At 36.8% G+C, this 102596-nt stretch overlaps 1 protein-coding gene across 4 annotated transcripts; it reads right to left on the bottom strand.

Annotated features, from left to right (window-relative positions):
• Positions 1 to 7473: 7473 nt before the first annotated feature.
• On the bottom strand, positions 7474 to 102102 carry BDP1 (BDP1 general transcription factor IIIB subunit). 4 transcript variants are annotated; one of them, XM_082620470.1, is made up of 39 exons: positions 101668 to 102102; positions 98960 to 99236; positions 97041 to 97150; positions 95554 to 95613; positions 93921 to 94049; positions 92055 to 92188; positions 90973 to 91067; positions 82143 to 82197; positions 79141 to 79284; positions 76708 to 76989; positions 75683 to 75830; positions 71664 to 71822; positions 68631 to 68790; positions 66873 to 66964; positions 65772 to 65967; positions 64496 to 64629; positions 61359 to 62409; positions 60465 to 60652; positions 59793 to 60015; positions 58120 to 58298; positions 57197 to 57401; positions 55515 to 55651; positions 53497 to 53698; positions 53049 to 53239; positions 51600 to 51987; positions 46664 to 46789; positions 42060 to 42096; positions 41466 to 41558; positions 39938 to 40100; positions 39428 to 39582; positions 33413 to 33563; positions 33024 to 33204; positions 30827 to 30881; positions 30262 to 30439; positions 29305 to 29509; positions 24320 to 24359; positions 22586 to 22850; positions 14060 to 14306; positions 7474 to 10193 (listed from the first exon to the last, which is right to left on the bottom strand). In XM_082620470.1, exons 1-39 carry the CDS (start codon positions 101877 to 101879, stop codon positions 10062 to 10064), a joined length of 7179 nt encoding a protein of 2392 aa, XP_082476596.1. In that variant the 5' UTR covers positions 101880 to 102102; the 3' UTR covers positions 7474 to 10061. The 4 variants fall into 4 exon arrangements, with proteins under 4 accessions (XP_082476596.1, XP_082476595.1, XP_082476597.1 ...); XM_082620469.1 differs by having other exon boundaries at positions 39938 to 40160; XM_082620471.1 differs by lacking the exon at positions 71664 to 71822 and having other exon boundaries at positions 39938 to 40160.
• Between the last annotated feature and the right edge of the window lie 494 nt (positions 102103 to 102596).

The raw sequence follows: 102596 nt of genomic DNA on the forward strand, positions 1-102596 counted from the left end.
CGTCCTCTTTTATAAAGCGGAGAGAACATAAACAAGTAAATAAAAATAAAAATTCTAATAGTGATAAATTACAACTTAGATGTACAATTATAACGTACTTCTAAAACTTTGCCTATAACAAATCTGAGCTTCCTCACAATTTCTCATCCACTGGACAGTGAGAAAAAATTAATCTTATTTAGCCCACTTAAGTCTTAGATTTAATGTTTGTATATGGTGTTAGGTAAGGGTGTGGCTTCATTCTTTTGTATGTAGATAGCCAGTTTTCCCAATATCATTGTTGTAAAGACTGTCCTTTCCCCATTGAATAGTCTTGGCACCCTTGTGAAAAATTATTTCATAAACAATGGTTTATTTCTGGATTCTGTGGTCTGTTCCATTGGTCTGTATGTCTGTCTTTATGCCAGTACCACACAGTTTTTTGATTACTGTAGGTTTGTAGTAAATTTTGAAATCATTAAGTGTGAGTCTTTCAGCTTTGTTCAAGATTTTTTTGGCTATCCAGGATCCCTTGAGAGTCCATATTAATTTTAGGGTAGGTTTTTCTATTTCTGCAAAAAATGCCAGGATTTTGATAGGGACTGCATTGAATCTGTTGATGATGTTGGGTAGCATTGACATCTTAACAATATTAAGTCTTCCAATCCATGAACATGGGATATGTTTCCATTTATTTACGTCTTCTTTAATTTCAGCAGTGTTTTTTCATTTCCATTGTGCAAGTCTTTCACCTCCTTGGTTAATTCCTATTTTATTCTTTTGGATGCTATTGTAAATGGAATTGTTTTCTTAATTTCCTTTTCAGTTTGCTCATTATTAGTGTATAGAAATGCAACTGATTTTTGTGTGCTAAGTTAGTATACTGCCACTTCGCTGAATTCATTTATTAATTCTAACAGGTTTTGTGTGTGTGTGTGTGTGTAATCTTTAGGACTTTGTAATAAGTCATATGTGAATAGAGATAATTTTACTTTTTCCTTTCCAACTTAAATGTCTTTTATTTCTCATTCTTACCTAATTGCTCCAGCTAAAACTTCTAGTACTATGTTGAAGTGAAGTGGTGAAAGTGAACATCCTTGCCTTTTTCCTGGTCTTAGAGGAAAACTTTTCAGCCTTTCACCATTGAGTGTAATGCTTGCTGTGAGTTTTTCACATGTGGCTTTTTTTTTTTTTTTTTTTTTTTGGCTGCATTGGGTCTTCATTGCTGCACGTGGGCTTTCTCTAGTTGTGGTGAGCGGGGGCTACTCTTCTTTGCGGTGCACAGGCTTCTCATTGTGGTGGTTTCTCTTGTTGCGGAGCACGGGCTCTAGACACGCAGGCTTCAGTAGTTGTGGAGAGCTGGTTTCAGTAGTTGTGGCTTGCGGGCTCTAGAGCACAGGCTCACTAGTTGTGGCATACAGGCTTAGTTGCTCCACGGCCTGTGGGATCTTCCCGGACCAGGGCTCGAACCCATGTCCCCTGCGTTGGCAGGAGGATTCTTAAGCACTGCGCCACCAGGGAAGTCCCTCACATGTGGCTTTTATGATGTTAAGGAGGTTTCCTTCTATTCCTAGTTTGTTGAATATTTTTATCATGAAAAAGTGTTGAATTTTGTCGTCTACTTTTTCTGCATCAATTGAGATGATCATGTGAAGTTTATTCCTTCATTCTGTTAACGTTGTAAACTACATTGATCAATTTTTTCTATGTTGTACCATCCTTGCATTTCAGGAATAAACCTCACTTGGTCATGATGTATAATCCTTTTAGTATGCCACTGAATTCAGTTGCCAGTATTTTATTAAGGATATTTGCATCAGTGTTCATAAGGGAATTGGTCTATAGTTTTTTTTTGTTTGTTTTGTTTTTTGTAGCGTCTTTGTCCTGCTTTCATGTCAGGATAACACTGGCCTTATAGAATGAGTTAGGGAGTGTTCCCTCCTCCCCAAGTTTTTGGAAAAGTTTGAGAAAGATTGGTGTTTTTTCTTCTTCAAATGTTTGGTAGAATTCACCAGTGAAGCCACCATATTCAGTGCTTTTCATTGTGGGGAGATTTTTTGATTACTGTTTAGTCTTCTTACTAGTTATAGGTCTAGTCAGGTTATCTATTTCTTTGTGATGTAGTCTTGGTAGGTTTTGTTTCTAAGAATTTGTCCATTTCATCTAGATAATCCAATTGGTTGGTGTTCAGTTGTCCATAGTATTCAGATTTACTTTTTACATTTTTCTTTATTAATTTTCATTTTTAAGGGAATACATAATTCAACTTTTATGACGAAAATAAAGATATTTTTTACCTCCTTCTCTCAGAAATGATCCCAGAGCAACAAAGGAACACAAAAAAATAATTCATATCCCACCTTCAATTAAACTAGGGGATATATGAAGACAATAGGCAAAAATTGGAATAATAAATTTAGCAAAATTAAGGAAGTTGAAATCTAAGTGCTTGCAGTGGAAAATACAAACAAGTAACAAGTCAGTTTGCCTCTCAGAATTGGTGATACCAAGAATTGGTGGTACCAGGTACAGAGAAATATGTGCATGGAAGTGGAGAAAGGTGGTAGAGACCAAGAAATGGTGGAACTACTTGAAAATTTGCAGAAGTAGTTAAAACCCCAGGTTTCCACCCCCCAGTCTGTCCAGGAGATATATGTTCCCTGGAGAAACTGAATCTGAAATGTTCCAAATTTAGGGACACTAGGCACTAGTGAAGTGCCAAATTGAGACCAGAGAGATTAAGTGACAGTCTGAAGGCCAAATCAAGAGAGCCCCCTTCCCCCAAGTCTCTTTTCCCACCCAGTTCCAAAATGCTGGCTACCAGGTTTATATAGAAGGGAGTCTAGAGAAACCTTACCATTATACAGAAAAGATCTTACAAAGTGACGTTTGAGGTTCTCCAGTGAAAAAACTCCCTGGAAGATTGATCTACAGGGATTTCCCTGGGGGTCCAGTGGTTAAGACTCCCTGCTCCCAATGCAGGGGGCCCAGGTTCGATCCCAGGTCAGGGAAATAGATCCCGCATGCTGCAACGAAGACCCAGTGCAGCCAATTAAAAAAAAAAAAAAAAAAGCAACATTTAAAAAAGAAAATTGACCTACAGTGTAACCTACAAATTTACATATCCTACCTCCCCTCCAATAAGCTTGTAAAAGCTCCTAATCAGCTTTTTGAGACACTTTCTCTAACATATGCATGGATAGCCAAGGATCAATGGGCATTTGAAGAAAGCTTTCTGTTGCAGTTCCATAATGGTTAACACTGGATTCTGAAGAAAGCTTTCAATATGAAAAAAAAAAAAAACAGAAAGAAATTTTAAAAAGGAAAAGAAAAAGATACCCACTACCACCAAGAAAACAAAAACAAAAAAAACTCAAAAGAAACCATCAGGGCAAGGAACAGAAGAAACTATAACATCCTTGGAGAAATGAAAATATATTGCATCCATCAAAGACCAGGATTATGGGGCTTCCCTGGTGGCACAGTGGTTGGGAGTCCACGTGCCGATGCAGGGAACACGGGTTCGTGCCCCGGTCCGGGAAGATCCCACATGCCGCGGAGCAGCTGGACCCATGAGCCATGGCCGCTGAGCCTGCGTGTCCGGAGCCTGTGCTCTGCGATGGGAGAGGCCACAACAGTAAGAGGCCCGCATACTGCAAAAAAAAAAAAAAAAAAAAAAAGAACAGGATTATGAAAAAAATTTTTAAAGCTTTTGAAAAAAAATATAAAATCAAGAATTCCTTGGCTGGGGAACTTCCCTGGTGGTCCAGTGGTTAAGAAAGAGCTTTCCAATGCAGGGGACGCAGGTTCGATCCCTGGTTGGGGAACTAAGATCCCACATGCCACCGGGCAACTAAGCCCATGTGCCGCAACTAAGGAGCTTGTGCGCCACAACTACGGAGACTGTGCGCTCTAGAGCCTGCATGCCACAACTAGAGAGAAGACCGCATGCTGCAACAAAGAACCCCACGTGCCGCAACGAAAATCACGTGTGCTGCAACTAAGGCCCAACACAGCCAAATAAGTAAATAAATAAATAAGAATTCCTTGTCTAGAAAATGTAACAAAAGCTAGAGGTTACAGAGTTTAATTAGCCATTTAATGAGAAAGTTCTTTTTCCTTTTTTGGCTGTGCCACGCGGGATGCAGAATCTTAGTTTCCTAACCAAGGATTGAACATGTGCCCCTTGCAGTGGAAGCAGGGAGTCCTAACCACCGGACTGCCAGGGAATTCCCTAGGGAGAAATTATTAAAAGGATGGGAAAACAGATGTTCTAAGGAGATAAGATACTCTACTAGCCTTTAAATTTATTAAATAAATGAGAGGTTAGCAAATATTTCCCATTGGCATTACATTTTATACTTAATATTATAGTTACTTAAAATTTTACTTGTTTATAATTATCCTGTTTATCTTATCATTATAATTCAGTTTCTAAGTCTGTTTGCTAAGAACAAAGAGCATTCCTATAATACTTTTAAAAAAAGAGTCTTGCTTTAATAGCTCCAAGGGCTAGACTGTGAGAGGATGTTAGAGAAAGTACATTTGTGGACTTCCCTGGTGGCACAGTGGTTAAGAATCCACCCGCCAATGCGGGGAACGCGGGCTCGAGCCCTGGTCCAGGAAGATAGCACGTGCCGCGGAGCAACTAAGCCCGAGGGCCACAACTACTGAAGCCCGTGCTGCACAATAAGAGAAGCCACCACAATGAGAAGCACGCACACCACAGCAAATAGTAGCCCCCGCTCGCTGCAACTACAGAGAGCTGCATGCAGCAACGAAGACCCAACACAGCCAAAAATAAATTAATTAATAAAAAAAAGAAAGTACATTTGTTAAAATCTTTTTTTTTTTTTTTTTTTTTTGGCCATGCCACACGACCTCGGCAGTGAAAGCGTGTGGAGTCCTAACCACTGGACTGCCAGGGGATTCCCCATTTGTTAAAATCTTAACTGCAATACAAAAATCAACTGTTTTTCTATGTTCCAGCAATAAACATACAAATGAAAATAAGCATTTAAAAAACACCATTTATAGGGGTTTCCCTGGTGGCGCAGTGGTTGAGAGTCCGCCTGTCGATGCAGGGGACACGGGTTCGTGCCCCGGTCCAGGAGGATCCCACATGCCGCGGAGCGGCTGGGCCTGTGAGCCATGGCCGTTGAGCCTGCACGTCCGGAGCCTGTGCTCCGCAACGGGAGAGGCCACAACAGGGAGAGGCCCGTGTACTGCCAAAAAATAATAAATAATAAAAACTTTAAAAAACACCATTTATAAAGGCATTAGAGAACATCAAGTACTTAAAAAATAAATATAAAAGATGTGCCTCTCCTAGGCATTTACACAAGAGAAAAAAAAACATGTCTACAAAAAGATTTGTACAGTATTTATAGTATCTTTATTCAAAAGAGCCAAAATTCGGAAACAATCAGTAGGAAAATAGATAGCAATTATGGTATATTCATATGTGGTATATGGATATACAACTCAGCAACAAGGAACTACTAATACGCTACGAAAATGGATGAATCCCAAAAATGTGTTGAGCAAAAGTAAACAGATACAAAAGTATACATAATATAAAGTTCATATAAAGCTCAAGATCAGGCAAAACTAATCTGTGGGTGGCAGTGGGGAAAGGGCTTAAAGGAACTTTCTGGGATGATGGAAATGTTGTCTATTTGTCTTGTGGGATGGTACATAGGTGTATACATTGTCAGTAATCAAACTGAAAGCTTAAGATCTGTGTACTTTATTAAATGTAAATTATGCCTTAAAAAGGTTCATTGCAGAAAACTGTGTTGATTCAAAATTATGAACTAAGTCAAAGGATGATCACATTCTGTGACTTTGATTCTGCACATTTGTTAATCAGAAGCATCAAGATTCTTAGCCTTCTCTCTACAGCTTTTGTGACTAACAAAGTTACTTCTAAAAAGGAATTGACACTTGATTTTTCTCCAACAGAAGTTAAAAATTGAGAAAATCTCCCCCCGCAAAAAAAGGGACAAACAAAAAAATGAGGAGAGAAGGGGGTGGAGAAATGGAAAATAGCAGAGAAAAGATAACTTAGGGAACAAGTAAAGGAGATTAAAAAATCTGATTAATAGGAATTCCAGATATAAGAGCAGTGAAAGTGAAAGAGAGAAATTATCAAAGGAATAATGCAAGAACATTTCCCAGAAGGGAAGGAAATGAGTTTCCATGTTTAAAAAGGCCCATGACATGCCCAGCAGCATGAATGTAGGGGCAGGAAAGGGTGGGTGCACATTACTGAGCAGAATACCAGGGTCAAAGAAGGTGTAAATAGGCCACATTTGAAGGACAGAGAATCAGAATGGCAAAAGATTTTTAAACACTGAAAACCAGAATATAACCAGAGCATGACTTTGAAATGAAGTGGAAATTATTTTCAAATTATTCAAGAATTCTATTCAGAGCCCAACTAACTGAGAGAGTAGAATAAAGAACTCTCAGACACGTGAAGTCTCAAGTTATGTTATCATCCATGCACCCTTTTGCAGTAAACAAGTGGAAGATGTGCTTCTCCTCAAGAAAGACGACACTGGCTCCAGAATAGGGAATCCAAATCAGAAAAGATGGGTAGGGAATTCAGAGAAGTCCCAGCATGGCAGCTGCACTGCACATGGAGACCTGTGAAGCCTCAGTCCAGATTAAAGCAGGAAGGAAAGAGCTCCATAAAGTTTTCCAGGAAAAAAGAGAAGGAAACAGTTTATCTGACAGCTTGACCATGTGAAAAGTATCAACAGAGCATTTATAACTAAGTATAAACAGACTTGCCAGAGGATGTTGAAAGTTAAGCCACAGGTTCAAAAACAAACCCAAAGCAAATGAAAAAGTGAAAAAAAAAAAAAAAAAGTGAAACAATTCTTAACTCCAAGAAAAACAGAAAGTTGTACCAGAAAGGAAATGTCATTAGTTCATTAGGTGGTACAGCAGTGAAAAATTACAATTAAAACAGTACAAATACTGAATATGGATTAACCCCCAATTGTGATTAACATTGGGAGAAAGCAGGAAAAGAGTGAGGAGGAGAATTGTAAGAAAGTAAAATCCTTATATACCATAATAAAAGGTCAACTGACCATATAAAAAGTCCAGGTTTATAGTATATCCATAACTAAAGTTTCCCATTTGTTTTTCTCTACAGAGAAAAAAAAGTGGGAAGAAAAAAAAGAGTAAAAGAGATTCAGTTCTTTTAGCCAAAAATTCATTGCATAGGAGCAAATAAATAAAAAAGTAAGCGACTCTTCTTATGTCCCAAATGTGGGAGAAAGTCTATTTTTATTCTTGCAAAATCAAAATAATATCCTTCAGAGCATGCACATAAGAAAAATATTAATTCTCCCAAATATACTATACTCTCATGGAAGGAGGGAAGGAAGGAAGGGTAAGCTGTACTTACAAAACTATTTTTTGCTCACTAACACATTAATATCTTTATTAAGTCATTTGAAAAAAAGGACACAACAGAAATAATATAAAATAACTTTTATTTACATAATTTACATCTATAGAATATAACTGCTTTCTTTAGAACAAGAAAATTTACAATGACAGATATTGCTTTTTGTCAAAGACTTCTTCAAGCAAGATAGTATACATGGTCACTTCTATTTCAAAAAACATGGTGGTAAACAGTGGATATTCATATTTTTATGTGCCTCAATCATTTACCAACAATTAGGCTTTGAAGCCATCATGTTGATCACTTGCTAAGACGTAAGTGTTCAGGAGGAAAAGTCAAGAAAAAAATAAAGACCTTTAATCATATCTCTTTTAAGATTCATAAAATACAAATTCTTCACAACATCATCTTTACATGAGTCAGATTAAACACAGGTGTGAACAAGTCTTTCCACCTTGTAAGGTAAATACACTGATTAAGTTTCTTTTTCCAAGAGTAGTTTTAAGGATATAATAGTAGGATAATTCAGTTGTCTGACTTGATTCTCTAGCCCAAAGATAAAATTATCCTTCATACAGTAAGAAGTTACATCTTCCATAAAATTAACTCATTGTAGATGAACAAGAGACAGATGTTAACAAAGTTAAAAAGTAACATTAAACAAGGGATAAAATAACAGTTTAGCTATGACAACGTAACACCCAAATTAACATGAACTAAATGAAAGAAGCCTTTTCAGAATATGAGATTTTTAAAATTTATAAAAACAGGGCATTAAAATAGCTATGTGATTTGCTACCATGATTTCTGTGACATATTAATCCCATGAAATAAATAAATGCATATCTATAGAGAATTTCCTTATAGATCCTCCTTTATGACAAAAAAGTTTAAACTGCAAATTTCACTATAAGGCAATGAATAAGAAATGCTCTAATATCGATTGTTTTCATAAATTAGGATTACTGTTATACTTGCCAAGCCAAATCCAATTTTACTAATGAAATTGAAAACTGGCCACCATTTTTTTCAAATTACAAACATAATTAGACATTAAAATATCTTCCCAACTGAAATACTGATTTCATAATGCAATCAAGGGTTTAAGTGTTAGGCACAACTCATAACTCCAGTGACAAATCTCATAGGTAATGACATCAGCACCTTAAGGTAAGAAAACTACTGTCTAATGTATGGGTCAGACTAAAAACCCAACCCATCCATGTCCATCATTTAAGTATTGCCTGTAGCTGTTTTCATACTGAAATGGCAGAGTTGAGTAGTTACCACAGAGGGCATCTGGCCCACAAACTCGAAAGTATTTTCCAGAAAATGTTTCTGACTCCTGATCTAATGTATTATCAACCCAGAAGCCTTTTCAAATAAAAGAATAAATCTGTTCTTTCAGAAGTTTAATTTGAACCACCAAAGATTTGCTTGGGTGGGTAACAGAATTACCTATGTAAATCACAAAATCTCAAAATTAAAATCAACCCTTAAATTCATATTGATGATAATCACTGACTTAATAAAGTCTTATTATCTTATTTTCTATTTTTAACATCACAATTATATTCTGTGCATAAAGGTCTAAGTACTTAGTTCCTCATGGAGAATTTAATGGGGGAAAAACAACTACCAAGAAATTGTTTTTTAAAAAAGGAATGTGTGTATGTGAGTATATGTGTGTGTAATGGAGACAGAGTTTTGTATGGAAATTTACCTCATAAATAAAGTTAAGGGTTTTTTTCCCCATACAAATCCTGAGATTATGCAAGAAATAAGAAAAACAAAAAATTCACAGTACAAAGTCAATATACTAAACTACGAGAAAAAAATTATTCAAAACGTATATACTATTGAAACAATTTAGTTTTATCACTTTAAATACCTTTAAAATTAAAGAGGGAAAGGAGACAAACATAAATTTGTTAATGATTTCTTTACCCATAATCTCAGGGGTAAAAATAATTAAAACTGAATATTCTTTTAAATAAAAAATTTAAAAATAAATAAGCTTTTTGATGTTTTATCTTTATAAATAGTAAGCTTAAATACTAGTTCTTCAATTAGGACTAATGTTACATCAACATGAATTAGAAAAATACACATTTTTCAGTCAAATAGCTGATAATAGAAAAGTTTTTAACATTTACCATACTAAAGTGGAGTTTCACAATTTCCTTTCACACACTTAGAGGCAACTGAAAAGGCCTTCACCATCCAAAAAAACAAAAAATAAAACCAAAAAACCCTAAACAGACAGAAAAAAACCTTCACAAAAGGTTTGCTAAATGTTAACTACAATCCATCTCCAAATACGTCGGCACTGTGATTTATACAGAGACATTTATCCACAACATTCCAAGATGTCCATGTGTATTCAACACAGGAAGAGTCAAAATGTAAACAAGAGCTGTTATTTCTGTGTGAGAAAGCAGTCTTAATTGCTTGGTATTTCCAAAATGCTGAATCAATCAGAACAAAAGGAACCTCAGCAATGTTTTTCACTGATTATAAAAGCTTCAAATCAAGCCTATTAAATATTCAAAATCAACCTAAAGAAAAATTGTCAGTGAGGCTTTTTGCTAGATACTGCTTTGTTGATATAACTGACTGTGGAAATCCTAGCCTTAGGGAAAAAAAAAGAAGACTTTTATTCTGTTTCATCCACTTCAATAAAGATATCACTAAAGAAATATTCAGAGACTGTTATTGGCTCCTCTTCTGGTAGCCGGTTTTGGACATCTTTACATTCTCCTTTCGGTAAGGGATGATTACCAGAAACCTAAAAAGATAATAAAAATAAGTATGCAGTATAACATTTATATATTGATAGTGGTATTCTAAATCGATATCTGTTTGAAAAGCAATATAGTAATAAATATTAAGAGCTTTAAATATGTTTATACTCACTGACCCAATAATTTCATTTCTATGCTGTTATATTAAGGAAATAATCCTAAACATAGTAAGAGATAACCTTTGTAGCATTCGTTATAATAATAAAATTAAAATCAACAAATATACAACACAAAACATGATTAGGTTGACTGTAGTGTACACATGATTACTTCACTCTAATTTCTGTGAAAAAAAATAAATACTGAAAAACACAACATTATTAAATCGATAATGAAAACATCTTAATGACCAGAATAGAAGGACCCATGAAACAGAACAGTACATAAGGAAATATCAGAAATTAAAGCAATCCTATCAAAAATTAGCATACTGGGCTTCCTTGGTGGCGCAGTGGTTGAGAGTCCACCTGCCAATGCAGGGGACGTGGGTTCATGCCCTGGTCCGGGAGGATCCCACATGCCATGGAGCGGCTGGGCCCGTGAGCCATGGCCACTGAGCCTGCGCGTCCGGAGCCTATGCTCCGCAACGGGAGAGGCCACAACAGTGAGAGGCCCGCGTACCGCAAAAAAAAAAAAAAAAATTAGCATACTTATAAATCTAGAAAAAAGGATGACAGCATGGTATTGGCAAAGGAACAGACATACATATCAATGAAATAGAAGACTAGAAATATCCCTAACACATATGGATGGAAATTTAGTATCTGATAAAAGTGATATTTCCAAAAAAATTTGAGAAAAGTTGGATGATCCAATAAATAATGTTGGACAACTGTATAACTATCTCACAAAAAGGAAAAAGACCTATACTTCACCAATATATAATAAATTCTAGATGAATCAATAAACTTAAATGTAAAAACATTAAAAAAAATCTACTATAAAATACCATGGGAAAATGTTTTTATAATCCTAGAGTTGGGGAGAGAGAGTGTGAAGCAATGACATGAAAGCCAGAAGCCATAAAAGATTGATAAATTCACATATGTAAAAACAAAAAATGTCTGCATGGCACAAACCACCATACACAAAATCAAAAGATAAATGCCATAGAGGGAAAAAAATATACAACCTGTATCACAGACATATGTGTTCATTAAGTCTATGAAGAATGTCAAAAATGAACAACATTGATAATACGCTAATGTAAGGAAAAAGGCCCTCTCATATACTGCTGATAAGAACAGAAACTTATATAATCCCTATGCAGGGCAATCAGGCAGTGTCTGGCAAAAGAATAATCATTCCTTTAGACCAGCAATTCTATTTCCAGGAATTTAACCTATAAATGTGAAAAATCGTCCATTTATAAGTTAGCTGTTACCACATTGTTTGAAATAGCAAATAAGTAGGAATAACCTAAATGCCTACCAGTGTGAGGCTACTATCACTCTATGGTACATCCAAACAATGGAATATTATGTAGTCATTAAAAATAATGAGGGCACTTAGTCTTGAAAATAGGAAAGTTTATATCCATGCAAAAAGCTGTGTACAAAAGTTCACAGCTTTATTCATAAAAGCAAGCACTAGATGTCCTTTGGTGGGTAAACGAATAAACAAAACTGGTACATCCATACTATGGAATACTATTCAGCAATAAAAAGAAACAAACTATTTGATACATAAAATAATCTGGATGACTCTCTAGGGAACTACCATTGAGTGAAAAGACACCAATCCCAAATATATGATTCCATTCATAGAACATTCTTGCAATGACGAATTTAATGGCAACCAGCTTGCCAGAAGATAAAGAGAGAGTGGGGAGCAGGAGGGAAGTAGGTGTGTCTATAAAAGGGCAACACAAAGGATCTCTGTGGTGATGGAACTGTTCTGTATGTTGACTGTAGCAATGCAATATAGTGGTTGTGATATTATAGGAGAGTTTTGTAAGATGTTACCACTGGGGAAAACTGGGTAAAGGGTAGATGGGATCTCTCTGTATAGTTGTTTACAACTGCATGTGAATCTACAGCTATCTCAAAATAAGAAGTTAATAATTTAAATTTTTTAAAGAGAGCAAGAGAGGGGGCCTCCCTGGTGGCGCAGTGGTTGAGAGTCCGCCTGCCGATGCAGGGGATACGGGTTCGTGCCCCGGTCTGGGAGGATCCCATATGCCGCGGAGCGGCTGGGCCTGTGAGCCGTGGCCGCTGGGCCTGCGCGTCCGGAGCCTGTGCTCTGCAACGGGGGAGGCCACAACAGTGAGAGGCCCGCATACCGCAAAAAGAAAAAAAAAAAAAAAAAAAGAGAGCAAGAGAGAAGAGGAAGCCCTTTATCTACTGTTTTGCAAGGTCTCCAAGACATACTATTAGGTGAAAAAACCAAAGCGGAGACTGATACGCTATTATTTATGAAAAAAAGAAGAAAAACGTTTATATTTGTGTATATTAAAATGTCTCTGGAAAAGTAAGCCAAAATCTGATAATACCATATACCTGTGGAAAGGAGGAACTAGGAAGCTAAAGGACAGATGTGGGAAACTTTTTCCTATAAACTCTCTTTTGTAGGTTATGAATTTTAAGACATGTGGAATATATTGTTTACTCAAAAAAATGAAGTAGCAATTTGACAACAACATTTAGTTTAAATTCTTCCCTCACACTACATACCAAAGTCAATAACCATGAACAGAGTTAAAGTTTTAAAATTTTATACCTCTGGAGAAAAACTTTTCATCATAAAAGCAATTTAACAAATTGCAAAGAAACAAGTAATGGATTTGACTAAACATTTAAAAGTTATGTATAACAAAAACTCCCCCAAACTTAAAAAAGTAAATAAACTTGGAAAAAATACTTGCAGTAAAAGCTAAAAGGTACGTGGCTTATTTACATACATAAGGATCTCATACAAATTGGTAAGAAAACTACTAAGATCCCCAAACCTATAAATCAGCAGAAGATAGGAACAAAAAAGAAAAAAAGAAAAAAATCAGAAAATCTAGTAAATATATGGGAAAGAACACAACTCACTAATAACTGAAGAAATGCAAATTTTAAAAATGAAATGACATTTCCACCCCCCACCACCATTATATTAAATAAGAAAAACAAATGTATTTTGAAGAGTAATATCTCAGGCTGGCAAGAATGTGATTAAACCGGCATTGTTACACTACCGGTAATTACAACTATTCTCCAAAGTAATTTGGCAACAATAATAAAGACTCATAAAATCCTGGTCTCAGAACATAGTTGTAGGAAATAATTTAAAATATTTTTAAAACGTTAAAAATGTTCTTTACAAAAGGACTCCTTCCTGTGAGGCTCATGCTATCCAATAGATGGTCACCAGCCTTTTCTTTGTTGAGATCTGAAGTCACCCCAATATTCTTCCAAAGTCTTTGATACAAGTTCACAAAATTTTCTGCCCCAGTACTTGCTATCACAGCTTCAGACTGCACAGAAAGGAAACATGCAAATGAATTCTAATTTTACTGTTCCTTGAATTTTTGTAGGTGTCATGACATTTGTCCTAAAGGAAATAAAATGCAAGCACTGCTTTGTTTTGCTTCCACAGGTCAGAAGGGTCTCTGCAGTAAAGGAATGGCAATTAAGTGTCCATTTATGATTAGTTCAATGGTTCTATATTAAACTAGCTGTAACTTTCTAATTCAACACCTTATCTTCTTCCAGTACAGTGGGGTAGGATAGGGAGGAGATGGAGTGGAGTTGCTCTGCAATAATTTCTGATATTCAGATGAAAATAACAATTGCCATGTTTTTCCAAGTTGAGTCTGATATCCAACCCATTCTATACAAATAAACAAAGATTAGTTATCACATACCTGAGTTGCTGAACTATCAATATTTTTAGCTTGAGTATTAACAACAACACTTGGAGATGGAAGATCAGAGGACTCTTGAGTTTTTTTCTGGCTTGTATTGAGCGGATTAGATCTTTTCAGATTCTGTCTTGATACAGGTATAAGAGGTTTCAGGCGTTTCTTGCTATGAACCTGAGTAGGTTCATCAGACTCCAAACTATTCTTTGAACATATTAAAGACAAAAATCCCAGGGGTCTTCTGCCAGGTCTAGAAATGCAAATGTAAAGACATTCAAGAATATCCAGGAAGACACATTTTTAAAAATATTTATTCACTAAATTTTTCATAGGCAGGATATTGCAGCAAAGAAGCTGAAAGCAGGAATGTGCCAAATTCTATAGGACATCTATATCTGTATAGTTAAACTTTTTTTTTTTTTTTTTGGCCATGCTGCCCAGCATGTGGGATCTTAGTTCCCCGACCAGGGATCAAACCCATGCCCCCTGCATTGTAAGCACACAGTCTTAACCACTGGGCCACCAGGGAAGTCCCAGGAAGGCATATTCTTAATGCCAACTTCTTTCCATGAATGCTAAAATGGCACATATGATACCACAGGAGTGGTACACCTACTAAATACTGATACACTAAGTACTGATATCACTCTGCCATGATGTATATTTGTGACAAAGGTCAAAGCTTACTCTAGAGCAGTACTTCTCAAGCCTGAAAGGCATACACATCACGTGGGGATCTTATCAAAATGAAGATTCTGACTGAGTTGGTGGGGAAGTGGGGCCCGAGTTCTGTATTTCTACTGAGTTCTCCAATGATGTCCCTGCTGCTGGTGCCAGGACCACACTTTGAGTAGAAGGGCTCTAGAGCAGGAGTCAGCAAGCTATGATCCACAGGCCAAGTGAAGTCCACCACCTGATTCTATAAATAAGTTTACTGGAACACAGCATGCTCATCTGTTTACATATATGGTTACATATTACATATGTGGTATATTATATATATACACACCACATATGTAATATGTAACCATATATGTAAAAAGGTGTGATTAGAGCAACCAGGACTATCCATTAGCCCAGCTGGGCCCACGGCGCACTTGTGCAAAACGCGAACCAGAAGGGAAGGTTCTTCCCCCGGGCGTTTTGGCGTCCCAGTGCCAGGCAGAACTTCGGGAAACTGGAGCCTCCCCGTAGGGATGGAGAAAAGAGCGAGCTGCCCCAGGGTAAACATGGAGTAAACATGGAGAGTTGGATTTCATGAAGATTAGTGGCTTTGCAAGGGAAATCTCTCTGTGCAGCCTCGGAAGCAGCGGATTAAAGCTCCATGGTCCACTTGATGTGCCCTGCGTCTGTGGAGTGCATGAACGGACAGAGAATCATCCCAAATTGAGGAGGTGGACTTTGAGGACAAGATTTAAGACTTTTTCCCCTTTTCCTCTTTTTACAACGAATTATCCCAAATTAAGGAGGTGGACTTTGAGAGCAAGATTTTCGATTTTTCCCCCTGCTCTCTTTTTGTGAATGTGTATGTGTATGCTTCTGTGTGAGATTTTCTCTGTATAGCGTTGCTTCCACCATATGTCCCAGGGTTCTATCTGTCCGTTTTTTTTTCAATAATTACTTTTTAATAACGCTACTATATTTTATACTTTATTCTATTTTACTTTACCTGCTCTTTCTTTTTTTCCTACCTTCCCTTCCTTCCTCTCTCCCTCCGCCCCTCCTTTCTCTCTTTCTTTCCTTCCTCCCTCCCTTCTTCCTTTTACTCTTTCTTTTTCTTTCCTTCCTCCCTCCCTCCCTCCTTTCTTTCTTTCTGTCCTTCCTCCCTCCCTCCCTCCTTTCTTTCTTTCTTTCATTCTTCCTTCCTTTCCTTTTTCCTTTCTTTCTCTCTCTCTTTCTTCTACTAATTCTTTCTTTCTACTTTTTCTCACTTTTATTCTGAGCCAGGTAGATGAAAGGCTCTTGGTGCTGCAGCCAGGAGTCAGCGCTGTGCCTCTGAAGTGGGAGAGCCAACTTCAGGACACGGGTCCACAAGAGACCTCCCAGCTCCACATAATATCAAGCGGCGAAAATCTCCCAGAGATCTCCATCTCAACACCAGCACCCATCTTCAGTCAACGACCAGCAAGCTACAGTGCTGGTCACCCTATGCCAAGCAACTAGCAAGACAGGAACACAACCCCACCCATTAGCAGAGAGGCTGCCTAAAAACATAATAAGGTCACAGGCACCCCAAAACACACCACCAGACGTGGACCTGTCCACCAGAAAGACAAGATCGAGCCTCAACCACCAGAACACAGGCACTAGTCCTCCCCACCAGGAAGCCTACACAACCTACTGAAACAACCTTAGCCACTGGGGACAGACACCAAAAACAAAGGGAACTACGAATCTGCAGCCTGCAAAAAGGAGACCCCAAACACAGTAACATAAGCAAAATGAGAAGACAGAAAAACACACAGCAGGTGAAGGAGCAAGATAAAAACCTATCAGACCTAACAAATGAAGAGGTAATAGGCAGTCTACCTGAAAAAGAATTCAGAATAATGATAGTAAAGATCATCCAAGATTCTATTTCCAAGATCCAAAATCTTGGAAATAGAATAGACAAAATGCAAGAAACAGTTAACAAGGACCTAGAAGAACTAAAGATGAATCAAGCATCGATTAAAAACACAATAAATGAAATGAAAAATACTCTAGATGGGATCAACAGCAGAATAACTGAGACAGAAGAACGGATAAGTGAGGTGGAAGATAAAATACTGGAAATAACTGATGCAGAGCAAAATAAAGAAAAAAGAATGAAAAGAACAGAGGACAGTCTCAGAGACCTCTGGGACAACATTTAACGCACCAACATTCGAATTATAAGGGTTCCAGAAGAAGAAGAGAAAAAGAAAGGGACTGAGAAAATATTTGAAGAGATTATAGTTGAAAACTTCCCTAATATGGGAAAGGAAATAGTTAATCAAGTCCAGGAGTCACAGAGAGTCCCATACAGAATAAATCCAAGGAGAAATACCCAAGACACATATTAATCAAACTGTCAAAAATTAAACACAAAGAAATCATATTAAAAGCAGCAAGGGAAAAAAAACAAATAACACACAAGGGAATCCCCATCAGGTTAACAGCTGATCTCTCAGCAGAAACTCTACAAGCCAGAAGGGAGTGGCAGGACATAGTTAAAGTGATGAAGGAGAAAAACCTGCAACCAAGATTACTCTACCCAGCAAGGATCTCATTCAGATTTGATGGAGAAATTAAAACGTTTACAGACAAGCAAGAGCTGAGAGAGTTCAGCACCACCAAACCAGCTTTACAACAAATGCTAAAGGAACTTTTCTAGGCAAGAAACACAACAGAATGAATATAACTACAATAACGAACCCAAAGCAATTAAGGAAATGGGAATAGGAACATACATATCAATAATTACCTTAAATGTAAATGGACTAAATGCTCCCACCAAAAGACACAGAGTGGCTGAATGGATACAAAAACAAGACCCATATATATGCTGTCTACAAGAGACCCACTTCAGACCTAGAGACACATACAGACTGAAAGTAAGGGGATGGAAAAAGATATTCCATGCAAATGGAAATCAAAAGAAAGCTGGAGTAGCAATTCTTATATCAGACAAAATAGACTTTAAAATAAAGACTATTAGAAGAGACAAAGAAGGACACTACATAATGATAAAGGGATCGATCCAAGAAGATGATATAACAATTGTAAATATTTATGCACCCAACATAGGAGCACCTCAATACATAAGGCAAATACTAACAGCCATAAAAGGAGAAATCGACAGTAACACACTCATACTAAGGGGCTTTAACACCCAACTTTCATCAATGGACAGATCATTCAAAATGAAAATAAATAAGGAAACACAAGCTTTAAATGATACATTAAACAAGATGGACTTAGTTGATATTTATAGGACATTCCATCCAAAAACAACAGAATACACATTTTTCTCAAGTGCTCATGGAACATTCTCCAGGATAGATCATATCTTGGGTCACAAATCAAGCCTTGGTAAATTTAAGAAAATTGAAATTGTATCAAGTATCTTTTCCGACCACAATGCTATGAGACTAGACATCAACTACAGGAAAAGATCTGTAAAAAATACAAACACATGGAGGCTAAACAATACACTACTCAATAACGAAGTGATCACTGAAGAAATCAAAGAGGAAATAAAAAAATACCTAGAAACAAATGACAATGGAGACACGACGACCCAAAACCTATGGGACACAGCAAAAGCAGTTCTAAGGGGGAAGTTTATAGCGATACAATCCCACCTTAAGAAACAGGAAACATCTCGAGTAAACAACCTGACCCTGCACCTAAAGCAATTAGAGAAAGAAGAACAAAAAACCCCCAAAGTTAGCAGAAGGAAAGAAATCATAAAGATCAGATCAGAAATAAATGAAAAAGAAATGAAGGAAATGATAGCAAAGATCAATCAAACTAAAAGCTGGTTCTTTGAGAAGATAAACAAAATTGACAAACCATTAGCCAGACTCATCAAGAAAAAAATGGAGAAGACTCAAATCAATAGAATTAGAAATGAAAAAGGAGAAGTAACAACTGACACTGCAGAAATACAAAAGATCATGAGAGATTACTACAAGCAACTCTATGCCAATAAAATGGACAACCTGGAAGAAATGGACAAATTCTTAGAAATGCACAACGTGCCAAGACTGAATCAGGAAGAAATAGAAAATATGAATAGACCAATCACAAGCACTGAAATTGAAACTGTGATTAAAAATCTTCCAACAAACAAAAGCCCAGGACCAGATGGCTTCACAGGCGAATTCTACCAAACATTTAGAGAAGAGCTAACACCTATCCTTCTCAAACTCTTCCAAAGTATAGCAGAGGGAGGAGCACTCCCAAACTCATTCTACGAGGCCACCATCACCTTGATACCAAAACTAGACAAGGATGTAACAAAGAAAGAAAACTACAGGCCAATATCACTGATGAACATAGATGCAAAAATCCTCAACAAAATACTAGCAAACAGAATCCAACAGCACATTAAAAGGATCATACACCATGATCAAGTGGGGTTTATTCCAGGAATGCAAGGATTCTTCAATATACACAAATCAATCAACGTGATACACCATATTAACAAATTGAAGGAGAAAAACCATATGATCATCTCAATAGATGCAGAGAAAGCTTTTGACAAAATTCAACACCCATTTATGATAAAAACCCTGCAGAAAGTAGGCATAGAGGGAACTTTCCTCAACATAATAAAGGCCATATATGACAAACCCACAGCCAACACTGTCCTCAATGGTGAAAAACTGAAACCATTTCCACTAAGATCAGGAACAAGACAAGGCTGCCCACTCTCACCACTCTTATTCAACTTAGTTTTGGAAGTTTTAGCCACAGCAATCAGAGAAGAAAAGGAAATACAAGGAATCCAAATGGAAAAGAAGAAGTAAAGCTGTCGCTGTTTGCAGATGACATGATACTATATATAGAGAATCCTAAAGATGCTACCAGAAAACTACTAGAGCTAATCGATGAATTTGGTAAAGTAGCAGGATACACAATTAATGCACAGAAATCTCTGGCATTCCTGTACACTAATGATGAAAAATCTGAAAATGAATTCAAGAAAACACTCCCATTTACCATTGCAACAAAAAGAATAAAATACCTAGGAATAAACCTACCTAAGGAGACAAAAGACCTGTATGCAGAAAATTATAAGACACTGATGAAAGAAATTAAAGATGATACAAATAGATGGAGATATATACCATGCTCCTGGATTGGAAGAATCAATATTGTGAAAATGACTCTACTACCCAAAGCAATCTACAGATTCAATGCAATCCCTATCAAACTACACTGGCATTTTTCACAGAACTAGAACAAAAAATTCCAAAATTTGTTTGGAAAAACAAAAGACCCCGAATAGCCAAAGCAATCTTGAGAACGAAAAATGGAGCTGGAGGAATCAGGCTCCCTGACTTCAGACTATACTACAAAGCTACAGTAATCAAGACAGTGTGGTACTGGCACAAAAACAGAAAGATAGATCAATGGAACAGGATAGAAAGCCCAGAGATAAACCCACGCACATATGGTCAACTTATCTTTGATAAAGGAGGCAGGAATGTACAGTGGAGAAAGGACAGCTTCTTCAATAAGTGGTGCTGGGAAAACTGGACAGGGACATGTAAAAGTATGAGATTAATTCATTCCCTAACACCATACACAAAAATAAGCTCAAAATGGATTAAAGACCTAAATGTAAGGCCAGAAACTATCAAACTCTTAGAGGAAAACATAGGCAGAACACTCCATGACATAAATCACAGCAAGATCCTTTTTGACCCACCTCCTAGAGAAATGGAAATAAAAACAAAGATAAACAAATGGGACCTAATGAAACTTAAAAGCTTTTGCACAGCAAAGGAAACCATAAACAAGACCAAAAGACAACCCTCAGAATGGGAGAAAATATTTGCAAATGAAGCAACTGACAAAGGATTAATCTCCAAAATTTATAAACAGCTCATGCAGCTCAATAGCAAAAAAACAAACAACCCAATCCAAAAATGGGCAGAAGACTTAAATAGGCATTTCTCCAAAGAAGATATACAGACTGCCAACAAACACATGAAAGAATGCTCAACATCATTAATCATTAGAGAAATGCAAATCAAAACTACAATGAGATATCATCTTACACCAGTCAGAATGGCCATCATCAAGAAATCTAGAAACAATAAATGCTGGAGAGGGTGTGGAGAAAAGGGAACACTCTTGCACTGCTGGTGGGAATGTGAATTGGTACAGCCACTATGGAGAACAGTATGGAGGTTCCTTAAAAAACTAAAAATAGAACTACCATATGACCCAGCAATCCCACTACTAGGCATATACCCTGAGAAAACCATAATTCAAAAAGAGTCATGTACCAAAATGTTCATAGCAGCTCTATTCACAATAGCCCAGAGATGGAAACAACCTAAGTGTCCATCATCGGATGAATGGATAAAGAAGATGTGGCACATATATACAATGGAATATTACTCAGCCATAAAAAGAAACGAAACTGAGCTATTTGTAATGAGGTGGATAGACCTAGAGTCTGTCATACAGAGTGAAGTAAGTCAGAAAGAGAAAGACAAATACCGTATGCTAACACATATATATGGAATTTAAAAAAAGATGTCATGAAGAACCTAGGGGTAAAACGGGAATAAAGACACAGACCTACTTGAGAATGGACTTGAGGATATGGGGAGGGGGAAGGGTAAGCTGTGACAAAGCGAGAGAGTGGCATGGACATATATATAGTACCAAACGTAAGGTAGATAGATAGTGGGAAGCAGCCACAGAGCACAGGGAGATCAGCTCGGTGCTTTGTGACCGCTTGGAGGGGTGGGATGGGGAGGGGGCGAGGGAGGGAGATGCATGAGGGAAGGGATGTGGGAACAGATGTATATGTATGACTGATTCACTTTGTTATAAAGCAGAAACTAATATAAATAAATAAATAAATTTTAAAAAAAAGATGTGATTACATACCTGTTGAATAGCTGAGTAGTTGCAACAGAGATATATGGCCCACAAAGCCTAAAATATACACTACATGGTCTTTTACCCTAAAAATTTGCTGACCCTTGTTCTACAATACTGCTTCTCAACTGTTTTAACCCAAACCCCCATGATGCTACCCTCGTTCTATTTTCAGCACATCTCTACGCCAAAAAAGGTGTAGTTTATATAACAAAAACACAGGTTCGTTAAATATACCTTTTCAAGTTATACATGTCCTTTCCCCCACTTTCCTTTAGTGGAGACTAGTACATGTCCTCCCTCTCTAACTCACCAACTCCACGTTAATGATTTGAATGCTGCCAACAAGCCAATAGTTATCCATAACCCAGAAGACTCACTTCTAGAGTATGAGGAAATAATGTGGGAGAGGCTGGCTTTGGGCTTAAATTCCACACTTAGTGTTATAGGAAGAAAGCCAGGGTGTACCTCTTTGGTATGCCACAAGAGAGAAAAACGCACACAGTATTTGGGACTTCGATAAAACAACCTCCAGAGCTACTTCTGATGTTAGCCCTATGTCTCAGACCATCTACATCTGCACTGGCAGCTACTGTATGGTAGAATAAATAATTATTAAAATAATAACCATGAACAATCTGGAAAAGAAAGTGTGCAATACTAACTTCTAAAGATTTTCTATCTAAAATCAAAGTTTCAGCACTTGAAGTTAAGCTCTAGTCATATGCAGTGTCCTCCGAAAGTGTCTGACCTTACTGTATTTCCTTTGGTGACACTCCTTCACTTTACATTTCTGACAGAGGGGTGTGATTACAAAACACCATCCTTAGTACTGGATTCAGTCGTTATACATGTTACACCTATTCCATATAGGTTATATTTATCCACTGAGAGAGAAAAATGGAGAGAGAGAAACATTTATTAAAGATTTTCTCATGATACCTGGATAGTGGGGTTTTTGAAGATGATGTGATGCTATCCATTTGTTCAGACTTAGAAGCAGCACAAGTTCTTTTTTCCTTCTCAGACACCCCTATATCATCCTGAGGTAACTGAGATGTATTCTTTTCTTGTGTATCTGTTATTTTATCAAGAGGTTTAGATCTGATACTCTGAAAAGTTGGTTCAAGTTGCTCTTTCTGAGGTTCTGGAATTGTATGTGTGTTTCCTGAGGTAGGGAAGATGCCTTGTCCCTTGTAAGACTCTCCTTCAAAAAAGAAAATAAATGGTAAGCACACATATTGAAATTAGTACATCCAATTAAATTGCAATATTTGAAGAAGAAAACCCATGATATTCTATCATGAACCTACCCTAATAAGAGTAAGCTAAACTAAAAATGAGTGGACTATTAGGAATATTATAATGGGTAAAAGCTATGGTAACAGCTTCTACCTTCAGATGTAAAATGGTCGTATCAATATATTTTGACTTAGAAAAGCTTTCTCCATAAATATTTCTTGAACTTGAAAATGAAAAAGTGATCACTTTCTAATTAAGGGTAAAGCTAAGGTCAGAATGGCCATCATCACAAAATCTACAGTCAATAAATGCTGGAGAGGGTGTGGAGAAAAGGGAACCCTCCTACACTGTTGGTGGGAATATAAATTGGCACAGCCACTATGGAGAACAGTATGGAGGTTCCTTAAAAAAAAACTAAAAATAAAGGTACCATATGATCCAGCAATACCACTCCTGGGCACATAACTGGAGAAAACAATAATTCGAAAAGATACATGTACCCCAATGTTCACTGCAGCACTATTTACAGTAGCCGTGACAAGGAAGCAACCTAAATGTCCATCAACGGAGGAATGGATAAAGAAGATGTGGTACATCTATACAATGGAATATTACTCAGCCATAAGAAAGAACGAAAAATGCCATTTGCAGCAACATGGATGGACCTAGAGATTGTCATACTGAGTGAAGTTAAGTCAGACAGAGAAAGACAAATATCACATGATATCGCTTAAATGTGGAATCTAAAAAAATGGTACAAATGAACCTATTTACAAAACAGAAATAGAGTCACAGATATAGAAAACAAACTTATGGTTACCAAGTGGGGAAGGGCGGGGGGTAGGGAGAGGGATAAATTGGGAGATCGGGATTGACATATACACACTACTATATATAAAACAGATAACTAATAAGAACCTACTGCATAGCACAGGGAGCTCTACTCAATACTCTGTAATGACCTATATGGGAATAAAATCTTAAAAAGAGTGGAGTTATACATATACATATGTATCAGTTATACATATATATAACTGATTCACTTTGCCATACAGCAGAAACTAACACAACATTGTAAATCAACTATACTCCAATAAAAATTAATTAAAAACAAAAAAGGATAAAGCTAAGGACCTATAAAAACTCCTTAATACCCAGCTTTCTAATTACTTAAATGTAGTTGTTGAGCTTTTACAGGAAATCATGGAGCCATATGATTTTCTATTAAATACAGGATGAAAGTAGCTTTTCATGGCCACCAAAAGTGCCAAATCTAAGATCTCAGAAGGGAAGAAAAACTTCTAATAATAAAGGCGTGATTCTTAGAGAAAAATGAGCAAGACTCTGCTTCAATCCCAAATTTAAACAAGATATATCAAAAATAATCAGGGGTACTTAGCAAAATGCAATCACATTAAAATTTATTTTACTCACCTGTTTTCTCCAAAACATTTATTAATTCCTTTGAACACACCTGTTTTAAGAAAATTAACAAAAAAAATTAGAAATCTATTTGTCAAATAAAATTAATTTTATTTCCTTCCTTCTTTCTTAATTTTATTTCCTTCTTTCTTTCTTAAGAAAACCTGTATTTCCCAGAAAGCTAGGGTCAGACATGTTTTGTGGGAATTCTACCAAACATTTATAAAAAAGACACTGCAACTATTATTTAAATTATTCCACAGCATAGCAGAAGAGGGAAAGCTTCCAAATGCCTTTTATAAATCAAGCATAATATTGATACCAACTAACCAGTCTCAAATCAGTGCAAAACTATCAAATGAAATATGACAAGCATAATTTAGCAGCACATCAAAAGACTAAAACATCACGATCAAACAGAGTTTGTTTGGGAATTCCCTGGCAGTCCAGTGGTTAGGACTCCACGCTTTCACTGTTGAGGGCGTGGGTTCAATCCCTGGTCAGGGAACTAAGATCCCACAAGCTTGGAGGCACAGCCAAAAAAAAAAAAGTTTGTTTCAGGAATACAAAGATGATTTAATATTATAAAACATATTAATAAAAATTAACAGATCTGAGGAGAAAAATAATATCATCTCTCTATTTTCAGGAAAAGTGTCCAATAATATCATTCTTAAAAAAACACATAAAATCGGACAGGCATTTTCTTAACAGCATAAAATACAACTATTGCAATCCGAAAGGCAGCATCCCACTTCATAAACACTGGAAGTATTCCCATCAAAGTCAGAAATAAGAAAAAGTTGTCCACTATCAGGACTATTTTCTGATTTTTTTAAAGTTATACTAGCCAATATAATTAGAAAAGAAAGAAATTAAAGGTGTAAAAAGTAGAAGAATTAAAATTATATTGGCAGATGATATGACTGTTTACTAAGAAAACTCAAGAGAACCAACTGAAAAATTACTATACACAATGAGGGTAATTCAGTAAAGCTCTCCAGATTAAAAAGAACTCAATGATAATAGCAACAAAAAAGATAAAATTCTTAGATATAATCCAACAAGAAATGTACCAGATTTATATGAAGAAGAACTTAAAATACCCCTGAGAGACAGACACAAAAGAAGTCTTAAACAATTGGAAAGACACACTGTGTTTCTGGACAGGAAGATTCAACATCACATTTATGATGTCAATTTTCTCTATGTTCATCTGTCAACTTAGTATGATCCTAACACAAGTATCAATAGGTTTTTTTTTTAAGCTCTGAATAAGCTAAATCTGAAATTAATATAAACTTTAAAACATATAAGCAGACTTCCCTGGTGGCACAGTGGTTAAGGATCCGCCTGCCAATGCAGGGGACACAGGTTCGAGTCCTGGTCCAGGAAGATCCCGCATGCTGCTGAGCAACTAAGCCCATGCGCCACAACTACTGAGCCTGCGCTCTAGAGCCTGTGAGCCACAGTTACTGAAGCCTGTGCGCCTAGAGCCCGTGCTCCGCAACAAGAGAAGCCACCGCAATGAGAAGCCCGTGCACTGCAATGAAGAGTAGCCCCCACTCGATGCAACTAGAGAAAGTCCACATGCAGCAACAAAGACCTAACACAGCCAAGAAAAAAGAAAAAACATAAGCGACTAGGAAAAACTTGGAAAAAGAAGAAAATTGTATTGGGGGTTGGGGAGAGGGACAGACTATTCCTTTTTTTAAAAAAAATTATTTATTTTTGGCTCCATTGGGTCTTCATTGCTGCGTGTGGGCTTTCTCTAGTTGTGGAGAGTGGGGGCTACTCTTGTTGCGGAGCATGGGCTCTAGGCACGAGGGCTTCAGTAGTTGTGGCTCGTGGGCTCTAGAACGCAGGCTCAGTAGTTGTGGCGCACAGGCTTAGTTGCTCCACGGCATGTGGGATCTTCCTTGACCAGGACTCGAACCCGTGTCCCCTGCATTGGAAGGCAGATTCTTAACCACTGCGCCACCAGGGAAGCCCCTAGACTATCCCTTTTTAAGATAGTAAAGCACTTAAAAGCTACAATAATTAAAACAGTGTGATACTGGCCCCAGAACAAATAGGTAAATCAATGAAGAAGAAAGGAAAGTTCAGGAATATGTCCAAATATGTATGGGAATTTAATATCTGACAAAAGTGGAATTTCATTTTATTTTTAAAAAAATACACCTTTGGGCTTCCCTGGTGGCGCAGTGGTTGAGAGTCCGCCTGCCGATGCAGGGGACACGGGTTCGTGCCCCGATCCCGGAAGATCCCACATGCCGCGGAGCGGCTGGGCCCGCGAGCCATGGCCGCGGAGCCTGTGTGTCCGGAGCCTGTGCTCCGCAACGGGAGAGGCCACAGCAGTGAGAGGCCCGCGTACAGCTAAAAAAAAAAAAAAAAAAAAAAAAAAAAAATACACCTTTATTTTATTTTTTGGCCACACCGTGCAGCATGCAGGATCTTAGTTCCCTGATGCTCAGAGCCTTAACCACTGGACCGCCAGGGAAGTCCCCAAAAGTAGAATTTTAAATTAGCGGACAAAAGGTGAATTATTCAAAAAATGGTTCTGGGACAAATGGATAGGCATCTGGGGAAAATTAAGTTGGTTCCACTGTTCTTAAAACCAAAATAAATTCTATACAAATCAATAATATTAATTAAAAGAATTTATATTAAATTCAAGGTAGACCTTCAATGTATAACATACTCCATAAGCTATACATAAAAAGACTAATAGGGACTTCCCTGGTGGCGCAGTGGTTAAGAATCCGCCTCCCAATGCAGGGGACACGGGTTCAAGCCCTGGTCCAGGAAGATCCCACATGCCGCGGAGCAACTAAGCCCGTGTGCCACAACTACTGAGCCAGTGTTCTAGAGCCCGCGAGCCACAACTACTGAGCCCACGTGCCACAACTGCTGAAGTCTGTGTGCCTAGAGCCCATGCTCTGCGGCAGGAGAGGCCACAGCAGTGAGAGGCCCATGCACCACAAGGAGGAGTAGCCCCCCACTCACTGCAACTAGAAAAAGCCCGCGTGCAGCAATGAAGACCCAATGCAGCCAAAAATAAATAAGTAAAAAAAAAAAAAAAAAAAAAAAAAGACTAATAAAAAAGAAATTTTTTTTTTTGGCCATGCTGCACAGCTTGCGAGATCTTAGTTCCCCTATCAGGGATCGAACCCAGGTCCCAGCAGTGAGAGCACCCAAGTCCTAACCACTGGAATGCCAGGGAATTCCCCAAAAGACTGATATATCTGATTACAGAAAAATAAAAAGTATTTGCATGTCTATCTGAGTGCAGTGTATATACATTCTAGAATTTAAAATTATAACTTCGGCTATTTATAAGCAATTTTTTATCGTTAAAATGCTGAAAACAGTTTAGAAAATAAAAGCCACAAGCAGGTCCAAGAGACACTATACATACTTTTCTTATATATTTAGTCACACCAATGTATATCTATCATTTTTTAAATGGCCTATTTTAAACTGGTGACCTAGTTTTGCATATAGTGATGTACTCTGATCTTTTTTCCATGTCATTAAATATACTTTTAAAATAAAATGAAACAATGTCTGCATGGAATGCTGACAAAATGTTGAAATAGGATGACTGATACATAGGGATACATTATACTAGCCAGTCTACCTTTTTAAATGTTTGAAAACTTTCACGTTAAAAAGTTTAGCAAAAAAGTCTGTATGAGAAAATCACAAAAAGTAGAGTTAAAAGACAACAATCTGAGAAAAAAAAATTTGCAACTCATATCACAGACATACAAAACAGAGAGTTCCTCCAAATCTACAAGACAAAGATCAACAAACCCAATTGAAAAATGAGTAAAGAGTATAGAGTCACGTCAAAGGAAAGGAAATACAACTGGTTCTTAAGCATGTGAAAAGATGTTCAACCTTACTCATAATAAGAGAAATTAAAAACTATTCCAGGATACCATTTTTTAACCTATCAGATATCGCAGAATACACCGCCTCTGTTGTCTACTATCATCTAAGGACTGTCCCTTCAACTGTCCCTTTGAGAATATAGATTCTAATTTTTCCATAGTGTTGTTCTATAGTGTAGTAACTTATGATGATTACCAGAAACAAAAACAAGAGGGTGCTTAAGAAATATACAACACAGTGGCTGGTAACTGAATCTGCACTGTATTGTCAGGCGTCCCTGAGGTAGTGATGATTGAGCTAAAGAAGTCTGTGTTTTGCAAGGGAATGTTTCATAAATGAAGAGACAGCAAAAGAAAAGCCTGGGACATGAGGAGTATGGTGCATTTGAGAAACTGAAAGATGGTCAATATGGCTAGCAAGGCAGAGACCAGCACAAGATGAGATTAGACACAGAAAACAGCCAAACAAAAACAGTGCCTTAGAGGTTCTGGTTTTATTCCTAAGAGCAACGGGAAGCTTTAAGCATTATGATAATGGTAGTGATGATATCACTATTACCATTTTACACAGTAGGGAACTCATTCAGAGAAGTGAAGAATCTTGCCTAAGATCCCACAGCTGTTAAGTGGTACAGCCAAGATCCACATCTGTATGATGCTTTCAGCTTAATTTTTAGCCAATGACACTGTGCTGGGAATGGGTTTTCTGATTAATATCCATCAATTTTCACCTAGAACTGGTTGAAAGTAAAAATCCAAAACTGGTTTTATCTGGATTATTTATGGTAAAAAGTATAGAGCTAACTTTTTTTTTTTGCGGTACGCGGGCCTCTCACTGTTGCGGCCTCTCCTGTTGTGGAGCACAGGCTCCAGATGCGCAGGCTCAGCGGCCATGGCTCACAGGCCCAGCCACTCCGCAGCATGTGGGATCTTCCCAGACCGGGGCACGAACCCATGTCCCCTGCATTGGCAGGCAGACTCTCAACCACTGCGCCACCAGGGAAGTCCCTAGAGCTATCTTTATATAAAGAGTCTAAAGGAAAAAGAAAAATAGATCTGTTGCAATATGGCCATCTTACTTGCTTAATGATTCCATCTTACCTCAGAGGTATATTTTTGACAATCATCTCTTAAAGTGAGTGAACTTTTTTTGGCAGGAGGAACATGGTCACTTTCATCAAGCCTACAATGAAATCTCTTCCTAGATACAAGATCCAAATTAGCAGGAGGCTCTTCGGAATCATCTCTTCCAGAATTAGATAAACACATGTCATCCTGACCAGCTGAAGTTACTGGAAAACTGATACTGCATAGAAAATACACACACATTAAATTAGTTATTTTATGAGGTTAAAGCCTGAGCTATTCCAATGAAAACTGCCAAAAAACTTCAAAGTAACTAATATATACATGGCCATGGCCACAAAAATGTTAGTTTTGAGCTCCATTCATACTTAAAAGCTCACAACTTAAGTTCCATAATATTGAATTAAATCTGAGGCATAAATATAATGTTTTCTTTGTCAGTAAAGTTAAATTTTATTCTAAAATGTCTCTTCCTAATATAAAAGGCTTCAAATTCTAATGTTACTTGATAGACAATTAAGCATCTTAACCAATGACTATTAAAATACAACTTAAGAATTCTACAGCAAAGAATTAAAATGAATATCAAAAATATTTTAAAACGTAACCTTTGTACTATTTTTGCAACTTTCTGTGAATGTATATTTATTTCAGAATTTAAAAAATATATAAATGTACACAGAGTAACCTTTAACAGATGCTATTTTATGATTCAGATTGCTAAATTTTTTTAGCTTTCAAAATACTTAAAATACCAACAAAGTTTCATACAAAAGTATTATATTATACATTTAAATGGCATCTTTATCAGATATAAAATCAGTAATTTCTTCTCTAATTTACCACATAATTACTAAATAAGATCTCCATGACAATTACAAATAATGTTGGTGAATGGCTTGTTCAATCAATACTATTCAATTCATAAAGCACCCCTTCCCCATAGCAAAAACAGTTTAGTTGATTCATTACCTCATGTCCCCCCTTTCTTCTGTATTCACTGATTTGACCAATATGGGGGCTGGCAGTAAAGGGTTTGGCATTAACTGCATAGTGGTATCAGCAAATTCTTCTACTCCATTGGTTGGGATTTCCACCAGAGTTAAAATGAATGCTTGTTCATCCTCATCTTCTTGATGTACATTAGCAACTAGATTCATTATCAAAGTTTAAAAGTTAGTAATGAAAAGCTGAACCATGAAATGACAGAAAATCATTAATTTATTTCACTTCTAAAAAGTCTCATGACAACTTATCCCGAAGAATAAAAAACTAAATTATACCCCTCAAGAAACAAATAAATAAAAATTTCGTAAAGGATAAAGATGATTCACTATGGAGAAGATTTATAATTCCTTTTTTTTTAAGATTTATAATTCTGAATAACAAAACTTATATACAAAATACTTCAAGTTTTTTTTTTTTAAATTTAAGGCCATCATAGACCAACAAAAACTGCTTTGTTTTTCCATAGTCAAATGGGCAGTAAAAAACATACTATTAGGTTCTAAGACTCTACTGAAGCAGATTATCATACCTGTTAGGTCTTGAGGATTGTTTATATTCTCTTGTTGGACTTCAGGAATACTACACTGCCATAAAAAAATTAAAATGAAAGAGTGAGGTTGACCAAATCTCAGTTTTAAAAGTTTTCCTGACAATGTGATACTGTGATCAGTTATTGTTTCAAAACTCAACAACTTATCTAACCTATATAGAGAAATTTTCAAGTGTTTTGAAACTTTTAGTTGTACCAATAAATTTCTGATTCATTTAAATAAACACATATATATACACAAGGGAATTATGACTAAATTGTTAAATATGTATAGGCTATGAAATGATTTTTGAAGTAACAGAAAAGGGAGATCCGAACACTTCAACCTTCTCTCTATCCCCATCACAGCAGCCACTGTACCATTAGTAGGTGACATGTATATGGAAGCAAACTGGTCTCCTTGCCCCCAGCATGGCTCCCTCCAATCTGTTTTCCACAAAACTGTAAACATTGTTTTCTCTAAAATGCAATTCCAATTGTAATTCTCTACTGCTTAGGATCTTAAAACTTTCATTTTGCAACCAACAATGTCAGTAATTGACTCAGGCAAGAATCATCAATGCATACTAAATTACTTACTAAGTGGAAAAGAGGCAATTATAATGGAGAAAACTGGTAGGTACCATTCTACCCAAGTGATCAGTCACCAACATCAATAATGGGACAAACCAACATTATGTGTCCCCTGATATGATGCAAAAGAAGAGCAAAACATCACCTATGTAGTACTCTTGCAAAAAAACATTTAACCTGAATCTAATAATGAGGAAGCAGTAAAAGAAATCCAGATTACAGACTAACTTGGACTTCTAAAATGTCAAGTACACAAAAGAGGAAAAAGGGCAAGAGGACTACTCTAGATTAAAAAAGTAAGAAGAAATGACAGCTAAATGCACTGTAAGAGGTTTGACTGCAACTGTATATTACACATTATTATTAAATCAATGTTAGGTAGTATGGTAATATTGAGTGTGGTAATAGTATTGTCATTTTTCTGTAAGAGAACGTTCTTGGTCTTAGATACAAGCTGGAGTATTTGTGGGTGAAGACTCATGTCTACAACTTACTTTCAGATGGTTTAGTTGTTTTAAAGTACCTACCAAGATGGAGAGCAACACAGAGAGAAAATAATGTTTAGAGCTAGGTATGCATGCAAATGAGGCAAAATGTTAACAGATTTCTATGTAAGATTCTTGCAACTTTTCTCTAAATTTGAAATTATTTCAAAATAAAAAGTAAAAATTAAAAAGTTGGGTGGTAGGGGAAAATCCCATAACTTTGGATGTAACCCAAACTCCTTAGCAAGCCATAAAAATTCATTTTATGATCTGTCCCCAGGCTACCTAACTTCATCTCTAAGCACTTTCTTCATTTATAGTCCACTCATAGTTACTTTTACAGTCCCTGAGCATGTCATACTGTTTCACACTTGTTCTTTGTACATGTTCCTCTCCCTGTAACTGGCTAATTCATACTTGTTCTTCCAGATCAAGGATTTGCTCAGTGCTGGATGCACATTAGAATAACCTGGGGAACTTTAAAAAAAAAAAAAAAGCTAATGCCTGGGCTCCACCCACTGCCCCCACCAGATTAGTTTCGCTGGATTGGGTTGAGGGCCACTCCAACTGAGTCCCACAGAACTCTCTTTCATAACACCTAGCAGACTGAGTTTAACCATTCATTTACTCATCTGTTCCTCGCAAGGTTGTATTCCAAGTATCTCACACAGTATTGCACACACAACATCTCAATAAACACTTGCTCTGAGAATGAACTTCTCAGATCCAGGGGCTAAGAAGCAAGAGTTCTCTCTGTACAAAACACTTCCTCTTTCAAAGCTTTTACAACAAAGCTAGGTATTGGTTATTTTATCTCTATGTTCCAGAGACTAAAAACATATTCAATACATTCTTGCAAAGGCAAAATTATAGGGAAAGAAAAAGATCAGTGGTTGTCAGGGGTGGGGGGGTGGAGAGAAGGAGTAACTAAAAAGGACCCTGGAAAAGTTGGGGAGTGATGGAATTGTTCATGTATTGGTTATATGATTATATAGGTTTATGAAAATCTGTAGAACTGAACACTAAAAGGGTAAAGTTTATTGTGTGTAAATTAGAACTTAACGTTTTAAATAAGGAATAAACAGCTGGCCACCCCGTCATATTTTACATTCTTTTACCTCTGGCACATGGAGTATAAGCACACTGTCTCCGTTAGAGTCCTTTCCCAGGGGCTCTTCAACAGAACTCTCACCAAGACCCATACCCAAACCAAGTGTGTGGGGCCTTGACTCAGATGAAACAACAGGAACAACTGAAGACAGCTGAACCTCTGCAGACCTCCCTTCTTCATCTTCATCTCTGAAAGACAGATTAGTATGTATCTGAAATCAAGGAGACAACCACAGAACTATGTTTAGAACTAGGTATGTCAAAGTTCATCTAATTTAATGGTTTTCAAACTTTTAAGATAGATTTAATGCAACAGAACAAATTCTTACAGCTACCGCTTATGCCTATAGTTGACACAGAATATAAATGAAATCCCAGAATATCTTTCCTCTTTTACCTTCCAGTTAGGTGTGCTTCTTGTGAAATACCAGTTTCTTCAATACCGTGTACAGATGCCAATTTGATCTGCTCCTTACTCTCTGCTGTTGTAATTGATTCAAGGTTTTTATCTTCTAATTCTCTCTCTTTCGCAGCATTTTTCTCAGTTTCTTAAATAAAAAATACATTTAAAATATAGCCCAAAATAGTAAAGTCAAAATCTCCATATTAGAAACATATTCTGTTTTCAAAGATCACTACATAGTGGCTCTTCCAAACTTCTCTTAATCCAAAAAGCAAGCTTATTCACATGGCAAAAAGGTGGTGTGGGTCACTTACACTTTTTAACATAAATGAGATAGTTAATGAGTCTGCACTGCATATATTTCACTCCTGGCAGCCACAGCTATTGTATCTCTACTTTACTATAATAGCAGTATAATCAGAAACCCACATACAGAAGAGGTTTAGAGGTGGGTACACAGGAGGCCTGGCTGGTTCCACCTTGGGGGAAGTGTTGGGGAGGGAGCTGTTCTGTAATGAATAATGTCAAAAAGCAGAAGAAAATGACGTCTGTATAAAAGAGGTAACTGGGGCCTGCACACTGAGAGACCTTCTGGGTACCACTCAAGCCAAAGTAATGAATTAACTAATTGAACCACAGGAATTGTTGGCTAAAAGAAAATCCCAGAGATCAAGAAACTGAAAACAGGGAAAAGATGATGCTAACTATCCAGATCTTCTACATGTGGGGTTGAATATAATCTAGGCAGCCTACCACTTACACTGCTTTTCCTGCTCCCACTAGTACCCTAAGGGATTGGGACCTTGGCAGGGAGGGGACATGGAAAATATAGTTAGGCTATTGAAAAAATGATATAAGAGCACTATGTAATCATACGGAAAGATTTTTTTCAATATATTAATCTTTAAAAACAGCACTAACATATAAAGAACTCAATAATAAAAAGACAAATAACTCAATTCTAAAATGAGCATAGGGACTTCCCTCGCAGTTCAGTGGTTAAGACTCTGCCTTCCAATATAGGGAGTGCAGGTTTGATACATGGTCGGGGAGCTAAGATCCCACATGCCTCACAGCCAAAAAAAAAAAAAACCAAAACAGAAGCAATACTGTAACAAATTCAGTAAAGACTTTTTTTTTTTTTTGCGGTACACGGGCCTCTCACTATTGTGGCCTCTCCCGTTGTGGAGCACAGGTTCCGGACGCACAGGCTCAGCGGCCATGGCTCACGGGCCTAGCCGCTCCGCAGCATGTGGGATCTTCCCGGACCGGGGCACGAACCCACGTCCCCTGCATCGGCAGGCAGACTCTCAACCACTGCGCCACCAGGGAAGCCCTCAATAAAGACTTTAAGAATGATCCACATCAAAAAACAAAAAATCTTAAATAATAAAATAAAATAAAATGAGCATAGATCTTGAGAGACATTTCTCTAATGAAGATATGCAAATAAGCACATAAAAAGATAGTCAACATCATTAGTGAACAGGGAAATGCAAATCAAAACCACAATGAGGGGCCTCCCTGGTGGCGCAGTGGTTGAGAGTCCGCCTGCCGATGCAGGGGATACGGGTTCGTGCCCCGGTCTGGGAGGATCCCATATGCCGCGGAGCGGCTGGGCCCGTGAGCCATGGCCGCTGGGCCTGCGCATCCGGAGCCTGTGCTCCGCAACGGGGGAGGCCACAACAGTGAGAGGCCCGCATACCGCAAAAAAAAAAAAAAAAAAAAAAAAAAACCACAATGAGACACCGCAGAAATACAAAGGATCATAAGACACTACTACAAACAACTATATGCCAATAAAATGGACAACTTGGAAGAAATGGACAAATTCTTAGAAAGGTACAACCTTCCAAGACTGAACCAGGAAGAAAAAGAAAATATAAACAGACCAATCACAAGTAATGAAATTGAAACTTCAATTAAAAATCTTCCAACAAACAAGAGTCCAGGACCACATGGCTTCACAGGCAAATTCTATCAAACATCTGGAGAAGAGCTAACACCCATCCTTCTCAAACTCTTCCAAAAAACTACAGAGGAAGGAACACTCCCAAGCTCATTCTATGAAGCCACCATCACCCTGATACCAAAACCAGACAAAGATATCACAAAAAAAAAAAGAAAATTACAGTCCAATATCACTGATGAACATAGATGCAAAAATCCTCAACAAAATACTAGCAAACAGAATCCAACAACACATTAAAAGGATCATACACCATGATCAAGTGGGATTTATCCCAGGGATGCAAGGATTCTTCAGTATTCACAAATCAATCAATGTGATACACCATATTAACAAATTAAAGAATAAAAACCATATGATCATCTCATGAGATGCAGAAAAAGCTTTTGACAAAATTCAACACCCATTTATGATAAAAACTCTCCAGAAAGTGGGCATAGAGGGAACCTACCTCAACATAATAAAGGCTGTATATGACAAACCCACAGCAAACATCATTCTCAATGGTGAAAAACTGAAAGCATTTCCTCTAAGATCAGGAACAAGACAAGGATGTCCACTCTCACCATGATTATTCAACATAATTTTGGAAGTCCTAGCCATGGCAATCAGAGAAGAAAAAGAAAGAGAAGAAATCCAAATTGGAAAAGAAGTAAAACAGTCACTGTTTGCAGATGACATGATACTATACATAGAGAATCCTAAAGATGCCACCAGAACTACTACTAGAGCTAATCAATGAATGTGGTAAAGCTGCAGGACACAAAATTAATGCACAGAAGTCTCTTGTATTCTTATACACTAATGATGAAAGATCTGAAAGAGAAATTAAGGAAACACTCCCATTTACCACTGCAACAAAAAGAATAAAATACCTAGGAATAAACCTACCTAAGGAGACAAAAGACCTGTATGCAGAAAACTATAAGACACTGATGAAAGAAATCAAAAATGACACAAACAGAGAGATATACCATGTTCTTGGATTGGAAGAATAAATATTGTCAAAATAACTATACTACCCAAAGCAATCTACAGATTCAATGCAATCCCTAGCAAATTACCAATGGCATTTTTCAGAGAATTAGAACAAAACATTTTACAATTTATATGGAAACACAAAAGACCCCGAATAGCCAAAGCAATCTTGAAAAACAAAAATGGAGCTGGAAGAACCAGGCTCCCTCACTTCCAACTATACTACAAAGCTACAATACTCAAGACAGTATGGTACTGGCACAAAAACAGAAATATAGATCAGTGGTACCGGATAGAAAGCCCAGAGATGAACCAACACACCTATGTTTACCTAATCTATGACAAAGTAGGCGAGACTATACAATGGGGAAAAGACAGTCTCTTCAATAAGTGGTGCTGGGAAAACTGGACAGCTACATATAAAAGAATGAAATTAGAATACTCCCTAACACGATACACAAACGTAAACTCAAAATGGATTAAAGTCCTAAATGTAAAACCAGACACTATAAAACTCTTAGAGGAAAACATAGGAAGAACACTCTTTGATATAAATCACAGCAAGATCTTTTTTACTCACCTCCTAGAATAATGACTATAAAAACAAAAATAAACAAATGGGACCTAATTAAACTTAGCTTTTGCACAGCAAAGGAAACCATAAACGAAACAGAAAGACAACCCTCTGAAAGGGAGAAAATATTTGCAAACAAAGCAACTGACAAGGGAATAATCTCCAAAATATACTAACAGCTCATGAAGCTCAGTATCAAAAAAAAACAAACAACCCAATCAAAAACTGGGAAGAAGACCTAAATAGGCATTTCTCCAAAGAAGACATACAGATGGCCAAGAGGCACATAAAAAGATGCTCAACATCACTAATTATTAGAGAAGTGCAGATCAAGACTACAATGGGGTATCACCTCACACCGGTCAGAATGGCCATTATCAAAAAATCTACAAACAGTAAATGCTGGAGAGGGTGTGGAGAAAAGGGAACTCTCTTGCTCTGTTGGTCGGAATGTAAATTGATACAGCCACGATGGAGAACAGTATGGAGGTTCCCTAAAAAACTAAATATAGAACTACAGAACAACCCAACAATCCCACTACTGGACATATACCCTGAGAAAATCATAATTCACAAAGACACATGTACCCCAATGTTCATTGCAGCACTATTTACAATAGCCAGGACATGGAAGCAACATAAACGTCCATGAACAGATGCATGGATAAAGAAGATGTGGTACATATATACAATGGAATATTACTCAGCCATAAAAAGGAACAAAATTGGGTCATTTGTAGAGACGTGGGTGGACCTAGAATCTGTCATACAGAGTGAAGTAAGTCAGAAAGAGAAAAATATTGTATATTTTAATGCATATATGTGGAATCTAGAAAAATGGTACAGACGAACCTATTTGCAGGGCAGGAATAGAGACACAGACGTAGAGAACAGACGGACGTGTGGACATGGGCGGGGGAGCAAGGGTGGGTAGAATGAATTGGGAGATTGGGACTGACATATATACACTACCATGTGTAAAACAGATAGCTAGTGGGAACCTGCTGTATAGTGCAGGGAGCTCAGCTCGGTGTTCTGGTGACCTAGATGGGTGGGATGGTGGGGGGAGGGAGGTCCAAGAGGGAGGGGATATATGTATACATATAGCTGATTCACTTCGTTGTACAGCAAAAACACAACATTGTAAAGCAATTATACCCCAATTAAAACACACATACACACACAATGAGATAGCACTTCACACCCACTAGGATAGCTATACTCAAAGAGACAAATAATAACAAGTGTCTGGGAGGATGCAGAGAAACTGAAACCCTCACCAAATGTTGGTGAAAATATAAAATGGTGTAGCCACTTTTGTAACAGTTTGGCAGTTCCTCAAAAGCTTAAACACAGGGCCTCCCTGGTGGCGCAAGTGGTTGAGAGTCCGCCTGCCGATGCAGGGGATACGGGTTCGTGCCCCGGTCTGGGAGGATCCCATATGCCGCGGAGCGGCTGGGCCCGTGAGCCATGGCCGCTGGGCCTGCGCGTCCGGAGCCTGTGCTCCGCAACGGGGGAGGCCACAACAGTGAGAGGCCCGCATACCGCAAAAAGAAAAAAAAAAAAAAAAAAAGCTTAAACACAGAATTACCACATGACCCAACAATTCTACTTGTTGGTATAAACCCAAGAGAAATAAAAATATATGTCCATACAAAAACTTATAAATGACTGTTCTTAGCAGCATTATTTATAATATGCAAAAGTTGGATATACTAACCATTGAATTGTATACTTTTTTTTTTGGCCACTCAGCACAGTTTATGGGATCTTAGTTCCCTGACCAGGGATCGAACCCGTGCCCCTGCAGTGGAAGCACAGAGTCCTAACCACCAGACCACCAGGGAAATCCTGACTTGTACACTTTAAATGGGTGAATTCTATGGTATGTGAATTATCTCAATAAAAATGTTATTTTTAAGAAGTGCTGAATAGTATATATGATATAGTATACATATATTTTTGTTCTTGCTGAAAGGAATATACATGTGTATACATATATATGTATGTGTGCATGTATATATATGGGTGCTTGTGTGTATATACACACACCCTTATTTAGATGCTTATGTGTATAAAACATTTTTAGAAGTCTACAATAAAAACTGATACTGGAAATGGGATTAGGGGCTGGGAACCAAGGAAGAGGGAGGTTTTAAAATTCTTGACTTTTGGGTACTGTCTTATTTTTGGCCACATGCATGTATGCCTAAGAGATGTTTGCTTGAGTATTCATGTATAAACACAAACAGAAAAAAATATATATGAAGAGAAAGTTTGATCAAGTAAATATAGTGAAAGGGTAATAATTACTGAAACTAGTTGGTGGGTTTATGGGTATTTATTTTATAGCTCATTCTACTTTCTGTATGTTTTAACTTTTTAATAGTTAAAATAATTGTAACAACTGAATATTCCATTTGAAATGCTAATGAAATTTCTTGGGTCAAAGTAATTTTGTAACTTTCAAGGGAACAATAAAGTTTACCTCTTTGAATTTCCACTTCTCCTTTAGTTACAAACAAACTGGGAACTTCCTGATGAGCACCAAACCTGCTGGTCCCTAAAATTTTCTTAAGATTTGGCTTAGGCTTGGCAAATCTCCTTCTCATTCTCAAATTATTGGTCACTTTTGAAGCTGTCCTAGAAAGAGATGGGAAGAAAGAGAAATTAATCAACTGTGTAAGAATTCTCTCAGGATTCTGTGTAAGAATCTGGACCATGTCTGTAAAACTGGGACTATATTTACATAAAACTGTTTCAATAATGCTTAAAACACCCATTGTGGTAATTTTAATATGCAAACCATTAAACTAAAATCAAAATCTGCTAAACCTTACTTTAAAGGGTGAAAAATTAGCACTGCCCACCTTACATTTATTTGTTACTCAAAGCTATTGGCCAAATTGATGGTTGGTTTATATATATTTATTAATTGAACACTAATTTATTTTATAAAACTCAAAAAACAATAATAGTTTAATAAAGCAAAGTAAACCTGGATGATATAGAGTTTTCCTTTACTTCTTCCATTAAACCAATTTCTTCTTTAGTACTTTGTTCATCCAATATAATCTTGTTTTCTTCTACTGATGGAGATGTACTACGGATAGATGAAGAAGGTTCCTGACATTCATGAACAATTTTGAGATTTGTATTATCTGGGCAAAAAGGAATTTGGCTTTTATCGTTTGAATGAATATCAGGAAGTACACATACTCCTATTGCAGAAAAAAACAGAAAATTAAAATTGACCAAATACAAATAGATGTCCAAATAAGTCCTTCAACATGCAGCAATGGTAAAATTCTATGTTATTTTTATTTTTAATTTTTTTTTTTTCTGGCCGCACCACGTGGCATGCAGGATCTTAGTTCCCCAACCAGGGATTGAACCCGTGCCCCCTCCAGTGGAAGTGGGGAGTCTTAACCACTGGACCGCCAGGGAATTCCCTAATTTTTTTTTTTTTGAGTAAACAATGTGTTAAAGATTTTTTCAATTCATTAGAAGAGGACCAGCAGAATGATAAAATGGGTAAAACACATTTGAGAAGCTATCTATGTTATTTTTAAAGTCTGCTCTTTTTGGCTCCAAGTTTAAATTTATGACCTGATATTTCACGCCAGAGATTTGATATGTTCTAAGTTTAATAATTCTTATAGACTAAAACTTTTCTTTTATTATAATTAAAAATAAATCTTTTTGTTACTTTCAGTAACTATATAACCTCAGATGAATTTCCAGATGGGATTATCTTCATTTATAATTTTTTAAAACCTGTATTTTACGTTCTAGACATTTGTGACAGGCTACAATGCAATACTCTGCCATTGAAAAAGGAGCCCTATAGGGAACACAAATCAGAGACTTTCCTGATAAATATATAGTTATGGGCCAAGAAATCTGACACTTAAAACAAATGGCAGGTCACTCATTAGCAGTTAAAATGATTAACAGGATTATAAGTAACATGATTATCCATTTAATGTAAAGTAGAAGGTACTTTGATAGTAAAGACCATAGCCTAAAATAAAATACTAAGAGTCTGGGTTGACATATTTTTTGGTTCAGTCCAAACTAACAGAATAGTCTAAACTAAATTATCTCAATGACTACTATTACCCCTTCATACTGTATTTGACTGTCATGTAATTGTGAAGACTATCTAAAGCAGCGGCTCCTTCGCTAAAGGAACATGTGAAGACATCAGTGATCAAGGAGTTCAGTTAACCAATGATGTTTATGATGATAAAGGTAGATTCACTAGATTAACTATTCTACAAATACAAATTATCCTTAATAAACCCAGTGCACTATATGGAAATGGAGGCCATTAGAGGGCTAAGTAAGTAGTAAGTAGGATGGATCAATGCATACATATTACCTTTTCTGGAAAAATAACACAGTGATGCCAACTTCAAATGTAAAAGGCAGATATTCACTTAATATTCAAATATGGGTATATTTCTTAAAAGTTGGATTTTAAAGGTTTCTTTTTTTTGGTAGGACTTATCTTTTATTCTTACCATCACTCTGTTCTGTACTGATCTCTGACTGCAACACCAGACCTCCCATGGTAAGTAAAGTGATGGCAGCTTCAGTGCTTCCATCGTTGGTACCTTGTGAAAAACCAGATCAACATTAAAATAGAAGAATGAATCGGGAAATTTATGTTTGGTTGCTCAGAAAAGAATTTAATTTAGGTATTTATCCTCTAGTAACAAGTTTCAAAACCCTCCATACCACTAACCCCTTACTAGGGTAGTGTTTCATTCAGCTTATATACTATAAATAGAGCATCAACTGTTGACTTTTACTCACTGAACTTTTACTCACTGAAGGACTTTTACTCCTTCTCGTTAAATAACTTAATACCTTCAAAGGAAATACATCTGTGCAAATCAGAGAAAATAAATACTTCTTTATCAAATATTTAATCACTCTCTAAAGCAGCATTCCAAGAACCCAAGTTTCTCCTGGAGATAACATATTCAAACTGCTGGACCTTTTCATTCAATTCTCCAGCAAACTGACTCATTTACTAATTACCACCACTATTAAATCACTCTGTTCATTGGTGTTAACCAAGTATTTTTAGCTGTTTCCTTATTAACAGTTACCTGTTTCAGCTTGGGAATGTTCACCTGTGGTCATTTCCTAAAAGAGGAAAAGAAAAGTAATAGCTTAGGTATTTTCCCAAACACATGTTCCATATCTCAAAGCACTACATTTTACAGGTCTTTCTATGCTTTTGGTTACAATGGAGTGGAAATTTATAATTATTCATAAAATTTCATAAACAAGAACAGAAATCATTTAAAAGCCAAATATTTTCATCTCTTGCTCCTTCTTTTACCTTTTGCTTGTATTATATGCAAATTTTAATTCTCATCATATGCAACAAGCATCTGCCTTTCTTCTTCAATTTCATAATCCTTCAACTTTAGTCACATCTGCTGCTAGTTTTGACTCAATGGAAACCAAGGTCTGAACAATATCACAAATTTTTTACACTACTAGGTGGCTTAAAAATTAAATGAATTTTAATAAATTAAGAAGGTATAGGATCTATGTCCAGCATGACAGCATGAGGAGCTCTGCTGACCCTCTCCCCAATGAAACTGGTAAAATTTATTAAAGAACCACCATTTAAAGCCTCTGGAAATGGTCCTAAGGGCATAAGATGCACATATATTCGATAAAATTGTTGAAAATTCAGTAACAAAGGTGAAAGTCTGTGGTATTTGAGCTAAGACTGCTTTTTCCCTCCTTCCAGCTCAGTGAGGCAGACTCCACCTCAGACTGCTGCAGCCAGGAAAACAGGGTCCTTCTCCCTGCAGGCCCCACTTGGAGGGCTTTCAGCTCCTAATATCACAAGAACCTCGTGTCAGATTCATCAGAGATAATAGGCCAGTATCTATTATGATATGGACAAAAAAATCCCCAATAAAATACTAGCAAACTGAATCCAACAACATATAAAAATTATATGCCATGGGGACTTCCCTGGTGGTCCAGTGGTAAAGAATCCATCTTCCAATGCAGGGGACGGGGGTTCGATCCCTGGCCGGGGAACTAAGATCCCACATTTTGCGGGGCAACTAAGCCCGCGTGCCACAACTACTGGGCTCACGTGCCTCAACAAGAGAGTCCCCGTGCCACAAACTATGGAGCCTACGCGCCTTGGAGCCCACGTGCCACAACGAAGACCTGACGCAGCCAAAAAAATAAAGAAAATAAATAAATATCAAAAAAAAATTATATGCCATGACTAAGTAGAATTTATCCGAGGGATGCAACTTTTGGTTTAATACCCAAAATTCAATCAATGTAATACATCGTATCAATACAATAAAAGACAATTACATGATCGTCTCAAGAGATGCAGAAAAAGCATATGACAAATTCCAACACTCATGATAAAACACTCACACAAACTAGGAACAGAATGGAACTTTTTCAATTTGAAAAAGGGCATCTATGAAAAAAACTACATCTAACATCAAACTTAATGGTGAAAGACTGGATGCTTTCCCCTACTTTTATTCAACATTGTACTGGAGTTCTAGACAGGGTAATTAGGCAAGAAAAGAAATAAAAGACATCCAGGCTGGAATGTGTTATAAACTGAATTATGTCTTTCAGAAAGATATGTTGAAGTCTTAACCCCCAGTACTGTGAAGGTGACCTTATTTGGAAATAGAGTCTTCCTAGATGTAATCAAGTGAAGATGAGGTTATAGTGGATTAGGGTTAGCCTTAATCCAGTAAGACTGGTGTCCTTAAAAGAAAAGAAACACAGACACGCATACAGGGACAACACCATGTGGCAATGGAGGCAAAGGTTGGACTTGTGTTGCCACAAGCCAAGGAATGACACGGAATGCCAGCAACTGCCAGAAGGTAAGAGAAAGTCCCAAGATGATTTCTACCTCAGAGCCACCAGAAGCACCCATCACCAGGGGCATCTTGATTTTGGAATTCTAGCCTCTAGAACTATGACAGAATAAATTTCTGTGGTTTTAAGCCACCCAGTTCGTGGTACTTTGTTACAGCAGCCCTACAAAAGTAATACAGAAAGACAGAAGTAAAACTATCTCTATTCACATATGCCATGATCTTATATGTAGAAAATCCTAAGGAATCCACTAAAAAACTATTAGAACTAATAAATGAGTCCAGCAAAGTTGCAGGATACAAGACCAATATATAAAAATCAAACGTATTCCTATAAACTTGCAATAAACAAACCAAAAATGAAATTAAGGAAACAATTCCATTCACAATAGCATCAAAAATAATAATATACTTGAAAATGAAGTTAAGGAAATGCAAAGCTCATACTCTGAAAACTACAAAACATTGTTGAAAGAAATCAAAGAAGAGTGAAGTAAATGGGAAAATATCCCATGTTCATTGACTGAAAGACTCAAACATTGTTAAGAGGGCAACACCTGCTCCCCTAACTGATCTACAGATTCAGTGCAATCCCAACCAGAATCTCAGCTGATGTCTTTGTACAAACTGACAAGTTGATTTCAGAATTCATATGGAATTGCAAGGGACCCATGATAGCCAAAATAAAATAGGATAAAACAGAATAAAATAGGATGACTTACACTTATTAATTCCAAAACTTATTACAAAGCAACAAATCAACAGAGCCTCACCAGCATAAAGACAGACAAATAAATCAATGGAATAGAATTGAGAGTCCACATATCTTCAGCCAACGAATTTTTGACAAAAATAAAAGACCATTCAATAGGGAAAGAACAGTTTTTTCAAAGAAATGGTGCAACAACTAGATAGTCATATGCAAAAGAATGAAGTGGGACTCTAATCTCACACCATATAAAAAATTAACTCAAAATGGGGAGAATTCCCTGGCAGTCCAACAGTTAGCACTTGGTGCTTCCACTGCTGGGGGCCTGGGTTCAATCCCTGGTTGGAGAACTAAGATCCCGCAAGCTGTGTGGCATGGCCAAAAAAAAAAAAAAAAATTAACTCAAAATGGATTAAAGACTTAAATGTAAAACAGGATAAATCTTCATGACCTTGGCTTTGGGAAAGGATTCTTAGATATGACAACAAAAGCATGAGCAACAAAAGAAAAAATAGATAAATGAAGTCCAAGTACTCTAAAGCAGTGGTCTGCAACCTTTTTGGCACCAGTGACCGGTTTCGTGGAAGACAATTTTTCCATGGATGGGGGAGGAGGGCGGATGGTTCAGGTGGTAATGAAAGTGATGGGGAGCGATGGGGAGTGGCAGGTGAAGCTTCACTTGCTCACCTCCTACTGTGTGGCCCGGTTCCTAACAGGCCGCGGACCTGTACCAGTACACGGCCCAGGGGTTGGGGACTCCTGCTCTAAAGGAAACCATCAAGAAAATGAAAAGACAACCCACAGAATGAGAAAAAATATCTGAAAATCACATATACGATTAGGAACTTGTATCCAGAATCTAAAAAAATTCTTACAACTCAATAAAAAAAAAGACAAATAGACCAAAAAAATTTTTAAATGGGCAAAGACTCCAAATAGACATTTCTCCAAAGAAGATATAAAAATAGCCAATAAAAGCATGTGAAAAGATGCTCAACATCATTAATCATTAGGGAATGCAAATCAAAACCATAATGAGGTACCATTTCACACCTACTAGGATGTTTAGATCCAAAAAATCAAATAAATATCGTCAGGATGTGAAGAAATTGGAGCCCTCATACACTGCTGGTGGGAATATAAAATGGTGCAGCAGCTTTGGAAAGCAGTTTGCTAGTTCCTCAAATGATTAAACAAAGTTACCATATGACACAGCAATTATACTCCTAGGAATGTACCCAAGAAAATGAAAACATATGTCCATACAGAAACTTGTACACAAATGTTTATAGCAGCATTATTTATAATGGCCAAAAGATGGAAACAACCTATATGTCCATGAACAGATGAATGAATAAAGGAAATGTAGTATATTCATATGGAATATGATTTGACCACAAAGAGGAATGAAGTACTGATACATGGTACAACATGAATGAACCTTGAAAACACTAGACTAAGTGAAAGAAACCAGGCACAAAGGACCATACTGTGTGTATATATCTCCAGAATAGAGAAATCTATAGAGACAAAAAGTAGATCATTGGTTGCCTAGGCCTGGGGAAGGCTGGAAGGAAATAGGGGAACAACTGCCACTGGGCATAAGTCTTCTTTCTGAGGTGATGAAAAAGTTCTAAAATTGTGCATATAGCTGTAAATACACTAAAAGCCATTGAATTATACACTTTAAATGGATGAATTGTATAGTGTATGAATTGTATCTTAATAAAACTGTTTTTGAAAAAGTTGTAAGTCTTCATTTACAAAAACAAGATAAATACCAACTAAATAAGGAAGAGTGCCAAGCAAAAGGCAACTAAATATGTTTTAAATAATTTACATTTAGTATATATTTAATGCATCAGAATTTTAACATAAGTCTATGAAGATATTGAGCTACTCCCACACACAGGAATCTATGCTTTTCAAGTCAAATATAAAAATCTATAAATTATTCACTAGTTTCTACCATTCATACTTACAGCTCCTAGAAATAATAGAATAATTTCTATCATACTAGTTAAGAACCATCTGTAAACCTAAAGCTTTTCAAAATAAACTTAGCCTTTTGAAAGTAAACAAAAAATTAAAGACAAAACATATTAAAATGGATGCTTACAACTGATAATGCATTCAAATTTTCTTCTTGTTTCATTTCCTGAGTAGTCAAATCTACGTTTGATGACAGATGATGTTCCACAACAGCTATGCATCCTACATCTGGGATATTCATGGGTATTTCAAGCTGTCAAAAAGAAAAGTTTCATTATTTCATTTTGGCATACTATCACAGAAAAACAAAATGAGGCATAAAATAAAATATTAAACTGAAGAAATAATTCACATTTACACATGATTTAAAAAACTGAAATATAGTAATTCTTAAACTGATTGACATCAGCTTGGCAAAAGTGAAACATTTAATGTTTTTGAGGGGTCTGTGATTCTTACAAACAATAAGCGAAACTTCCAGAGCTAATCGACTTAGTACCTAGCATTTCATTTTCCATTATCCCCAGTTTGTCCCTAATTTCCCACAGTTTCTCTCATCAGTCTGTCAACATTTATGAAATGCTTCCTAAAAACTAGAGGGCTACAGGTACAAGAATACAAAGCTCAATAAGACAAGTCGGTCCCTGCCTGCAAGGAACTCACAATCTAAGAAAAACAGACATGTAATCAACTATACACTGTTCCAAGTGCTATCATAGAGATGAGTTGAAAGCACTTAAAAAGATTTATCATACACATGACCCACCAAGGCAATTACTCTCTCCCACAACCCCAAAACCTGTATGATTCTTCACAGCGATGAATGGCCATGTAAAAAAATGAGTCCACTCACATTTACTCTTCATTTAGCAGGCTTATTTCAAAGATCCCTACAGTCTGGGGGTTAAAAACACTAAGATTTATCTCCTAGACTATAAACAAGGGAGTCTGGCTCCTATTCCCTTATTAACAGAGAGATGAGTATAAAAGACTGTGATTCAGTAGAAACTGAGCAGTCAAGTTTGAAAATCTACCTTTGAGACGTTTATTATAGTAACACCTATGTGTTCTGTGTCTGTCTGCTCAGATGCAATTAGAGAAAAATCTTTGCTAATATCCTATAGGCCTGGGATGAATTTTAAAAGTTCAAGTGATTTGAAAAGACAAAATATTTTCTGAAAAGCTGGGATTGGGGGGATAATGGGAATATTCTAGGTAACTGAAAGTTGGTTCTGTAAGCACTACACAGTTTCAAAGCTTTATTTTTTTAACAGCTTTATCTAGATATAATTTACATTCCATACAACTCACCCATTTAAATTGTATAATTCAATGTTTTTTGGTGATGAAAGCACAGATATGTACAACCATCAACATAGTTACTTTTAGAACATTTTCATCACTTCAAAAAAGAAACCCTTGATCTACTTTTTGTCTCTATAGATTTTCCTATTTTGGACATTTCATATTAATGGAATCATATAATATGTGATTTTTTGTTAACTGGTTTCTTTCACTTAGCATAATGTTTTCAAGGTTTCAAGGTTCATGTTGAAGTATATATCAATATTTTAGATCCCTTTATGATTTAATAACATGCCATTGCATTTCAATGCTTTTTAAAGGGGACATTTTTCTAACATATAAACAAATTTCCCTGCCTTAGTAAACTGGCCATTAAGAATACAATTTAAGGGCCTCCCTGGTGGCGCAGTGGTTGAGAGTCCGCCTGCCGATGCAGGGGATGCGGGTTCGTGCCCCGGTCTGGGAGGATCCCATATGCCGCGGAGCGGCTGGGCCCGTGAGCCATGGCCGCTGGGCCTGCGCGTCCGGAGCCTGTGCTCCGCAACGGGAGAGGCCACAACAGTGAGAGGCCCGCATACCGCAAAAAGAAAAAAAAAAAAAAAAAGAATACAATTTAAGCTTTCCTTGCTCAATTATTATAATCAATGTTATTTAAGAAGGCATTCTGTGGGGCTTCCCTGGTGGCATAGTGGTTAAGAATCCGCTTGCCAATGCAGGGGACACGGGTTCAAGCCCTGGTCCAGGAAGATCCCACATGCCGCGGAGCCACTAAGCCCATGTGCCACAACTACTGAGCCTGTGCTCTAGGTGTTCTAGAGCCCTAGGGCTCTAGAGCCCATGTGCCACAACTCCTGAGGCCACATGCCACAGCTACTGAAGCCCGTGTGCCTAGAGCCCTGCTCCACATCAAGAGAAGCCACTGCAATGAGAAGCCCGCACACCGCAACGAAGAGTAGCTCCCACTCTCCGCAACTAGAGAAACCCTGCACGGAGCAACAAAGACCCAACACAGCCTAAATAAATAAAATAAATTTTAAAAAAAAGAAGGCATTCTGTATTAATTCAGGGATATATCCTAGAATATGATTTTCAGAAGTTAATTTCTAGTATTAGTTTTCACGAGCAATTTGCCTTTCACACAAAGAAATTGTAAAATACATAACATATAGCTAAATGAATTTTCATGCAGTGGTAACCAGCCATCCTTGCACAAAATTAACTTTCCTTTTACCTTTTCTTGGTTACAACCAAAGTTTAAATTCATTATCTTTACTTTGAACTTTAATTACAAGAAACCACTTCACATCATTTTTATTTAGCTTCAACCATTCCAACTAACTTTATAACATTTAGCATGGTATTATTAACAATGAATAAAAAAAGGTGAGTTTGGAATTCCACTTGTAATTCAAATGGCTTTTGAATCTACCATGAATACAAAACTGATTCAGATATGATGCTCTATAAGCAAAATAAGTTACTGAAAATTGAGGCAGAAGAGAAAACTTTGAAGTTACAAAGTTAGACCAAGAGGCAAAAGAGTAAGGAGCTTTCATAATAAAGTAAGTTGAAGTAATATGTTCCTCTACCTCACATCCATTAGGATGGCTACTATCAAAAAAAAAAGGGGGGGGCTTCCCTGGTGGCGCAGTGGTTGGGAGTCCGCCTGCCAATGCAGGGGACGTGGGTTCGTGCCCTGGTCCGGGAGGATCCCACATGCTGCGGAGAGGCTGGGCCCGTGGGCCATGGCCGCTGAGCCTGCACGTCCGGAGCCTGTGCTCCGCAGCGGGAGAGGCCATGGCGGTGAGAGGCCCACGTACAGCAAAAGAAAAAAACAGAAAAAACAAGTGTTGGTAAGGATGTGGAGATGTTGGAACACTCGTACACTATTGATAGGATGGTAGAATAAGGCAGATGCTATGGAAAACAGTATGGGGGTTGCTCAAAAAATTAAACATCAATTTACAATTTACTATATTATCCAGCATTTCCACTTGCAGAATTGACAGCAGGGATTAGAAGAGATATTTGTATACCCATGTACATAGCAGTGTTCTTCATTAATAGCCAAAAGGTGGAAGCAACCCAACTGTCCACTGACAGAAGAATAAAAAAAATGTGGTACTGTATATACTGAATGGAATATTATTTAGCCCTTAAAAAGGACATCCTGGACTTCCCTGGTGGCACAGTGGTTAAGAATCTGCCTGCCAATGCAGGGGACACAGGTTCAATCCCTGGTCTGGGAAGATTCCACATGCCGCAGAGCAACTAAGCCCATGCACCACAACTACTGAGCCTGTGCTCTAGAGCCCATGAGCCACAACTACTGAGCCCGTGCACTACAACTACTGAAGCCCGCGCACCCTAGAGCCCACGCACCACAACTGAGCACATGCGCTGCAACTATTGAAGCCTGAGGGCCTAGAGCCCATGCTCCACAACAAGAGAAGCCACTGCAATGAGAAGCCCGCAAACTGCAACAAGAGTAGTCCCTGCTCATCGCAACTAGAGAAAGCCCGTGTGCAGTAGCGAAGACCCAATGCAGCCAGAAAAAAGAAAAAAAAAGGGACATCCTGACATATGCTACAGTATAGATGAACCTTGAAAGCATTATGCTAAGTGAAATAAGCCAGTCACAAAAAGGACAAACACTGTATGATTTCACTTACATGAGGGACCTAGAGTAAGTGGTTGCCACAGGCTACAGAGGAGGGAATAATCAGAATTATTGTTTAATAGGTACAGACTTGTAGTTTTTCAAGATGAAAAAAAGTTCTGTGGATGGATGCACTTAATGCCACTGAACTGCAGGCTTTAAAATGGCTAAGACAGTAAATTTTATGTTACCTGTAACTTACCACAATTAAAAAAAGAGAGAGGGCCTCCCTGGTGGCACAGTGGTTAAGAATCCACCTGCCAATGCAGGGAACCTGCGTCCTGATCTGGGAAGATCCCACATGCCGAGGAGCAACTGGGCCCGTGTGCAACAACTACTGAGCCTGCGCTCTAGAGCCCGCGCACCACAACAAGAGACGCCACCGCAATGAGAAGCCTGCGCACTGCAATGAAGACCCAACGCAGCCAAAAATAAAGTAAACAAAATAAATAAATTTATTTTTAAAAAAGAGAGGGCTTCCCTGGTGGCACAACGGTTGAGAGTCCGCCTGCCAATGCAGGGGACGTGGGTTCGTGCCCTGGTCTGGGAAGATCCCACATGCCGCGGAGCGGCTGGGCCCGTGAGCCATGGCCGCTGAGCCTGCACGTCTGGAGCCTGTGCTCCACGATGGGAGAGGCCACAACAGTGAGAGGCCCGCGTACCGCAAAAAAAAAAAAAAAAAAAAAAAAAAAGAGAGAGAGAGAAAGAGAAAGAAATATGTCCCTTCTACATTATCTACCAACCAGAGCTTAAGTTGAGCTTACCACAAAGAGTTAATAGAAAACATCTGCCAAGTTTTTTGTTTTTTTTTTTAATTAACCAGAAAGGAGATTAAGTAGCCCCCAGATACAAGTGAAATTAGATTTCTCTCAGTATTGTTATACTGATTACCTTGTGCCGGGCCTGGGTTGCAGGGGCTGAGTAAACACAGGAGATCACACAAGCCTATTTCTACTGATTTCCTAGGCTATGCAGCAGGCCCCAAACAAATTACTCTAATAATCTTCAAATCCTAATAATCACTAAGAGAAGAGATAATGATCCACTAAAAGCAAAAAACAAGTCAGATAAAGTTCCAAGGATTCAAAATTCAAACTACCTCTTCCATGGTTTCCTCAATCTGAGCAGAAACCGGTTCAGGAGATCTGAGACCAACAGGTACAAACACTGGAGCTTTGTTGACTTCTTCTGGAGCAAGATGATAGCTTTCTTCTTCATAGTCAGACTCAAAGTCTTCCGCGTCATCTTCGTCTTCTTCCTGGGAAGCTCGAAGAGTCACCAGCACGGGCTTAGAGGCTCTAGGCTCCTTCTTAGAGGTCTTACTCCGAATTCGTTTTGACCCACGCCCTTTGGGGATGTTTGGTTTAATCTTCCGACGCATCCTCCTTTCACTACGATCTATCTTACATTCAGAGGCAGAAGAGAGAGCTGTTCTTCGATCCACAGCAATTTTAGAATAATTTGATTCTTTTAACAGTTGTGGAGAGCTAGAGGTTGAATCAAAATAGCAACATAGTCATGACATGCATAGCATAAGGATAATTTTAATGAAAACCCAACTTATAAAGTGAAATCTCAATTCAAGCCATTCACATAAAATGCTCACCACCCATTCTATCAAACACGAATGCTATGACAAGAATGAACAGAATTTACTGTTAGGATTCAGTTTCTCACTCAAAGTTAAATATTAGTTATCTACCTACAAATTTTTCACAGTACGTTTTAAATTCTGAGCCATTTTCCCCCCTTGCTATTTAAGTGGTGATGAAATACAACACTGGAAATTATTAGAAGAAAATGGGATCAAGAACACTGGACCAGGGCTTCTCTGGTAGCGCAGTGGTTGAGAGTCCGCCTGCCGATGCAGGGGTCATGGGTTCGTGCCCCGGTCTGGGAAGATCCCACATGCCGCGGAGCGGCTGGGCCCGTGAGCCATGGCCGCTGAGCCTGAGCGTCCAGAGCCTGTGCTCCGCAACGGGAGAGGCCACAACAGTGAGAGGACCGCGTACCGCAAAAAACAAACAAACAAACAAAAACACTGGACCAATAAATACAGAATATGAGACCAAAAAGTGATACGGTTTATCCTACTGGGTAAATAGATTAGGTCAAAAGAAAAAAGGAGAATGAGGAAATCCAACAGAACAACATTTTTTAGAACTTAGGGTCCCTTCCACTTTCCTTGAAAACTGTGGAAGAAAGGTACCCTTCACTTGTGTTTGTGACTCCAATTTGAATCAGCACCCTAGTTATTTAGGTAATATGTACTACTCTTTTGTCAGGCTTCTGCTCATGTCTAATATACTCAACACCCAGAAATTTTAAATGTAGGAAAGAAAAATCTTTTTGAGAAGATCATAAAAAAAGGAAATTTTAGTAAATAAAAATCAAAAGTGGGAAAGAAACAGACCTGCCAATAAAAAACAACCAATACTTCTGTTAACAAACCATCTTTTTACTCTATCAGTAAGTTAGAGTAGGACATCCATTAAGAATAAGTTACTTGTATTTACTATTCTGAAGTACTTGTTAAATAAAACTTTACCTTGCTGGTTTACTGACATACTGCTCTTCGACAACTGAACACATAGAACTATCGCCTACGGTTTTCTCTCCAACACTTCCTGATGGTCCAACTTCTGATTGGGCATCTTTTTTTGCCAAACCAATCTCCTTGGAACCTACAGGACCTTTTCTTGCTGAAATCTCCAGAGATGTCAGAAACTCAGCTTTTCCCTTAAATTTAAGAAGAAACAACTAATATTACCATGGAAACAATCTGTATAGTAATTTGGTTTGGTAGTTTGGCCTAAAGCGCTAAGCTTACACACATATACACAAGTGATTGGTTTCTAAACTTTCATAATATTGGAAGGTCAATCAATTTTCATGAAAATAGTTATAGTACAAAAGGCAAAACTATTTCTTTAATGTTCTCCTTCATGATATTGATAAAATAGAGCCCACTAATAAATTATTTTTTTCAAACTTACTTTTTGAAGAAGCTGGGTGTCAGAATCTTCATGCTGCAGCAAATTATCTTCTGGCTTCCTTGCCTTACTCTGATCTGCTGTGTCTTTTCCTATGCCTGATTGCTCTTTCTCACCTTGTGCTCTTCCCAAATTTGGCTTAGCCTTTTGGAATTGCCTTCTTATCATTTGTGGTGGACTAGAAACATATGTTTTATGTTCATGTCTAGAATGAAATACAAATCATGTTGAAGAACAAAAATCAGAATTCCTGTTGATGTATCTGCTGTTAAACAATTTTTGGGCAGAAACCAATTCTATGTTCGAAGGACTATATATAAATAGGCTATAAAACTAAACATATAAAATGAAACCACACATGCTGATATGAAAGAAAGAACATAGAAGCTTTTATAACTTCCATTTTCTATATAGCCTGGGGAATACTTTCACAATAATATTTCATCTTTTTTTTACTTTCATTCATTGATTCTGGTGTGTCGTTGTATGCTACTTTAAGTAATTTTCAAAGAAATAACTAGATACAAAACAAAAATGTCAGTAGTTGAAGATGGACTTCATAATGACACTTTAAACAAATGCTTCAACTGGGCTCTGAAGCATGAATAAATATACAATGGTCACAACAACCCTGGTCCTTCTGGTTCAAGAGCAGACTTGAAAGTTAGAGTCTGTTCTCCTAACACATGCCTGTCACTTCATAGAAAAGGGTTTATTGACAGCCAGTGTCATAAGGATCTCAATATAACCCATTTGTATCTGCCAAATCAGAGAAAGACAAGGATTTAACATTCAATACAGTAGCCATAGCTCCCAAGGCAACACAAACAGCTGCCTTAAGGTTTCCTGGAAAATATTTAATAATTGGCAAGGATCTGAATTAGCAAGTTTAAAACTAATATAAATCTGGATACTTATAAAGAAAAACTGGGTCTGTAAGTATCGATCATAAGTTCTCTAAAAGATCTGTATTAAAGGCTAATCTTAAGTAATATTTGTAATAAATTACCTACAAGAGAAAGTAGTTATTTACATTTCCAAATGTTCCAATCCTGCTAAGTTCTTCCAGCAGTGAAATACCAAGGAAGTTCACAGGAAGTTCTAACAAAGTAATGATGCTGGTTAATACATTCCAGTGTAGGCTAATGTATTTGGGAAAACATGTTATATTTAACTTAAGTATAAGCTACTTACAATCAAGTGTGATTCTACAAAGGTACTTAAGAATAATATATATATATATATATATATATATATATATATATATATATATATATATATATAAGCTCAATGTGCTACTGGGGTTAAAAGGGGGTAAGAAACTGCTGGACATAAGAATAAGCTAACTTAAAACTATGCAGAATGTATACTCTGAAGGAAGTATCAGTCATGATAAAGCTAAGAGCTTGAATAAACTTCATAAACAGAAAAGATTTTAAAAAGAGGGGTGGGTGGGTAATGGGTTTCTATATAGGAAATTTGAAAGTTAGATCTTCCTCATTAAAAATGCAAAGGCTGAGCATAAAATCTCTTGAAACATGTAAAGTTTCTTTCAGGAAGCTCTGCCTATAAACTACAGGAATTTGCTAGTCTTAAAGTCATAACTCCTGAAAACTTAAGTTTAAAAACTAAACTGCCGATGTCACTTTGAGCAAGCCATTTAAATCCTCTAGATCCATACAGTCAATTATAAATGAAGGCATTAGGAAAGGCTGACCTCAAAGGTCACGGTCTTTAAAGGCTCATTTAGAGTAAAACTCAAAATCCTTACAATGGTCCTACATAATCTGCGCTTCTCCCCACTCAGCCTTTACCTTTCATATATCTACTACTCTTCCTCTCTTCCCCTGTTTCACACTGGCCCCCTTTGCTGTTCAGCAGATTTAAACTATTCTAGTTTCATAATTACTTTTTTCTTTCATAAAACTTACTAAATATGAAATTACATAAAATCTTTTATTCAAATATCCAACCTTTATCTTTGAAAAGTTTTATTCTTTTCTGATTAAAAGCAAACTCACCTTGTCTTTTCATCTGAAACATTTATTTTGTTAACATGAAGGTTTTCTAAAAGAACGTGACTCTGGTTTTCATACATTCTGCCTTCTGAAACTTTGGAGGATACAACTTCAATTTCCATTGCAATTTGAGAATTTGGCTGAAATGCAAAACTATATTAGTTTTTTGGTGTTTTTTTTTTTTTTGCTGTACGCGGGCCTCTCACTGTTGTGGCCTCTCCCGTTGCGGAGCATCAGGCTCCGGACACACAGGTCTCAGCGGCCATGGCTCACGGGCCTAGCCACTCCGCGGCATGTGGGATCTTCCCAGACTGGGCACGAACCCGTGTCCCCTGCATCGGCAGGCAGACTCTTAACCACTGCGCCACCAGGGAAGCCCAAAACTATATTAATTTTTTTTTTCTTTTTAACAACAGAACATACCTCCTAAACTATTTTAATCATTAAGAAAGGTATTTAGGGACTTCCCTGGTGGCACAGTAGTTAAGAATCCGCCTGCCAATGCAGGAGACACGGGTTCAATCCCTGGTCCAGGAAGATCCCACATGCCGCGGAGCAACTAAGCCCATGTGCCACAACTACTGAGCCTGCGCTCTACAGCCTGCGAGCCACAACTACTGAGCCCGCAAGCCACAACTACTGAGCCCGTGTGCCACAACTACTGAAGCCCATGAGCCTAGAGCCCATGCTCCACAACAAGACAAGCCACCGCAATGAGAAGCCCGTGCACAACAACAAAGAGTAGTCCCTGCTCGCTGCAACTAAAGAAAGTCCACGCACAACAACGAAGACCCAACGCAGCAATAAATAAATAAATAAATAAATTAATAATAATAAAAAGAAAGGTATTTAGTTTTTTAAAATGAAGTCTCAAACTTGAGTATGCAATGTTCATGTTTTGCTGCCCAAAACAAAATTGTCTATTCACAGAGAAAGTTTCAAAGATTACTGCAGTAATATGTTCACATAATGCTTTAAAAACTACAATAACCATCTGTTGTGAACCTTCCTCCCAAAAAGTTCAATGTGTTTTTTTTTCATTTCGGGGCGGTTTCAAATAAGGATTACAATCACTTTATTTTAAATGTAGATTTTCCCTTGGTAGAGAAAAGGACAGAAAAACAAGATCTGTTGAAATGGGCATTAAACTACTTAGATTTGTTTCTAATATCAGAAGATCCATCAATAAGAGATTGGTTAAACTGTCATTCCAAATAGCAGAATGTTACACAGCAGTTAAAAATGATGTATCTCCATATTTCATGACATGGAAAACCACTTAATATAATGAGTGAAAAACAGTAAGTCACAAAATAACATGATTACAATGATTTTATTATTTAAATTTACATGAGTATGCACACATGCATGCATGGAGATATATCCGGTAAGATATGTCAAAAGGTTTTCAGTGGTTACCTCAGAGTGGTGAGACTAGGGGTAATTATTATATTATTTTGCATTGATTGAACATTTACACAATGACTAGGTTCATTAGTTAGGAAAAAAAAATCTATTTTCATTAAAAAAAAATTCTACAATGGTAAATCTGAAACAAAACTAGACACGTTATGTATGAAGTAGAGTAAGTATCAGATGCCTATATTCTAAGCCAAGTCTGAGCTACCATTTGTTACTTTAATATGCATTAAAAGGCTTGATTTAATTACATAGCAATAACTCACCACAGTCAGGAATTTTTTAGTTTCATCTTTTTGTAGTGTCCTTTCTTCCTTAATTGTTTCTTTGGCTTCACTTTTTTCTATTACTTGTCTCTGTCCAAACTTTCTTAAGTTTGGACTGGGTCTCTGAAGTCGGCCCCTTACTGGTGCAGCAGTTTGGATAACGCTTTCCTTCATTTCTTGTTCGCAAGTGTTTATATGATAAGTCCTAGAAGAGGGGACAGGAGAAAAGAGAGAAAGCTTGACTGTAAAAAGATGAAAACTACTATAAAAATATAAAATTTGAATCTAATAAACTCTGTAAAAATATTTTGTATATTAAAGGAAAATTAAATTACTTTCTGATTATACCTCATTTTATAAAAAATAGTTATTTCAACTCTCAGAAGGTACTGAACTTATATGAGGTACCTACAATATTCAAATTCATAGTAATAGAAAGCACAATGGTGGCTGCCAGGGACTGGAGGTAGGGGGAATGGGAAGTTATTGTTTAATGGGTACAGAGTTTCAGTTTGGGAAGAAAAATGTTCTGGAGATGAATGGTGGTAATGGTGTACAACGATGTGAATGTACTTAATGCCATTGGACTGTACACTTAAAAATGGTTAAAATAGTAAATTTTATGTTATATGTATCTTACTACAATTTTTTAAAAGGTAATGAATACATACCTTATATACATATTTTAAATAAATGCATTGCTTTGTATAAGATCTGAAGCAGCTAACAGTGAATATAAGCAGGCAAGTGTTAAAAGGTGTTGAACTCAACCTGATTTTGTATTTTAGGCCATATGAATAGAAATAAACCAAGTATTCTTGATACTCACTTTCAAAATACATTAACACATTTCTTAAAAAAAATGAAGAACTATTTGAAATAATTCTCTTACTTTAGATTTTAATAAAACTATCACTGTTTACCCCATAGAGACAACTAATTCCTTTTCCTGGGCTTGTGTAGACTGAGACTCCTCTATAGGTTCACAAGAACTCGAAGGGGAAAGGTCCTTTTCAGTCTGTACATATGGCAATATCACAGCCTCCTCTTGACTGTGATCTGATTTGTCTTTTTCTGTTGATGTCATTAGGGGAGCCACATCCTAGAAGGTAGATTAAAAAAAAAAATTTCATCGAGGGTTGGTAAAAGTATAGGGAAATAGAAACTTTAATAAACTGGTAGAAAAATAAACTGATACAGTCTTTGTAGACAACAGGGCAATATCTATCAAGGATTTTAATTTCCAGCAATTCTACTTCTAGAAATATATCTTATAAAAACACTCAAATAACTATCTAGAAAATTATACACAAGGATATTTATTACAGCAATATAATAGCCCCCCAAAAAAGGAAAGAAAAAGAAAAGGAAAAACAAAAAATTGGAAACAAGACAAATCAGTAGGGAACTGAATAAATTATAATTTCTTTACAATGAAACAGTACAGTCATTTGAAAGAAGTTTAATTTCTATATACTGATCCAAAAAGATGTTCATGGACTTCCCTGGTGGCGCAGTGGTTAAGAATCCACTTCTTACATGCACCACGGATTGTACTTCACTGCTAATGTCCTGGAAATAAATCAGCACATATAAAATATTCCTTAAGCATGTCATACATTTCAAACAAAAGCCTATATTCTTCATACTGTTTTTAAGAATGCACTTCGCAGCAATGAAGACCCAATGCAGCCAAAAAAATACATTAAAAAAAAAAAAAAAGACTCTGCTTCCACCACAGGGGACACAGGTTCAATCCCTGGTCAGGGAACTAAGATCCCACATGCCACATGGAATGGCCAAAAAATAAATTAATTAAATTAAATAATATAACATAAATAAATAAATGAAAGTGGTGGGTTTTTTGTTTTTGTTTTTGTTTTTTTTTGGCCATGCCTCGCAGCTTGTGGGATTTTAGTTCCCCAACCAAGGACTGAACCCAGGCCCTCGGCAGTGAAAGTGCAGAGTCCTAACCACTGGACCACCAGAGATTCCCATGATTTATTCTTTTTAAACATAAGATTAGGAGGAAAAAGTACAAATGTTCAAGCACAGTAAGAACTAAGGTAAGATGTAAAAGAAGAATTTTAATTCAAAAAAGTACTTCATATGTTTAAATGCTCAACTTATGAGTGTTGACGTTTCATTTCAAGGTTTTTGATGCTGTATCGCACATCTTAATCTCTTATAGACAAAGTTAATCAAGTAAATAAAATAATCTCCTTTTAACTCATATCAAGCTTTTAACTTTTTATTTCACCTTCACAACAGAGTGAAATAAAGATGGACTCTCATTCTCATTTTTCCTGTGAAGAAACTAGTTGCATCATTGGGCTATGGGCACATAATGAATAAAGGTCAGAACTTGAACTAGAGCCTGGGCCTCTTAAAATCCTTCCCATGACACATTTGCCCACCATCAGACTCAAGATTCTTACACAAACCACATGGAACAATGAGGTACATTAAGTACAGCACCAATATCACACACAGCAAAAATTACATAAGGAAATATTTGCAAGTTTTTAATTCCAATGTTTTACTTTAGTAATTATAATAACTAAAACAGAAAGCCTCCATCTTAAATAACACTCACACGTTGAGAAGGGAGAGTTCTCATTTGTTCCCCATTCTGCTGTATCACAACAGTCCCTTTTTTATCAGCTTCCACTTTCTTCCCAGGTGCATGTTTTTCTGCTTCTATAGTCTCTCTTTTTGAAGCTGCTCTTGCTAAGTTTGGTTTTGGTCTTTTGAATCTACTTCTCACAAAAGGTGCTGGTTTCACTTCAACTGGCTTCTGGTCTTGAGGAAGAGATTTGCTTTTGGAACAAGGATTATCAAGCTTTAGGATGAAATGAAGGGGCAGTGGGAGCGGAGTCTTAGCACAACCTTAGAGACTGGCAGTAAATATTTAATTCTAATTCTTAACAGGAAAACAAATCGGACTATTTGGTAGATCCTGAAAAACATGAGTGGTACAATCCAGATATAAGCCTAGGAATTATATCATCTTCGCACAAAGAAAATACAGGTTTGTCACACCTGTACTGACTTAAAAGTATGTCTTGTACACCATTTTGTATGTTAGTAATTCTCACAGTCTGTCAGAAGGACCTCAAATCTCTCCCAGTCTTCCCCAAACCAGCTTAAAATTTTCAACACTATGCTATAGATGATATGTCTTAAAACCTTATTTAGTTTAACATAATCTGCAAATATAACTTTATATGCTTTCTCTTTACAAGCACACAGACCTATATACTTGTACCTTAAATTAATATCTGAAAACTGCTCTGGAACATTTGGAGATCGCATCCTCTGGTCTTCTATTTTATCAAGTTCAGAAGTCTGTGAAGAAATGTTCAAATGACTCAACTGACTTGTTATTTCCTTTTCAGAATTTCTTTTTTCTTCTACAGATACATGCACCACGGATTGTACTTCACTGCTAATGTCCTGGAAATAAATCAGCACATATAAAATATTCCTTAAGCATGTCATACATTTCAAACAAAAGCCTATAGTCTTCACACTGTTTTTAAAAATCCAGAAGTTTGGGGAGTTTTAATTTTTAAGTAAAATAAAATTTAATTTACAAATGCTAAAACACAGAATTTGGAAAACTCTTCTTTCTATATTGCATATTATTATATGTTTTTTCCAAACTACAAATGCCATTACCTATCCAAAAAAAAGTTAGAAAACTGGAAAATGTTAGAATAGCTTCAACTTCAATTAACTGGAAACTTTTAATAAGATGAGCTTTTAAAAGTGGAGTGAAGTGGGGTGGGACAGAAAATAAAGAGAAAAACTGATACAGATACGGTCAAAAGAAATCATTCCAGTGTATGTTCATACTAGAATTAGCACAAATTCAGTCCAATCTCTTATATTTCTTTTATCTAAGAGTAACTTTAAACTGACATTAAGAACCGTTAACTTTTCCACAATTATAAAATGTTTTCAATTATTTAAAAAAAAAAAGATTATATAATTTCTTTAAGGTCCTGAAACCCAGAATTTAGGACTGGGAAAGACATTATGCTTTTAGAGACTTTAAGTGTTGTTGGACTTAAGGGCAATAATCCTGGAATTATTTTGATATTTTTTTCTCTGAAAAAGTATTCAAAAAAATATTTTTAAAGGACAGAAAAATACATACTTTAATATTTAGTGAAGGCACAGCACTGCAGTCACCACTACCCCTCTGCAATGAATCTGTCTCAGTTTGTCTTGAGGTCCCAGTCTCCTCTGGTTCATTTTCCCTTAGAGAAATGTCTATTTTTCCAGTTTTTTCCAAATCTGCCACCTTTTCCTCAGAAGCACTGATCTCTTCTGATCGGCTTTTCCTAAAGGAAATTTCTCTTCCAGTTTCTTTCAAATCTGCCTCTGTTTCCTCAATGGTAGTCATATTTCCTGATACCTTTTCCATCAGGGAAATGTCTCTTTTTCCAGTTTCTTCCAAATCAATCTCCCTTTCCCCGGTGGCACTGATCCCCACTAGTACCTTTTCCCTTGGGGAAATTTCTATTCCAATTTTGTTCAAATCTGTCTCCATTTCATCATCTATAGTTTTGAGCTCTGAGGCCTTTTCTTGTGTAGGTATTTCTCTTCTTTCAGTTTCTTCTAAATCTGTCTCTACTTCCTCAGCGGCATCAGCATCAATCATCTCCGGTATCTTCTCCCTGGGGGAAATCTCTCTTCCAGTTTCTTTCAAATCTGTCTTCACTTCACCAATAGTATCGACCTCCTCTGCGGCATTTTCCTGTAGGGATATTTCTCTTCTTTCAGTCTCTTCCAAATCTGTCTCTCTTTCCTCAGTGGCATCAGTCACCTTTGTTATCTTCTCCCTTGGGAAAACCTCTCTTCCAGTCTCTCTCAAATCTGTCTCCATTTCCACAGTGACATCAATCATTTCTGGTATTTTCTCCCTGGGAGAGATATCTTTTCTTTCAGTTTCTTTTAAATCTGACTCCATTTCCTTAGCAGTATTAGTCTCCACAGGTACCTTTTCCCTTGGTGAGGTTTCCAATCTTGCAGTTTCTCTCAAAGCTGTTGTCATCTCCTCAGAGGCAAGAACCTCCTTCGGTACCTCCTCTTCCTTTGAGAAAATTTCTCTTCTTCCAGTTCTTCTTCCTATATTTGGCTTTGGTTTCTGAAATCGAGTCTTTAGAATTTGAACTTGTTTATTTGCTTTATTATCCTCTTGAATACTGTTTAAAAAAAAAGATACACAATCAAATTGTAAACTAGACTGCCAACTGAAGAGATACGGTTGAGAAATCACTACTGAAAAACCAGGAATTCTCAAATAAAAAAAAAATTAACGAAGCACCAGGAATCTCTAGGCAAAATTTAAAAATTAAAGTAGAGAAAAAATTATATCCTTGGAAATTACAGTAAATTTTTTAAAAAATTAAATATATTTATTATATAGAGACATATATACTGAGAAATTTATCAATAAGGTCAATTAGAGTAGCAGCTAATCAGGCCTAAACAGTCTCTTTCTAACTGTCATCTGCATCAACCTTGGCAAATACTGGCTGAGAAAGACTCTCCAAGTCCTCTACATTGGAGCCAGACCAATCTGTGGCTATTCCTACCTTTTCGCTCCTACTCTCCTTTATCCAGACATATGTCTTGCTGTAAGAGTTAAAGAACTCATTTATATGGCCAGAACTAACCACGATCTCAAATAGCTAGGTGGAGGTATAATTTGAATAAGGCACAGTGTTATGACTTAAAACTAGGTCTGCCCCTCCTCACTTTTTAAAAACAATTTAAAATGAGATTTCCTGTACAGTCACTGCTCTAAAAGCTTGTGATTTCATAATACATTGTGGGAATGAAAGAAAAGAGTAAATAAACAACATTTTGCAGTCTGTTGAATGCTACTGGGCACACAACAATCACTATCTAGTATAAGCACCTTGTTCTTCAAAAAAGCAGCAGCATGCTCTGCTTTGTGCTTTATCATAATAATAGAGAGTAAAACCAATAAAAATATACAAATGAATGAAAGAGCACTTAGTGACTGGTTAAGATTTTGACCTCTGAGGCCCTTTTCTTGTGTAGATATTTCTCTTCTTTCAGTTTCTTACATAGCATCTTGAACAGTTCAAAGTGTTTGAGACTGGGGAGGAGGGAAACTGCCTACTGGATATAAACAGGCGTATGATTTGATAAAACACAGAATCTTAGAATTGTTTTTATGAATACTGGAGATTCAAAGGCCAGAAAGGTCCCTGCCTTTGGAGAGGAAAGTTGCTGATATCAGACTGGATATTAGTTATGAACAATCCAGCAGGGTTCTAAAACCCAAAGGCCACTCAGGGAAAACTTGGTTTTCTACTAAGCCACATGAGAATGGAGTCTGGCTTAAACTAAAAAAATACAAACAAAATATCCAAATTGTCAGATATCTATAATTAATATTTGTATCAGAGATATGCAACAAGTAATGCAGTTGTACAGGCTTCTACCCAGAGTTTGTGTGGCAGAGAAGTAAAATAGGTTGGGGGTGTAGGGAGGGGGTACAAAGGAACAGAGAAAGAAGAGAGGAATAAAGGAATGTTTCTGTCTTCTAACAAAGATCTTTTGAGTAGTTCAGGAAACCTAGCTTTCACTCTCAGGTTAGGTAGTATTTAAACAGGCTCCTACAGCTATAATAAAGTATACAATAGGCCAGACTTTAAATGTAAAGATTGGTAAAATATAAATAATTGTTGAAACTAGATAGTAGGTACATGGGAGTCTGTTATTCTGTTCTCAGTACTTTTGTGCATTGAATATTCCCAAAAGGAAAAAAGTTTTAAAAGCACACTAATAATTCCATTGATCTGGTTTAATACCCTGCAGAGGGGAAACAACAAATTCAGAGAGCTTTGGCTATGGGAAGTAAGAGTTTTACTTAAAATTTACATAAACCTTAAATAAAGGTAATATGTGATCAATCTAATCCCAAAGAAACAAATATTAAGAGAGAAAGTAGCATTTTCACATCTGGATATAAACATGTAATTTACTATGCATGTGAAGTGATAATACTATCCATGTTAACTCAAGGTCTAATTTGTGATGGGTAAATCAATTCATCAAAATACCAATAAGTGAGAACTCAACACGAAGGCAATGACATAATAAACTGCCTTGAAAGGTGAATTTACACTTGTAAATATTATGTAACTTGATATACAGGTAACAAAATCAGTCTGATTTGCTATTTTTAAAAAATTAAGAATTTCTAAAACTTTACACATAATTCAACTATTATATCATTAATAAGATGATGCTTACCTTAGACATTCATTAAGAGCCTTGGGCTCATCTGACTGCACATTTTGAAAAGAAGTATCTTTTTTTTCAGATTGTGATGTGATGTCTTCACAATCAAAATTTTTACATGCCTGATCTTCTATCTGTTCAGGAGTCTTAATAACAAACACATTTAAAGAAAAGTTTTAGGTCTCACAATGTAACACACATTTATAAAAGACTTCATTGAAAATTATGTATGACTTGAGTACAAGGAAAATGGTAAACATTTCAAAATTATAAAATGATATTCAAAAGACACTCTTTTTTTTGACAGGGGTGTGGGGTGGTGCCACGATGTGCAGCCTGCGGAATCTTACCTGGGCCCCCTGCAGTGGAAGCACGGAGTCCTAACCACTGGACCACCAGGGAATTCCCTAAAGGGCACCTTTTAATGTTTGTTCTTTAGGTATAGGAAATTTCACAAGCCACACCTTTTACCTCATCTCAAAGCCCCCATTCTTTTCCTCCTAATCAGAAAGCAAGTAACTGCTTCAGTCTGATCTGTTAAAATTATCCCTTGGGGTCTATCTTTCTAAATCTTTTTGATTATTACAATCACATTATAGACCCTGGGAATCATAATAGAAGAAATTCAAATCTCAAATCATGCCAACTCTAACTCTTATCACAAAGACCAGTTACTATGTAAATAATCTAAAATTTATCATCTTTGTTGTTGGAGTATTTTAGTAGGGAGCTTTTAACATTTTATTTTGTTTAAGTCAGTATTAAAATTCATATACCGGGTTTCCCTGGTGGCGCAGTGGTTGGGAGTCCGCCTGCCGATGCAGGGGCCGTGGGCTCGTGCCCTGGTCTGGGAGGATCCCACGTGCCGCGGAGCGGCTGGGCCCGTGAGCCGTGGCCGCTGCGCCTGCGCGTTCGGAGCTTGTACTCCGCAACGGGAGAGGCCACAGCGGTGAGAGGCCCGCGTACCGCCAAAAAAAAAAAAAAATTCATATACCTAGCTATATTTTCAGAAGGGAAATATAATTCAAACACCTGCTGAGTGATGGGGGAAGGCAAGTCCAAACATGAGTAAGGTGAAAGCAGATGGTTCATCATATAAATGCTTAAAATCAACAGAGCTGAGAGCTAAGTGCCTTCACAATTAGCAAAGCTGCTGGCTATGGGATTTGGGCATTAAATTTAAAGAACAATATACATAATTGCATACGGTATTGCTGTTTAAAAAGGGGGATGAAAGGAGGCTTATGTATTTGTTAAACAAAAAACTGGAGGGCATCAGAGTACTTACATCTCTATCGATACAGGACTCATTTTCATTCTTTTCTACACTGGCCCCAATTTTTTCCTGTGATGTAACAGTTTCTTTTCTTTCAGCAGCTTTACCTACATTTGGCTTTGGCCTTTGCAATAAGCCCCTCATTAGGCGTGCAGGTCTGAAAGCCTTTAGTTGATCATCTTCCTGCAGACAAATTTTTTCACTCAAACTAGAGTAATTACAAAGGAATAAAATCAATGGTTATTCTGAAGTCACATAATTACTTGTATATCACATACATGCTTGTTTTCAGTATTCTCTTCTCCCAGGTATAAATAAGTAAACCATCTGGAATACAAAATAATTCACAAGTGTCCTTAAGAACACCCTCAAAGATACACACACCTCTATACCCTCATACCTTAATCCTCTAGAACATAGTCCTAAAAGCATGACTATGAAAAAAGCATTTTAAAATCAAATTGTCACCACAAAATTGGAAAAATCTATACCTGACAAGCATGGAATACTATTCCCCACTCAGGACACCATTGTGTACATACACCTCCAGGGCACTGGACACAGATTATGGAATAAACATACAGTCCAGAATCCACTGGTTCAGATTTATATTGGAGCAGGCCTATTCTAGATCTCTACTCCAAGTTAAAGATTCCCCACCGCCCTTTTTTTCTGGTCACACCACGCGGCATGCGAGATCTTAGTTCCCCAACCAGGGATCAAACCTGTGCCCCCAGCAGTAGCAGCACGGAGCACTAACCACTGGACCACTAGGGAATTCCCCTAAATATTCCCTTTGGAAACCCCTTGCTATAAATAAAATTATCCAGAAACATATATATTAACCATTAATTTATCTAACAAGACTTTGTTAAAATCTTGTTAGTAAGTTGAGGGAGAAATGTAATTGCTAACCAGTGGATCCATACTATAATTTATTTCTACAATACCAAGCATAAAGAGCATTATTAAAATGTTTCAACAATCCCTATAGTTATAAATGGACTTAAGTACACTAGCTGAAAATAAAATGCAGACATTATTAAGTAGAAAATAAGTCATTACAATCATTCCTAAGAGTTACTATTTTTATTCTATTTCCTAAATACTTACTTAGATGCAGTGTCAGCTTCTGGATTCTCTTTCTCTTTATTCTCCATTCGAGAAATACCAAGTGTATTCATTTTATCCGTTTCCACATGATTCTATGAATTTAATTTTTAATATTTAATCTACTTAACATAAAGTTCAAGCTTTGTAATAATAAATGGAAATTAAAACAATAAAATTTCACTTTTTTGTACTTCTAATTATTAAAAGAGTTGTTAAAATCATAAAGGCAGATGAGAACCTTTTAAACATATAATCTCATACGTCACTGATAGAAGCACAAATTGGTATATCCTTTCTGGAAAGCCTTTTGCCAACATGAATCAAGAACTTTAATAATGTTCATATTCTTTGACCCAGTAATATCATTTCTAAGACTCTACTCTAAAAAAATATCTAGACAAAGATTTAAGTACAAGGATGTTCACTGGAACATTATGCAAAACAGCAAATGCTGTAAACTGACAAAATATCCAATAATGAATAAATGGTTAAATAAATTCAGTTATACCCATTGATAGAATATTATGAAGTCACTAAAAACCATGTTTTCAAAAGATATTTAATGATATGGAAAAATATTTATGAAATGTTAAAATACTAGAGAAGGATACAAAAGTGAATTAATACTACTACTCAAGAATGTAAAAGAAAAGCTGGAAGGATATAGTCTAAAAGGTTGGTTGCATGTAGATAATAAAATTAACTTTTGTTTTAATTTTTACATGAATCTGTATTTTCCCAATTTTCTAGAATTTAAAAACATCTCATAAGATTATAATAATATAGTTATATTATTAAGATTAAAAAGATTTCATGTAAGAGGGAAAAAGACTAAAATTTAAAAAATTATTTTAGCAAAAATAAAACATTTTTAATAATATAATGCTGGCAAGGATAAAAGGAAACAGGAACATTCATTTAATGCTTAAAGCAATGTAAATAGATTCTGGTTTTGTTTTTTGTTTTTTGTTTTTTTTGGTCACAGGGCTTGTGGGATCTTAGTTCCCCAACCAGGGATCGAATGTGGGCCCAGGCAGTAAAAGCGTCCTAACAACTAGACCTCCAGGGAATTCCCAAGATTCCTTTTTTTGACAGTTTGACAATGCCTAACCAGAGCCAAAAAATATTTAAAATTCTTTGGCACATTAATCCCACCACCTCTGGAAATCTATTCTTTGCCTGTTCACAAAATTGTTTGCTTTTATTTACAAGGGTTAAAAAAATGGAAACAACCTAAACATTAGAGAAATGGTTTGGTAAATTAATAATAATGTTAACCTGATGCAGCTATTAAAAAGATCAATTAACCCCAAGAAAGGTAAATGGACAGTTTCAGAGAAAAATGTTTTAAATGTTATATATGGCTAAAAACTACAAAAATGTTTACTTCCATAAAAAGAGAAATAAAGTTTATGAAGGACAAACAGAGGAATATTCTGTATATGGATAAGAGGGATGTGGTTATAATTTTATTATAGCTGGTTTAAAAAAATATTTTGAATAAGTATTTTATATAAGTAAACAAAAGACATATTTGTTACTACTAAGGATCTTTGAAATGATATATCCTATATTCTAAAGAAAATGTATACAACATGAGACTAGTAAGACAAATTTAATATTAATGTGTGAAGTTCTCATATCTTGGCTTTACTATTGGTAACATTACTTTGTAATTACAAGTTAAACTTTTTATTCCAAACTATTTAGAAAAAATACTTTATAATTTTAATTTCCATTAAGTCTCTTATTCCATACCTTTTCAACTGAAGTTTCTGTATGTAAACTCTTGTTCTCTGCATCTGTTTTCCCTTGTGAAAGAACTGATTTCTTCCCAACTGCCCTTGATAAATTGGGTTTAGGTCTCTGGAGTCGTCCTCTTGTCATCAGTTTAATACTTTCTGTTTGATCAGTTCCCCTAGAAAATTAACATTATTTAAATTGTACCAACATGCAGGCATATTCAAAAGAAATTCTAGAAAATTCTTAAAAAATCCATTCACAGCTAGAAAAGAACTCCTTTAAGCTTACCTACAATAAATGTAGCAAAGAAGACTGAACAAGAAGAGCAATGAAGGGTAACTCATTTGTTTTATCAGATGTTAAAAATACACTACTTAGCAGAAATAATTAAAATATTGTGGTACTAACACATGAATAACAGATAAATGAAACACAAAAGAAAACTGAGATGATGACTCCAAAATACATGATTTTAGTATACAGTAAAGTTAGCATTTCAAAATAGAATAAGATGACCACAAAAATAATATATTTTTTAAAATAAATGTTAAATTAAATTAACGGTGATGGGAAAACTAGTAATACTGGGGAATAAAATAAAATTAGCTCCATTCCTTGCACTGTACTCACAATATATTCTAAATGGATCTAAGATTTAAGTGAAACCATAGAGAAAACATGAATGAATTCTTATGTAACTTTGAGGTGGAGTAAGCCTTTCTAAAACTTGATTAAAAGATCAGGAGCCATAAAAGAAAAAAAAAAGGAGAGAGATCTGACAACATAAAAATCAAAAACTTTTACATGGCCAAAACATATGTCATAAGTCAAACTACAAACCAAGAAAACATGTTTTACAACTCATATCACAAGGCTAATAACCTCTCTAAAATGTAAAGACCTCATACAGAACAATACCAGTAACTCATTAGAAAACTGGACAAAGGATACAAACTCACAAAAAAACAAAATAAAAATAGGTTTTAAATGTGAAGAGATGCTCAGCTTCACTCCCAATAAGAAATGTACAAATTAAAAGTAGAGCGAGCTGGACTTCCCTGGCAGTCCAGTGGTTAAGACGCCGCGTTTCCAACACAGTGGGTGCAGGTTCAATCCCTGGTCGGGGAACTAAGATCCCACATGCCGCACAGCACGGCCAAAAAAGAAAAAAAGAAAAAAAAGATTGAAAAAAAAAAAGTAGAGCGACCAAGCACAAATGTGAAAAGATATTAAGAATCAGAGAATCTGAGGGGAATTATATACAGATGTTCATTGTTCTTTTGACTTTTCCTTAGGTTAGAAAAATTTTAAGTAAGCAACTGAAGGGAAAAAATAATAATAGAATTATCTACCCCTGTCAGAAAAGGAGGAGTGGGGTATATATACTATACTGTGATATTATTTTATTTTATAATCTATCAAGACTGGCAAAAGTCCAAGTTTGATAACACTGTTGGTAGGGAGCCATTTCTTACATTGTTAGCGGGAATATAAACTAGAATAACTGCTATGGAGAGCATTTTGGAAGTATCTATCAAAATCATAAATGTATAAATGTACACACACTCACATACAAATGTGTCCTTTGAGCTAGCAATTTCATTTTAGGAACTTTCCCTACAAATAGACTGGCACAAATGTGAAAGGACAGAGGTATAAGTTTCTAAGCATTGTTTGTAAAAACAACATATATAGCCATCAACAGGGCACTGATAATATAAAGTGTGATTCATCCATACAACAGAACACTATGCAACTATAAAAAGAATAAAGGTCTTTAAATAAAGATATGACGATATAAGATTAAAAAATTACAAAACGGTATTATACTATGCTACCATTAGGGTTTTAAAAAGAGTAAAATATATATAAACTTTATGTATTTGTATTAGCTTTAATGTCTTTTTTTTTTTTAATCTCTGAAAGACTAAGAAATAAATAACACTGGTTACTTGTTAGGGTAAATAGAGACATGACAGGAGGGACACTTCACTCTATACCTTCTTACACTTTTGGATGTTTGAATCACAGGAATATATAGCTTATTCCAAAGACCAGTTGAAATTTTTATTTAAAAAAATAAGTTTGATTCTCTGGGATCTCCCTGGTGGCGCAGTGGTTAAGAATCCACCTGCCAATGCAGGGGACACAGGGTCCAAGCCCTGGTCTGAGAAGATCCCACATGCCGCAGAACAACTAAGCCCGTGCTCCCCAACTACTGAGCCTGCACTCTAGAGCCCGTGAGAAACAGCTACTGAGCCCGCGTGCTACAACTACTGAAGCCCGCGTGCCACAACTACTGAAGCCCACACGCCTAGAGCCCGTGCTCCGCAACAAGAGAAGCCACCACAATGAGAAGCCCGTGCGCCATAAGAGTAGCCCCTGCTCGCTGCAACTACAGGAGGACCATGCACAGCAACGAAGACCCAACACAGCCAAAAATAAATAAATAAAAAATAAATTTAAAAATCATCTCTAAACAAAAAGTGATTCTCAATGTGACTATGCTTTACTGAAAATAAGAATTCATAAACTAAACTTTTAAGCCGATATGAGGAGTTATGAAGGAGATAAAAAGGAAGTCTGAACTTCTGAGATATCTTTTCAAAGGGAGATTCTTATGGTGCTTTTATTGTTTTTAGTGAAGATATTAATTTAATCAGTATTTTCATACTAGAAAACATAATACATAATCTCTTTAAAGTCATCAATATCAAAATCTACTACTTTGACAACAGGTATGAAAAATAACTCAAACCAAGTAAAAGTTAAATCTCATAGCAAATATTTAGGCTTCCAAATTATTTTAGAATTTCATCGTAAGTTACCAGTTTGCTATAACTCGTATCACTAAGATAATCTTTCTATAATGAAATATAAAGTGAAAAACCTTAATGTCACTAAGACCACAGTACAATTACATATTAAATGGTCTACAGTCCTCTCCTAATCCCTAAAGGAAACAACATTATTATCATTTTTTAAATGATAATAAATTATCAAAATTTTGAAAACAAATTTTAAAATTCTACCATGTAAAATACTTACGATGCTTTATCTTTTAGGTCAACATTTCCTTCTTCTGTACAACTACTCTCAGCATTATTCACCTCACACAATGCTCTAATTCCACCTTCTGATGAAGGCAAATATGAAGTGCTTGATTCTGAGGTCTCAGTTGCTACTGATACGGCATCTTGTTGACTACTACAGAAATGAAAATGTATCAGGGGAAAAGAACCCTTAGTAATGTACATTTTATACTAATTATTTAAAAGATTTTAAAAAAATATACAAAGTCAAAACTCGTAAGATGATCCTTCATATCACGGAATAATCAAAATGGATATTTTGGTTTCTCTATGATCCTCCTTGCACCATGTTATTAAAACACTGTATCTTAGGAGATAATAACAGTCACAAATGAACAGGGAAAGTGCTCAAGAAGTCACAAAATGAAAAACTCATAACTACATGGGGTTCACAAATCAAACGTATGTGTAAAATCATAGTAATGCTTAGGAATTATCTTTCATTAAAATTTTGTATTGGCAGTCTTTGCTTTGCATGGTACTGTGTTACCCAAGAGCCATGGAAATCGAAGACACAGTTGCAACATGCACAAGTTGCAGTTAATGCTGTAGCGTGCAGAGAGGACTGCTGTACTAGGAAATACTTCAACTAACAATAATATAAATGATGGCCATGTGCTAACGAGCACTCAGTTTCAACACAAATTCACATTTCGACATGCTTTGTTTTTTTGTTCCTTTTTTCTACTGGGTGTTTGTCTTTTCCCAGCACTCTTTTTATATTCTTTTTTGGTTAGATGTTACACATAAAACCTCCTAATCAATAGCTTGCCTTTTACTTTCTTCATGGAGCCTTTTGTCAACAGAAGTATTTAATTTTACTGCAGTTGAATTTATCAATTTCATCCTTTAAAGTTTGTGCTTTTTATGTCTTAAGAAATCCTTGACATCACAAAAATATTTTTCTACATTTTCTCCTAAAAGTTTTAAAGATTTGCTTTATATATGTAGTCTTTAATCTATGAGGAAGTTAGTACATAGGGTAAAATAGGGATCTACTATTTTCTTTTTCATATCTAAGCACCATTTAATGAATGGTTAATTCAATCTTTCCCACTAATTTCTAATGCTACCTGCCATTTAAATGACGCCTAAATTTCTCCTCCTAGATTCTACATCCAATTTTCCTCTCAGTCAATTTGTTTGTCCTTTTCCAGTACCACACTATTTTAATTACTCTAGCTTTAGAATAAGAATCAGCTCACTGTTTTACAAAACCAACTGGTATTTTAACAGTCATTACAGGGTAGTTTTCCCCCCTAAAAAAAACATCAGTATTGTTTAGTGCATAGTCTATGAAATTAGTTGTGTCTCTGAGGTCAGAATTTAGATGTGTGTCACCCAGCAAGTTAAGGGCCTGAGGTCTATGGCTTGGCTTCAAAGAAATTATTAATCTTCTGAATTGTATGAATAAATTGGCACAGGTGCATGTAGGTATTTTTCTACATGAGAATAAATGGCTTTCATCAAAATTTTCAGAAGAGGGTACATGCCAACCAATGGAACAGAACAGACCCATGCATAAACAGTCAAATGATCTTTGACAGGGTGCCAAAACTATACAATATGAAAAGGATAATCTCTTCAGCAAATGATGTTGGGAAAGCTAGATATCCATATGCAAAAAAAGAGAAAATGGACCTTTATCTTATACCATACACAAAAGTCAACTCAAAATGGAATAAAGATTTAAAGGTAACACCTTTATTTTTTTTCTTTTTCAGCTATGCCACGTGGCTTGTGGGATCTTAGTTCCCCAACCAGGGATTGAACCCAGGCCCACCGCATTAAAGGTAACGCCTTAAAGTATAAAATGCCTAAAGGAAAACATGGGGGAAAGCTTCATAAGATTGGTATTGGTAATAATTTCTTGGACATGACACAAAACGCACAGGCAGGAAAAGTAAAAATAGACAAGTGGGACTATATCAAACCAAAAACTTTCTGTACAGCAAAGGAAACAATCAAGAGTCAAAAGGCAACCTATGGAATGGGAGAAAAGATTTGTAAACCATATACTGGATAAGGGCTTAATATCCAAAATATAAAAGGAACTCCTAGAACTCAGTAACAGGAAAACAAATAACTCAATTTAAAAACTGGAAAAGGAATTGAATAGACATTTCTCCACAGAAGACATACAAATGGCCAACAAGTAATATTTAAAGATGCTCAAGGGACTTCCCTGGTGGCGCAGTGGTTAAGAATCCACCTGCCAATGCAGGGGACATGAGTTTGAGCCCTGGTCCGGGAAGATCCCACATGCCGTGGAGCAACTAAGCCCATGCGCCACAACTACTGAGCCTGTGCTCTAGAGCCCGTGGGCCACAACTGCTGAGCCCGCATGCCGCAGCTACTGAAGCCCACATGCCTAGGGCCCGTGCTCGGCAACAAGAGAAGCCACTGCAATGAGAAGCCCGCGCACCACAACGAAGAGCAGCTCCCACTCGCTGCAACTAAAAAAAGCCCACGTGCAGCAACGAAGACCCAACGCAGCCAAAAATAAATAAATAATAAAATAAAATAAAGATGCTCAACATCACAATCATCAGGGAAATGCAAATCAAAACCACAGTGAGGTATCACCTCACACCTGTTAGGAACTGTTATATTATACTAACATTACTTTGTAAAAATATATATGTAATTAAAAATATGTATTAATTAAAAGATATATATTAATTTTTTAGAAAAACAGAAAATAATAAATGCTGGCAAGAGTATGGAAAAGGTGGAATTCTTATCAACTGTGGGTGGGAATGTAAAATGCAGCCACAATGAAAAACAGTATGGAGGCTCTTCAAAAAATTTAAAACAGGGCTTCCCTGGTGGCGCAGTGGTTGAGAGTCCGCCTGCCAATGCAGGGGACACGGGTTCGTCCCCCGGTCCAGGAAGATCCCACATGCCGCGGAGCGGCTGGGCCCATGAGCCATGGCCGCTGAGCCTGCACGTCCGGAGCCTGTGCTCCACAACGGGAGAGGCCACAACAGTGAGAGGCCCGTGTACCGCAAAAAAAAAAAAAAAAAAAAAAAAAAAAAAAAATTTAAAACAGAATTATCATATGATCCAGTAATTTCCCTTCTGGGTATTTATCCAGAAGAACTGAAAACAGGGTCTCAAAGAAATATCTTCAGTTCCATGTTTATTGCAGCATTATTCATAATAGCCAAGAGATGGAAACAACCTAAATGTCCATTGACAGATAAATGAATAAACAAAATGTGCTATATACTTACAATGGAATATTATTTGACCATAAAAACAGAAATCCTTCATATGCTACAACATGGATGAACTTTGAAAACATCATGCTAGGTGAAATAAGCCACTCATAGAAGGATAAATATTTATGATTCCACTTACATGAAGTATCTAAAGTAACCAAACTCATAGAAAGTAGAATGGTGGTTACCAGGGGCTGGGGTAAGGAGGAAATAAAGAGTTACTGTTCAAAAGATATAGAGCTTCAGTCATGCAAGATGAAAATGTTCTAGAGATTTGCTGTACAACACTGTGCTCATAGTTAACAACACTGTACATTTTAAAAACTCATAAGAAGAGCAGATCTCATGTTATGTGTTTTTTACCACAAGTAAAAACAAACAAACAAAAAAACTGCAGCAGGATACATCACATTCAACTTGCTGAAAACCAAAAATCAAGAGAAAATCTTTATAGAAAATGATAAACCCATGCAAACATTAACCACAAGAAAGCTGTAGTGGCATAGCAGTCATCAGAACAAAGAGCAATACCAGAATGATATCACACAAATGATAAAAGGGTGATTTCACCAAGAAGATACAACAATCCTAGATATGTATACACCTAACAAAAGAGCTTCAAAAGACATGAAGAAAAACAAATAGAACTGAAAAGAGAAATAAGCAAATTCACAATTACAGGTGGAGATTTCACACTCCTTTGGTAACTGATAGAAGATGTAGACAAAGTGAGTAAAGATACATAAAATACCTTGGTGAAAGAGCAGGGTCAGTTCTTTTCTCAGCCTTTTCATTAGAGGATAGACCCACAATGTCATCTGTGTTCTGTACACCGGGAAGCTTTTGTTCCTTATTGCTTTCATCTTCATTTATTTCAGGACTTAAAGACAGGCATTTATCTATTAATACAAAATGCATATTATTATAAAAATGATAGCAAAAACATATATATTTAAAGCACAAAGGAATTTACATATAACACTGTAATGTAATGATTAAGAAATTATTCCAAAGTCCAATTTCTTAAAAGTTGAGCTATTCTGCTTTATATGTAATGTCTTTACTACTAAGCCACAAAGAGCATATTATGATGCTTATAAATCACACTATGCTATCTATCAGGATTCACTTATTAAAATCTTATTGGTGAAGTTGAACCACATAAAACTTAAATTCTACAGAAAGGTTGTTCTGGTCTGTTACTATTTTTTTTCCTCTCTTTACTTGGTTATCTGCTTTAAGTAATCTATATGTGAATTCTTCAAGAAAGAGACCGAGACTTCCCTAAACTCTTAGCTCTCATTCCCTAGTGACTCACAAGTGTCAAAATGTCTGTATTCTAGGGAGTTTTAAATAAGAAAAATGAGAGGAATACTTATTCTAGTACCTTTTATACAAATTAAACAACTTATTTTGGGTTCATAGAGGTGCTCTGTAGAGGCAGAACATGAAAACCTGTGATTTATTAACAGACACAATACACGTTTAATTATATGCACATGACTTAGAATAATTGTTAATGTGAGTACATAGGAGGTAACACATCTCAGAGACAAACTTGAGAGAAATATCCCCCCATTTCACTCTTTTTTTAATAAACGTTTTTTCTTTAAATTAAAAGTAAAAGGGTTTAACACAGTACCATGAATACAGAACCAATAAATAAGCATTATTAGTTGCTACTATCCAGAAGAAAAGTAGTTAAGTTATACATCATATTAGTGTACATGTCTTCACAAGTAATATAGGGGCTATTAAAATATGTAATACACTTACTTTTGTGTTTTTCTCCTTTAGAAGAGCCTGGCTGAACAGTGGCATTTCCTGAAAGATTTACCTCTTGTTCACTACCTTCATCCTGATTCTTTCTTCTCCTTTTCTTTTGATTTATATCTTGTTCTAATGCATTCTGTTCTGAATCCTGTCCTGATAAAGTCAGAGACTGTTGTTCTTCTTCAACTGTCTGAGCATCCTTTTGAGATCCTTCTGTGTCTGAAATTCTAGTGCTCACAGACTCATCTGGATTATCATTCACTCTTTCACTGGCAACTTTTTTCACTTAAAGTAAGAGAAATTGTTATAAATATAAAAACAGCCTACAGAAAAATTCTTCAAGGTGGAGAAGATAAACACTTAAGGATGTCTAGCGAAAATTTAAAGACAACCTAAACTGTCCAATAGAGAATGACTAAGTAAGTTATAATATATTTATGCTATAGAAATCCATGCAGCAAATAACAATGAGGTAGGTTTGTATGTAGTCATGTACAAGATTTCAAAAAATATTGTTGCCTTAAAAAAAAATCTAGTTGCAGAACAATATACACAGTATCACCACACTTTTATTTTAAGAAAAACAATTACATATACTCTAAGACACATACACATATATAGGCATAGAAAAGAGTTTACTAACAATCATCCCTAAGAAAGCTAAGACTTTGAGGGCAGGGTACAAAAGAGAGTTCAAGTATTTTTTGTTTTTCAATGAACAACCTTATTAACAAATATTTTTAAACAATTTCTAGTGCCTTTTTTTGAAGACATATTAATAGTTAACTGTATCAAAAGATGAAAATAATGAATTACATTTTAAAAAACAAAAATAATAAAATGTTATTTATTTTTATTCAAAAAAAGTCAAAACAAGATTTTAAAACTAAGAAAATATGCTAGATTTCTTTATCAGAATAATAATCAGCAATTTTTAAATTCTGAGACTTGTAACAAAGTGCCTGAAAAGTTCTCACATTAAATAAGATATAGTGAGTTACTCATGCTATCACTGTAACATAATAACCACAAGATTAGTGATAGATTAATATATCTATTTTAATTTCCCAGGGCTATGTACGTAAAAAAAATGACTAAAGAATGAAATAACTTTGCAGTTATCAATACTACTTTTAAAAAGATAGGGGCACTATGCTCTAGAAAAAGAAGTTCTATATTGGCTCTGTGCAGAAGGAGTTAACAAAGCAGGCCTCACTGCTCTCCTTTGAAAGGCCTCCTTAAAAGGCTGGCCCTTGGGCTGTGTCTGGAAACTTGGGTTTGGGGAGAGTTCCCACCAGCCTAACTGACAAAAGGGGCTCGCTATACCTAAATTGTTTAAACAAACAATGTGGTTTATGCTGAACAAATGCTCTCCTTTTGGGAGTTTTGAATTCTGGTACATTCCAGGAAGAAGGTATCTACATGACCAACCTCTAATAAAAATCTTGGGTGCTGACTTTCTAACAAGCTTCCCTGGTAGACAGCTTTTTACATACCTCATTCCTACTTGTTGTTGGGGAATTAAGCACATCCTGTGTGACTCTACTGGGAGAGGATTCTTGGAAGCTTTATTTCTTTTCCCTAGACTTTGACCTATGTGCCTTTCCCTTTGCCAATTTTGCTCTGTATACTTTCATTGTAATAAATCTCAGTTGTCTGTACAACTATATGCTGAATCCTGTGAGTCCTAGCAAATAATTGAACCTGGGGGTGCTCTTGGGGTCCCCCTACACAGGCTCTCACAGTTGTCGCTTGAGTCCTGCCTGTACCACTACTAAGACTGTGAGACCTTAGGAAAAAATGACTTAGGATCTCTGAGGTTATTTCTGGGTTATTAAAACAAAAGGAAAGGGGCTGGAATGTATAATTAATATATAAGGTTCCCTGTAGTTCAAAGATTCTTTAAATTATGTGATTATAGCTAAACATTGTCCTCAGATCAGAATTCAAACAGTTAAGAAAATATAAGCCTAAAAATAGAAATACCCAAATATAAACAATTTCCTACCTGGTACAAGTCAACATTAACCCTCAGAAATAAGGTGTGCTCAAACAACACAGTTGAGTCACAAGCCCAAAGTATTAGAGTTCCTTTTTTTTTTTAGACTTTTGTGCCAGATTTGTTTTACAGAGAAAAATGATAATAAGTAACCAAACATGACACCCCAATATTCTGATGCTCCTTTATTAGCTACAACTATGCCCTCAATGCAAGAAAGATGTCAAATAGCCCAGCCATCCAATTACAAAATTTAAAAGGGAGTTGCTGTTTGGGGCCAGATAACTAGAAGATTGAAGAAAAATCAATTCCCTCCAATCGGATGTCCTGATGATCTCAACTACCTGAACTACATATGAACACCCTAAGACTTGAGGGACAATATTGCAAGCCTATTATTATTAAGTAAAATAACACACTTTCTTTTAAATAAATACCTTTTACATTTTTCCGTGATTTAGAGGACTTCTTCTCCTTTGAAGTCTGATTTTTAACAGATTTTTGTTTTCTTTTCTCTTCTTCAGCAAGAACTTTCTGAAGCAAATGAGCAAAAAAATCGAAGTCAAAAGGGCGCTTTTCCTCTGTTTAAAAAAAAAAAAAGAAACTTCAAGTTTTTATTTTAAAAAAAGGAAAAGAACTTTCAAGTTTTAATTTTTCTTAAGTATAACATCAAAAGCGAATGGGCTTAGCAGGAGAACGGACAAAGAACTCTAATCACTATAGTACAGTCACACAACAGAACACCACTGAGCAATAAAAACGAACAAACTATATTAGTTTAAAAAATAAAAAAAAGAAAAGGAACTACTGATACAAGCAATAATATAGGTGAATCTCAAAAACATGCTGAGTGAAAGAAGCCAAACATAAAAGAGTATATACTGTATGATTCTATGAATAAGATGTCCTAGCACAAGATAAACTAACCTATGACGATTCAAATGAAAATAGTAGTTGCCTGGGTCAGGATTAGGAGTGGAGATTGACTAGAAAGGGAAAGAAGTGGCCCCGCTGGAGGGATGAAAATGTTCCATGGCTTGTTTTGTGTGGTGGTTACACAGGTGTACTCTTTGTCAAAACTCAAACTATAAATTGCACTGTCCATAATTATAAATATACTTTTTTAAAAGGCTAGGATGGGGCTTCCCTGGTGGCGCAGTGGTTGAGAGTCCGCCTGCCAATGCAGGGGACAAGGGTTCGTGCCCCGGTCCGGGAAGATCCCACATGCCGCGGAGCGGCTGGGCCCGTGAGCCACAACTACTGAGCCTGTGCGTCTGGAGCCTTGCTCTGCAACAAGAGAGGCCGCGATAGTGAGAGGCCCGCACACCGCGATGAAGAGTGGCCCCCGCTCGCCACAACTAGAGAAAGCCCTCGCGCAGAAACGAAGACCCAACACAGGCAAAAATAAATAAATAAATAAATAAATAATTAAAAAAATAAAATAAAATAAAACAAAGAAGGTAAAGATTTAAAAAAAAAAAAAAAAAAAAAAAAGGCTAGGATGATTAAGAAGTCCTCAAAAACCTATCCACCACTTTATGTCCTCACTTTGTACAACTCTTTCACTATTAACTCTTACTCTTCCAAATATCAGCGAAGAGGATAGTAAATGAATATTGATCAGGACCACTCTCACTAAATACCTATTAACAGTATTATATCAGAAAGAGTAGTCTATGAACAAACCAGAATGAATCCACTCCAGGAGTCAGTCAATCCTTGCCTCAGCTCTATGTCTACAAATACAGTGAATAAAGAGGGGTGAATACAGGGAAAATGGTGCTCTATATACATAAGCTCCAATATTGTTTTGATTACAAGATGATTACAAGATGGCCTCAGAAAAAGAGGTATATACCAAAACAAAAATAAATTAGCCTCAGGAAACTAAGCCCAAACCTGAGATTCTTGAAAGCCCTATTTTATTGTGGACCCAGCTTTTTATCTGTTCTGACCTTCCACACAAATGATTCTGAAAAACACAGCACTAAAATAATCCATAAAGTTCTCAGAGGAATTAAAAAGATAAGTTCTAAAAAACACCATTTGGGTTTTTTTGTTTGTTTGTTTTAACAATTTCCACTACAAAGCATCAAACAGTGAATTTTAAAGGTATAAATCTACCTTTAAAATCATCTACCTCTGTGTCTACTCATAAAATAAATGTACATGCTATACAATCTAAGTACCTCTCTTTAGAATTTTTTTCTAAGATTAGCACTATGGCAAATGAACACTGAATACACTTATTAACCATGAAATGTTGGTAATTATATTCCAAACAAAGAATACAGGAACTACTTTAAATAGTACATTTAATTCTGTTTTTCTTTACAGATCCCTTGATGTAGTTCTCTGGACTTAAAAAGAAACAATGTTCATTTTAATGAGGCTATTAGTTAAAAGCTGAAAGGTATACATCATTACTTCAAATCAAGTCTAAATTCAAACGTCACCTCTTCAGGGGCTTCCCTGATGGCACAGTGGTTAAGAATCTGCCTGCCAATGCAGGGGACACAGGTTCGAGCCCTGGTCCAGGAAGATCCCACATGCTGCAGAGCAGCTAAGCCTGTGCGCCACAACTACAGAGCCTGGGCTCTAGAGCCCACGAGCCACAACTACTGAGCCTGCGAGCCACAACTACTGAAGCCCGTGCACCTAGAGCCCGTGCTCCACAACAAGAGAAGCCACCGCAGTGAGACGCCTGCGCACAGCAACAAAGAGTAGCCCCCGCTCGCCGCAACTAGAGAAAAGCCCGTGTGCAGCATCGAAGACCCAATGCAGCCAAAAATAAATAAATAAAACAAATAAATTTATTTTTTAAAAAAACATCACCTCTTCAGACAGAACTTCCCTTAATACCCAATCTAAACACCCACCCCAACTCCCTCTTTTTTCTTCTTAGAAATTAATCACTATCTGAAATTATCCTGCTTACCAATTATATTCCTCCTCCACCCAATTAGACTTAAGGCTCTAAAAGCAGGATTCTCCATCTGCCCTGTTCACCATGATATCCTCAATGCCTACAACAGTGACTAGCACACAGCAGGTGGTCTGTATTACTGACTGAATGACAGACTTACCACAGTAGGTAAGGAATCATCTATAGTGTAATATCTTCCAGAAACAATTAACTTCTTCTTCAATACAGTTCCCCCAGAATAAAGAGCACTTAGAAACAGTATCTTCAGTCCCCCTAATTTCTTGGACTCAGAACTCTGCTTACTTGCTTTTTGATGTTTTAGCTATTCCCTTGCCTATAGATCTGTATCAACTGCCAGACCTGAACTGCTAAAGAGAAAAATTTCCAGTCTTACTCTTCCTATGACAATATAGGGATGAAACAAATCTAAAACACACTGGAACCAAAGACAAAACATTGGTCATTTTTTAGAATCTCCAAATGATTCCTTGTGAAAGAGGTCTTAATACTTACGGAATGCTTTGTCTATTCTCCATCCATTTGTTTTCTCTTCACGTTTAAATTTATTCTGTTAACAAAACAAAACAAAAACCCTTTGGTAATTTTCTCCCATTAAACAAGTGCAGATTATGTCTTTAAAAAAAGCATCAAAATAAAATTCTTATAATAACATATGATTCTCTAATAAATAATACGTCTTTGCTAATAGGCGAGTTACTTAAACCCTTACCTTTTAAAAAATAGAAATGAAAGATTTATACTGAGCTCTGTGCTCCCCTTTATGATCAATAACATGAATTAGCAATGGAAACTGGATTTACAGAGGATAGAAAAAAAATAAAGTCAACTAGCATGGAAACAGATCAAACTGTAATCAATTAAGCTAAACAGTATTAACTCTTTAAAAACTAGTATATTCATATCAAGTTAAACTTCTTACATTATTATTCTGTTTTTAATGGCATGGAGGGGAAACTGTAAAGAAACAACTAAGCAAAATTTTGAAGCAGGCCAAGTTTATGTTTAGAAACTTCTTTATATTAAGGGACATTTCCTCATGCTTTTCTGAGTACCAAAGAGCCCCATTCCCAATTCCACTCCAGATTACCTCCTTTAAGATGGAGATGGTTAAGGTTTAGGGTTCAATGCATCCTAAGGTCATTAGAAAGTCTGAGGGCATACACATACACAAACACACCCTGCAGGAGGGAACGATCAGCCAGTCTCTCCCTTCTAGAGATCAGTGGTCTAAAAGCTTTTAGTAAAAATACAAAAATCGTTTTATTGAAAAAAAAGAGAGAAAATTCACACAAAATAAAGAATCTCTTCACGGCCCCCTTCTTCCCTCCAAAAGAAACTACCCACTAACCTGACTTTATATTTTTTAATTAATTAATTTATTTATTTATTTATTGGCTGTGTTGGGTCTTTGTTGCTGCGCGCAGGCTTTCTCTACTTGTGGCGAGTGGGGGCTACTCTTCGCTGCGGTGCACAGCCTTCTCCTTGCGGTGGCTTCTCTTGTTGTGGAGCACGGGCTCTAGGCACTCTGGTTTCAGTAGTTGCGGCACGTGGGCTCAGCAGTTGTGGCTCACAGGCTCTAGAGCACAGGCTCAGTAGTTGTGGTGCACAGGCTTACTTGCTCCACGGCATGTGGGATCTTCCCATACCAGGGATCGAACCTGTGTCCCCTGCATTGGCAGGTACATTCTTAACCACTGCACCACCAGGGAAGTCCTAACCTGACTTTAAAGCAATCACTTTCTTACATTTCCTCACTGTTTATCATCCAAGTGTACATCCTTAAGCTCTACAGTTTAGCCTTTCCTATTTTTTTAAAACTTCATGTGACTAACATCTTTCAACCTACAGATTATCCCTCTATTCCATTCTTTATTTTTCCTCATAAAACTTATTACCAAGTAATACAGAAGTTTTCAAGGAAGATCACCTTTCTCCCTTAAAAGATCATATTATTCTTCAAACATTTCCTCAAAAGTTAACAAAAGTCAGGTCCACATGTAACAAAAGTCACATAAAAAGTGACAGACTACAATCACTAAATTAAACATCCTGAGAGAAATACCAGTAGGCTTTAGGCTTTATTCAATTCTAAAACATTGCTACATCATATTTTACTTGAGAATATAATCCAGAACAATTTAAAAATTTTTTGAAGAATGTATTGATGTTAATCATTTTTTTTTTCTGGCCACCCCACACAGCTTGTGAGATCTTAGTTCCCAGACCAGGGATCAAATCCAGGCCCTAGCAGTGAAAGCACAGAGTTCTAACCACTGGACCACCAGGGAATTCCCTGATATTAATCATTGAATTCATAGGCAGGAACCCCTGTAGGCCAAATTCCACAATTATAAAATAAATCCCATAATTTCCATCTCTGGCCCTGACAAAAACTGGTAACGAGCTTGTTCCACATATCCAACCCAACATAAATAACTTTAACACCAAACAAAATAAGTGCATCAACTATTTTCAAGCACTAGACAATAGGCAGAGCAAGACTACAATCCCACAATCCCAGAGAGAAGGGAAACACAAAAGATGTACCAACGTTCACCCTGGCTGTCTGCCTGGGCTAAATTTCCTAACCAATGAAAGAGAGAAAAGGGCCAAACAGAGAACAGAGATCCTACTGAGCTGAGGAAGTAGATAATCTTTAGAGGCTGGGTTCTACAGAGAAGAGAGCTATTTAAAGAGGAGTCTCACAAGCCTGGTAGAAGTATCTCATAGGCTGTTGGTCTGGGTTGCATATGCCCAGAGCATAAGCTCTAGTGGAGAACAGCTATTACAGGGACGGGAGCAAAAAGAAGATACGAGAGGTCACGTAACATAGTGAGATGACAGGGTTCTTCCCACATGAATGGAAAGATTTTGTTAACATCCAAACATCCACCTCAGACACCAGAACAGCCACCACTTAGAGACAGGGATCACACCCTAGAGTAGCCTTTCTCAGTTGAGGTTCTAGCATGAGAATTAAGCCCTAATGCCCTAAGGGATATACTACATGTAATGAATCACCTTCTTTCCTGTACACCTAGAATGGTGTAATAAGACCACCCTTAGAAACAATTAGAAAACAGTAACAAATTATTTTCTGTAGTTCAGGTGAGAAACCTAGAATAAGGACCAGTCTTAATAAAGCCTAAAACCAAGTCTTGGGAAGAATAAGGAGAGTTGGCAATATATTAACTGCCTTCTAGAACTAAACACTCTTTAAAGGAAAAAAATACAAAATAAAAACAAACATAATCCAGACACTGTGCAACATATCCACAATGTCCAACATGCAACTGAAAAAAAAAATCCACAAGACATGAGAAAAGACAGGAAAATGTGATGCAGTCAAGGAAATAAAAAGAGTCAACAGAAACAGATCCCAATATGACCCAGATGTTGAAATTAGCAGATGAGAAAGTTAAAGCACCTGTTATATGTTCAAGGATTTAAAGGAAAATATGGAATGAACAGATACAGAAATCTTAGCAGAGGAATGGAAACCAAGAAAAATAACCAAGGTGAAATTACAGAAATGAAAGGTGTAATATCAGAAATGAAACATTCACTGAATGGGCTTAACAGCAGACTGAAGATAGCAGAAGACAGGATCAGTGAACATATAAACATGATACCAGAAACTAACCAAACGGAAATAAAGAAAAAAGACTGGGAAAAAAAATGGACAGAGCTTTAGTAATCTGTAGTACAATTTCATGCAAACTAACACAGGTAAGCGGAGTACCAGAAGCAGGGAACAAAGCAGAAAAAACATTTTTAAAAAACAACTCTTGGGCAAATCATAAACAAACTGCTGAACACCAAAGTTAAAGAAAAAATCTTGAAAGCAGTCATAGAAAAGCAATTCATATATATGTATAACTGAATCACTCTGCTGTACAGCAGAAATTAACACAACACTGCAAATCAACTACACTTGAATAAAATAAATTAAAAAAAAAAAAAGAAAACCTTAAAAACAAAAAAGAAGGGCTTCCCTGGTGGCGCAGTGGTTGGGAGTCTGCCTGCCGATGCAGGGGACAGGGGTTTGAGCCCTGGTCTGGGAGGATCCCACATGCCGCGGAGCAACTGGGCCCGTGAGCCACAATTACTGAGCCTGCGCGTCTGGAGCCTGTGCTCCTCAACAAGAGAGACCGCGATGGTGAGAGGCCCGCGCACCGCGATGAAGAATGGCCCCCGCTTGCCACAACTAGAGAAAGCTCTCGCACAGAAACGAAGACCCAACACAGCAAAAAGAAATTAATTAATAAACTAAAAAAAAAAAAAAAAAAAAATTAAAAAAAAAAAAAACAAAACAAAAAAGAAAAGCAATTTATGACATGAATGACATGAGTGATGGCTGACTTTTCATCAGAAACACTGGAGGCCAGTGGACAATGGAATGACATTTTAAATGCACTGAAAGGAAAAACTATCCAACCAGACTTGTATACCTAGCAAAAATGAGACTAAAAAAAGTCTTTCAGAAAAATGAAAGCTGAAAGAATCTTTAAACAGCAGATAGGGTATTCAGAACTACAAGAAGGAGTGAAAAGCATCAGAAATGGTAAACATGTGGCTAAATATTAAAGACTACAGTTGACTCTTGAACAACCTAACTTTGAACTGTGTGGGTCCACTTAAATATGTGAATTTTTTTCAATTGTAAATACTACAGTACTACACAATCCGAGTTTGGCTGAATCCATGGATACATAACTGCAGATACAGAGGAATCGCAGATATGAAAGGCCAACTATAAGTTATACTCAGATTTTTGACTGCAAGGAGGATCGACATTCCTAACCCCTGCATTATCCAAGGGTTAACTGTAGTTTCTTTAATCTACTAAATTTCTGTTAAAAACAAAACACTCTCTAAGCTAAAATAAGTTCATGTGTAGTGGGGTTTATAAGTAGAAGTAAAACATGTAATAGAATGAAGGATGGAAGGTAAATAGAATTCTTCTTCTAAGAGGATATTATGTAAAGAGTAAAAAGGTACAATAGAAATAAAATATAATACTAAAAAAATTTGATTAACCCCAAATAAAGCAGGAAAAGATGAGTAAAAAACAGATGGAATGAATGGGAAATAGTGAGCTGGTAGACTTAAACACAGCCATATCAATTATCACATTAAACATAAACGAACTAAGTTATTAACAGAGATGTAAAACAGACATTTTGCTTTATTTTTATCAGGGGCAACATAAGAATACAATGAACATTTCCTGTAGATACAATGAACCTATCTACAAAACAGAAACAGACTCATAGATGTAGAGAACAGACTTGTGGTTGCCTGGGGGGTTGGAGGGTGGGGAGAGGGATGAACTAGGAGTATGGGGTTGGTAGATGCAAACTATTACATTTAGAATGGATAAACAACAAGGTCCTACTGTGTAGCACAGGGATCTATATTCAATATCCTGTGATAATAAACCATAATGGAAAAGAATGTCTCTATGTGTATAACTGAGTCACTGCTGTACAGCAAAGATTGGCACAGCATTGTAAATCAACTAGACTTCAATTTTTAAAATAAATAAATAAAAATAAATGAGTGTGCCAAAAATAAAAAAGAAAAGAAAAGGAAAGGAAAAAAAATGGATCAATCTAAAGAGAGAAACACAAATCTGCAATTGTGGTCAGACGTGTCACCTCTTCTCTCAGTAACTGACAGAACTAGATGACCCCACACCCAACAACTACAGAACATACATTCATTTCAAGTGCACACTGACCAAGGTGAGAGTATGATAGGCTTTTTTTTTTTTTTTGGCCATGTGGGGGCATCATGTGGGATCTTATAACCTGACCAGGGATCGAACTCACACCCCCTGCAGTGGAAGTACAGAATCTTAACCACTGGACCGCCAGAGAAGTGCTGCAAGTATGATAGGTTTTAAAATAAATCTCAACAAATTTCAAAAAGCTTGAAATCTTACATATTATGTCCTTTGACATTCAGAATGTCAAAGAAAAGAATAACAGTAAGATATTTAGAAATGTCCCAATGTTGGAAATTAAACACACTTCTAAACAATTGACATGTCAAGGAAGAAATCACAAGGGAAGGACTTCCCTGGTGGCTCAGTGGTTAAGAATCCACTTGCCAATGCAGGGGACACGGGTTCAAGCCCTAGTCTGGGAAGATCCCACACGCCGTGGAGCAACTAAGCCCATGCGCCACAACTGCTGAGCCCATGTGCCTGGAGCCCATGCCCTGCAACAAGAGAAGCCACCACAATGAGAAGCAGGTGCACCGCAACGAAGAGTAGCCCCCACTTGATACAACTCGAGAAAGCCCACACGCAGCAACGAAGGCCCAATGCAGCCAAAAATAAATAAATAAATATTTTTTTTTAAAAAAGAAATCATAAGGGCGACTAGAAAATATTTTTAACTGAATGATAATGAAAACAGTGTGTCAATATTATGGGATACATTTACAGCTTAGATGAAAATGTATAGCTTTAAATTTCTACGTTAAAAAAGAAGGGTTTAAAATCTATGTTCTAAATTTTCATCTAAGGAAGCTAGAAAAAAACAGAGAAAATTAAACCCAAAGTAAATACAGGCATACCTTGAGGATATTGCAGGTTCAGTTCCAGACCACTGCAATAAAGTGAATATCGCAATAAAGTAAGTCACACACGTTTTTGGGTTTTTTTTTTTTTTTTTGGTTTCCCAGTGCACAACAGAGTTACATTTACATTACAGTGAAGTAGTCTATTAAGTGTACAATAGCATTATGTCTAAAAAAACAATGTACATACTTAATTAAAAAATATTTTATTGTTAAAAAATGCTAATCATCATCTGACAATGCAGATGGTTTACCACAAAACTTCAATTTGTAAAAAAAAAAACGCAGTATCTGTGACGTGCAATAAAACGAGGTATGCCTGAAGAAGGAAAGAAATGCTAAAGAGTTTTTTAAAAACCAATGAAAACACACAAACAATTGAAAACAACATAGCTAAAAGTTGGCTCATTAAAAGACTTTTGGAAGTCAAAAACCTTTAGCAAGACAAGGAAAAAGAAAAGAGAAAGAAAAATCATTAATCAATGAGATATATCACTATAAATCCTACAAACATTAAAATGGTAAGTGAACAGTATGCAATTTTTATGCCTATAAATTCAACAACTTAGCATCTAAACTGACACAAGAAAAAACTGAAACTATAAATACCCCTATATGTATTAAAGAAATTGCATTTATAATCAAAACCCTTCCTCCAAAGGAAACCAAAGGCCCAGATGGTTTCACTGGTAAATTCTATCAAACATTAAAAACAGGAATAATACTAATCTTAAACAAATTTTCTCAGATAACAAGAGGGAACACTTTCCAACTCATTTTCTATGACCACCATAACCTTGGTACCAAAAACACAAAGACACTAAAAGAAAATGATGAACCAATACCCTCATGAACAAAGATGCAAAAAATCCTCAAGAAAATATTACAAAAATCAGCAACATATACAAAGAAGAATACAGTATGACTAATTGGGATTTATCACAGGAATAGAAGGTTGGTTCAAAGTTTGAAAATCAAGGACTTCCCTGGTGGCACAGTGGTTAAGGATCCGCCTGCCAATGCAGGGGGACATGGGTTCGAGCCCTGGTCCGGGAAAATCCCACATGCCACAGAGCAACTAAGCCCGTGAGCCACAACTACTGAGCCCACATGCCACAACTACTGAAGCCTGCGCGCCTAGAGCCCATGCTCTGCAACAAGAGAAGCCACCACAATGAGAAGTCCACGCACCACAACGAAGAGTAGCCCCCACTCACCGTAACTAGGGAAAGCCTGTGCATAGCAATGAAGACCCAAGACAGCCAAAAATAAAATGAATAAAATAAATAATTTTTTTAAATTGAAAATTGATGTAATTCACTGGTCCATTTTTACTTTTTTATACTTTGCCCAAAGACCTGCTGGGACCACACTAAACTTTTAATGGAAGAGTATAAACTGCTTCTAAAAGAAATAGTCTACTGACAAACTTATCATTAGTCACATCTGAGGGCTCCCCTATACGATCAACTTCTAGCCTTCACAGAACTTTAACATTCTGTTCTCCTTACATCAGAGATCAACATTTAAAAAGGAACATAAAGAATATAAAAAATGCCTCATCTTTTGCAGAAATAGCATGACTATTACACTGTACACTGGTTCCCAGTAAATTAGTCCATGCCTAGTCTAGTTCAAGAAAAAAAAAATTTTTCTTAAAGGTCCCTTTAATTAATGAAAGAAAAAGCCCATGGTTAGATAAAAATCTCACTATGAATTAGAAATGCACTAGAGCAACATGGTGTGCACTCAAATGCACTCCAACCCAGGAAACTGGTAATGAAGTTTATCAGCAAAAGGAACTATAAAATAGAGAAAGATCATTCTTTTAGGCATATTAAAGCACTAATTGATTAACATCATTGCTGTTGTTAATAGTATCACTGGAAAAAAAAAAATAGTATCACTGGTTGCCCCCAAAGTTAAGGTGGCCTAGGAAAGCAACGGTTAGACCAGATATTGAGAACTATATAACTCAGCATGTTCTCTTCCTAGGAAATTCAGGATATATTTTGTGTTCAAAATCTACCCTTAACCCAAAAGATCTGGTACATTTACCTCCCCTTTTCATTACCTAACTCTTCTTTTATCTTAGTTTCACTTGCTTTATTGGTACTCCCTCAAATCCATTTTAGAAGTAGGAAGATATAAATAAGAAAATATAATACTCAGGTTAAAGAGATTGTACTCATTTTCTTTTATTATTTTTTAAAATTTATCTATTTATTTGTTTCTTTTATTTTTGGTTGTGTTGGGTCTTTGTTGCTGCGCGCCGGCTTTCTCTAGTTGTGGTGAGCAGGGGCTACTCTTCGTTGCAGTGCACAGGCTTCTCATTGCAGTGGCTTCTCTTGTTGCGGAGCACAGGCTCTAGGCATGCAGGATTCAGTAGTTGTGACACGTGGGCTCAGTAGTTGTGGCTTGCGGGCTCTAGAGCGCAGGCTCAGTAGTTGTGGCACATGGGCTTACTTGCTCCGCGGCATGTGGGATCTTCCCAGGCCAGGGCTCGAACCCGTGTCCCTTGCATTGGCAGGCAGGTTCTTAACCACTGTGCCACCAGGGAAGCCCTGTACTCATTTTAGAATTGAGAAATACTACATTACTTTTTGAGCTATAAAGGACAGATGTACCAAAAACACAGTAGAGAAAAAGGATGGACTGAGATTTCAACCAAAGGTTAAAAAAATAGTAATTTTTAGTCTCTTTTCGATCAACAAACATAATGGGTTTACTTTACCTTAATTTCTATCCTTGCTCTGTGAGGAAAAAGCTGTCCAATCATAGAAAAGTCAGTTCCTACCATGCTGATGGCTAAAAAAAACATATCAGTTTCTGTAAAAGTAAAAGATTTAGAAAGACTGAGAATAATCTTCTAAATATTTCAGAAGAAAAGAATCTTAACTAAGTATATATTTTGAATTAAAAATAAATTTAACAGTACTTAAGTTTTTTATTAAAGTCCAGTAAGTCTTTTATCATAGAAATATATCTACATACACATACAAGACAAATCTCAATTTTACTGCAAGGAAACTCATGGATCTATAAACACCTTCTTTAAACTTTTATATAGAAACATGGTTTAAGAAATTTGCATGTTCAAACCAAAGCAGCTGGAATTTTTAAAAAGACATTCTGCCTATCTGGTCTCAAGTGCCTTGAAGAAAACTGTCAGTCATAACCAGTATAATACTGCTGCTATGTAAGCAACTAAGACGTTCTAAGTAGTATGTGAAAGAAAGTAGCTAGAAAAATACACAAGAAACTGCTGATAGAAGTAACCTCAAGAGAACAGGATTGAGGAAGTCAAAGAAGGGAATATTTCTTTTCATTCTGTATTATTCTGTTGTGTCTGAATTTTTTCCCAAAATAAACTGTATTATTTTTATAATAAAAGTAAGTACTAAGCAACAGCTTGCAATAGGTAATATATACTTTTCTAACTGTGTACTTTTTATCATTAAAGACTGTGTTACACAATAGTGAGGTAGAACATTATTAGGAGCATTAGAAATATTGTTCATTTTTCATTAAAATGGTATTTGTTGTACAGGGATTTCACAAAGAATATTCCAGTCAAAATGACCATAATGCTAACTCCTCAAAAGATTTCTAAGATAAAGTCAGAGGTATAGCCCCATCGTGGGGGGCGGGGAAAGGTGCCAATAAAATTAGCTAGAGAGAAAAATTTGCTAGTTTGCTTTTTTTTTTTTTTTTTTTTTTTACTTAGGGGAGACCTGGTTTAATTCAGAAACCGAGAAAATAATTCACCTTATTTCCAATAAATAATCTACACAATTTAAAATGAAAATCAGTTACCTTTATTTGACCATGGTTTAGAGTAATAGTTTTTCCTAAAGCTGGAGTATGTAGTTGTAGAACCACGCTCAAATATGGGGTCGTTTTCCTCAACAACACAGGGGCCTTTCGTCCTTAAAACTTCTACAGTTAAACTGAAAAACAAGTAAGGAAACAAATAGTAAGTGAGATTTTAATAGCTATATTTTGAAATTTACCATGGCGAAATCATATCAAAAGTATAATATACATTTGAAGCATGCATATTTTCCAAGAATCTGCAGATGTTCACTCTAGGAAGCAAAAATAAATGTCAACTTTTTTTCAAAATCCTTAACAGCAATATAAAATTTACAAAATATCTTTAGGCCACCTAAATAATTGTTTTTTACTGACTTCTGCATGTCCCCTATATTTAATATATATTATCTTATCATGCAATACCCAACAGGGGATACTGTGAAATATAAGCATTTTATATTTACATTTTATATTCCTGCACACAAAGCAGTTAAATATGCTTTTAAGAATTTAATTACCAATAAAATCATCATCACCAAATAGTGGAAACAATATGCAAAAACAATTATCATTAATAGTATTACATTTATGTTTGTCATAGAATTTACATAGTATAAAACAATTTATTACTAATAAAACTGTCAGAAGACTTTCCATCCTTCTTTTTTATTTCCTTACTAATTTAACTTCTTTTTTTATTTTTTAAAATATTTATTTAGGGGCTTCCCTTGTGGCGCCGTGGTTGAGAGTCCGCCTGCCAATGCAGGGGACACAGGTTCGATCCCTGGTCCAGGAGGATCCTGCATGCTGCGGAGCAACTAGGCCCGTGCACCACAACTACTGAGCCTGTGTTCTAGAGCCTGTAAGCCACAACTACTGAGCCTGCGGGCCGCAACTACTGAAGCCCGCGTGCCTAGAGCTTGCGCGCCTAGAGCCCGTGCACTGCAACTAGAGAAGCCACCGTGGGGAGAGGACCGCACACCGCAGCGGGGAGTGGCCCCTGCTTGCCACAACTAGAGAAAGCCTGTGTGCAGCAACGAAGACCCAACACAGCCAAAAACAAATAAATAAATCTATGAATTAAAATATTTATTTATTTGGCTGCACCAGGTCTTAGTTGCAGCACACGGATCTTCGTACCCTCGAGCGGGATCTTTAGTTGTGGCACGCAAGAACCTCTTAGCTGAGGCATGCAGGATCTAGTTCCCTGACCAGGGATTGAACCCGGGCCCCCTGCATTGGGAGCACGGAGTCTTAACTGCTGGTCCACCAGGGAAGTCCGTTATCTTCTTTTTTAAAAAACACACATTGGAAAAAAAAAAAAAAAACACACACACTGGAAAGACAACTAAATTCCACAATGCCAAATTTGAGAAATTTAATATTATAACTAAGAAATTAAGCCAGAAAGTCAATTAAAAATCATAAAATATGTTAAACCTATGTTTCAATGTAATTTCAATAGTTAACACCACACACCAGAATATGGTATTAGTTAATAATACATAGCTTGAATATTGACATCAAGGCTGAGTCAATCTTCAAAATATATTCTCAGTGAAGGACAGCATGTGATTAGTTCAATAGCTCATCTCAATTACGAGTAAAATTAGTAAAACAATGGTAGTAGGTTAGTGGGTGGCAGGTCAGCAGTACCATCTTCTCATATCAAGGACAGCATTATAAAAATTTCTGAAAATTATAAATGAATGTAACCCATCTTTCTATTTATAACATCCATTATGCAAATATAAACACTAGAGTCTAAGTGACAGTGACAAATACAGAAACTCAATGTCTCTCATTAGACAAAGCTCGTTTGTCCTCATAAAACCACAATCTATCTCTCTCTCTTTTTTAACTTACCTTTCTTCATCCAAAATAATAGAACCATCTTCTGCCACTTTTACTCGAGGAACCAGCAATGGCCCATCATCCATCTCCTCTTCTATTTCTCCATTATCTTCACCATCAGGAGTACTCTTACCTTCTTGCCTACCAAATGTAAAGGTAGATTAATTCATACAGCTATGAGAAATATTCCCTGAACATTATGAACTTCTAAAACAAATTACTGCACTTTCAACCTTCTAGCTATTTCCCACTTTCCCTATAACCTAATCGAAAATACTATGTGTTGTTAAGGCCATGGTTATAAGATTTTCTCAAATTTTATCTAGTAGCATTTAATAGGAATCTTTACTCTATTAAAGAGAAATAAAGAGAAATAAATGCTCATCTTTTCTCTCTCAATAGAGTATAAGAGTAAACCAACCAGATAGTATGGATTAACAAAAATAACCCTTACAGCATTAGTTTCCAGATCATGTTATTACCTCTTCAGAACAACCTTTGGGGGTTAGTTTTTCATGCCCATTTGAAACTTGGAGAAGATAAATTACTTTTGCTCTAGATTACACAACAGTAAGAACAGACCAAGAAGCCAAACACAGTTTCCAAATAATGACTCCAAATTCCATATACTTTCCATTCAATTACATTATCTCCTTAAGGTCTTATTGAAAGAAACATAACCTATAAATCTGTAAAAACATAACCTATTTCTGAAGCTTGTGAGTTCTGCTTTAAAACAATGTGGATTCTAAGAAAGAGTAATCATTACAGGGAATTCCCTGGCAGTCCAGTGGTTAGGACTTGGCGCTTTCACTGCTGTGGCCCGGGTTCAATCCCTGATTGGGGAACTAAGATCCGGCAAGCCACGTGGTGTGGCAAAAAAAAAAAAAAAAAAGAGTAATCATTACTTAATGATTGTTACTTGAAGTAACAACCAAAAAGTCCCAATGTTTCTGCTAATCTTCCACAATTCCCTACCTTGAATTACAAGTCTACAATAACTTCCTAGGAGGTCTCTTGGAGGGATTTCTTAGGAATAAGCTAATATATGACAATGAAGGCTTGTACACAAAAAGAGACTCTTTAACTGGCATCAAAACTATACCTACTGAAGGACAGTATATACAAAATGCTTAAAAAAAAAAGGAAGGGGAAAGGAGAAAGGAAAGAAAAGGAGGAAATAGAAAAAAACTATATGTTTGCTTGGATAGACATAGACTAGAACTAGAAAGATACGTTAAAAATGTGGTAACATTTGTGGCCTCCAGGAAGACAGACTAGACGGCAGAAAAACAAAGTTGGAAAACTTTTCTCAGTACACTTTTGCTCCTTTTGAATTTTGTACCATGTGAATATTATTATTCTGAAACAAAACCCTTTTTAATTCTAAAAGCTTTAATTTAAAATCATAACTCTATTCATACATGTAATATACAAGGAGTGTGAGGCTTTCATGTTGACTTAAATCAACTAGTAACTCCAATAAAGATGTAAAAAAAAAAAAAGCAGTAACTTTTATTCTTGTGATTCCATTTAAAAATTCCTATCACATGTAATTTAACTAAAACAGGAAGCATCATTTGATTTCATTTCTTAAAAAAATTTACCCATCACAGAATATATTCAAAACAGGTGAGATGCTTACTCTCTTGTCTGGACTGGTGTCAATGATTTTTCAGTTTTCTTTTCTTGCTCCAGTGAAGAACTATTAAACACAAGTCAAAACACACCTTTTAATAAATAAGTAATTTACATTTTGTCAATTCTATCTGAGGAAGAAGCAAATAATTTTAACTTGAAATTTTTTTTATGATATACCATAACACTACCATTAATGATGGTGTGGTCCAACACTCCATTTTTCAGTCAAAAACTTTTGTCATCAATATAAATAATTTGTTAGGCCCTAAGTAGGGAACACTCTTCCCTCTAATTCCTCAGTGAAGGCATGAAGCAACCTAAGTGGCTTGTTTCCAACTCTTAGATGTCAAACAACTCAAAACCTAGGTTTCTGGCTCTTCTCTTAACTAAGCCAAAGATGTACTGAGCCTGAAAAAGACTACACTGAAAATATGCCATTACTCTTACATTCACCTGCTACACCATCAACAACACAGTGAGGAGATTTATTATAAACTCTCTGCCTCCCCAGGCTAACTTTGATTAAAGAAGCTTTGTTCTTCGAGGATTTGTTAATCAAATGCCACTGTATTTAATGAGGAGGTAGAATATAAAAATTAGATCACCCCTTTAGATCACCTTATAGTATGTAAGAAATGAAAATGGCGGGCTTCCCTGGTGGCGCAGTGGTTGAGAGTCCGCCTGCTGATGCAGGGGACATGGCTTTGTGCCCCGGTCCGGGAAGATCCCACATGCCTCGGAGCTGAGCCTGTGCGTCCGGAGCCTGTGCTCCGCAACGGGAGAGGCCACAACAGTGAGAGCCCGCATACCGCAAAAAAAAAAAAAGAAATGTAAATGGCAAACTTGATTAGAGAAAAGTTGTTTAGTTGGTTTTACTGCATCTCGGTAATATAACAAAAGAAAATTTTTTTTTAATCTCAGAGGTAAAGGGCATCTTTACCATCCCAAGAAAACAGTTACTTGAAATAGCACTAATTTGTTTTTTTGGTTTTTTTTTTTTTTTTTTGGCTGTGTTGGGTCTTCATTGCTGCGTGCGGGCTTTCTCTAGTTGCAGCGAGCGGGGGCTACCCTTCGTTGTGGTGCGCGGGCTTCTCACTGCAGTGGCTTCTCTTGTTGCGGAGCACAGGCTCTAGGCACACGGGCTTCAGTAGTTGTGGCTCACGGGCTCTGAGGTGCAGGCTCACAGGCTCTGGGGTGCAGCTTCATTTGTGGCACACGGGCTTAGCTGCTCCGCGGCATGTGGGATCTTCCTGGACCAGGGATCAAACCCGTGTCCCCTGCATTGGCAGGCGGATTCTTAACCACTGAGCCACCAGGGAAGTCTGAAATAGCACTAATTTTTGTTATAAAATTCTTATCCAAAAGGACATCATATGTGCTATAAATTTTGTCAACATGTTGTTGGAAAACATGAAACTGTACTCTAAAAGTTATACTTACTTAAATCACTATATACTCAAAGAAAGTAAAATAGAAATAAAGTTTACTTACGTCATTGGATTGTTATCTGGCAGGTAATATATGAAGTCTCTCATAGTCATTTTGGAACGATCTGGTGGCCTCTGACTTTCATTTATAGCATATTTGTTTTTCCATTGCTTCTAGATACACAAACACACAGAGATACACTTTTATTTTATAAATATAGAAGAATTTTAGGGGAATTCCCTGGCAGTCCAAAAAAATAAAAATAAATTTTAAAAAAATTTTAAAAAGAAGAATTTTATTGATTTTTTTTTTTTTTGGCGGTACACGGGCCTCTCACTGTTGTGGCCTCTCCCGTTGCGGAGCACAGGCTCCGGACGCGCAGGCTCAGCGGCCATGGCTCACGGGCCCAGCCGCTCCGTGGCATATGGGATCCTCCCGGACCGGGGCACGAACTCGCGTCCCCTGCATCGGCAGGCGGACTCTCAACCACTGCGCCACCAGGGAAGCCCAAAAAGAAGAATTTTAGATGTATATATTTAAGTATACAGCCTACTGCTTCATTCATTGCAAATGCTTGAACATTATTCGTATCACAATTATGCCTAATTTGAGGAAAAATTTTATAAACTGAATATTAAAAAGTTGTAGCACATAAAGGAATTTTAAAACACTAAAGTGACTGGGACTTGGGACTTCCCTGGCGGTCCAGTCGTTAGGACTCCAGGCTTCCACTGCAGGGGGCCGGGGTTCGATCCCTGGTCAGGTAACTAAGATCCCGCATGCCATGTGGCACAGCCAAAAAATAATAAATAAATAAATAAAGTGACTGGGACTGCATAAAAGCTCAATGTATAAAATCATGCTTACTGATGCTGACTAACTACAATAATGTACTGAAAATTTATACATAGCTTTTATTTGCCCTGTAGTGAGTTGGAATTCTGCATATTTTATAAAATTCTTGAAGCAAATGTTTAATTTTTAACTCCCCCAAATAAATCTAATTAAGCAGATTCTATAAAACAGAGAACATTTTTAGAGGCTTAGATTTTAGAAGATATGAATTCAAATCCCATATCCTCCACTATGTTTGACACAAAGCAAATAATCTCTCTGAGCTTATTTCCTCCTCCTCCTGTGTAAATAGTGATAGCCACTTCACAGTTGAGATATTTAAACGAGATAACAAATATAAAGCACCAAGGGGGAATTCCCTGGAGGTCCAGTGCTTAGGACTCCATGCTTTACTGCCAAGAAACTAAGATCCTGCAAGCTGTGCGGCACGGTCAAAAACAAAAAAGCACCAAGATAAGTGCCTTCCTCTTAGTTAAAAAAAGGAGGGCATTCTATAAATTAATAATAAGAGCTGACATATGTCGGGCTCTTACTATTTACTAGACACTAGTCTAAATTTGTCAATTTAGAAAACATCACCAATTCATTTTGCTCAACTACACTTGTCTTAATTCAAATGAATATAACTCGCATCAACTGGACATCTTCACAAAAAATCTCACTGAAGGTTTAGTTTATAAATACATCTGTACGTGTATCTGTATATGTGTGTGCACACACGTAAAACTTCTATTTGTGGCCTCCGCCAAAAACAATGAAAAATATAGATTAAAAAATATACAAAAATTAATATCGTGGAAAAAATAGCTTATCAACTCTATAGTGCTTCTCAATCGTTCTGTTAACAAAAGGGGATATTCTGGGACTTCCCTGGCGGTCCAGTGGTTAAGACTCTGCACTTCCACTGCAGAGGGCACAGGTCCAATCCCTGGTTGGGAAAGATCCAGCAGCCAAAAAAAAAACAAACAAACAAACAAAAGGGGATATTCTATTAACATGAGGGATATTACTTGGTTTTGTTTCCCTCATCAAAATGCTACAGATGCTTGTTCTTCCTCCGAATGATGCCTAACATAAAAACAGAAATCTAGCAGGCAACAGTCAAAATTCTGATTTTTCTACCATACCTTCTCTTTCTTCAATTCTTCTTTTAACATTTCTCTCAGTTTCTGGGCTTTATATATTCGGTATCTGTCTGAACATGGCTGTTTCTCTTTTGTTGGAACAGGGTTTGGCTGTGGAGCTTCTTGATTAACTGTAGATAAAGGATGAGGTTCTGAAGGAACACTGACACTAGGTTTAACCAGACTAGAAGTACTTGATACTCGCTTTCTTCTTTGTGAAACGGTAGAGGAAGATTTACTGGATTCTTCAACATCCTTCCCACCATCAGTCTTTTCATCACTGTTGAAATTTTAAAAGAAAAAAAGAAGGACACCATGGATCTTCTTTTAAATATTTGAGGCTTAACAACAACTAGTCTGTCAAAAATCCAAAAGAGCAAAATCTCATTATTAATAATCAATGACTTGAACAGAGGTTGCAATAAAATTTTTGTTCAGTACATCTTTTTAACAGATATGGAATTCTAATGAAGACTGATGATCCTTTTCAAACTTCAAATCCCTAAGAACATTATAGCACATAATTTTATGCTCATGCTAGGTACCTCAAAAAACAAACAAAAAACCTAAGTTACAAAACAAAGCTTAATTTGCCTAATTTGAATTATTCGATAACTGAGAGGTTTTTTTCTTTTGATAGCTCTAAAAAATTTTTTTAATTGAAGTATATAGTTGATTTACAATATTATATTAGTTTCTGGTTTACAGCATAGTGATTCAGTATTTTTACAGACTGTACACCATTAAATGAGAGTTGTTTTTTAAAATTAAGTTTATAATCCACATTGACACTTCCTAAAGTGATCTAAATTTTTGGCATTTTACTTTAATTATCAACTTGAGATCAGTTAAACCAAACAAAATATCAAACCTCTGAAATATCTGTATTGCAGTATTTGAAGACATTCACTTAGCTACATTAATCAAACCAAATTCTGTTTGAGGCAAAAATCATTTATCTTTTGTCAGGTATAACTCTACTTATTCAGCTATCAAAATAAACTCTTCACTCAAAAAAAGTACTGTCACTTCAAATTACATATCCAAATTCAGATTGGATATAAATATTTCAGGAATGGCCTGAAAGCAAATTAAGAGGGTGTAAGTCAAGAATTAAAAGCAGTCTACATGGGCTTCCCTGGTGGCGCAGTGGTTGAGAGTCCGCCTTCCGATGCAGGGGACACAGGTTCGTGCCCCGGTCCGGGAAGATCCCACATGCCGCGGAGCGGCTGGGCCCGTGAGCCATGGCCGCTGAGCCTGCGCGTCGCATACCGCAAAAAAAAAAAAAAAAAAAAAGCAGTCTACTTTTTTCATATGTTATGATTAGTTTTATATAAAACTGAAAAAATGCCTAAACCTATAGAATAACTTTTCCAAAAAGTATCCAATTTAAATTCTTACCTCAGCCCTTATAATGTGATACATGTGCCATTTGCATTTCACCCAATCAAGATGAATGCATAAGGACAGAACATATACCCTATGGATTTTTACAATTAGCAAAGACCCACCAAAAAAAGGAAACACATGATAAAAAACCAAGTACAGTCCCTAAATGTCAAGTCTAAAAAGCAATATCCTCGAGCTTAAATGTCTCAAGACTACAGAATAAGTAATTTACTAAATTATCAATAATCATACATTCACACGTAGTTAACAGATCTCTGTGAACTTTATTTAACAGTAACTGGTATATTTCTATTCCACTGTTGGGAGAAATTCTGAAACAAATTCATGTAAGAAACTTGGAAATTACTAAGCATCATTAAGCTATCAAAATAATACTCTATACTAAGCACCAGCTGAGGTCAACAGAAGCCAAGACAAAAGAGAAAAGAACAAAATTGTCACCTTCCTGTCACAGTATAAATTTATACCATCTCACTGTTATTTAATAAGGTTGATTTTCATTGGTTTCCTCACATTTAATAGTATAAAAACAGAGGCCGTTATTAGCTCAACATGTCTTAACTTTAACTACTTTGCTCCATCACCTTTAAACACCTAAAGGTAGGCAACTATTCTGTCATGTCCCGTGCAAGACAGTTTATATCAGTTATTTCTAATCTCCACGATAACTCACCGAAGCGAGAGTTACATTATCCCCATTTTGCAGATTAGTACATTCTGCCTGGGCAAAGTCCATAAATTGTTAACTTAAGTACAAAAATCCTGAGTCTAAATGTGGTACATGACACATGCTTTTTTCTGTTCAGAAAACATGGTCACCATAGTTAAAGGGGCACACCCTCAAATCAAAACAAGTAACCAGACTTCCTTTCCATTGACATAAATCAGCAGAATCAAAGTAACACTGCTCTTCTTTTAAAAATAAACGTTTTCAAGATTTAAAAAAAAACAACTTACTCCCGTAAAGTACTCCAAAAGAATGGAAACTGCGGTAATCGAAATGATCTAATGAATAGTACCACGTGTGGATTTTCTTGAAGACTGCTACATCTGGATTCCTCCCACCACCACCTGAGGACATAGTCCCCTCTCCGAGAATCTACACGCTGTAACAAAATCCACACTTGCCACACCGTGGTTAGAGGGACCAACTACAGTTGGCAGTGTGTTCCTCGGCCTTAACTGTCAGGCTTAGTACAAGCGAGCGGGTACTTCTACGGTAAAGTTTCTTTGCTCAGCTTCCAGGTGACACGCCCGGAGAGGCGGGGCAGATGAAGATGCTCCCCTCTGCAAGTACTTACCTGCTCTTGGGAGTCTTTTCTCGGGGCTCCTTTTCCCCACAATCCACCGGGGACACATCTGTGGATTCCGCTGGCTTCGGGACAGAGGCCGCTGCAGGCTCCGGCGGCCTGGGAGCCTCTCGTTCACGCTGTGGATTGGGGGCGGTGGAGCCCCTGGCGCCTGCTCCAGGCCTGACATTGGGCTTCACGCTAAGGCGTGCCCTGCGGAACATGGCGGAGCCAGGGGGCCCGGGGAGGCGACCCCACGGCCGCTCTCAACCCCGAGCCCCGGCCGCTGCCCGGAGAGGGCTTTAGGAACTACGCCCTTCCCGCAAAGCCACACCAACAGCTCAGCGGGCAGCTACCGCAGTTTCACGCCCCCGCCGCCGCCTCCGATCTCCCGCCGCCGCCTCTTCTTCATGACCCTGCTACACTAAGAGCTAAGTTTCCCCCGGTACCTTGTTCCCCCGCCCCCAGAGGGCGCCGGAACTGATTACGTCATCATCCAGCGCCACGGAATGACGCACAGCACCGGAGCCATGGTAACCGTCAAGTTATGGAGCCTGGGTTACCGGCGAACCGGAAATTGAGACGCCAGACGGTGAACTCTTCCATCTCCAGGGCTCCTTAGGATTTGTTCAAAAGAGCAGAAGTGGGTAGTCCTTCAGCCCAAACTTTTACAGGAACTATTAAAATCCCTGGCCGTAGGACTTCCCTGGCTGTCCAGTGGTTGAGACTCCGCGCGTCCACGGGGGGTGGTGCGGATTCCATCCCTGGGTGGGAACTAAGATCCCTCAAGCTGCGCGGCCAGGAGGGGTGGGGTAGGGGTGGGGGTAGGGGTGGGGTAGGGGTGGGGGTAGGGGTGGGGGTGGGGGTAGGGGTGGGGGTGGGGGTGAGAATGCTGGCAAAAACAAAAAACAAACAAAAACAAATTGCTGGCTTTTTTTAAA

The sequence above is a fragment of the Mesoplodon mirus genome, assembly GCF_964341445.2.
Source record: "Mesoplodon mirus genome assembly, chromosome: 5".
NCBI lineage: Eukaryota > Metazoa > Chordata > Mammalia > Artiodactyla > Ziphiidae > Mesoplodon > Mesoplodon mirus.

Bases quoted from the DNA above. Each gene is read 5' to 3' on its own strand.
- BDP1 (XM_082620469.1), bottom strand. From the start codon at position 101,879: ATGTTCCGCAGGGCACGCCTTAGCGTGAAGCCCAATGTCAGGCCTGGA. The intron at 30,440-30,826 runs GTATGATAATCT...TAATGAATCTAG, and splicing joins CAATCCTCAAGACCTAACAG to TTGCTAATGTACATCAAGAA. The intron at 10,194-14,059 runs GTATGTGATAAC...TTATCTTTTTAG, and splicing joins TTGATAGTTCAGCAACTCAG to GTTTCTGGTAATCATCCCTT.